This window comes from Rattus norvegicus, chromosome 13 (genome assembly GCF_036323735.1).
Source record: "Rattus norvegicus strain BN/NHsdMcwi chromosome 13, GRCr8, whole genome shotgun sequence".
NCBI lineage: Eukaryota > Metazoa > Chordata > Mammalia > Rodentia > Muridae > Rattus > Rattus norvegicus.
Genome location: NC_086031.1, coordinates 39,333,764 through 39,477,942, shown reverse-complemented (window position 1 = coordinate 39,477,942; position 144,179 = coordinate 39,333,764). Strand labels below are relative to the sequence as shown.

General features: G+C 42.1%; 1 protein-coding gene and 2 long non-coding RNA genes across 5 annotated transcripts; 2 read left to right on the top strand and 1 right to left on the bottom strand.

Annotated features, from left to right (window-relative positions):
• The first annotated feature begins 46,957 nt into the window (after window positions 1-46,957).
• On the top strand, window positions 46,958-77,644 carry LOC134481486 (uncharacterized). 2 transcript variants are annotated; one of them, XR_010056989.1, is made up of 3 exons: window positions 46,958-47,110; window positions 69,664-69,775; window positions 73,640-75,359. It is a non-coding gene; the product is annotated as an uncharacterized LOC134481486 (long non-coding RNA). The 2 variants fall into 2 exon arrangements; XR_010056988.1 differs by lacking the exon at window positions 73,640-75,359 and adding an exon at window positions 76,346-77,644 and having other exon boundaries at window positions 46,959-47,110.
• Window positions 62,459-81,013, bottom strand: LOC102554198 (uncharacterized). Of its 2 annotated transcripts, XR_010056987.1 has the most exons (5): window positions 80,709-81,013; window positions 69,145-69,416; window positions 68,050-68,123; window positions 63,616-63,703; window positions 62,459-62,751 (listed from the first exon to the last, which is right to left on the bottom strand). It is a non-coding gene; the product is annotated as an uncharacterized LOC102554198 (long non-coding RNA). The 2 variants fall into 2 exon arrangements; XR_005492421.2 differs by lacking the exon at window positions 68,050-68,123.
• Window positions 81,014-81,433: 420 nt separating this feature from the next.
• Actr3 (actin related protein 3) lies at window positions 81,434-124,530 on the top strand. Its single transcript, NM_031068.1, has 12 exons — window positions 81,434-81,562; window positions 97,821-97,876; window positions 99,785-99,909; window positions 104,592-104,702; window positions 106,796-106,891; window positions 108,178-108,285; window positions 109,568-109,711; window positions 112,970-113,143; window positions 120,376-120,468; window positions 120,686-120,811; window positions 122,619-122,702; window positions 123,687-124,530. The coding sequence occupies exons 1-12, from the start codon at window positions 81,519-81,521 to the stop codon at window positions 123,780-123,782; spliced, it is 1,257 nt and encodes a 418-aa protein (NP_112330.1). The 5' UTR covers window positions 81,434-81,518; the 3' UTR covers window positions 123,783-124,530.
• Window positions 124,531-144,179: the final 19,649 nt, after the last annotated feature.

The following is a 144,179-nucleotide window of genomic DNA, read 5'->3' as shown; positions in this document are numbered from 1 at the left end:
CCCCTTTTGCTGCCACCACCCCAGATGAGCTTTTTTCCAACACACTGCACAGGCTGAACTATATTGGCAAGTCTGTCCCCAAAATGCTGCAAGGTTAGCCTTTCTCCCACTAACCCCCAGGGCTCAATTCACTGAACCCACCCTTCTAGCAGGGGCCACCTTCGCCTGCCCTGAGCCACATTTGCTGTCATACCCAAACTCTGTTCCTTCCCTTGCCTTATCTTTCTTGCTTGCTGGCATGTATCCCACCTACATATATAGTACCCACAATGTTAGTGAATGCCTCCTGGCACATGCCTATGTGGTGTTTTCCTTAGGTAACTATAAGAAGAAATCTGTTGCCAGGGAGATGGCTCAGAGGGTAAAGGCAATTGTCACCAAGCCTGATGGCCTGAGTTCAATCCCTGGGATCCACAAAGTTGAAGGAAAGAAATGGCTCCTGCAAGTTGTCCTCAGACCTCTTGCACGTACATTATACACATACATATACAAAGTTGTACACATACACAGATAAGTACATGTAATGAGGGATATTGTCAAGGAATGGCTGTCTGACTGGCCTCCCAAGGCCAGCTGCTCTCCACACAGCAGACTTAGAAGGATTGGGCTCCTCAGCTTCCCTCTGGTCTTCCTGTCTTCCCCACTCACGGTCCTAGCCCCAGGCTTTCTTGCCTAGATTTCTATCTGCTATATAGATTTCTATCTGCTTCATGCTTCTCTCTGGTCCTCAGCTTCCCTCTGGTCTTCCTGTCTTCCTGCTCACAGTCCTAGCCCCACACCCTGCCTAGAGGAGCTTCATCTGCTGTGCAGTGGACCCTTCAGGCATCGGCCACTGCTATCTCTTCAAGGAAGAGGAAGAACGCTGGAGACACTTGTCCCCCTCAGGATGACTCAGCACCAAGAGTTTCGACACCCTTCCCTCTCTCTTCCGCATCTAGGATCTTTCTGTTCAAGAACTCCTTGTTTGTCTGTTTCTCTCTATGTCTCTCAGTCTCTCTCTCCCCCTGTCTCTGTCCCTTGCCTCTCTTAGCTCAGCTGGGTTTCTAACACTGAACCTCATGCAAGTCATGACTCAGCCCTCGTTCTTTCTTTACTTCTGTCTCTCCACGATACATACATTCAGGCAAAACACCCATACACACAAAATAAAAATCAATAAATCTAAAAAAAATAGCATCATTGATAGGTTCTTGGGACTAATACCACCTTCACTTTAAAACTGCATCAGAATTCATTACAACAAAGTCTGTGCCTAATTCCAAAGGGATTATTACAATAGATTAAAGTTTCAGATTAGTTTAAGTTGTTGTGCTTTTTGGTTTCTTTCTTTGTCAGGACATCGTCTGTTAAAGCTCAAGCTATGGAGAGGTCGAGGGTGGTCTTGAGTTGATGATCCTTCCACCTTCAGCTCCTGTGCCATCACTGCCCAGTTCAGACAGAGTAGAACCTAGGGCTCCACACACAGTAGGCCAGCACTCGACCTACTGACCTATATCCCCAGCTCTGACCCGAAAAGTAAAGTATAGAAAATATTAAGGAGAGAGGCTTCCAAAATTTTGGGTGCTTTCCGGCTAAAAGATTTTCCAAACACCTGATTATCTCTCCCTCTCCCTGAAAAAGGAAACAAAGAAAGAAAGAAAGAAAGAAAGAAAGAAAGAAAGAAGGAAGGAAAGAGAAAAAGGAAAAGAAAAAGAAAAAGAAGAAAAGAAAAAAGAAGGAAAAAGGAAATGATATTCATTCCATCCATTTATAGCCATCTACCAATGTTTAATAAAATACTGGATGCTTCCAGAATTGTAACAGGAGATTATTTTTGAATTTGAAGAACCTCAGGAAAAATAAATAAAATGATCTTTTAAAAATAGGTCCAAATACTTTGCCCTTGAGCTGGGCCTTGTGTTGCTGCACAAATTTAATCATGGTGTTCTGGTGACAGAGGTTGGCAGCATTTGTGAGTTCCAGGCTGGCCAGGACTATTCACTAGCTGGACCATGTGCTAAGGAGATTATGCCTTTAAACACAATTAAAATAGGAAAGCATGTTAATGGTGCACTCTCACACCGATGGGAAGTGGGGGAACAGGCAGATCACTGGAGCTCCTTGGCCACTCAGCCTCCTTGATGAGCTCCAGGACAGGGAGTTAGCCTGTCTTTTCTTTAATATATTTTTGTTTTATTCTTTATGAGCTTCACATCATGCATCCCAGTCCCCCTCACCTCTCCCCCTCATGTCTGAGCCTTTGCCATTGCAACCTACCCCTAAAATAAAAGACACAGAAAACAGACAAAAACAAAAAAGGTATAGAAAACATGTCATTGTAAAACATGTGTCACAGTGTGCCCCACAGTACGTCCCTTGGTCCACATCTTCACTTGCAAGTGTTTGTTGCAATGAAGTCATTGGTCTAGTTTGAGATCTGTTTTCTAAGACACCATCAATACTGTATCCTAACCAGGCCTTCTCCCAGTTACCATGTTGTCATGGAGACCTTGAGGTTTTGGATCTGCAGGATGCACCCTTTTACCTGTCCCAACCCAGTTGTTCACCAATGATATAGATTTGGGGGTGGACCAACTCAGAGTCTGGGATTTGGGCCTGAGGTAGCTGATCTGGTCAGCATGCTAACTCTTCCTTATCCACACCACCAAGGAGAGCTCTCTAGGACTGCCCAGGTTAGGCCACCCATTACTGGCTCTCATACTGGTGTCTGGGCCAACCTTGCCTTCACCACCAGAGCCAGCTCCACTCTGTTGCCCAGGTGATGTACAGGGCCCACTCTCTGTAGAGTGCTACAGCCAGTGAGGGGGTTAGGCCTCCTGCTATTGTAGCCAGCTCTCCAGACTACTGCAGGTGAAGATGGGGAAGGAGGAAGGTATCACCCCAACACCCACACCACCTCCTCTCCTACACTCTGCACCCCCTCCACTATGCTCAGTTGTACTTTGATGCCCAAGTTCTAGTTTTGATGCAAGGCCTACTCTTCTGAGTGTTACAGCATGTGAGGGGCATAGATAGCCTTCTTCTCTCATGACCCCAGGGGATGGGCAAAAAAGATGGGTGGTGCAGGGAGACAGGATGGTAGCGGAGGGCTGGGAGGCAATCATCTCTGCTTCTGTGCTACCCCACAGCAGACAAACAACCCAGTCAGCTCTCCCACACATGGCCTTGGGGTTAGCTCCATTATGCTGCCTGGGTCAGGCACAGGACCTGCTCTCACTGATGATGTTGCTGTCAGTGAGAGGTAGGGCAGTTCTCCACAGCCCCTGAACACCCTTGTGGTTCCCAGCCAATGCCCTGCCTCTAGTGGCAATGTGACCCACGGACATCCACACTGACCGCTGCCCCTATGTAGCCATGGACCCAGACATGAAAAGTGGATAGCACCTGATGAACTTGTCCTCTGACCTTCACACACACACACACACACACACACACACACACACACACACACACACACACACACACACACACAGATGGGGGGTTTGGAGGTATAAAGACCATGAACAGAAATAAAGTAATTTTCAAGGCTCCAGTGCAGCTCTCCTGACTGCTCCTTCTGGGAACTCCTTCAAGTGATGACTCAGGAGCAGCTGTAACCGAACTGTCTCCCAAAATAAATAATTACAAACACCTTTTCTCTGAGTTTCATGAACATAGCTACAACTGAAGATCTAACACCCGACTCTCCCTCCTTTCATGCGGAGCCAGTGGCTCTTAGGTATTTCACAAGAAAAAGGCATTTGAGCAAAAATGACTCTGTTATATAGCTTATACATCTTAAAAGGAGATGCATCCCTGCCTGCCTGCCTGCCTGCCTGCCTGCCTGCCTGCCTGCCTGCCTGCTCACTTGTCTGCCTATGTGTCTGGGCTTTCTTTCTATAAGTGTATATGTCTCTCTCTCTCTCTCTCTCTCTCTCTCTCTCTCTCTCTCTCTCTCTCTCTCTCTGTGTGTGTGTGTGTGTGTGTGTGTGTGTGTGTGTTCTTGTTTTATAACGGGCAGAGGCCAGAGGCATTTTATGGCTTTGGAAGTCAAACACATGCTTGTTGCTCATCTCCTCAATCCCACATGACAGTCACAAGGTCAGCCGTTTTGCTTTGTTTTGTTTTTCCTAAGATGCCACTATAATGTTTTTCCTCTTCCAACTGCTCAGACTTAGTGGAATCCCATTTCCTCAGCAACTCAGCTCTATTCACTATGAACTTCAGGGCAATTCCATACAATTTCTATTCTGAAATCTACATGAAGTTCAGTGTCTTGTGTTAGACATCCTACATCCAGTACATACCCTGTCCTCTGGCATCTGATTCTTAAAGCACAGAGAGAAAGGGGGGTGGAGGGGGGGAAAGGGAGGAGAGAGAGAGAGAGAGAGAGAGAGAGAGAGAGAGAGAGAGAGAGAGAACAATAACAAAACCTTTGTGTTCACACACAAAGAAGACCAATGGGTGTAGCAGAGGATGTATGTGGATGTCAGAAGACAGCTTTAGGGAATTGGTTCTCTGCTTCCATCGTGTGGGTTCTGGAGTATCAGGTATAAATCAAAAGGCTTGACAGCAGCATCTCTACCTGCTGAGACATCTCACTGGCTCTTAATTCTTTACTGAGTGTGGGGAGTGGGTGTAGCGGCAATCCCAAGACGGCGCCCGGGACTGCTGCAGAGTCTTACAACTAGTACCTGAAAGTAAGCCACGCCCCCCCCATCGTGAGAACTGCGCAGGCGCACCATGACGATAGATCGTGGACCTATGAACGGAGGTTACGCAGACTGGACGGTAGAGGCAGAGTTACGGGAGGTTATAAGGGAGTGCGCTCAGGGGCTGGAGAGAGATTGTTGCTGCTTGCATGCAAAAAGGTTCCTGAATAAACTGCTTTGAGAAGAACATCGTGTTGTCGCTCCTTTCCTGCTGGTCAGGGTTGGAAGCGACAACTGAGATCTACCAACTTAAAATTGGTTTCCTTGGTGTTTTATATAGTTTTTAGGTATATTCTACTACTGATCCTACTCGCTAAATGGTAGACTATCTGGCCAGTGGGTCCCAAGGATTCTTCTGCCTCCATGTTTCCAACACTGACATTTCTGGCCCAGCTATGTATCCATCTTTTTATGTGAGTATTGGGTATCTGAACTCAGGTCCTCCATCATAATTGTGTTTAGAAACACTTTACCCACTGAGCCATCTCCCGGTCCTGAATTAATGTGTGTAAACTCTCTCTTGTGTCAATAGAGGCACAGCATATGGCACTGGACCAGAGCCTCAATAACTGAGTGACATTTGCTGTCTTAGCCAGTAGCATTTAGGAATGTCACTCCACTTTACAGCACTACAATCAAATACCTGAGACATGCTAACTATGAAGACAAGAGGTTCATTTAGCTTGTAATTTTAAAGGCTAAAAATTCAGCATTGGGCAGCCCTGTTGATTCAGATTTTTATTAAGGTCCTGATAGCCTTATGGTAGATGCACCAGCCTAAGAAAGAGATCACACTGCAAATAAAAAAAAAAAAAAAACAAAAACAAAAAAAAACAAAAAAAAAACAAAAAACAAAAAAAAACAAAAAAACAAAAAAAAAACAAAAAACAAAAAAAAAAAACCAAAAACCAGAATTTTCAGCAGTCAGGGGTCAGGTGTGTATAGTCACACTCCGTGAGAGCTGCAGTGACACAAATCTCTTCTGAAGATGGCTCCATCAAAGGCCTGAGGACTTTCCAGTACATTCCATTGCCTCTCCAACATGGGAAACGTTAGGAAGCCTCCATACGCCATATCTGCGTCATATCAGTGGGGCCCCTGTTGCTACAAGATCCTGTGGTTCTGAGTTCAAAACCACTTAAGAAAGTGAACACAAGAGTCAGACAGTGTGGCCTGGTGGGATGGCTAGGTAGATAAAGGAACTTACTGCTAAGCCCAATGACCCGGGTTTGATCGGGGAGGCCCACAGGCCGGAAGGAAGCAAATGACTCCTGCAAGTTGTCATTTGACATCCATTAGTGTGCCATGATATGCATACCCCAACATATCCCCACACTCCCCCACATAAATAAATAAATAAATAAATAAATAAATAAATAAATAAATAATAAAATAACATAAAACAATAAAAAGACAGGTAGAGAGAAATCAAGGAAGACACTCAACATTGTCCTTTGGCTTACACACACACACATCACTGGCATACACATATACATGTATACACACACACAAGAAATCAGTTAAACTCTTAGCCTTTCTAAACAGGATTTTTTTTTCTCCAGAAAGTATAACTGAAAGTGATTTCTAGATGCAAATGCTAGCCTCTAATTACCAGGACTATGCCGTAGTGGTGTGTTCAGACTCCGCTCTTACCATGGGGTACCCAAGTTATAGCAGAGAGAAGAAATGTCCTCTGAAACTGAATAACCCTTTTCATGCCCCTTGCTTTGCTGAGAACTATTTTGAGGAATACTTAATTCCAAGCTTTTCTTTCTGGGTGTTGGCACTTTCCCTTTTGGGTTATGAGTTATACTATACCACTCTCTATTATTTCTGGATTACGTGTCAGTGCTGGAAAATAAATTGAGTGCTTTGAGGAAAGGAAAAAAAAATCATTACCAGCAAGATGAATAGAGCAACTGTACTGGGTTAAGAAAGGGCTCTGAAAAGATCACGGGTTTGATATTCTGGGAATTCTATCTTCTTGGACACTCTTCAGAGCTGTGACAAATGCCTGCAGCGTTAGGTGGGAGGAAAGACTGTTGATAGCACATTTCCTCCTTGTGCTGGGCCCTTTTGACTGATGGATTCATGCTGACTTTGAAGGAGGCCTTTCTTCTTCAAACAATACAAGTGCTTTGAACTCTGATTTTAGGCATTTGAGGAAAAGTCAACAGCCAGACAAATTTAAATACTTATTTCCTTCATCCTAAAATGCAGTAATATATTTTTCCTAGTCCCATCTCAATGGGTGCTGGAGATGTAGCTCAGCGGGTAGAATGTTTGCCCGGTACTCATGAAGCCATGGGTTCCGTCCCCAGCACTTTGTAAAACCTGCTGCTGTGATGAATGCTCGTGAGTATAGACTTAGGAATTGGAGGCAAGAGGATCAGGAACTCAAAGTCAGGCTTCAGTGTTCTAGCTTCCTTTCTGTTGCTGTGATAAAACACTCCGAACAACAGATGCTTAAAGGAGGAAAAGGGTTTATTTAACTTACATTTCTAGGTCACACTCCATCCCGAGGGAAGCCAAGGCAGGAATTCAAGCAGGAAGTTGAAACAGAAGCCACAGAGATGTTTGCAAACACTTAAGTTATTTACTGGCTTTCTCAGTAACTCACTTAGCTAGCTTTCTTACACAACATGGGACCATCTGCTCAGGGAATGGTGCTGCCCACAATGGACCTAGCAGCCGTGCCTCACTTCAGTTAATAAAATAATCCACCACCACAGTCAGGCTATCTACAAACAAACTTGATAAAGAAAATTAATTCCTCAATTGAGACTCTGCACGTGGTTCTAGGCCATGTCAAGTTGACAGTTAAAGCTAACTAGGATTCTCAGTTACATAAGGAGTTCAAAGCCAGCCTGGGGTACAAGAGACACTGTCTTAGTTAGGGTTTTACTGCTGTGAACAGGCACCATGACCAAGGCAAGTCTTATAAAGGACAACATTTAATTGGGGCTGGCTTACAGGTTCAGAGGTTCAGTCCATTATCATCAAGGTATGAAACATGGCAGCATCCAGGCAGGCATGGTGCAGGAGGAGCTGAGAGTTCTACATCTTCATCTGAAGGCTGCTAGTGCAAGACTCACTTCCATTCAGCTAGGATGAGGGTCTTAAAGCCCACACCCACAGTAACACAACTACCCCAACAAGACCATACCTACTCCAACAGGGCTACACCTTCTAATAGTGCCACTCCCTGGGCCAAGCATATACAAACCATCATACTATCTAAAGGGAAAAAATCATCAATGGGATATATTTGTTCTAAAAATATGAAGTGTTCCATGTATGTGCCAATATCTCTGTATGCTTGTAATTCTGTACTGAAAAGGGGTGTTATGACCAGGAACCAGATGAAGCTCTCAGTTTAGGAGAGTGGATCTCAACCCTGTCACTGGAGTCACCTAAGACCATTGGAAAACACAGATATTTACATTATGATTTATAACAGTACAAAATTACAGTTAGGAAGTAACAATAAAAATAGTTTTATGGTTGGGGGTCAACACATTAGGAAGGTTGAGAACAGTTGAAAAGGTTGAGCAAGGCAGGTGATCAGGGTGCGTAAGCAGCTCACAATTCAGTGTGAGAAAGACCACAGTGAGGACACCTTGGTGGGTTGCTGTGGAGATAGGAGGTTTGTTTCTTCATTTATTTGATGTATGTATATGTGTGTATATATGTGTGCAGGGGGTGCAGGTGAGTGTGATACTGTGGATGCCAGGAGAGGGCTTAGATTCCATGGAGTTACATGTTATTGTTAGCATGGTATAGGTACTGGGAACTGAACTTGTGGCTTCTAGAAGAGTAACATTATTCTCTAAGCCATCACTCCAGCACTAAAGGAAGACGTCATGAAAGAGGTGATTCGTAATTGCAATTTCAGGAAGCACTAAATTTTAACCAGAGTAAGAAAGAATGAATAAAGTCCAAGAAATAGGAGAAAGTACAGTGTTTTTGGAGGACTTAGAATAGAAAACACATGTGCACAAAATTGGAAGATATATATGAATATATACATATATATATGCATACATCCCTCTACATACATATACAAATACAGAGAGAGAGAGAGAGAAAGGGAGAGAGAGAGAGAGAGAGAGAGAAAGAGAGAGAGAGAGAGAGAGAGAGAGAGACAGACAGACAGACAGACAGACAGACAGACAGAGGACAACTTGAGTATGTATCAGGGCTATCTACCTTATTTTTGAGGCAGGGCCTTTCCTTGGTCTCTAACACCAAGTAGGCTAGCTGACCAGCAAGTTCCAGAGATCCACCTGTCTTTATGGTCCTGGCTCTGGTATTTACCAGTATGTACAACCACACCAATGTCTTTTTTTTTTTTACACAAGTTCTCTGGGGATCAAACTCAGGTCTTCAATGCTTGCAGTGTGAACACTTTCTGCCTAAAGCATCATGCCAGCCAATGGCATGTTTTTACATAATATGAGGTATGTTATGGTTTGGATATGAAGTGTTTTCCCAGAAGGCTCACTTCCAAAAAGCAGCCTTAGGTGCCTTTCATAACTGACTGAATCCTGAGGGATTTGACTTTGTGATGATTAGCTCTAACTGTCAAATTGATACAATATAGAATCAATTGAATTGGTTTCAGTTTCAGTGAGGGATTGTCTACATTGGGTTGGCCTGTAGGCATGTCTACGGAGGTTTGTCTTAAGTGAATTGATGTCAAGGTCCAGCCCACTGATGGTGGCACCATTCCCTAGGCAAGAGATTCTGAATTATATAAAAGTAGAGCAGTTTAGCCAAACACAAGCAAGCAAGTATACTGGTAGTCATTCTCTCTCTTCCTTGACTGTGGATGTGATGCAAATAGCTATTTCAAGTTCCCCCTATCTTTACTTCCCTTCAATAATGGACTATAACCTGGAATGATGAGCTAAAATAATTCCTTTCTCCAGTAAATTGCCTTTTTGTTGGGAGTGTTTTATTATAGCAATGATATCAGAACAATGATATAGAATGACATCAGAACAGACTTTACTAATCAATGAATTGATAAAGTCATAATTTAATGTGATTACTGAGAGATGGTAGAAACTTAGAAAGCCAAACCTGAGTTGAAAGATGTTGGTCGGGCTGGAGAGATGGCTCAGTGGTTAAGAGCACCGACTGCTCTTCCAAAGGTCCTGAGTTCAAATCCCAGCAACCACATGGTGGCTTGCAACCATCTGTAATGATATCTGATGCCCTTTTCTGGTGTGTCTGAAGATAGCTACAATGTATATAATAAATAAAGATGTTAAAAAAAAAAAGAAAGATGTTGGTCACTGTGATCGTGCCTTTATAGAGCATATTTGTCCTGCCTTCCACCATTCTCTCTGTTTCTTTTTTTTTTTTTTTTTTTTGGTTCTTTTTTTCGGAGCTGGGGACCGAACCCAGGGCCTTGCGCTTCCTAGGTTCTCTCTGTTTCTTGAATCCCATAAAATGAACAGATTCCTCTATCCAATGTCATCCAATGTTCAGCTTCATCTCAGGCTTGAAGGAATGGGTCTATCTAAATTTGAATGGAAATCAAACTTAGGCAGCCAGGTGAGGTGAGATGGCTGCCTAGAATTATGGATCAGCTGTGGAATGAATGAATGAATGAATGAATGAATGAATGAATGAATGAATGAGTTTGAGGAAAGATAAGAATGCCAGTTAGCAGGAGGATATAGATGATGTGAGAAAGAGATGAATAATCTATAACGATGTGGTCACTAAAATCTGTGGTTTGTGTGCTGTGGTAGAGATGCCTTTATTGAGGCGGGAAGCCAAAGAAGATGAAGTTGTTAAGACCTTGAACTTGGTCCGACTTGAAGTATAGGATAGATAACCATCTGTGACTCACTCACACACAACCCCTTTGACCAACTACTGAAGTTGCCTACAGATTTATCTACATGCAGAGTCCCTTCCCTATCTCTCTGACTGAGGTCACGCTTGGGCCTCTAGAGTGAACTTGACTTTAGATATGGAACTGAAGAACAGTAACCCCAAGAATGACAATCAACAGTGAGGGACCGGGACTGACCTATGTGCATCCTAGCATTTCTGTCTCCCTCATTCTGAGAATGTCTCTCACCCAGTTTCTCAGAATGTTTCCATATGGGGTGGCAGAGCCCCATATCCTCAGTAACTTGACATGAACACACTCTTTGCTGATTTTCCTTTCTCTCCTTTCTCACCCCCTTGGTGTTGTAAACTGTTTGCACGTGGACTATAATATTGAAAGCTAAAACGGAGGTGTTTGTAAAATCATTGAGTGAGGGTTCTCAACAAGTATAGAAGTCTGAGATTTAGAAACAAGGAGACCTGGGCCAGAAGATAGATACGAAACTCATCGATACATGACTTTCCACTTGAGGTTGTAGCTGTAGATGATATTTCACAAGTGTATAGAAAAGTAAGCAAAGGGTTGAGACAGTGGTCCTCAACCTTCCTAATTCTATGACCCTTTCATACAGTTCCTTACGTTGTGGTGAACCCCAATCATAAAGTTATCTTGTTGCTACTTCATAACTGTAGTTTTGCTATTTTTATGAATCATAATGTAAATACAAGAGGTGAACCCCTGTGGAGGTCAAAACCCACAGGTTGAGTACTGCTAGGTTAAAAAGATAGATCAATGAGTAAGAGTGCTTGAGAGTATGAGTGTTTACTGAGCAAGCGTAAGTACTCAAGTTCAAACCCTGCACCTGAATAAAAAGCTGAGCTTGACTGAGGCACACCCGTGTCTTCAGCGCTATGTGGGATGGAGACAGGAGGTTTAGTAGGACTTGCTGGCACCAGGGTAGCTCCATGTTTAATGACAGATCCTTCCTAAAGGTAATAAGGCAGACAGTGACAGAGAAAGACATCTGATGAACATGTGCACATGAGGCCACATATACATGCATATATATCACACACATACCAGGAAAGAGAGATGTCCATTCAGGGGTCTCAGAAGTGAAGTGAAAGACAGGCGAGGAAATCACTGGACAGAGGGAGAAACAGTATCCAGGCTGTATCCTTGGGAGTCCTTTAAGTAAAGACCTTAGAAGTTGCTGTTTGATTCAGTTTGGTACAAGGAAGTTGTTGATAAATTTGGGAACTGCAAAAGTGGAGAGGGGTGAGAGAGGAAAACGGGGTCAAGAAAACAATCACAATATATCGTATATGTGTATACAATTGTTAAAAGAAATCACATCTGGCAAGATGGCTTAGCAGGCAAAGGTGCTCGCTGCCAAGCCTGAATTCAGACCCTGGGACCCACATAGTGGGAAGAACCACCTTCTGCAAGTTGTCCTTTGCCCCCCACACACCAAATAAATAAATAAGTAAATAAATGCAATTTTTAAATGAAAAGAAAATCCTGTGCAAAGGCCCAAACTCATCATACTTCATTCACAAAACTTACTTGACATCTGCACTTTGAATGGAATGCTCAATATCCCTTCCTTGAAGACTACCATTTCTTCTTCACTTTTACTTTTTGCATTTGCATATATAATGAAGTAATGATCCATAGATAAAAACCATAGGCAGTGGGTCCAATTCAAGCAAGAAAGCCTAGTCTGGTCATTTAGTTACAATTGTGAATAACTGTTGGAACTGCTGGACTACGAGGGCATTCACTGCTCCTGTGTTGGTAGACTGGTGAGTGGGCCCAGGGTTTGGGGGCTTTGCACATGCTGGGTAATCATACTCTACAACTCAACAACACCCTTGTTCATCCCTTTATAAATTGAGAGAGTAACTGCTGCTGATGTGACTGTTTTAAATAGTGTGTAATGCCATTCATTCCAGAACCCACGCAAAGCCACCAAGCTACAACTAGACGGTCCAACCTCAGAGACAGTCCTACTTTGTCCCTGAGTACTCAGTGCTCACACTGACGATTACAGATAAACTCATGTGTATTCTTCTTTACTTTCTCCCCTTTATTCACTCTCCCTTTCTCTCTCTCTTCCTTGCTTCATTCCTCCTCTCTCTTCTCTTCTTTCTTCCCTCTTTTCCCCTCCATTTTCTCCTTCCCTTCCTTCTACCATTTCTCCCTTCTTCTTTTCCCTCCCTTCCTTTATCCATCCTTCTTTCCATCCCTCTCTTCCTTATTTCTTCATTCAGATAGAATCTCCTGCAGACCAGGCTGGTCTCAAACTGCGTGTAGCCAAGACTGGCCTTGAACTCACGATTCTTTTGCTATCCCCAGGCCATCTTCTTTTCTTTAAATCAACTCATTAGAAAAAACCTCAATCCTATCAGAAAACTTCTCTCTTTCTTTGAAATAAAATTTATGCATAGGTTCTGATGACTTATGAATGTCCCTCCCCCAGCTCTATTCTTTGTTGATTTTGCTTTGTTCTGGTGGTATTGAGTTTCAGACTTGGGGCCTTATGCATGCTAGGCAAGTGTTCTGTCACTAAGACACATTGAAGACCCTACAGCTCCTTGTTTCATTCTATGTTATTCCCGTGGTGCATCAAACTCTAAGACAAACAGTGCTGACTTTTGTGGTAGTCTTCTACATAATACATAAACTACATCTGGCCTGAGAGCAAATAGACAGGGTTTTTATAATTCATAATTTATATAAGAAACACAAAACTCAAACTTTCAAGCCAAGTAGTAAATACATTCTACGGTAAGACAAATAAATATTCATAGGATTTTTTTTTGCTAAGTCTTCCTCAAAATGGCAAGCCTGTAGCTGGAGTACAAAAAAGCAATGAATATTAAATACCAGTGGAAGCCACAACTGCCTGAAGACTCCAACACACAGATCTTCACAGATGTTTCTTCCTCAGATAAAATCTAGCTCCAGAGGATGATGCTTCCTAGAGTTGTGCCTGTAAAGCTTCAATAAGCGCTCGTCCGCTCTGATTGGCAAGGAAAGAGATAAAGAGGGAGCAGCCAGGTGGCTATACTTACTGTGCTAAGGACTCTACACCCACCATGAGAAAGGCAGGATGGCTGATAAGGATGGGGTCGGGGAGCAGGGACAGGGAGATGGTACAGTGAGTGAGAGTGCTTGCTGCACAAACATTGAGTCCCCAAGTTCTAATCCCAGGCACTCACATGAACAGCCAGGCATGGCCAAATGTTTTTGTAACCCCAGACCCAAAGCTGTAAGGAGCCGAAACAGGAGGATAGATGGGGCTTGCTGGCTCCATTTTCAATTGGAGACTCCATTTCAACTGAATTAAGTAGAGAGTTATAATGGTTAGTTTTAATTAAGTTAACATATATAGAATCACCTGGGAAGGGAGACTTAATAAAGAATTCTGTAGATTAGTTTGGCCTTGTGGGTATGTCTGTAGGTGATTATCTTGATTAGTGGGAAGACTCATCTACTGTGGATGGCTCCATTCCCTAGGTAGGATATCATGAACTATATGAATAAGAAAGCCAACTGAGTGCAGGTAGACACGTAGTCACTGTTGTCTTTTCCTGATTATGGATGTCGTATGACTAGTCCCCCCCCAAGCTGCTGCCACTATGACTTCTCTGCTAGGATGTACTGTCACCCAGAACTGTGAACTAAAATAAACCCTTTCTTCCTCAAGTTGCTTTTGTGTGAATATTTTATCACAACAACAAACAAAGTAGGATAACAGTGAAACAGCAGGATAGCCAAAGTCTTCCTCTGGCCTCTGCACATGCACTACCTCCCCTTCACACACATGCGTATTCACAAGCACACACCCCACATACTTCCATATGCACAGAGTAAAACTACAAAGTGAATAAAGAGAAAGGCTCAGCAGCTCAGCAACCACTGAGAAAGCAAGGTGGTACCTTATCAAAGGCCACCCAAAGGCTGCCAGAAGGACTACCACCTACGACTTACCTGAAAAACACTTCTGAAGCCAGCATCACTAAGCTTAACTTAAGTCATTAACACCTCCATGATAACTAGTTTGCCAGATTGGTTGGCATATCACTGAAGAACTAAAAAGCATGGATACCAGTAGGAGAGCAAGTAGAGCTCCCCAAAGCTAGGGAAAAGCACTGGGGGAAGACCTTTAGAACATTGGGCATGTCCAACCTTTTGAGATTGGGGAATGATGTCATCTACAAAGGTCCCACTTGAGAACCAGATAATCCAGTTATCCAGTTACACACATACACACACACACACACACACATACACACACACACACACACACACACACACACACACACACACGTACCTTAGGTGCATTAGATGGTGTCCTGGGTTTGCTTCCTGCTATTGTGATAAAATATTGACCAAAACCAACTTGGAAAGGAATGGGTCTATCTGGTTTACAGGTTATAATCCATCACTGAGGGAAGTCAAGACAGGAATTTAATGCAGGAGCTTAAAGCAGAAACCATGGAGGAGCACTGCTTACTGGCTTGCTCCCTGGCTCATACTCAGCTACCCTTCCTATCTATCCCAAGTTCATGTACGTAGGAATAGTGTTGCCCACAGTGGATGGGGCCCTCCTACATCAATAGTAATCAAGAAAATGCACCAGGACACTCTCATAAGCCAACCAAGGGCAGCAACTCCTCAAATGAGGTTCCCTATTCCTAGGTTTGTCAAGTTGACAATCATGACAGATAAGCTATGTTAACACAGTCATCACTGGTACTTCTGAGGTCAGAGAAGTTTACTGTCTTAGTTATGGTTACTATTGCTATAATGAAACACCATAACCAAAGCAATCTGGGGAAAAAGGGTATATTTGGGTTATATTTCCATATTGCCATTCTTCACTGAAGTAAGGCAGGACAGGAACTCAAACGGGGCAGGAACAGGGGCAGGAGCTGATGTAGAGGCCATGGAGGGGTGCTGCTTACTGGCTTCCTCCCCATGGCTTGCCCAGCCTGCTTTCTTATAGAATCCAGAACCACCAGCCCAGGGATAGCACTGCCCTGAGAGGGCTGGGCCCTCCCTATCACTCACTAACTGAGAAAATGCCTTGCATCTGGATCTTTTTTTTTTTTCTTTTTTTTTTTATTTATTTATTTATTTATTTATTTTTTATTAACTTGAGTATTTCTTATATACATTTCGAGTGTTATTCCCTTTCCCGGTTTCCGGGCAAACATCCCCCTCCCCCCTCCCCTTCCTTATGGGTGTTCCCCTCCCAACCCTCCCACCATTGCCGCCCTCCCCCCATAGACTAGTTCACTGGGGGTTCAGTCTTAGCAGGACCCAGGGCTTCCCCTTCCACTGGTGCTCTTACTAGGATATTCATTGCTACCTATGGGGTCAGAGTCCAGGGTCAGTCCATGTATAGTCTTTAGGTAGTGGCTTAGTCCCTGGAAGCTCTGGTTGCTTGACATTGTTGTACTTTTGGGGTCTCGAGCCCCTTCAAGCTCTTCCAGTTCTTTCTCTGATTCCTTCAATAGGGGACCTATTCTCAGTTCAGTGGTTTGCTGCTGGCATTCGCCTCTGTATTTGCTGTATTCTGGCTGTGTCTCTCAGGAGCGATCTACATCCGGCTCCTGTCGGTCTGCACTTCTTTGCTTCATCCATCTAGTCCAATTGGGTGGCTGTATATGTATGGGCCAAATGTGGGGCAGGCTCTGAATGGGTGTTCCTTCAGTCTCTGTTTTAATCTTTGCCTCTCCCTTCCCTGCCAAGGGTATTCTTTTTCCTCATTTAAAGAAGGAGTGAAGCATTCACATTTTGATCATCCGTCTTGAGTTTCGTTTGTTCTAGGGATCTAGGGTAATTCAAGCATTTGGGCTAATAGCCACTTATCAATGAGTGCATACCATGTATGTCTTTCTGTGATTGGGTTAGTTCACTCAGGATGATATTTTCCAGTTCCAACCATTTGCCTACGAATTTCATAAACTCGTTGTTTTTGATAGCTGAGTAGTATTCCATTGTGTAGATGTACCACATTTTCTGTATCCATTCCTCTGTTGAAGGGCATCTGGGTTCTTTCCATTTTCTGGCTATTATAAATAAGGCTGCGATGAACATAGTGGAGCACGTGTCTCTTTTATATGTTGAGGCATCTTTTGGGTATATGCCCAAGAGAGGTATAGCTGGATCCTCAGGCAGTTCAATGTCCAATTTTCTGAGGAACCTCCAGACTGATTTCCAGAATGGTTTTACCAGTCTGCAATCCCACCAACAATGGAAGAGTGTTCCTCTTTCTCCACAACCTCGCCAGCATCTGCTGTCACCTGAGTTTTTGATCTTAGCCAATCGCACTGGTGTGAGGTGAAATCTCAGGGTTGTTTTGATTTGCATTTCCCTTATGACTAAAGATGTTGAACATTTCTTTAGGTGTTTCTCAGCCATTCGGTATTCCTCAGCTGTGAATTCTTTGTTTAGCTCTGAACCCCATTTTTTAATAGGGTTATTTGTTTCCCTGCGGTCTAACTTCTTGAGTTCTTTGTATATTTTGGATATAAGGCCTCTATCTGTTGTAGGATTGGTAAAGATCTTTTCCCAATCTGTTGGTTGCCATTTTGTCCTAACCACAGTGTCCTTTGCCTTACAGAAGCTTTGCAGTTTTATGAGATCCCATTTGTCAATTCTTGATCTTAGAGCATAAGCCATTGGTGTTTTGTTCAGGAAATTTTTTCCAGTGCCCATGTGTTCCAGATGCTTCCCTAGTTTTTCTTCTATTAGTTTGAGTGTGTCTGGTTTGATGTGGAGGTCCTTGATCCACTTGGACTGAAGCTTTGTACAGGGTGATAAGCATGGATCGATCTGCATTCTTCTACATGTTGCCCTCCAGTTGAACCAGCACCATTTGCTGAAAATGCTATCTTTTTTCCATTGGATGGTTTTGGCTCCTTTGTCAAAAATCAAGTGACCATAGGTGTGTGGGTTCATTTCTGGGTCTTCAATTCTATTCCATTGGTCTATCTGTCTGTCTCTGTACCAATACCATGCAGTTTTTATCACTATTGCTCTGTAATACTGCTTGAGTTCAGGGATAGTGATTCCCCCTGAAGTCCTTTTATTGTTGAGGATAGCTTTAGCTATCCTGGGTTTTTTGTTATTCCAGATGAATTTTGCATCTGGATCTTACAGGGTCATTTTCTCAATCCCCTCCTTGCAGATCACTTTAGTGTGTGTCAAGTTGGCATAAAACAAACCAGCAGTCGCCAATGCTGATTGATATGTTTTTTCCAGCTGGGATTTATTACGGCAGCGTTTATTTGTTGGGTGTGCACGTATATGTGGAGATCAGAGGACAGCCTGCAGGAGTTTCTACTTCCTGGGTTCTGGCTTGGCCTTTGCCCATTGAGGCATCTGGCTGGCCTCAAGCTGTATTGAAACTCCATAGTTCTGACTCCAGAGTCCTTCCCTCTTAGCAGGAGCCTTCTTCCATTTTAAAACAGCGCCACTTTGCAACTGTGGCTAGCCTTTGATCCAGTGTGCAGATCAGACTGTCCTTGAACTTGTAACAGTTGTCCTGCCTGAGAATCCCAAGTGCTGAGATTGTGTGCATACTCTCAACCCCATATATTATTCCATATAGCTTTTTTCTGATGGCTTGCTCCTCAGAGCAGAGTTCAACCCACTTGACTCCATAGTGAATGGCTCTTGTTCTGGGTTCTTTTCGATAGTCTAGGACAAATACACAATCATCTTCCTCCTGCTCATCAGACTATGCAGGAATACTATAGGTGGAAATATATGGATGGCATGTATGAGGTTTGCTTCTTTCCAAGTCCCGGGGATACATAATGATAACTTCTGACTCTTTAGACAAGATGTAGGGAGAATGCAAGATTTCAAGTCAAGTTAGTTTAGCAACTCATGTGGCCCAGACTAGCCTCTAATTCAATATGTAGCCCAAGGTGACCTGGTCCTCCTGCCTCCGTTTCTGAAATGCAAAGATTACAGGTGTGTGCATCACTCCCGGCTCCAGTGGCTGAGGTTGGAACCCACAGCCTTCTGAATGCTAGCCAGCATCCTACCTGACATCATCAGGCATAAAGAAGTCATGGTGTTCCACACCTGCCTCCAAGGAGGCTTGTTGGACCTGCTTTTCCTCTCTGACTTGGAAAGCCGTGCAGTTGCTGCACCGCCACGGAGAAGCAGCTTGGTCTGGAACTGCTTTTGTGGACCCGAGGCTGTCTTAGCATCAGCCTACGCTGCATCAATCTTACAGCAACGTATAAGATGTACTGTGAAAACCATCCTGAGTGAGTTTCCCTGGGTGTGTCAGGCCCATGCCCTGTCATCTCACTGGCCTGTGCTTTCTCTCACATGAGAGACACTTAATGAGTGTAGCCTCTGTACTCCCACAAGAGTGAAACTACAGTTACCTCCCTCTCTCCGCCCCCAGCCCGTCACTTCTTTTTTCTTTCTTCCTCTTCCTTCCTCCCCTCTCCTTCCTGCTCCTCCTCTGTTTTGAGACAAAGTCTTAGTACATAACAATGATTGGCCTTGAGAGCGTGGCAGTCTTCCTGCATTAGCCTCTGAATGCTGGGATAATAGACACACTCCACTGCATCCAGGCTGTTCCTTGTTATTTTGGAAGAAGTGTGTAGAGGGTATGGACTTACTGCACACACACACACACACACACACACACACACACACACACGAACACACACACATCACCAATCTTCTTGAGAATTACTTTTGCAATTATGATACAATTAATATGTCAGGGTTTGAATGTGGTTTATTTCCTTTCAAGAGAAATGTGAAATTCAGTCCCCCACTACCACCGCCTTGAAATATTCAGAGGTAAAGTCATTTAAGAGACGATAAAGAGCAAAGCATCCGGATAATATCAATCCTCTTCCTCTTTTCTGCCTTCTCCTAGGTTTCCTGTCCGGCTATGAAACTTTATGTTTCATGTAAGCTGTAGAGATGACCATTGGTATTGAAATTTGAACACAAACCCTTCGTAATCCAAATGCTTTCTTCATAACGAATCTCTCCCTATTCACACACCAAAGACTCCATAAAGCAGAACGTGAACATATTGGCCTATCCGTGTCATCATGGGTGGCGTGGACGTAGGTGATCATGAGGGGTTGGCTAGGTTTCACGTATGCTTCCTGTCCTTGGCGACGGATCCACCCGGACCTCTAATCTACTTGAGACTCCGCCCCCAAGAGGCTGGTCACCAGATACAGCCCCTCCCTGTTTTCTCAATCACTCACTCTCTTTGGGTATGGTTTCATTAGCAACAGAAGAGTGTAAAAGTATAGGCGTCCCTATGCCTGCCCTTGCTTTGAAATAATGACTTAGGGCTCTTTATATTCATTAATAAGCTTTAGGTAGATTCTGATCTATTCTAACCCTACAATGCTGGCCTGGACTACTTGCTAGCCTACTTCACAGCCATGTGGCCCGTTACCCGCCATCTTAGACTTGCTCTGGCACCTCTTTCTCCATTCCTGTCAGGATGGTGACACCCAGTTGTTACCTAAAACTCTTTTTCCCTGTCTGGGCACAGAAGTCCTGCCTTTTTCTCTCCTGCCCAGCTATTGGCTGTTCAGCTCTTTAGTTGACCAATAGATGATGGAGAACATTGTTTTACAAATACTGATTCAGGAAGTGCTTCCTGATAATGACAATACCAAAGTTCAGACGGCTAGAAGATCTCTGGGTTCAGAAATCAGCAATTGAAACCACAGTGCACAAGGACATCCCCCAACAGAAGAGACTAAGTCAAATTTAAGGGAAACACAGACTCAAATTTTACCAAAGAAATTAATCTTGACATCGCCCTCACTCCGCAGAAAGTGTGTCCTTCAGGCTAGTGAGATGGCTCAGAAGGTAAGGGCAGTTACCAGAGAGACTGATAATCTGAGTTCAAGCCTCAGGCCCCACACGGTGGAAGGAAAAAGCCTCACAATGTAAGTGCCTCGGCACACGCCCCACCGCAGCATTCTCCCTGCCTCAGCATACGCCCCGCCTACATACAAATTATTAAATGTCATAGAGAAACAACTATAAAAGACAACTTTTAGGACATGCATGTGTCAGATCGCTGAGACAGGAGGATCGTGAGTTTGGGGTCAGCATGAGTTACACAGGAAGGCACTGACTCTGACAAAGATAACCTTTAGATGGAAGCAGATTTCTGAACATTTCCATCTCCAGTTTCCTGCCTGTCGTTCTTCTGCCTTTGGGAGAATTTTTAAAAATCACATTATATCTATATTTGGGGAATTGTTCAGCACAAGCTCCCTCTCCATCTGCTGGCACTCCTGTCAAACAAATGTTCACCTTCTCCTACTGATTGTGGAGAGTCTAACTCAATGCATTGTCTTCAACCCTATTTATAGTTCAGATAAGTAATGGTATACAAAACACGCACACACACAAATACATATACACACATGGACACACATATACACATACATACTTATACGCACATATGTAAACATACACACCACACACAAACATAAACATACAAACCACACACGGGCATACAGGCATTCACAAACATACTACATATACCACATATACATATACACTCCAAACACACCCATTACACATGCATACATATAAGCAAACACACACACACACACACACACACACACACACACACCTTAAACACAAAAGTATACCCTGTCTCTTCTCTGATGCCACAATTTTCTCAACATTCTTCAGAGCTAAACTCTATTTTCAAAGATGGACACATGTCACTGCTTACTGTATATATACAAACACATCTACAAATGTATAAATATATATGTGCCTCTAAAATAAAAATAGATGCATTTAAACTAAGACCATATATAAGCACATTGTCTTTGCTGTGTGTACATGCATGAATGTTTGTGTGTATATATGTATGAATGTATATGTTCTAAGAGTTGGACTGCTGACAAATTTCTAGGTCTGTGAGGAGGTTTGGGTCACTGTGAACCAAGATTAGCTATTGCTAGGGAAACAGCACCTGATATAAACTAAAATCTGTGGGAAATTCTTTAGTCTGCTTTCTGTATAAAAGATGCTAGAATATTCAATAAACTGTGCATTGGCTGACTTAGCTGTGTTTCTCCTGTGTCCTGGTTAATGCGACCCTTACTTGGGACCCTGTTAACACGTTAGATGTTAATAGTATGTGCACACATGTGTGTTAGGGTGGGGAAGGCCAGATTGGATGTTTTCCTCAATTGCACTCTTTTTTTTTTTTTTTTTTTAAGATAAGCTCTCTCACTGATCTAGGCTGTGGCAATTTAATTAGGCTGTCTGGCCAGTGTGTGCCAGGGATCCTCTTGTCTCCACCTTTCCAGTGCTGGGATTACAAGCATGTGCCACGATGCCTGGCTTTGTTTTGTGTGAATTCTAGCGATTGAACTCAAGTGTTCATGCTTCCAAGCCGAGCAAGCCCTTTACCAACTGAGCCTTCTTCCCAGGGATGGGAAGATTTCTCTGAGAAAATTTGAAAAAATTATGAGTAAATGTTGAATTTACAGTTTTGGAAAAAGAAACTGTCTAAATAAAAGGTGAAATATAAGCCACATTAGTTTTCTGGTAACCCCCCCGGACTCAGTGCCCTTGGGCCTAAAGAAAGTCCAGGTGCCCTACTGCAAAGCTTGGTGGGTGGGTCGCAAGTGTGATGAGAACCTTTGTTGTTGTTGTTGTTGTTGTTGTTGTTGTTGTTGTTGTTGTTGTTGTTGTTGAAGCAGAAGAAGACCCCTGACTGAGCCCGGTAGACACATTCACCAAGGCTAGGTTGGGGACACAGGGAATTCAGAAGTGGTGCCTTTGTTAAATACCAGGATAAAAGGGCCACTGGGATTGTCTTTAAAACTTTTTAAAGTATGTATGTATGTATGTATGTTTGTATATGTAATATGTGTGTGCACAGGTATGAAGCCCAGAAAGGGCACTAGATGTCCTGGATCCGTATTTACAGATGTTTATAACTTGCCACGTGGGTGTTACGAACTGAACCCAGATCCCCTTGCAAGAGCAGTAGACTCTCTTAACCACTAAGGTATCTTTTCAGCCACTAACAGTTTTAATTATATTTGTTTTTTGCTTATTTATTTATTCATGTTAGAGGGTGGTCATGTGGAAGTTAGAGGACAACTTGCAGGAGACAGTAATCTCCTTCCACTAAATGGTTCTAGGGGATCAAATTCAGGTCAACCAAGCACCTTTACCTGCCGAGTCAAATCACAAGCCCCACTGGGGCTTTTCTTTTTACTCAGTCTTAGAACATTTCACCACGAAAGGAGGTACCAGGCTGTCCTAATTAGTTTTAACTCCTCTTGACACAGCCTGGAATCATCTGGCATTTCAATTAAAGGATTATCAGAATCAAATTGTCATGATTGTTAATTGATATAGGAAGGCCTCTACCACTGTGGGCAGCACCATTCCCTAAGCAGGTGGTCCAAGACTATATACAAGAGCTTGCTCAGCATAAGCCTGCATAAGGCAGCAACAGTATTCTTCCATCATTTCTGCTTCAAGTTCTTGCCTTGAGCTCCTTCTCTGACTTCCTGCAAAGATGTGACCTGTAAGCTATTACAGTTTTCCTCCTCCAAGTTAAAAGTGTTTAACCACAGCAACAGAATAAAACAAGTCAAGGAACCTTGTGACTTCTGGCAGGACTCTCGGCAGACAGAGGCAAGGAGATGTAGTTAGTGGACTAGTTGCCATGTGTTTTAATGACCTGATGATAAATTATAGCTGGTCCAGGACGGGGGGAGGAGGAGGAAGAGGAGGAAGAGGAGGAGATCAATAAGAGAAAAGGGAGGCAGGCTCACATCTGGGCCATGCTCCAAGGCTAAATATACTAAGCCTGGCTCATTGATATCTTAACATTCTTATTTTTATATGGGGGAGTGGGGACTGCTTCTTGTGCAGTGTCCATGGTGTCCACAAGAGGGTGTCAGAATCTGGGATGTAGAGTTACAGGCCATTGTTAGCCACACAATGTGGATGCTGGGAACCAATCTCCAGTCCAGTGCATGTTCTTAACAACTGGGCCATCTCGCTAGCCCCTATTTTTACCACTTGTATTTGATTATCTCTACACACAAAGTATATTGGCTATGTGTGGGTATAATGGGTAAATTTGGGCTGTCAACTTGACACACCTGGGAAGAGGAAGCCCCCATCATATTGACCTGTGGGCGTGTCTGTGGGCCGGCCATTTTCTTGATTGACAATTGATGTAGGTGAGCCCAGCTCTTTGTGAACAGTGCAGTCCATGGACAAGTCATCCTGGGCTGTATAAAAAAGGTGTGTGAACTGGAGCCTGGGTGCAAGGCAGGAAGCAACTTCTTCAGGGTCTCTGCTCCAGTCCCTATTATCCATTCCTGACCTGAAGATGAACTATAACCTGTAATATGAAATAAACCTCATTTCCCAAGATGATTTCTGTCATGGTATTTATCACAGCAACAGACAGCAAACTAGAACAGTAAGCAACCTTCATAGCAGATTTTTTTTCAAAAACAGGTTTGTTTCATTGTTATTTTGTTGCTGTTGTTGTTTTGTGTGTGTGTGTGTGTGTGTGTGTGTGTGTGTGTGTGTGTGTGTGTAGTCTTGGCTGTCCTGGAACTAACTCTGCAAACTAGGCTGGCCTTGAACTCACAGAGATCCACCTTTCTTTGTCCCCCAAGTGCTGGAAGTTAAGGACAAGTTTTACTACCACTCCATGGCAGATTTTAACAGTGTTGGAATTCGTGCCTCTCAGGTGGCTAAAGACTGCAGCACACAAAGATAAGAGAACTGTGGCATTCAGGCTATCAGCTTGAATCTCCATCAGTACACGAACACTTTGGATCTCCTCCTGACTTCTGCTTCTCCTTCACTCCAGGAAGCATCTAGTTCATTCACCGGAAGTGCATTTCTTGGTACAGCCAACCCTTGTGCCATCTTTGTCACCAAGAAAAGGGACATGTGACTGTGCCCACCTCAGTTATGTGAGATTTTAGGACTGTATGGCAGCTCTGAGGCTGAACCTCAATGGCTCAAGTCATAAATATAGGAATATATGAGTAAGAAGATGCTACCAGACACACAGTTACATCTTTCTTCCCAACTATCTACTAGAAATTTCTTAGCCTGCTCTTTTCCTTCTTTTGTTCATAGTTTTAATATATATATGTGCAATGTATTTTGATCACATTTACTTGCCAAGACTCCCCCTAAATCCTCCCAGATCCATTTCCCACCCCATTCACAATATTATGTCCTTTTTTTTTATTACCCTCCACCCCATAATCAAGTTCAGTTTGTGCTGCCCATGTGTTCATTGGTAGGGCCATGCACAAGAGTGTGGACAATCTACCATGGGCATGACCTTATAGAAAACTAACTCTCCCATCCCCAGAAGCCATCACCTATCAATAGGCTCTCAGCTAAGGGTGAGGACACTCCTCCATCAAAGCTGGAGTGGTGACTGGTTTGACTGTGTACAGGCAACCTCAGCTCCTGTTGCTCACATGTGCAGCAATCTTACCATGTCCTGAAGACACCGTTTCACTCTGGTCCTCTCTGATCTCTGACTCTTCCTATCTTGCTCCCTCCCTTCAGTGACGGTCCCTGTGCCTTAGAGATATGAGCTGTGATGTGATGTCCCATTTATAGCCATCCATTCCATAGACATTTAGGCCCTGCAGTTTCTCCAGTTGGGAGTTTCTGTGCTAACCACTGTCCACTACACGAAGAGACTCTTCTTATGGGATATAGGAACTGCATTCATCCACCGGTGCAGGGACATGAATTTAGACCTTCCCAGCTAGCATGGATTCTTGGCCAGATTTATAGTATCACTATATCTTTTATTTAAAAAATGGCATGTATTCTTAACTCTGGTTTAAAGCAGTATATCTAGTCAACAGTATTTACATGTGCTCCTTGGACCAAACTGTTGCCACCCTAAATTTTGAGTATCATGGCTACCCAGAATAATTCTGATTTTTTTTTCCTGTGTCTTTCCTCAGAAATGGATGGAAGTGTTCCAGTGGTGTGTGGAGCTTTGTCACGAGGCCTGGTTCAGGATTGTTCCTAGTTTTGATGTTAGCTCAAGACAAGCCATGTACAGTCAGCTAGAATGAACCCATTTTTGTCCTGACCCATATATGCCTCTCTTTTTGGCTCAAATTGTGAAGATCCAATTGGCCTTCTTGGTACCTAGGAACACCTAATAGTAAGTCCCATAATAAATTATATACCACAGAGATACACAGATACACACACCCTACACTACACCTACAGATTATACACACACACACACACACACACACACACACACACACACCATACCACACCACATACATGGTAATAATCTGTTTGTTCTTGTTCACTGAAAAATATTTGACCTCTCATACAAGCTCCCTCACACCTTCCTGGGATTAGTTACAGTTTAACTATGAAATCCACTAGTTTCCTGCTGCTGTGCAGGTTAGAAGCCAAAGGAATTAGTCACATCAGAAACAGAAGGAAGTCAATGGATTGGGAGAATGTTACAGGGCTAAGTGGCTGGAAGGAACATAGGCTTAGAGGTCAAAGTCGTACAATTATTTAGGAAGTGTTTACTGAGTGCCATTACTCCCGTTGCTGGCACACCTGGTCCTCCTCAGGCTCTGTGATCAGAGCAAAGGCCACCACTGTGAAAGAAACAGTCCTGCTAGAGGATCTGAGTTTTCAAGGATCTGTGTTTGAAAAAGCCACGGTGTAGGGTGAATTAGGATCAACTGACTCTAGTGAGCAAAGCGAGACATGGTAAAATTAGCTCTGGGCCACATTGACATTGATACACTAAAATGTAAGGTGGAAAATTTAGGAAGGGAGGTCAGGAGAGAAGTTGAAGCCACAGAATGTTATCTACCAGCGTAAAGTTAAGGATTGTTTGTAAAGTCAGCAAAGAGGGGCCTATTGAAGCTCTAGGCACTTAAAATAACCAAGGAATGATACAGAATTGGTGAAAAGGAAAAGTCAAACCATTGAGCATTTTATATACATATATATGTATATGTATATATATATACACATGTATGACATATATGATGAATATGAATATTATATATGTGTATATGTGTATCATATATTATATATCTGTATCATATAGAACATATAATTATATATTACAAAATATCCAAGCCAGAAAAAAAGACTAAAAACAATCGGAGTTTAGTTTTGACTTTCAAATTTTTCACTAAGAAAGGCTGGTGAATAAAAGTACCTATTATCAAGCTTGAGTTTGATCCTAACCCACATGGTAGAAGGAGAAAGCCAACTCTTTCTTCAGGTGTCCTCTGACTTCCTCATACATGCAATTGCATGTACACACACATGCACACACAAACACATATACATCATCATCATCATCATCATCACCACCACCACCACCACCATCATCATCATCATAAATCAAATCAAATTAAAATTCTCTGTGAGGAATATTCCACCGAAAATGCTGATGTGTGGCTTGTGTTTTTCCTTATTTCTCAATATTGATCCTTTTTATATAAAATTTTTTATAAATTTTCTAAATGTATGAGGTTATATCAGTTATAGTACACATATATTTGTGTGTGTCTATGTGTGTACACATGCAAAGAGGTGTACATATATGTTCATCCATCTGTAGGATTTTGTTTGCTCGTGGTTTTATTCACACCTTGCAGATGAATCTCTTTTATTGACACAGCTATTTTGACTGTGTGGAGTCAATGTTTGAAAGTGGTTGATGTGGGTGGGGAGAGATGGCTAAGCAGTTCAAAGCGCTTGCTGCTCTTAGAGAGAACCTGGAATCCTCAGAACCCACAGCCAGCCAGATGCGGTAGCTCATGTCTGTAATTCTAGCACTCCTGGAAGACAGAAGATGGAGACAGGCGAGCCCCTGGAAGCTCATGGGTGGACTAGTCTGGTGGACCCTGAGACTGTCCTGGACTTCCACCATGTGTACCATAACATGCATGTGCCTTGCACTCATACCCGCACAAAATTAAAGAAAAAAAAAAAGAATGGTATTTCTGTCGGATTGAGAAAAGAGTTATGTATGTAAGGAGGTATCTAAATAATATTCAATAAATGCTGTTATCAGGACCAGCTAAGGTGCAGTTAAAGAGGACTTGTGGAGGTTTGAGGTGAGGAACAAGACTAGGAAGTCTTTAAGCTCCTTTTGCATGAATTGTTCTGTAAGTTACCTTAATTCTAGGAGTTCACAGAAATCTTTCTGACATTAACAGAGGAGGTCCTCCTCCTCCTCCTCCTTTTCCTCCTCCCCCTTCTACTCCTCTTTCTCCTCTTCTTCCTCCTCTTCCTCCTCCTTCTCCTCTTCCTCCTCCTTCTCCTCTTCCCCTTCTACTCCTCTTTCTCCTCTTCTTCCTCCTCTTCCTCCTCCTTCTCCTCTTCCTCCTCCTTCTCCTCTTCCCCTTCTACTCCTCTTTCTCCTCTTCCTCCTCCTCTCCTCCTCCTTCTCCTCCTCCACCTCCTCCTCCTCCTCCTCCTCCTCCTCCTTCTTCTTCTTCTTCTTCTTCTTCTTCTTCTTCTTCTTCTTCTTCTTCTTCTTCTTCTTCTTCTTCTTCTTCCTCTTCTTCCTCCCCTTCTTCCCCCTCCTCCTCTCTCTCTCTGCTTTCTCTGTTGTGGATGTTGACATTGTTGTTGCTGTTGTCGTTGCTGTTGTCACCAATATCTTACTATGTAGCCTGTGCTGACTTTGAGGTCAAAATCTCCAGTCAGCTTCCCAAGTGCTTAGATTTCTAAAGAAGAGTTTCCACATCCGCCTTTCTTTTTCGTCATACATTCTTTCCTGGACTGGGATGTAACTCGGTTGATAGCTACTTTGCATCTCTGAGTTCAATCCCCAGGGATGTGAGATACGGTTGCTATTACTGTGATGAAACACCATAACCAAAAAAGAATCAAAGAAGAAAGAGTTTATTTGGCTGAGGGAAGCTAAGGCAGGAACTCAGACTGGGCGGCAACCTAGTGGCAGTGGCTGACATGGAGGTCAAAGAGGAGAATGTTGCTAACTGGCTGGCTCCTCATGGTTTGCTCAGCCTGCTCTTGCTCTCTTATAGAACCCTGGACCACTAGCCCAGGGATGGCACCGCCCACAGTGGGCTAGGCCCTTCCCCATCAACAAGTAATTAAGAAACAGTCTTACAGGCTTGCCAACAGTACAGGCTAATGGAGGCATTGTCCCAATGGGGGTTTCTTCTCAGGTGGTTCTAGGTTGTGTCAAGTTGACATAAAACTAGCCAGCATGCCAGGAATAGTGGCACACACATGTAACCCCAGCACTCAGGGGGTAGAGGCAGGAGGATCAGAAGTTCAAAGTCATCCTTTAGCGGCATAGCAAGTTTGAGGCTAGCCTAGGCTACATGAGACACTGTCTCAAAAGAAAAAAAAAGTACATATCTAGAGCCTAGAGTAAAAATTTAAGGCACGTGCAGTCAACGGTTATTTGCAGGGACGCTAGTGAGCACCCCCATCATATACAGGTACCTTTGATTGGTTTTGTGTCCAGAGCAGCTAATCTACTCACACAGCATGGCTTCTAGAGAGAACTCACGTTCCTGAGGCAGTGCAGCCACTCTCTGGACTTCTCAGCCTACGTACCTCCTTCTGTAGATCACCGATCTACATTTCTCTCGCTCTCCTTATGAGTATAGAAAGATAGATCACAGATTCAGACAGAGCACAAGGAGACCCTTCAGACAGATCTAGAAATGCCGACAACATGCACCTCCCCCATTATTTTCCCTTGGTAGCATCATAGCGCACTGTTGTGTTGTTAGGGTTCCTTCTGGGTGTAGAAGCCAACTCCCACCCCCAGCCCCACCCGCAAGCTACAGAAGAGTAGAACTCTGGGAAAATCCGATGCTTTACAGAGTAACACTGTCTTACAGAATGATAAGCACCTACCTGAGGTGTGATTTTATCTAATTAGTTAAGCAGACTGCTGCTGCTAGAGCAACTGGCTTTCAGAAGCCCATACTATGTTTTCTGTGCAATGGGGGGAAGGTGATTAACTTGATAATGATTCGTGAGCACCTGTGTTTCCAGCTTTGCGCTGCTGCATGGAATTAAAACGGTAATCAGCTGGTTTGTAGTGTTCCTTACCATGGTGGATCGGAGGCTGAGACTATGCATGACTAAGCCTCTCCCACAAGTCGGTGCAGGCTGAAGAATTTTCTTATTAAGGCTGGTATGCAGTCTGCACTTTAGCAAGAGCACAGAGATGCTTGCAAGGAATCTTCCCAGGCATGTTAATCCTGTCTTATGATTATGTGTCTCTCATGATGGGTCAATATTGAGTTACCTCCCCAGCTACCCTTTGAGTGTGTGTGTGTGTGTGTGTGTGTGTGTGTGTGTGTGTGTGTGTGTGTGTTTACAGCCCAGAGGAGGGAGGGCATCCAGTGTCCTTTTCTGTGCCTATCTGCCTATTCCGCTGGGGTGGAGTCTCTCCTGAACCCAAGCTAACACTGTCTCTCCTGGGCTGGAAGCTGTCCAGCTCCTCTCAGGCTCCTGTCTCTGCCCCTGGAGCTCCAGGTGCACACTGAACATCTGGCTTTTATGCGGCAGCTGGATCTGGACTCCGAGCCTCACGACCGCACGGCAAGCACACTTAGCCACTGAGCGGTCTCTCCAGCTCTGCGAAGTGTTATTTTAGGACCATTGTTAATGCGGCCATCTGTTCAGTTTTAGACATATCAAATACCAAATAACAAATAAATTATAAGTTAGGTTCAATTATGAAGCCATTAACACGCTTCACACAAATAGAAAGTGAGAAGCAAGAGCTGTGTTAAAATAGGAGATTATTGGGGTTGGGGATTTAGCTCAGTGGTAGAGCGCTTGCCTAGCAAGCGCAAGGCCCTGGGTTCGGTCCCCAGCTCCGAAAAAAAAAAAGAAAAAAAAAACGGGAGATTATTTAACTACTTCCATCTTCTTGCTTTTGGGAAACCCCATGTAAACTACTCAGTGGAGGGATATTTTAGGGATTGGATGTCATAAATACAGAAGGCTATCTGAACGCTGGAAAATATGATGACATAAACTCACATCCCCATGCAAGAGATCCTGGCACCTGGGAGTCTGTTAGTTACAGATTCAGACAGTGTCTCAGTTTGGGCTCCAGGAGCACAAAGGTCCTTTCACCTACAGATCACTAGGGAAACCAGGAATGTTAAACACTGGGGCCTCTTCTCAGTGGAGGAGATAAAATGCTTGCTTTCCTGCCCAGGAGGCTGGGAGTGGATTTTGTTAACAACCCGGTGACCTATTTGTTATCTACAGAGGTGGACTTCACCAACCTTTTGTTGTAGAGGCAGACCTCCCCCAGATTCCCCAGAATGATTACCCCAGACTCATCCCTCCCTAGACTGTTACCCATCCTTAAGGGAGATGTCACGTGTACTTTATAGCCTGCTGACCTCTACGCCATCTTGGTCAGAGAGTAAGCTACAACCCCCGCCCCTTGTCATATGTACTTTGTAAAGAAGTTTCAATGCAGTCACACCTTAAGCTGTATTATGCACTAGGAATTGGAATGACTGTTATTTGGAAACCTCTTCCCAAAATGTACTGTGTTCTAAATATGTTAACAATGAACCACTTGGCATTAGACTCCTCGAAGTCTGATCCAGGCCGATGAAGTCAGTCTAAACTGGATTTTCTTTCTCATCTCTTTGAGAATCACTAATGACATTGACACATGCAGGGTCCCCTTAGGGGCCTGTTCATGTCGATGAATGGGGGGAGGGGCAGCTACCAAGTTTGAGCTTCCTCCGAATTCTAACACTGCAGCTTTATGGATCCTTCTGTACCAAGAGGCAGATGTCTCGGTGTCTCTCCTTATTCATACAACACCTAGGGGAAATGCCTCCTTTTTAATTTGGCAAAAGAGTAGTGGTCTATTTTCAGAAAAATGATCACTAGACACAAGAAAACCCTTGAAACTGAGAGAACAGTACTAAAAATAGATTAGATTAATCTACACAGATTCTAAGAGAGCCCAAGCCCAGGTTTGAGTGGCTTTGCCTTTCCCATCTCGGGCTCAGGATGCCTTCACACTCCAGGTAGGACATTGAATTATCCTCGCTGGAAAACAGGACCTGTATGTGGTGACTCTGACATTGGCTGTGTCTCTTCACCAACCCACCCCGATTCATCTACAGTTGAGCTCACAGCTGACAGGCCTGGCTCATAAACCAAAGCTTCCTAGCTTAGTTCTAGAAAATCACCCTTTCAATTCAATTTTTTCCACATGCATGTAGTGTCGATGGAGGCCAACAGAGGGCCTCAGACTGCAGTTACAGATGATTGTGAGTGACTGTGTGGGTGCTGGGATAAAACCTGGGTCCTTTGGAAGGAGAGCCATGGCTCCAGCCTGTAGGAAGTCACTCTTAGATATTACCAGATGCAAACACTACAAGATATCTTCCCAAAGCCTTTAACGGAAAGATGATAAAACTTAAAAGCTGTTAGGCCTTCAGAATCAACTCAGCTAGGGAAGTGCTTGCCTCAAAAGCATGAGGATCTGAATTCAATGCTCAGGACCCATACACAGCTAGACTCAGTGCCATACGCCTGTATGCCCAGGGTTACAAGGTGACTGTTTTCCAGCAGATCCCTGGAAAACAGAGGGCTAGCTGACCTGCCAGCCTGGTAGAACTCCAGGCCAATGAAAGATCCTGCATCAAACAAAAGTTCCAAAGTGCCCGAGGGGACACAGAGGTTGTCCTCTGACTGCCATGTGGGCACCATATTCTTTTGTACCCATATCTCCCACACCCACAAACACACACACACACACACACACACACACACACACACACACACACACACACACACCTTTAAATGTTAAATAAATAAAGCAGGGCTGGGAATGTGGCTAAGTTGGCAGAGTGCTTGGTTAGCATGACTAAACGCTGACTGGGTCCATTCTCAGCACGGCATGAATTAGGGACGGTGCCTCGCCCTGTAATCCTAGCACTGGGGAAATGCAGGCAGGAGGATCAGAAGTTCAAGATCATCCTCAGCTACAAGCAGAATTGAGGCCAGCCTTGACTATAAAAACCTAGCTTTTTAAACATGTAGTAAATAACAGTACTGTTCAGATGAGTGGTACCTCAGTGGGCAAAAAAGGACAAGGGAGGGAATAGCCTGTAATTGTTCCATGGAAAAAACTGAACTCTTTTTTTAAAAAAGGTTTACTATTATCTATACATACACTGTAGTTATCTTCACACACACCAGAAGAGGGTGTAAGATCCCATTACATGGTGGTTGTGAGCCACCATATGGTTGCTGGGATTTGAACTCAGAACCTCTGGAAGAGCAGTCAGTGCTCTTAACTGCTGAGCTATCTCTCCATCCCCAAACTGAACTCTTTACAGCAGCTGCTTTGGTGATAGGAACTGAGAGCTTGAGTGTCATCGGTGAGCAAGCACGAAGACGGGCATGAAATATAACGTGGTGGGAGTACCTGGCAGGCAGGCCTATGAGAAGCCTCTGAGTACTTAGCCATACAACAGATCTGGTATACACGGGGTTTACTGTGAAAACGCAGAAGAGTGAGGACTCGAGAAAGGGTAGGGACAGTGAGTTAGCCATGAGGGCAGAGCTAGGATGAGGGAAACAGGGCTCTAAGGGCAGAGAGGGGGGTGGGTGGAGAGCACCGTGGGAACAGAGACAGAACTGGGGTGGCAGGCAGTCCTTTTATAAGCAATCCACACCTGGTGTGCCTGGCAGCCATGCCAGGTGATGGAGGGAAATGATGATAATGACGACGACAACATGAGGGTGATTGTTTGACCTTCAGTCACTTACAACACAACGAACCCTTGGTTTTGTCCCAAGGAAATGTGGAACATCCATTCATAGTTCCTTAAGGAAGACTCACAGGTTTTGAGCATATATGTAGAATTTATGTTACGTATCTTGTTCAGAGTGGTTGTTTGTTTCTTTGTTTCTTTGTTTCTTTTTTTTTTTTTTTTTTCTTTTCTCATCAAGGTCTTACATTCAAGGATATTTGATCTGGAGAGGTTGATCATTAACTGATAGCCTGAAAGATCTTGTAGATGGTGAGTGTGTGGTTGTTTTTTACTGTTCTGACCTTGTAGTGGTCAACACTAAAGTCCAGATACTTCATGTAAGGGCTGGAGGAATGAGCCAGCACTTGGAAATTCTCGCAGAGGACCCCACTTTGATTCTTGGCACCCACAGAAGCTCACAACTAACTGTAATTCCAGCTCTTGGGGGATCTAATGCCCTCTTCCAGCCTCAGTGGGCACCCACACACATATGCACATACTCAGACCCATAAAAATAATTCAAGATGAAATAAATCTTAGAAGGAGGAAGAGGAGGAAAGGAAACCAGAGACGACACATAAAACCCCAGATTTCTGGCTCTAATTAGAGACTTTGCAGGAGCTGGCTATGTGGTCCTGTGATTTGTCAGACCCAGTGATCACTTTAGAAGTGTGGGGGTGGTTAGGGGAAGGTATTTCTGTGGCCCAGGGGTTTCTAAGACCTTCCTGTGAGTCCTCAGTTCAGCTCCACCTCATCTGTGTCAGGCTCACCCTGAGGCTGTCTTAAGCTTTCTCCTGAATAAGCCAAAGCAACCCTAACTAGTCACAGAAGATGGTCTGACATCTACTTCATACATCCCTGTCGCAGCATTACACTTCCTCTCTGCCAGTGCTGCTGACTGACAGATGACTGGGGACTTGTAGCTAGACCAGAAAGCAAGATATGTGCCCAGGAGACACTGTTCTTAGGTATATCCTGGCCAAGAAGTTTCTTGGCTCTCACCCTTCTGAGAGCAAGTGATCCATAGTCCAGTTTTGTGGGCTGACATTCCAACTGTGCTCAGCTTTTCTCTGTTTCTGTGTCAGTTCTGCTCTATGCATGTGTCCTTCAAGCATAGCATGTGAAATCCAGAGTACCCAGCAACGCAATGTAACAGGCATGTTGACTGAGTCAGGGCATATCTATGCACACTCTTCTATCTATGTATCTGTCTATCTGTAAGTCTATCTGTCTGTCAGTCTATGTATCTGTCTGTCTGTCTATCTGTCTATCTGTCAATCTGTCAGTCTATCTGTCTGTCTATCTGTTTATCTGTCTGTCTGTCTATCTGTCTATCTGTCAATCTGTCAGTCTATCTATCTGTCTGTCTATCTGTTTATCTGTCTGTCTATCTATCTGTCTGCCTGTCTGTCTGTTTTCTTCCTTCCTTTCTTCCTTCCTTTCTTCCTTTCATTCATTCTTTCTTTCTAGCTTCAGTTCTGGGAATCTAAACCCCTCTTTTGGCCTCTGTCTGCACTGCGCACATGTGATGCCTATACAGACCAGATTAAATTACACACATAAATAAAAATAAAATTGGAAATACCTTAAAAGTTAGATTTCGGTACTGACTTAGTTATTGAAAACCAACTAAACGCTCAGCTTGTTGGATAATAGTGAGTGGGGAAACAAACCAAGTCCTGACTCAGATTCATAGAGGAGAAACAAGAGTCTCCCAGTGCCATTCAGCACAAGGTTAAGTACTTGAGTTAAATTAATAGAGCAACAATGTCTCTGAGGTACAGTTCAGCACAGGGTTAAGTACTTGGCCAGGGAAGTTAGAACATGAACACGTCAGACCTTGATCAGAGGTGAGAGCCTTGAAAAGGAGAGCCATCCACTGGGGATTTGTTACAGAAAGGGAAACTTGCTTCTTAGCCACAATTTATTTTATTGTGGAGACTTAGTAATAGTGAAAGCTGAAAAAAATGTGGAGGCTGAATGAGTTTGTATGTGTGTCTCTGTGCAGATCCTGATGTGCATGAGTATTCGTATGCCTGTGTTCCTCTGGAGAATATGCATGTGTGCATTATAAGTACTGTGTCACATGCATGTGGAATCCAGAGGCTGACTACAAGTATCTTCTTTTAGCACTTCTTTATTTTTTTGAAGTAGGGTCTGTCACCGAACATGGAGTAATTCATAGATCCTTCCATCTTGGCCTTTTCTGAGCTGGGGTTATGGCTACATTCAGCCACATCTGACTTTTCCTCATTTGCTGGGGGATCTCTCAGGAGTTTGTGTAGCAAGCACATTACTAACTGAGCCCTCTCCCAAGACCTAGGCAAAGGACTGATAGCTATCAAAGGGGGAGTTTTCAGGCAGCAAAGAGTTAAAAGGTCACTGTCTGTCCAGCTACATAGAATAGTACCCTGTGTGTTCAGGACTTAGAAAGGAGACCGTGGTAACCAGAGCTTTTCCCCAGTGAGATAAGATAAAGGGCTTAAATAAATTAATCAGCATGGTTCTGCACATGATAACAGGTTTGGATGGCAGAGGGCGAGGCAGCTGCTGGAGAAGACAAGACGTTTCTACAAGAGAAGTGGGTTGCACCCTTTAGAACATCGTGCTTCATGGAAAGGAAAACATCAATTAGATGGAAAATTGGGCCGTGTTAGGAATAAATGGGCGGGGGAGGGGCAGTGCAATTATACATATGATGTCAAAACAAACCCTTAGAACATTAACACCAAAAGCATTTTTCTATTTGAACAATTAATATGTAGATATATTTTCCTTAGAATAACTATAATATGTGTAGGGGCAAAATAAAGTCCTCTCAACTGTTCCCTTCCCAGATTTATTTATTACTTAGTGTGTGTGCCCACCCCTGTGTGTGGGGGGGGTTGGGTGGGGTGGGTGTGCATATATGTGGTGTGTGTGCGGTGTGTGTGGTGTGTGTGTGTGTATATGTGGTGTGTGTGTGTGTGTGTGTGTGGTGTGTGTGTGTATATGTGGTATGTGTGGTGTGTGTGTGTATATGTGGTGTGTGTGTGTGGGTGGTGTGTGTGTGTGTGTGTGTATGTGGTATGTGTGGTGTGTGTGGTGTGTGTGTGTATGTGGTATGTGTGGTGTGTGTGGTGTGTGTGGTGTGTGTGGTGTGTGTGGTGTGTGTGGTGTGTGTGGTGTGTGTGGTGTGTGTGGTGTGTGTGTGTGTATGTGGTGTGTGTGTGTGGTGTGTGTGTGTGTGTGTATGTGGTATGTGTGGTGTGTGTGTGTGTGTGTGTGCATGTGCACCAGAGACAATTCAGCAGTTGATTCCTTCCGTCCACGTTGTTTTGAGTCAGATCCTTTCTCGTTTCTCCTGCTGCACTGCATACTTCAAGCTAACTCTTATCTCTGCCTCCCATCTCACGGTAGGAGTGCTGGGATTATGGAAGTGAATGTCTAGGTTGGTCACAGACATCAAACTCCTGGTCCTCAGACTGGCCCAGCAGTTACTCTTACCAACTGAGTCATCTCACTGGGTTCCCCATCCTCCAGCCCAGTTTTAGACATCCTCCAGCCCAGTTTTAGACATCCTCCAAGTTCGTGTCTTTTAGAACATTGAAATGCACATATCACACTTGAGCATGAGGATAAAATCAGAAAAGGGTCACTTCCTTTTACTAAGCAAGTGCTGTGCTCTGGGCTCCATGTAAGGTATGAACTCATCAAATGTGTCAGGAGTGACCGCTAGCTCCTGTTGTGAATGTAGCAATGGCCTCAAGGGCATTGCCACCTCCAGCCTTAGCATCATTTTCTGCCATAGGCTGATGAGGAAAGGGAGACTCAGAAAAATATGACACAGCTCACCCAAGGTTACTTTCAGTCAAGAAACAGTGCTGGGTTTGAGATCCAGGTATTACTGCAAAGCTGAGGTTTCCATCTACAACTATCCAGGGGATTTCAAAGCAGTTATTTTAAAAGCTGAAGTTTCCAAAGTATATGACATAGATGTATACTGCAATGTCCTTATACTATGCTTGTGTGACTTATAATGTCTTACAGTTTACTAACACATGCAATGAATATGCACCAATGAAAAGATTAAAATACTTTAAAATGAGTAAATAAAATTAAGTCCGTATCTCAATGCAGAAAAAAGATAAACATGGATGGGCTCTGGTTCCTTTGGTGGCTACGGGCTAAAAAACTTGAGGCTGCTAACATAGTACTGGGTAAAATGCATGTACAAGGGTCATCCCCAGATTACATAAACTAGCATGGTGGCTCATGTTGTATGATCCCCCCACTCAGGAGGTATAGATATGAGGACATCCTCAACTATATGGTGAGTCTGAAGGCAGCCTGGGCTACACAGAACCCTGTCTCAAAACACAAAACTCAAAACAACAGGAACAAAAACCTGTGACTTCGTTTCACCTGGAAGATTAGATGAATTTACTTATGAGAAATGCCTTCCTGGTCAACAGTTTAGGGACAGATAGCAAACATTAGTGTCAGTGGTGATCGTCAAAATAGCTTGCTTAGTGGAGAGAAAACCATTAGTTTGATGGAAAATTGGATGCTGCTAATGATATACAATATGGTAGAGGGTAGAGCCCTGGTACCAGCTCTGCTCCTTCTAAGCTGTAGGACTGTGCCTCCTTGTGTGACATCAGTAAAGTGGAGGTATTAGGGAGTCTGTGCTCATCAGGTTTTTTGCCAACTTGAAACAAGTCAGGTTCATCTGGAAAGGGGGAATTTCAATTAGAAATAGTACTTCTAGCAAATTGGTCTGTAGAAAAGTCTATGGGACATATTCTTGAGTGTGGATTGATGTGGGAGGGCCCAGCCCACTAGGGGTGGTGTCATTCCTAGGCAGCAGGTCCTAGGTGGTATAAGGAAGCAGGCTGAGAAAGTCAAGAGGAGCAGGCCCATGAGCAGCATTCCTCCTTGGCTTCTGCTTCAGTACCTACCTCCAATTTCCTTTCTTGACCTCCAGTGTTGGCTTCCCTTGATAATGGCCTCTATCCTGTAAGAGGTAATAAATTATTTGGCCCAAGTTTCTTTTAGTCAGTGTTTTATCACAGAAACAGAAATCAAGCCAGGACAGAGTCCTTTCCTGTGGTGGTCAGAATTCTAAGAGAGGCTCAAGACCGCTGTCCTATGGTGTTTAATCCCACCCAACTTGCAGATTAGATGATGTGGTAATTACTTCCCAATGATGAGACAAACATCATGGCCAAGACAATCTATGGAAAAAAAGAGTTTATTTTGGCTTATGTTCCCAGAGGCGGGGAGTCATGGGGAAGGGTGGGGGAGGTGCAGGCTACAGCAAGCAGCTAGAGCAAGAAATTAAGAGATCACATCTTCAAATGCGAACATGAACTAGAAAGAACAAACTGGAAGTGGGCAAGGCTATGGTCACTGACACTAATGTTTGCTATCTGTCCCTAAACTGTTGACCAGTAAGGTATTTCTCATAAGTAAATTCATCTAATCTTCCAGGTGAAACAAATTCACAGGTTTTCGTTCCTCAAAGGCCACTCCCAGTATGTTACTTCCTGCATCAAAGCTGTACCTCATAATGAGTCCATGACCCCTCTAGCAAGCACTATCAACTGGGGACCAAGTGTTCAAATACCTGAGGGTATAGAGAGCATCTCTCAATCAGACCACCACAAGAGGTATGGAGCTTGACTCTGGTTGGGATTAGCCAAAAGAGGTGACTCTGGGAGATCCTAACATCGTCACGTTAGGAGAAGGCAAAGCCTCAGAGATTCATGTCCAGGCCGAGAGAATGAAAAAGCCCTGAAGGGGAGGAGTTACTTATCGAGAAGCTGAGGGTGGTGACTTCCTGGACTGAAAGCAATCCCTGTTGAGAGTTAAAAACAGAACAAAGATCTTGGCCATCCATCATCAGACTAGATCGGGTACAATAAGAAACTATGTTGGACTTATTAGTTTAGAAACAAAACAAATGCATTGCTTGCAATTCTTAGCTGGGAAGTTCAAAATCAAATGCAGGAATTAACACGCAGCAGCACGCCTGGCTGTGAGATCTGTGCTCCACATGTCATGATCTCTCCTGCCCATTTTTTTTTTAAATCCTTCAATACCTAGTTTCTTCATGTTAACTGACTGACATACAAGAACATATGGGTAACCTAGGAGTGAACAGTTTTTAGGTAAAATTTAGATGGCTTAGCATAGACCCTCTATACAAATAGAGATACTACAGAGACAAACGGTGTCCTAGAGACATAGTGTGGAACTTATTGCCAACAATGTGCAGTTTGGGGTTAGGGAAAGGTAAGTACTAATGGACATGAGTAAGCAGAAGCCACCAGTGGGCTGAGATCAGAGTGTGCACAGGAAAGCAAAATACTCATTAAGAACAGGCATAGAGGCCACAATCTGACCACCAGTTATGAGATTCCTGAACTCAAGAGGGAAGGAAGTCTGTCGCTCGCAACAGTGACTCTTCTCTGATCACTTCTAGTTCTTTCAGTGTCCAAGAGATCTGACTCACTCACTTTTCCAGACTTCCGAGGAAGGTTCTACATTTCTGCAAGCTTTTATTTCCATGGATGTCCTCACACTACTCTAGGCAAAGTTCTTGGTGGTGGTGGTGAGATATATATCTCAAAAACGAAAACAGAAACCCAAAACAAATATATATAAGTTTTCGCTCTATAGTCCTACCTGGCCTTGAGTTCCTAAACAATCCTCCTGCCTCTGACACCTGAGTTCTGGGATCACAGGTGTATGCTATCACTTTCAGTTCAGATGACCTTAATAAATAGCTCAGTAGTAACATTGGTTATTTCATAAGTATTATTGCCAAATATTGAGCTACTAATAGTACATGCTCTGGTTCTTTTAATTTCTTCCCAACCCTATGAAATGACTCTTCTTTCCCTTCTTCTTTCCTTCTTCCCTCCATTCTATCCTTCTTCCTTTCCTCCCTCCTTCTCTCCCTCCCTCACTTCCTCTATCCCTTCCTTCCTTCATTTCTTTTTTTCCTTTGACTCATCTCTAAACTCGACTAGCCTCCAACTCACTATGTGGCCTGAGGATGACCTTAAACTTCTGGGTCTCCTACTTTCATCTCCAGAATGATGACCCTAGAGTTATGAGCCACCACCCCTGGCTTATTGGGCACTGGGGCTTAAGCCCGTGTCTTTGTACATGGTAGGTGTGCTCTACTGACTGAGATCGGGCAGATAAGACATAAAAGGAGGGACTCATCTCATGAATGGGTTAGTATTAACATAAAAGGGCTTGCTGGAGTGGGTCCTCCGCTCCAGCCCCCTGACCCATAAAGAACAAGATCCCTTCTCTCTGAAGATGCAGCATCTAGATTTCATCTTGAAAAGGACCCAGTCCTCTCCCCAATGCCAAACCTAAGGGTACCTTGATCTTGCATTTCCAAGTCTCAGAACTATAAAAGATAACGTTCTGCTCCTTATAAATGACCCAGACTGTAGGGTTCTGTTATAGCAGTGTGAAATGAACAAAGCCATGGGTTTTAATTTATCTCATCAGATGACCGATGGAGAAACTGAATTTAGAGGATTTAACTTGCGGATCCAAGATCATATCCATCCTACAAGGGTGAAAGCTGACTTAGACATCTGCAGTTTCTGAACCCAGTGTTATGTCTAATTCCAATAGTCAGAAAATGAGGATATTCTAGGGAGACACTTGTGTACCTCCCTTTGGCTCTCAGGCTACTGAGACAAATGTTCCCAAGAAATGAAAGCTTCTGAGGGAATCTCATGCTGAGAGAATGGAAAGACCTGGTGCCAGCTGTGAGAGGACCTTGTCTCCTGGACAGAGATTTCATGCTGCTCTGACACTTTGTTAGATCATCTTGCAAACCAAACCAAACTGGAGCTGAGGTGGTGGTGAGAAGGGACACGCCTTATCCAAGACTGTTTAGTTATGCATTCATCTTTCCCTCTACTTACAACAAATCTATGCCAAGAACCTGAAGATGGACTTGGGCAGTGGGTCTGTGGACCTCTTTGTTCATCTTTCCAACATGGCCACATTGAGTAAATTTCCTTTCTCTGCTTCCATTGATGTGCATCCTTTTAATTGGCCTGAGGGTATGTGATGAGTTGAGTGAGGCTTGTTAAGGTTGCCAGGGACTGGGCTCTGACCCTAACAACTTTGGCAAGATTATTATAATTTTTTTTCTTTTTTTTTTCGGAGCTGGGGACCGAACCCAGGGCCTTGCGCTTGCTAGGCAAGCGCTCTACCACTGAGCTAAATCCCCAACCCTTTTGGCAAGATTATTGCTCAATCCCTTTGAATTGTTTTAGAGCAGACCATAGAAGCCAACTAATCCTCAATTCATAAAAATCAATAAAGTAGTGATAATGGTGAACAGGAGGGATATACTTATCACTAATATGTTGTTGTAAATATATAAAAATAAAAAAAGTATAGTTGTCTTTTACCTCGCTGGGTCCAGCACCACAGTGCCCCAAGATATCTGCTAGATATCTTGGTGGAAACACATCCCAACTCTGCGGCAGCCCAGTGTCTCTTGCTGCCACACACTTTCCTACACTCAAACCGTCAAATAAAAGAACACACAACACAATAACCTTTGACCCAATTGGTAAGATATAATTGCCCACTTAAACATACAAAGCCCAGTACCATCCATCCCTTAGGAATATTCATAACAACCCGTAAATACACAGAGCAGAATCTTAACATCACCTGCCAGGGCTTCTCACCCTCTCCTCTCTCCTGTCTCCCCTTTCCTTTTCTAGTCTCCTCCTCTACCTTCAAACTTCTCTTCCACCCATCCTTTGTTCTCCTCCAATGACAGGCCTCCTTCTATCCTGTACCTGCCCCTCACCTGTACTTTACAAATTCAATGGGGAGGTGGTTCTGGTGAAGTCACCTGATTCCTGAGTACATGACTAGGTAGCTGTCCCTGGGGCAGTGGAATTAGCATCAAATACAGATAACTTCAGGGCAAACCATAACACCAATATCATGTGTCAAAATAAAAATCAACATGTTTCTAGCTGAAACTCAAAAAGCAGAAGTTCTAGTATGTTCCCCCAAAGAAAGAAATGCCAACTGGACATTAATTACTAATTTTAGTAGCAAAATATGTAACTGATGTTTTATTTTAATATATGTTTGAAGAAAACCTGTGGGTTTTACCAGTTTAATGGGGGCCTTGGTTTTCCTGAACTTGTTTGGTTCACAAAGTCCTAAGTTTCTTAGTAAGGCATTCTCTCACAAAGGAGTTTTTAGAAGATGAATGTAGAAGTGGAAAAAATGGCTTTGCATAAAAAAAGAGAAATAAAACTGTAGAGTTTTTTTTTTAAATGTGCAAGAAAAGGAAATTATGAGTCTAGAAAATCCCAATTCTTAGTATGTTGCAATAATACTTAAAATTCACTTCTTGGTTGAGGCAGAGATGTTGAGGTGTACGTGTTTGAGAACAAATAACAGAGCAGCAGAGGTGATGGCTCAGCAAGTCACGTGCTTGCCTTGAAAGCACACAGACTTGATTGCTTCTGAAAATCGGTTTCATTTATTTCCTATAAAATTGGAGGGGCACATGGAGGAGGAGGCATGCGTGTGGAGGTCAGAGGACAGCTTACTGAGTCTGCTCTCTCCTGATAAGTGGCTCTTGGGAATTGAACTCAAGTCATCAGGCCTCGTAACAACTGAGGCATCTCACTGGCACACAAAGACTTTATTTCCATCCCTAAAACATGGCGTTGCATTGGTGGTATAGTGGTGAGCATAGCTGCCTTCCATCCCTAAAACCTCACACACACACGCGAGTGCACACACACACACACACACACACACACACACCACAGGGTGGGGGAGAGGGAGACTTTCCCACACACACACACACACACACACACACACGCACACACACACAAGGGGGGAGGGAGAAGGAGAGAGACTTTCACACACAAACACACACACACACACACACAATCTGGGTGTGGTAGTGTGTGATCATAATCTCAGCACTTGGGAAGTAGAGACAGGAGGACCCCTACGGCTTGTTCACAGTCAGCTTAGCCTGCTCTACAAATTCCAGGTTGGTGAAAGACCTCACACACATGAAATGAAGGCAGTTAAATGTGTGTCAGCTCTGCGGGGACATGGACTTGTACATTTCCCTCTCTGCTAGATACTCAGAAGCCAGAACCATCTCTGGCATATACTTCCTGCTCAATAAAAATCTGTTAAATGAAATGACTAAGCAATCAAACTTAAGTGACGGGGTGTGGGGCGGAGGTGGGGGGTGGTTCTCCAAACTGAACTGATACATGCATTTAAGCAAACCGCTTAGCATTTGTTCATTATTTATTTAAAAGGTCTTGCAAGAAGGTACGATTTGTCCTGCCAGATATAAAAGCTAAGAGCAGAGTACTGTTTAGAAGTGGACAATAAATCATCAGGACAGACTGGGTTGCTAGAGAGACCACTATAACGAGCATACACAGTCATGTGTACTCCACAAACCTTCCCTGGTAAATCAGGAAATACAATTAACTTTCACAGCAACCTGATCACCATAGACAGAACAAGAATTCAGAAGCATCAAGCATTTGGGTTTATTAATTTATTTAGCAGCAAGGTCTCTCTATATCACCTAGGCCACTCTAAAACTCACTGTTTAGTTCATAGTGTTTTTGAATTTGAGTTCCTCCAGCTCCAGCCTCTCAAATTACAGGCAAATGGCACTCTAATAATTCTAATTATTTTTAAAGATTATTTTTAAAATTTTTATTTTCATTAGTGTTTTGCCTACATGTGAGAGTGCCCCTGAAACTGGATTAAAAGACAGTTGTGAGTTGTTATGTGGGTGCTGGGAATCGAACCTGGGACCTCTGGAGGAGCAGCCAGTGTTCTTAACCTCTCAACCATCTTTTCAGGCCCCAGCATAAAATCCTAATTTTATTTGAGTTTGGGATTTTTTTTGTTTTAGTTTTTGTTTCTTTAGATTTTGTTTTGCTTTTTGTTTTTGTTTTTTGTTTCTTGAGACAGAGTCTCAAAAAACTCTGCAGCTTAATCTGGCCTGGAACTTATTCCTTAGACTACATAACTTTGGACTCATGGCAATCCTCTGGCCTTAGCCTTCAAAGTGCTGGAATTACAGGTGTGATACATCAGTGCATGTCTATCACAATAAAAAGAGAAATTAAAGGGCTAGGAGCATAGCTTAGTACTTAAAGTGTGTACATTTGCCTGCCTACCTGAGGTCCTGGGTTTCATGGTCCCAGCATAAGAATCAAAAGCAGATTACACAGCTACTAAAGAACCTTTAAAGAAATGTAGGTGTATGAGTGCATGCCTGTGTGGGTACCCGTGTGTAGGCAAGTTTGTGTGTGTGTGTGTGTGTGTGTGTGTGTGTGTGTGTGTGTGTGTGTTTACATGTGGAGGTCAGAGGATAACCACAGGTGTCAGTCCTCGCCACCCACTTTGTTTGAGACAGGATTTCTTGTTGTTTATCTATATACATGCCAAATTTGGTAGCTGGAGAACTCCTTGGAATTCACCTGTCTCTATTTCCCATCTTGCTATAGGACTGCATGGGATTGTGGTCCTGAAATACTGGGCATAACTTTTCTGTGGGCTCTGGGGATCCGAGCGCTGGTCCTCTTGATTGTGCGACGAGAGCTTTACCCACTGAATCGTCTCAGAAGCCTTCCAAGACTCAGCATGATGGCAACTTTTCTCGTTGTAGCACAAAACTCAAATTATAAAGAAAACAGGTTGAACTGTGAACAATTTTATAGTTCAGAGTCTGTGAGAAAAGTGTTGCTTGGGGATTGAGAAGACAGGCCGGAGCTGGGGATGTAGGTCGCTAACAAAGAGCTAACTTAGTAATGCAGGAGACACTGGGTTTTATTCCCAGTGTCATGATAAACATAATGTATGAACAAATGAATGAATGATTGAATGAGTGGTTGATTGAGTCAGAAAGACTAAAAGTGCTTCAAGATGGCTCAGTGCCTAAAGGTGCCTGCTGGCTCAAGTTCAATTCCCAAGACAGGGAGGACATAGGAGGAGGACATAGCTGACTCCCACAAGTTGCCATCTCCCAATTAAACAGTGCTAATCCACAGCAGTTACTTCTCAATGGCCAGAGTCCACTCCCCTCTTGGTGTATTTATCTCAGGCACACTTTAAACCCAGTTGATTGTGGGAAACGACCCCATTTTACCTAACGGTCTATCAGAAAGATACATTCCCCACATGATTGTATCATCTTCAAATCTGGGGAGAAATCATTTCTACAATGCTTGCAAAGTGAAAACATTGAGTGAAAAGAAACAAGGAGAGCAGATAGGTCAATCGCAGGATGCAGCAAAGGTGAAGGGGTAAATAATTTATCAGTTAGCATGCAACGTAGCTCAAGAAGGGATCAGTAACTTCATCAAAATATTACATACACACAGTTTCTTAGGTCTGATTGGTCTATTACATTGCAGGAAGAACACATCCCCTCTATGACGCTGGGGACTGAGCTAGATCTTATATATGCTAGGTAATTGACCTATCACTGACCACATCCTCATGTATTTTTTCTTTCCTTCTGTTTTCGTGTGTGTGTGTGTGTGTGTGTGTGTGTGTGTGTGTGTGTGTGTGCATATAGAGGCCTGAGGCTGTTCTTGATGCGTCTGTCTCAGCCACCGTCCACCTTAGCTTTTGAGGTAAGGTCACTCACTGAACCTGAGTAGACAAACTCCATGCACTGGTCAGTCTCAGGGATCCTCCCATCTCCACGTCCCCAGTGCTGGGATTGTAAGCTCTCAAGGCCTCACCTGGTTTTTTCTATCATTACTTTTTTTATTTATTATGTGGGGGCATTGTATGTCCTAGGGCATATAAGGAGGTCAGAGGACAACTTGGAGGAGCTGGTTCTCTCCGTCTTCCATATGTGTCCTGGGGATTGAACTCGGGTCATCAGGGTTGGCAGCGAGTGCCTTTATTCAGCCAATTGACCAATGATGGCTTTTTTTTTTTTAATGTGGGATCTGGGGGATCAAACTTACACTGTGTTGCAGGCACTTTATCTCCTGATCCATTGTCCCAGTCCTCTTTTTTTCCTTTTATGGTTTTTTTTTTTTTAAGTGTTTCACCCTACAGTTTTTACTATCTACATTTTTGACAAGAACATGGAAACATGGTTAAAAGAATGTCCATGACCAGATGTAGTGGTACATGCCTTTAATCTCAGGACCTGGGAGGCAGAGATGGGTGCCTGTCTGTGAGCTCTAAGCCAGCCTGGTCTACATAGTGATTTCTAGGCTAGCCAGGGCTACACAGTGAGACCTTGTTTCAAACACAAAACCTTGGTGCTGAAGAGCTCACTGTGAAAGGTAAGGTACGGCAGCTCCCTCCTTCCTGTCTTCCAGCCACACTTTTCCTTCTACTTCAACCACCATCTACTGTGTTTAATCCTTCCTACAGTGTTCAGTGCTTCCTTACCGCTAGCAATACATCTACGTGATTGCCACTTCTTTATTTATCGAGATGAGGTGTTATCTGTTCAAGACTTCCTTCCTGGTCTGTTAGAAGAGAGCTCAGTTCACTTACACCCCCATCCCTTCACCACGATGGCTCACTACTTTTAGTTCCCCTTGTTGATGTTTGAAGAAACTCACTTCAGTTTTTGTAACTTCTGTAATAATCATCTTTGCTTCCTGTTCTGTTAAATACGATCTACATCTCTCTGCTCGACGTTTTGTGTAAGTGTCTTCTTTTACTTCCAAAACTGTTTTAATGCTGTCTTTGTAAGATATCAAGAAGGGAGGGAGGGAGGGAGAGGGAGAGGGAGAGGGAGAGAGAGAGGGAGGGAGGGAGGGAGAGGGAGAGAGAGAGAGGGAGGGAGGGAGGAGGGAGAGAGAGAGAGACAGAGAGAGACAGAGAGAGACAGAGAAAGAGAGAAGGGAACAGAGACCAAGAGGGAGGAAGGGAGGGAGAGAAAGAGAGACAGAGACAAAAAGAAACAAAAACACAAAGTCATTTGCCCACCAGACTGGGTGTGGTTGCACAGACCTATAATCCTAGCCCTCTGAAGACTGAGAATGGAAGAGAGTGTTTGGGGCTATCATGAGCTACATAGTAAGGTACAGTCACAAACACACAAAATAGTGCAACAGATTAGGAAGACCTTTTAATTTTCTTCCAAGACAGAGTTCAGATTGGGCTATTCATGCAAGAAACCCAGGTCTGAGCAGGAAGGGGCATCATCTTTGGACATGCATGGGTGAGAGACAAGGACCAGAGACCAGATGCAAAGCTCACGGTCTGCTCCGGTGAGCACACTCAGGGTGAGGACTTGATAGGAAGCAGGGGTCAGGATTAGCATACAGCCCCCACTGTCTGTATGAAGAATTTTAATTTAGGACATATACCCAAAGCACTGCTCAGGATGGCGAGATGGCTCAGGAGGAAAGCTGACGCTGCCAATTCTACTGACCTAAGTTTGATCCTGGGGATCCACATGGTGGAAGGAAAGAACTGACTCCCACAACTTGCCCTCCAACCTTCACATGTGTGCTGTGGTGTGAGCGCCTGAACACACACAATTTTATTAAAAAAAGAAAGAAAGAAAGAAAAAGAAAAGAAGCACAGTGTCAGACATCCATTTATATTTTATTAGTATATTTGAATTATGCATAGAGGGTTCACTGTGACATTGTCATGCACGAATATAACTTATCTTGACCATATCTCCTCATTACCCTCTTCTGTCCCCTCCCACTCCACTGATCCCTTTTCCCCTTCCCAACCAGTGACCCTCTACTTCCATTGCTTTTTATTTATTTTTCGTGACCCATTTGAGTTTAATTAGGGTTGCTTACAACACCATGAGTGAAGGACCCTTTACAGAAGCATTCGAAACTTACCAGCTACCACCCTGAAGAAGGTGCTTTTTCCACTTCCCAGCCACCATTAACTGCCTATGGCTGCTGGAGGAGGGGGTGGAGCATTCCTGGATTTCCTCCTCTCTATCAAACATTTATTTTTAAGCATGCAGTAGGGAAGCAGGGATGAAGACAAGTCCCAGGAGAAAGCACAGAAGGATGTGATGACAGAGTTCACTGCCACAAAGACAAACCCAAGGATCTGTCTTTATTTCTAAGTCAGCGTTAGGTGTTTTGTGGGGAATTGTTCACATCTGGCTTCTTTCGCTTAGCGCAGTATTCCTGAGATCCCGTCTGTGTTGCTTTGTAACATTTCATCATACGTGTTCCTTGTACACAGCCTTATGTTACACAGGAACCTTTCACAAGGATGTGAGTGTACTCTATGCATGTTCCTCCCATACTCCCCCTCCCCTTTCCACACTTCCTCTGCCCAGAGGCCCCTAATTCCTCTAGATAGTTTCATTTCTAGGGAAAAGGCAAGTGCTTAGGGCGGGAGCCTGGAGGCAGGAACTAGAACAGAAACCATGGAAGGGTGCTGCTTACTGGCTTGATCCCCATGGCTTTCTCAGCCTGCTTTCTTATAGGACCCAAGAATGCTTACCTAGGGATGGCACTGCCCACGGTGGGCTGGGCTTTCTCACATTAATCAAGAAAATGACCCGCTGATGTGCCCACAGACCGATCTGTTGTAGGCAATTCCTTAAGTGAGATTCTCTCTTCCCAGATAACTGTTTGAAATAGACAAAAAATGGGGTTGGGGATTTGGCTCAGTGATAGAGCGCTTGCCTAGCAACCGCAAGGCCCTGGGTTCGGTCCCCAGCTCCGAAAGAAAGAAATAGACAAAAAATCTAGCCATAATATGCGGTAAACTAATAGTTTTTGTTTCTTCACAGTTTTTCTCAATTTTATAGTCTCTCTCTCTCTGTCTCTCTCTCTCTGCCTCTCTCTGTCTCTCTCTCTGTCTCTCTCTCTCTCTGCCTCTCTCTGTCTCTGTCTCTGTCTCTCTCTCTCCACACACACACACACACACACACACACAGAAAGAGAGAGAGAGACAGAGACAGAGAGAGAGACAGAGAGAGAGAGACATACACACACATATACGCTACAGTATAATATTTACCTCATTTTGTTCACAGTAGGGCACACACTCTGGCACACCATGTTTCACAGCTGATACTTCCATTGATTGACACAATTTCATCCATTAGGCTTGTTCTCAAGTGCTTTTGTGTCAGATGCCCTCTCTGTGTGTGCTTTTGTGTGTGTAGGAATTCACATGTGTGCTCAGGCATGCAGAGGCTACAGGTCAACCTTTGGTGCCATTGCTTGGGAGCTTTCTATCTCGCTGCTAGAGCTGAGCCTCTCATTTGTCTGGAGGTCACCCATTAGACTGACTGTTCAGTGAGCCTGTTGCTGCTCTTCATGTGCTTGGATCAGAGGTGTGCACCACCACTCCACCAACCCATCCTTTACCACTCCTCCACCCCATCCTCCACCCCATCCTCCACCCCATCCTCCACCCCATCCTCCACCACATCCTCCACCCCATCCTCCACCCCATCCTCCACCCCATCCTCCACCCCATCCTCCACCCCATCCTCCACCCCATCCTCCACTACTTTTCCACCTCCACCCCATCCTCCTCCACTCCTCTGCCCCATCCTCTATCCATCCTCCACCAGTCCTCCACCTCATCCTTTCTGTCTCTAATGTTCCTTGAGCCTTGGAGATGGGACCCAGATTCCTACTCCTATAACTGTGCAGTCACCATGGATTGGATATGACAAGTTTGAAGAAGTCCACCTGCTGGAGGTTTGGTCAAGAGCAAGTGGGTCCACCCACTGAGAGGTGGTCAGACGATAATGGCACTGACATCCTCAGTGTGCATCCATGTGTGGGTTCAAGTTTTTATGTCAACTTTCGCCCCTTCCAGTCTCTCTCTCTCTCTCTCTCTCTCTCTCTCTCTCTCTCTCTCTCTCTCTCTTTCTCTCTCTCTCTTCCTTTTAGTTGCCACGAGGTGAGCAACCTCTGAAGCTGTCAGTCAAATACATCCCTCCTTCTTTTAAAGTGTTTCTAGGTCTGTCACAGCAACTTCAAGTCTAAGTGACACGGCTGCTGTAAGCCACTACCTAATATTACCCTCTCTTGGTCGCCCAAATGTTATACATACCACACTTAGACCTGTTTATGCATCTACATGCATACAATATAGGCTAAGAACCCATGTATGAGACGGAGCATGTGCTTTTGTTATTTCTGGCTTACTTCCCAGGTAGCTTCTCAGTGACACCAGGCAACAAGAAGACAAGTTGGGTCCAAAAGTGACCATAGTTTAGAAGACAGGATGGGTATGAGCTGCACGGGGAGACTTACTCTTTATCGCAGACTCCTGCTTCTAATTCACTTGCGATGATGCACTATGTAGTTATGATGCTTTATAGCACACACAGTGCTTCGGTGGCCTATAAATAAAGGCAACATGATGTACGGTTCCATTAGTACAACCCAACTACCCAACAGTGGGAATACCATGATGGCTAGGTAAAGCTCTGCTACTTAATTTCAGCACCTGGGGGGAGGGGGTCACTAGAAGAGCATCTTGGGGTTATACCATGCAGGTACCTTGTGACCTGCCCAAAAAGGAACTGTGGTATCAGCTTGAGTGCTGACAGGTTTCCTGTCTGGAGGTGTCTGGAGAGATGGCATTTGGAGGCATGGTGATTCTCTGTGGTAAGGTTCATGTGGAAGAAGTGGGTCTTTTGTAGACTGTTTGCAATGTACACAGTTACTCTAACCCCACCCCACCCCCACCATTAGGTCTCATCCTGGCCTTAAACTATGTGGCCTTGAAGAGTGCTCTACCCACCCACCTCAACTTTAAAAAGATTTGTGTGTGTGTGTGTGTGTATGTGTGTGTGTGTGTGTGTGTGTGTGTGTGTGTGTGTGTGAGAGAGAGAGAGAGAGAGAGAGAGAGAGAGAGAGAGAGAGAGAGAGTACATGTGGAGGTGAAACAATAACCCAGAGGAGTCAGTTCTCTCTTTCCACCATGTAGGTTCTGGGACTTGAACTCAGGTCAGCAAGTTGGGCAGTCATCACCTTTACCTGCCGAGCCATCTCATCTGGCTAGGTCAGTCCATTTCGACTTTAGCCATTGCCAGTCTGTCTCCCCCTCTGTGACGACTCCTACACTCATTCAATGCCTATTACACAGCAGGGACTCCACTGTACTAAAAATGTTAGCAAGTGAAAATAAGGGGAACTTATCATTCAACAGGACACCACAGATGTTACTCACTATATATAAGGGTCAAAGTCAAGTGTTGTCTGCCTTTATAGCCATGTCTGGGCCAGTTAGATGGCTAAAGACAGTTGCCTTGAAAGCCAAATGGCTTGAGTTTGAACCTCAGAACCCACATAAAGATAAGAAGAGAGAAGTGACTCACTCTACAATGTTGCCATCTGACTCCCACATACACACCAAGGCACATACACATTCTCTCTAATAATAACAACATCAACATCAGCAACAATAATAAATAAAATAGGGCCCATCTAATATCCTGGTAGGTAAAGGCCCCTGCCACCAAGAAGGGTGACATGATTTCAGTCTTTTAGGCATGCACACCAGAAGAGAACTGATTCCTGCAAGCTATCCTCTGTCTCCCATACATGAACTATAGTACATGCACACATATGCACACTCACACGAATAATAAATCTAATTAATGTAATTAAGTTTAAAAATGGTTGATAGCCTTGATGCCCTAAACTAGCCTTCGTAGGCCATAGTGGGTCCCTTATTACTAGTGAATGACCTCTATACCTGTCTATGACATAGAGGACCTGATAAGTATCTAAGTATGGGCTCTTTTTTTAGGTCTTAAGATGTTACCCTGCTGAGTAATTTGAAGATATAAAAAGCAGAGTGGTAAGGTAGAGGTAAAGGCAGGAGTTCAAGGTCATTCTCCATCACAGGGCACATACCAGAGCAGTCACAGATACCTGAGACTCTGCCACAGAACAGAGAAGGACAAGCAGGAAGAAGGGAAGAGGAGAGGAGAGGGAAGGGAAGAAAGGAAAGAAAGAAGAGACAGAGGAAGAGAAAGGAAGAAAAGGAGAAGTAGATAATTATGTCACCTGTGTTACTGGTTTTGATGTAGACAGAGCAGTAAATAAAACTCATGCTCTAGGAAGTCCCCCCTGTGCTGTTAGTCACATGCATGCTTGCTGGAATTCAGGTGAGGCTCTGCATCTGAAGGTACTTAAAAGGACGAGTGTCAGGCCACTCATATCAAGAAAGAAAAGTCCAAAGTTGACTCCTCTTCAAGTCAGAGAGGTTTTGAGAATTGCTCCTTGCTAAAGAACCAACCCCTCTTGTTTATTTTCTGTCTGGCAAGATCCAGGGAGAACAAAAGTAGCCTCTGGGAGAGGAATTCTCCCAGAGAGATGAGACTGCAGGGCCTTGCTTGGGTAGTATTAGGAAAATGGATAGCAGGCATGCTAAAACCAATAATCCACAACAAACATTCGGCATGCCTGGAGACTTCATGCCAGCGAAATATTTTTACCTAAGAGAAAGAAAGAAAAAAGAATCAATTTGTGCTTTATTTTTTGCAGGCAATCGAGCTGTTTCTACCTCAGTCCTGTTTGCACTGAAAAACTGCTCCCCACATCCTCTCGTTCTTTTTCTTTCCCATGTGACATCAGTCATCGGGCTACTTTGAAGCATCATTTTACTATTCCTTTTGCCTAGAATAGCTTTTTCCTTTAAGGTACCTGCTGGAATGCTTTCCCTGCGTGTCTGTCCACATTGTATCTGCTCCCTTTATTCTTCCCAACCTCACCACCTGAGGTGTTCCCACTGTGATTCCAAACACAGAACCATTCGCCATTACTCCCACTAGATGGCTTAAAATGTCTCTAATTACACATGGCCTCAGTCCCTTCCTTTCAGTCACAATTTAGATGGTACCAGCTCTTGATTTGACTCTGATCTGCTATGCCACTTTAAAATTCGCTTGGTCTTTTGAGACAAGGCTTCCACGTGTCATCCCAGGCTGACCTCAAACTTGCTATGCACCGGAGGAAGACCTCACATTTCTGACCCTCCTGTCTCCATCTCCCTAGTGGTCGGCCAATAGGCATGGACTGCCGTGCCTGGTTTACGCAGCATGGGGAAGGAGCAAAGGGCTTCATGCACGCTACACAAGCACCCTACAAACTGAGGGATGTGGACTACTTTCAGGAGCTGATTCTCTTTCCACCACGTGATCCTAGGGATCAAACTCAGGTCACCAGGCTTGCAGGTCAGGCGCCTTTCCCTACTGAGCCCTCACCTGATGTTTTTACAGGTACAACAATAATTTTATAGCAGCTGAGAGTGTATTCATTACCCTCACTGGATTCTTCACCCACCCTGTAAATTGCATTGTTGATAATCATCGCAAAACTATGCGATCTCTTGCCACCTTGACGGCGACTCCTGCATGGTTAGCTGTAGGTGCTGTGTCCCTGGGCTGTGGTTTCTTTGCCTCAATTACTTCTAATTTCTGTGAGATCTGTGGTAGATAAAGGGTCTATTCTTAGGTTGTTCTTGAGGGCATTTGAAGTTAGAAGGAATGTTCTGGATTTCTCTACCTTTAAGAGGTTAAGCTGCTGTCTCCATTGTTGAGTTCTTCGGTTTTTTTTTGTTTGTTTTTTGTTTTTTTTTTTTAAGATTTATTCATTTATTATATATAAGTCCACTGTAACTGTCTTCAGATACACACGAGGTACAGACAAGGGCATCAGATCTCTTTACAGATGGTTATGAGCCACCATGTGGTTGCTGGGAATTGAACTCAGGACCTCTGGAAGAGCAGACAGTGCTCTTAACCACTGAGCCATCTCTCCAGCCCAAGCTGCTGTCTCCAGAGAATTGCTGTGTTCATGTCAGTTTTTAAGAGGTAACTCTTAAATTATCAAAAATTTTGCAAGTCAGTTGCTAAGTGCTGCTGTTATTTTTTTGTGTGTGTGTGTTTCTTTTAATTTCGTGTGCATGTCTGTGTACAGGTCTCAGATCCACTGAAACTGGACTTCTAGACAGTTGTGAGCGGCCATGTGGATGCTGGGAATTGAACCAAGGTCCTCCAGAAGAAAGGCCAGATGCTCTTAACCACTGAGCCATCTCTCTAGCCTGAGTACTAACACTATTAACTAAGTAAGTAGCTGGAGAGATGCTCAGTCAGTAAAGTGCCTACTGTGCTAGCAGGAGGACCCACGTCTTATCCTTAAACCCATTTTAAAAAACTTGGGCATGAGAGCACACACTTGTTATGTCAGTGGTAGAGAGGCAGGGCCTGGAGGAACCTTGGGGTTCACTGACCAGCCGGACAAGACTGATGACTGGTGAGAGACCTTCCCAAAACAACGTGGATGGCACCTGGGAAAACCAGCTGAGATTGTCCTATGGCCTCTACAGACATGTGGTGTGGATGGATGCACACACATACACTCACGGGATGGTAGTGGTAGGGGCTGTGCAATGAAAAGAAAACCTCTGGGACTGAAGAGATGAGTCAGTGATTAAGAGCACTGACTGCTTTCCGAGGACCAGAGAGAGAGTTCAGAACCCAGCACCCATGTTGAGTGGCTTACAACTGCCTGGGACTCCAGCTCCAGGAATCTGAAACCTCTTAGCTCTTCCTGTACCTACACTTACTCTGCATGTACCCACATATACACACCCTGTGCTGATTAGGGATTTCTAGTCAACTTGATGGAATCTAGAATCTCTGAGAAGATGGGGACCTCAATTGGAAAAAATTCCCCTGACTTAAGTGGTGTTTTAATAAGGTTTCCATTGTTGTGAAGAAACACCATGACCCAGGCAACTCTTATAAAAGAAACATTTAATTGGGGCTGGGTTACAGTTTCAGAGGTTTAGTTCACTATCATCATGGTAGGAAGCATGGCAGCTTACCGTCAGAGATGGTGCTGGAGAAGCCAAGAGTTCTACATCTTGATCTGCCTGCAGAAGGAGACTGTGACTAGGCATGGCTTGAGTGTATAACCTCAAAAGCACCTCCACAGCTACCAACTTCCTCCGACAGGGCCACGCCCACTCCAACAAGGCCACACCTCCTAATACTGCCACTCCCTGTGGCCCAAGCATTCAAACACATAAATTTATGGAGGCCATACCTACTCAAACCATCACAAGTGGCCTGTGCAATGTTTTCTTGACTGATGATTAGTGTGGAAGTTCCCAGCCTAATGTGGGTGGGATATGCCATCCCTGGGCGAGTAGTCCTGAGGTTTATAAGAAAGCAAGCTGGAAATCCACCAGTAAGCCGCTCTCCCATGGCCTCTGCCTCCAGATTCCTGACTTCCCTTCATAATGGACTGTGATCAAGGTGTGTAAGCCAAGGAAGCTTTCCCCAACAAATTGATTTTGGTCTTGATGTTTTACTAGCAATAGAAAGCAAACTAGAGGACACACACACACACACACACACACACACACACACACACACACACTTTAAAACTGATCTTAAAAATCACCCAAACTGGCAATGAAATAAATTGTTTTCACTAAAAGAAAGAAAGCTAACTGCTTTAGTCACATGTGGTAACACACACCTGCCAACCCACCACTCAGGAGGCTGAGACAAGGGAATGGCAAACTTCAAACCAGCCTGGTGTGCCCTTGTCAATGGATTTTAGCTTTTCCAACTACGACTGTCCAGGTTGCCATTCAAATCTCAATGGAAAAAAGTAATTTATGTTTGGCATTCCTAAAACATTTCTAGTTTCTAAAAAGTATAAAATCTCACCTCTGCTTAGACTTGTTCATAATGGCCAGGAACATAAGGTATCTATCAGTCAAGGGTAGGATTCTCACTCAGACCTGGTGGGTTCAGATACCTAGGATCTTACGATGTGGAATATGGAGACAGGGAAACCAGAAGTTCAAGATCATCCCCAGCATCATGGTGAGTTCCAGGCCAGCCTAGGCTATGTGAGATTTAAGGTTCTTTAAATAAAGCAGGATCTCTGGGTTTCAAGGAGCTTCCTCGACATTTTCTCAGGCGTGTTCAACTTTGGGGGACGACTTGAGGAGCTGGGTAGTGGAAGAGCAGTGAACAATGAATGCATGTGGCAGAACAGTCCGGTAACCACTGCTGATGACTGGTCTGCCTCTCTCTGGTTATGCCTACATTCTCCCTCACTCTTCACACATCTAGGTCCCTCCCTTTTATTGCTTTAAGAATGAAATGGATCCGGAGCTTCCGAGCACATGCGCATGTGTGTACAGATGCCTGCAAAGGACAAGTTTTCTGCTCTCTCGATCTCTGCCTTAATTCCCTTGACGCAGGATCTCTCACTGAAGCTGGAGCTAGTCGGCAGCTAGGAAGCTTGCTTTCAAAGTTATCGTCAGGGATGCTCGCTCAGTCCCAAGCTTGGATAGCAAGCTCGATCCAGGAACTGTCTTCCCAGTTTGAGTCTTGATTTTTTTTTTTCCTTTGCATGTCAAAATAGACTTGGAATCCGAAATAGAAAATCGTGGAAGACAAGCCTTTGCCACCCCCTCCCTCTCCTTTCCCCTCTACCTCCCTCCTCCGCCCTCTTACATTTTAGAGAAACAGGTCATTATTATGTAGCACAAGTTGGCCCAGAATTCTCAGTCCTCCTGCCTCAGTTATCTGTGTGCTGGGATACTGGCTGGCAGGACTGTGCCCAGCTGACAGAGATTTGGCAATTTCAAATACAAGCCCTTCTAGCCACCCCCACCCCTGTACAGTCAGATTATGGTATGTTAAGGCCAGACATATGAAGTCCATTAGACTGAAGTGACAAATTCAGGAGAATCTTGATGACTTCTGAGAAGTTGGTTTACAAAGCAGACCAAGTAGGGAGTTTTGCTTCAAAGCTGAGGTAACATCAGTGCTGAGGATGGGACTCCCATAGGCTCCCAGTGTGGAGGAAAAGAGGGAAAAACACAGGACTATGGAGGCCTAGGGCTCAGTGCTCAAAAATGCAGTTAGTGGAAAAGGGGGAGAATATGGTGACCCAACTAATGGCATATGTCTATCTCCTGAACATGTTTAGGGCCCAAAGAGGAAGAGAAATGCCTGCATTCACCGTTAGGACCTGATATTCACCCCTGTTACTGATTAGAAATGCACACACACACACACACACACACACACACACACACACAAATACACACATACACACACATATACACACACATACACATACATACACACTTACACACATACACACATACACACATATACACACACACAAACATATACACACATATATACAAACATACACACACATACACACATATACACACATATGCACACACATACACACACAGACATACAGAGACATACACAAACACACACACATACATACACATACACACACACACACACGAAAGCCTCAGACTCACTATGTAGTCAAGGATGACCTGGAACTCGTGATCCTCCGGTCGAAAGTGCTGGCATCACCACACAGCTTTATACAACCCTGGAGACTGAACTCAGGCTTTGTGCACGCTAGGCACTCTACCTACTCAGCTACACCCCCAGCAAGTTTTTATTTTATTTACAATGAAAAAAAAATCAAAGGTTGCCTCACAAATAGTTACTCAAAAAATATCCACATTTTTTATCTTTTCTTTTTGTTATAAGAATGGATGAAAAGCGTGACTTTTTAAACTTTGTTATTTTTAAAAGGGACAACAAATTATGGGGTTTTCTCTTTTTGTTTTTGTTTTAACTTTCTTGCCATTACTTCATTTTCTTTTGAGAGACTATAAACAGACCAAGACAGCCTCTGTCACTGACATCTCAGAGGGAAGGAGCTGACCAGACATTTTTCTGGCCACAGGTTCTGCCAAGGGACATGGTTGGGGAGAAGTGTGTAGGCGGCCACGGAAAGCAGGGAGAAAAACAGATGGTGAGATAATTTGTATAAATGGCTACTATGGGTAGAATTCTTTCCCTCCCCCTTCCAAAAGGATTCACTAAAATATTACCTCTCTAACCAATGCCTCCAAATACTACCCCTCTAACCAGTGCCTCCAAATGGCCTTTCTTGAGGATATTTACGGTGGTGATTATGAATGAGCTACTCAGGTGGGTCTTTCCCTATAAAGGGGAATTAAGAAAAACAACAACAGATGTTTCATGATGTCCAGGCTAGACCACCAACAGCTGGAACGCAAGCTATCCCTCTACTGAAGCCTCCCGAAGCAGAGCTTACAGGCGTGCATCACCACTAAGGGCTTTAAAACTGGGAGGAGAGTCAGATAGTGGAATGGCCACTCGAAGACAGGAAGATGCCTGGTAATGATTGTGCATGAAAATTCCTGGAAGACACACCGCCTTGCCCATAGGCTGACTAGAACTGAAGAGATTGTGGAGAGGTTAGCATGTTGCAAGTCCTTGGCCAGTCCTTATCTGCTTTTTATTGCACAGCCCTCTCTGCTTGGCCTAATGTCTTTGAGATGCACAGACTTCAAACAACCGAAAGGCTCAGAGTGCAGTCAGATAGCATCTGAGGCCTACAGCAGAAATGCTCCCACTTTGCCGTAACCCGCCTATCTGATGTTTCCGTCAACGTATTTGAAAAGTGTCATCGCTCATGACTTCCTTTGATCTGTTACTTTAAAAATTTCACAAAACTGTTGCCGTTCTAGAACAGGACATTTGGGGAAACCTGGATGTGTGTCCCAAGGCTGTGGTCATTTATACTTTGCTCTGGAATAAACCATCTCTTACCCACTTGAAGGTGAACCATTTTTAGGTAGTCAAAAGGAAGGCAGGGGTCATGTAACAGGAGGAAAGAGAAGCATCAAGCTAACCAGGGTGAGAAGTCAGTTGGCAGAAAGGCTGGAGACCCCGCCCACCAGGGCTTCATTCACAAAACAGAGCATGCAAGCAGGCACTCCGATTTCCAGCAAGGGCAGGTTCTAGAAAAATGACCCAAAAGTCTTTGACATACACTGGTTTTGAGCCTCTGGCCTGCCCAAGTGCTCTGGTCCATTTGCATTCTGGGGACTGTTGTTTTGTTTTGTTTTCCTTCCTTCATTGTCTACTTTTATCACTATCCACTATGTCTCTTGTTTGATTCCTTGTTACTTTACAGGAGAATCTGGTAATCAGGGGAAGCTGGGAAGTTGGTTCAATAGTTAAAGTGTCTGTCATGCAAACACAAGGTCCAGAGTTGAAAACCCCATAACCTGTGTAAATGTTGGGTGGGCATACTGACAATTACTGCTTTTCTGTAATTGTAGCCTTGGGACGCAGACACAGGGGAGCCCCAGAGCAAGCTGGCTGGGGACACTAGTCAAATAACTTGAGTTTGGTTGAACCTTCCTCAGTGGATAAGGTGAGAGAGCAGTAAAGATTCACAGCACCAACCTCAGGCTCCCACATGCATTCTTTCCCACACATAAAAATGCATGTAGAAGATAAAGAAAGCACTTTGGAATCTCAGTGGGTGACATGTGAACTCAGGCCTGTGCCTGTGAGGATGGCACAGCAGCCATCTCCAGGCTCAGACTCCAACACACAGACGCCTGGGCTTCCCCCGGCACCAGATTCTGCCTCACGACCCTCAAGAAGAGGGAATCCACCTGTGCCCAGATTCAGACTTCCGGACTCCCAGACTGAAGTGACAAATTTCTGCCTTTTAAGTCATCCAGCTTCTGGTATTTTTGTCACAGCATATGGAGTAAACAAATACTTAGAGCAAACGCTGAGCAAGACGGCTCAGTGAGTAAAAGAGCTTGCTGCTAAGCCTGATGACCTAAGTTCAAGTCTTAGGACCTATATAAGAGTCAAGTTCATAAGTCATCCTCAAACATACATACATACATACATACATACATACATACATACATACATATATACATACATACATATACACACACAAATAAAATTAAATAAATACATAAATATGGAAGTGAAATAACAGACAACAGCATGGTGTGCCACATCTAGTAGGTATAAGGCCAGGTTTGATTCAAACACAACAAAAGCAACCAACAGACTGAGGAAACTCAAAGAAAATGGAAATAGCAGGTGTGGTGGCACACGTCTGTCATCTCAGTACTCTAGAGGCTGAATCAGGAGTATTGTGAGTTCAAGGCCAGCTGGGCCTTGAACCAAGACCCTGTCTCAGAAAGGGAAACCAGACAAGCAAATATAAAGAAAAAAATTTTCATTCGTAGCTTCTAGTTTTACCCAGTTTCTAAGAAGTCAGAACAGGATTTGCTGAGAAAGTAGGATATGGTAAGGTCAATTCCCCCCAAGATCATGAAACAGCAGGCTCAATATCCCATGCAGCACAGAAGCTTGATTATGGGGGTGGGCGTGGTCAGACGGGGTTTCTCTGTGTAGCTCTGGCTGTCCTGGACTCAATCTGTAGACCAGGCTGGCCTCTAACTCACAGAGACCTGCCTGCCTCTGCCTCCTGAGTCCTGGGAGCTGGGATTAAAGGAGAGTGCCACAATACCCTGTTTGATGGTTTCCTTTTTAATTATTAGTGTCTCTGTCTCTGTCATACACACACACGCATACACACACACACACACGCACACACACATGCACAGTTGCACTATGACATATATTTGAAGGTCAGAGAACAATTCTGTGGAGTCAGCTCTCCACTTCCACCTTTATGTGGTTCCAGAATTGAATTCAGGTCACCAAGGTTGCATAGCAAGCACTCTTATTTGATAAGCCATCTCTATGTATTATATACAGATATGTAAGTGCATATATGTATATAATATATGGATATATGGCACATATGTATATGACATATGTATTGCTCTATAGCAGAGACTGACCTTGAGCTCCTGAATCTATTGCATCTGAGTTCTGGGATTACAGGCATGCACCATTACGGTTATCTGGTGCTGGGGATCAAATCCAGTGCTGTGGGCAAGCACTTTGCCAGCTTACAGCATTCCAGTACCAGTTTTGATTTTTTTCAAAGCCTGTCTCCAAGGATGGTTGCTCATCCGCCATTTAGACTATTGCTATCCATCCTGGACTTCTCCATATAATAAGCTTAACTTGTGTGAATTATTACATTGTTTGGCTTATTGAGTGCCTTTGCATCAGGAAAGGTCCTGTTATGGAAGAGAGAGCAAGTTCCCTAGGGAGAGCCGCAGGGGTCTTCAGAGGGCCTGTGATGTTGAATGTATTCTAATACAATTCTCCTGGTGGTTGGCCTTTATTCCCTCTGTGCAGGCAAAGCTACTTGGGGTTATTTTAGGCTCTGCGTGGGCATCATTCCTTGGACACACTCCTCCATTCCCTTTGGCTCCCATACAGAAGGGAGATTGCTAAAGAATGAAGATAAGAACTTAATGAATGAGGCTCCAGAAAAAATAAGCACCCTTTTGTACTCCTTTCAATAGCACGCTCCTTAGTGACTGTATCTTGTAGTACCTACATGAACCCTTCTGCGTCATGGTAATTATTTTGCCTACATCTTGCTAGGTATGGTGTGTGGGCTGGGGTCTTGTTGAGGCAGGCAAGCACCTGGCTACACAGACTCGCATCTCTAAACAATGATAGTTGTCTCCACCCCTAGTAAAAAGGACATTGAGACAGTTTCTATTTGAGTGTATTACCAACATATCCAACAGGAAAAAAAAATCAACAGCTGACCCAGTTTGAACTGGTTTTAGGTGCATAGGCAACAAGGTAAAAGTGTGGGAACCTTTTAGGGAGAACCCCCTTTTTACCATCTTATATCTATGCATAATTGGGTATGCATGTGATTAAAATCCAGTATATTCTGGGAAAGTAAAGTCAAGTAGGAAAATGTCTGTGTGATCTAATCTATCAACCAAAATAGAGAATGAGCCAAGCTTCACCCCTTAGTGTGCAGTTCCTCCTTTTGCTGAACTCCATAAAGAGAAGTAATTGGGACCCTTCAACATGCTCACTGGGGTGACTCACTGAGTCATGACAATATTTCCCTTTCTGGTCTGTACTATCTGTTCACTCTGAATAAAGTTTTTATTTGCTACTTTTTCAAATATATGTGAGTCCTATTTTCAATCCTTTGCATAAAAGGCCGAGAACCTGGGAACCCCTGACCCATTCCCTGACCACTGGTAACAGAGATTAGAATCTTTCTCAGGTAGTCTGTTTGGATCATTTAAGAGTCATAAAGATGTTGCCAGGCAGGAAAGTCAGACTGAGGCAAGGGGGTCCCCGGATAGAAGCTGGATAGCTGGCTCTGTGATTGAGACCACTGGCTGTTCTTCCAGAGGGAACCAGATTCAATTCCCAGCACCCACATGGTGGCTCACAACTGTCTGTTGCTCCAGTTCCGTGGGAAGTGACTCTCTCTTCTGACCTTGATTGGCATGAGGCGTACATGAGGTTCATGGACATGCATGCAGGGAAAACACTCAGATATACCAATTTATAAATCTGGAAAAGAAAAATAAAGTGTCACGACTAAACGTGGGTCTGTATACAGTATCACTGCACACATCGCAAATTATAAGTAGAGAGACTAAAACACTCTCTTGATGATCAGAGAAAATGGGAAGTTAGGGATTTTCAGGGTGATGAGACTACATCAAGACATGGAGAAACAAAATAATCAGCAGGGCAGGAGAGTAAGGAGGAGTACATCACCCAGAGGTAGAAACTCATTCTAGGTAACTAGCTTATAATGTAGACAGACAGGAGAACCCCCCCCCCATAGACTATTTTCTTGCTTGTTGCCTGCACATCTCCTACCTTGTTTTTCTTCTGACCATCTGTGTGCACACCTACGTGTGCAAGTCTGGAGGTCAATGTCAGGTGCCTTCCTCAATCACTCTCTGCCTTTTGTTTTGAGGCAGATTCTTGTAAGGAACCTGGAGCTCTCTGGCTCAGCTAAACTGGCTTCCCACTGAGCCCCAGGGTTTCTCCAGTGCTGGAGTGATCAAGGCCCTCCCACCCTGGGTGCTGGGCTGCGGAGCTCAGGCTTCTTCCCCACAGAGTCCTCTCTGCAGCACAGTTACTTTGTTGTGCACTGCTCACTCCTGCCTTTGCTTGGGAACTGCGTTTTGAAATGGCTGCTGTGACCTGAGCATTTGTCTCTAGTTCCTCAAGAGGGGAGATTATGTTAGGCATTAGAGTTATTTGAATATTCTGTTGATTTTCCGTCTCTATTAATATGCTTTTCCTGTCTAGTATTTCAAAGCACTTATCTCCAGAAAAGGGCAAAGATAATAGGAAATAAACAAAGACGAGAACATCAAACCTACAGACAGAAGGGAAGTGTAGGCTGAGGGATTAGCTTACAAATGTTCCTTCTGCGGCCTTCCCTACACTGTGCTCATCCTTTGAGGTAGGATCCGCTTTGGGGTTCTTTTATTCACTCCATGTATCACTGTGCAGAAAAAAAAAGATAAGTATCTATTTCAGAAATTATCCTAACACTGTAAAGATAATCTCCCTGGGTAGGTGAGATGGCTTGGCTTGTAAGACGCTTGTCCCCAAGCGGTCAATTCCCAGGACCAGTGGAAGGAGAAAAGGATCCCAGAAATTTTAGTTTTCCTTTGTCCTTCGTTGTTGCCCTCAAGTGAGCTGCGGTATGTACACTCTTCTCACTGTCCCACAATAGATGAATGTAATAGAACAAGAAGAGTTGTGCTACAAAATCATATTTTCTCTTGATTGGAAGAGCTTATATGGATAGCTAAATAGAAAATTAGGCCTTGTCTTTAATTGACTGGAAAGTTTTAAAAATAATTTTTAAGGCAAGTGTGAGCATGCCTGTGTGTGCATATCTCTGGTGTGTATGTGTGTGTGTGTGTGTGTGCACATACATTTATATATGTGCATGTATCTGTATGGTATGTGTAGGTGTAGTGTGTGTGTTTGTGCGTGTATGTGTGTGTCCATGTGTATATGTATGGTGTGTGTAGAGTGTGTTTTTGTGTATCTAGTGTGTATGTATATGTGTGTGAATGAACGTGTGTGTGTGTGTCCGGGTGTATGTGTGTAGTGTGTGTGTTCACATAGCAAACACCCTTTTGGTGAGACCTGAATTAGAACATGTAGGAGATACTTACCACTACTAATTACACAGGTGTGTGCAATAATTAATGTTCAGAAGAAAGAATTGTATTTTGCTTCATCTTTGCTCTTCAGAAATGGGAATAATAAAAGCTTGTAGAATTATGGAAATACAAATTTATATAATTATCATCACAAAATGAGGCCAAAAGCCGACTGAGATCTAATGAGGTTGTTGTGGCTATAATTATCTAGTTAATTAATGCAATTCAGTCACCTAGACACTGTTACAGCGCATCAACTGCACACTCTCCTAGGCTCTGAAAACACAAAGATGAGCCACAGTCTCTCGCTTCAGAAGGTTATTAAAAGCAGAAAGGAAGATCCAGCTATAGGGCTGTGGGAAATGACGAGCAGCAGTGTGCCAGAAGTAGGTCAAAGCAGGGATGTCCTGGGGGTGGTGGCTGGCAGAGTCCAGCCTCCTGGTGCCCAGATCTGGCAAACCCAAGTCTCAGGCTCTAACGCAGAGCAAACTCCAGACCCAAGTCCACTCTCAGCTGCAACTTCCTGTTGTCTAACAGCTGGCTTTCTGCTCACTCCCAGCTGGAGGACTCTCTTCCCACATCAAAGAAGTCACTTAGCCTTGTGGACTATACTTCTCTCAATGCTTGTTCCCTCTTCTCCCCAATGTCTGCTGTGGTACTAATGCTCACCATCTCTGGGATTCTATGAAACTACTCTCCTACTGGGTCGCTCTGTGTCCTGTGTTGAGCAATACCTATGGAACTTCCATTAGCAAAGGGCTCCACTTTTAAAATATTCTATCCCCATTGTCAGAACCATCTACAGATCCTCATTGCCTGTCCTCGTGGGGTTCCAAATGACAAATCAAAGCTTGAGTCTACCACAATTCACCCTGGAGAGCCAATGAACTTATTGGGCTTACTTATAAAACATGAGAGGTTATTGATAGGAGTGTGGTGACCCCAGAGCAATCTCACTGCTGGATGGTGGCTTCCCATGGCTGCACAGATGCTGCCCGCCCTCTTTTGTCTCCTCAGCCTATGTGTTCCAGCCCCTCCTAAGACTCCAAAGACGTATGCAATTAGGGCAAAATTTCATACAGATGGTGGGAGGAGTATATGTCCCTTCCTCAACAACCAGCAACTTGCCTATAGCTCCTCAGGGAGGGGTGGGACCTTTAGAGCCCCACTCTGATCCTTGATGGGATGTTGACAGACCAAATCTTGTGCAGATCTCAATAGGGAATTTCCTTTAAAGATCAGTTCTTTCTGAAGCAAAATTTCCAGAAGTGGGCCTGGCCAATCTGTGTTAACAGTTTCTCCAGATGGCTCTGTATTGGCAGCATAGTCAGTCTAGTTGGAAAGCAGGGTTTTGGAGTCACAGTGTGAAACTCAAACTTAGCACACAAGGTCTTTCATATGACTCTTCCCTGGTACACGCCCTAAATAGTCAGACTTGTAACTCATCAACTCTGTGTCATTCCGTCGTGTTCCGGAATTACCCTTCTTCCTATCCACCTTGGGAAGTATGCCCTAAGTCTTCTTTGATATTTTCCCATCTCCCATGTGAGTGGTCCCTACTTCTCAGCCCTATGTAAATTCCCTCTCACTATGCTCTTCTGTCTCTACTCATCTGTTTCTCTTGCTGAACTTTGTCTACTTTGGGGTGGGGCTGAAAAATTACTCATGTTCTTAATTGTGGTACCCACCCTTATTCCTGATTCATAGCTGGCACATTACATAAATGCATGAATGAGCAGAGAGCTTGTTGCACTAAGACCGGGCATTGGCTCTGTGAGAAGTGGTTCCTCTAGAACTGAATATTTAGAAAGGTTCTAGTAGATTCTAGTGAGTCTAGCTAGCACAAGCTCATCAGCATAGGGTTGACAGAGAACCCGAAACACACAAATGTCTCTCCAGAAATATAATTGTTGCTTTTCCTCAGTGTGGGGTTGATGGACTCATTAAACATTTAGATTAATGTAATGTTTGGGATATGCCCAATGTTTGTATTTTTTCATTTGCTTTGACATTCATTTAAGGATCAGCTATATAAAATATACACAGAGTACATTTTTATTTTTCCCCAAAGTAGACCTTTTTTAATTGTATGTGTTTTCTAATAAAAATACTGACGCCCCATCCGCTGAGCAAGAAATCAACATTTAATTGTACTATTTCACTGCAGCATATAAACTGAAATGGAATTTTAGTTACAGATTTAGTTTTTTATTTTTGATTATGTGTTTGTGTTTGGGCATGGATTGATGAGTGCAGATGTCCTCAGAATCCAAAAGAGAACACAAGATCTGCTGGGGCTACAGGTGAGCTGTTCTTAATCACTGATCCATCACTCCAGCTCCTCGAAATGAAATGTTTATGGACTCTTATGATGGTTGAAGTGTTGTCAACATGACAGAACCTGGAATTGCTTAGGAGATAAGCTTCCAGTCATGTTTCTGGGCATGCCTGTGAGGGATTATTATGTTAATGGTGTGGGAAAACTCATTGATCTGTGAGTGGGCCCCCCCCAGGGGGGTGTGGTTCCTGATTATATCTCCCGGAGCAGGAGCATCGTTGTTCCCTGTTCCTGATGAAGGATGCTATGTGACCTGCTGCTTCAAGCTTTCTTAGCTTCCACACCATGGTGGGTCGAACTGTGAGTCAAAGTCAACCCTTCTTCCTGGAGTTGCTTTTATCATAGCAACAGACAATTTGCTTTTCATTATTTTTCTTTTGATAATAAACATTTTACCTGTGTGGCCCTCCTTTTCTGTGCACATGATTCATTTTGGTGGGGAGAGTGGGAGGGATGGTATGTAGACTCAAGTTTGGCCAAGTGGAACTACAATATGGGGCTCAAGAAGGATATTTCACCCAAGTTGGCCAAGAGTTCATCCTGTATCTCTGTTGGGGACCTGAGTGACATTTGTACTTTGCACAGTCAGGGCTGATTTACTTATAGAAGCTGACCCATGGTTGTCAGTATGAGTAAGGCTGTCAGAGAGATAAATCAAAAAGGCAAACAAAGCCAAGAGAAAGCTTGCATCTGTTGGATGTGGCCCAATTGGTATAGTGTTTGCCTAGCAGGCACCAGGACATGAGCTCCAGTCCCCTGCACCAAATTAAGCAGACATGGAGGTACATGTTTGTGATCCCAGCACTTGGGAGGTAGAGGTAGGAGGATAAGAAGTTGAAGATTATCCTTGGTTACATAGCAAGTTCAAAGCCTGGGTTACATGAGATCCTGCCTCAAAACAAACAAACAAACAAACAAACAAACAAACTATGGTGTTTGGAAAAGGATCCTCCTTATAGGCTCATGTATTTAAATATTTAGGCAATACGAAGTGGCACTATTTGAAAGGATTAGAAGGATTAGGAGATGTGGCCTTCTTGGAAGAAGTGTGTCACTGAGGATGAGCCTTAAGGTTTCAAAGCCCATGCCAGGCCCATTTCCTCCCCTTCTTTGCGTGTGGATCAGGATGTAGCTCTTAGCTTCTTCTTTAGCACCATGCCTGCATGTCTGCTGCCATTGTGGTAATACATGACTCATCCTCTGAAACTATAAGCAAGCCTCCAATTAAATGCCTTTAAAAAAAAATAAGAGCTGCCTTGGTCATGGCATCTCATCATGGCAATTGGACAGTGACTAAGACACAAGTCAAAAGGAAAGGTGAGATTTCAAAACTACCTTTGAGCCTTCGTTTCCATCTAGCTGTCCTGCATGCTGTGTTTCTGCTGGAATTTATACTTGAGCTCCACGACCTCAAAAGAAAATAATTCTGTTAAAATAATTAAGTTCTGCATGTTTATATCTGAGTGGTGTTCATGAGGCTGTCGAGTGTCATTCTTGACTACACTCCACTCTGTTTAGGCAGGGTCTTTGAATTGAACCTAACTTGGCCAGGTAACCATCTTGCTGTGAGGACCCCGTCTCTCCTTCCCAAGTGCTGGAATGACAGGCAGTTTTCACACTGGCCGGGTTCTTAGGATCCAGACTCACGTCCTCCTGCCTTCACAGCAAGATCTTTTTTTTTTTTTTTTTTGTTCTTTTTTTCGGAGCTGGGGACCGAACCCAGGGCCTTGTGCTTCCTAGGTAAGCGCTCTACCACTGAGCTAAATCCCCAGCCCCTCACAGCAAGATCTTTATCTGCCGAGCTACCTCCTCGGCCTTCTTTTTATTCTTAAGATAGTCTATGATTTTTTTTTTTTTGCTAACTTACTATTAAGTATATCATGTCTACTAAGACAGTACACCAGACTTTATAAAACCATTGAGTTTGGTATTTTCCAGAAGCAGTATAGGGAATTCCAGTGTGGCTCTTGATGCTGTAAGGTTGTCAGAGAAATTCACTTGTTGGTTACGTGAGCTTAAATCACTCAGTACTCTTAGTACCCTTTCAATACTCATTTCCTCATTTGCATATGATATCCTATGTGCAACAACTGTTCTGCAGAATATTTTAGGACATCCAACCGATACACTGTGAAAGCAATCAATTGACATAAAGGGATTTTCATTCCTTGATATGAATACTATTGTGGTGCAGACTGCATCAGAGGCTGGGCTAGGCAAAAAATTAAAAATGAAATGAGAAATAAATAGGTAGGAGACAGTTTGATAAACTTTATTGAGTAAACCCCAAAGGGCAGTTAAATTCATCATATTACTATGATTAGCTGCATCTCTAATTGGGATACTTGTTCCTGAAATGTTAGGACTGCTACAAGATGTCAAATTACCAAAAGATGAAAATAGCTGTACCAGAGAAAAAAAAGTACTCACGTTTAGTCCTGCTTGTCAGACTAGAGCCAGGAGGGGAAGCCTGAGTACTGTATCTTCCGTATCTTAATTCTTAGTACAAGCTGACTTTGTACCGCAGTGGGCTCCACGGTGACAGTTCCATACACGACGGAGTACACTTTGATTGAGTTCACCTCAAGCCGTAGCAGTTTTATATTTATAGTGTAGATGAAACCCTAGTCCCTGGGCATGCTAGGAAAGGCGCTCACAGCTGAGCTGAATGTTCTTCACTCGTGTGTTTTGAAGATAACGACCTAAGACAGAGGTAGGGGGAAAGCAATGGAAATTTAAAAATCTGACCCACTTTAAAACTAGGAGTAGTTTTTGGTAAGAATGGCAGAAAGTGTTACATGAGATGAAAATGTCGGGATAGCCACTTGTGGGGTGGGGGTGGGGCTCTCTGCTGTATGGAGCTGTTGCTTTAGGCCTCACTAAGCCAAAAAGTTAGGCCATGGTGGAAGCTCAAAGAACTAATGATGTACTTCTTTGAATTTTTTTCAGTGTGCGTCTGTGTGTGTGAGTGTGTGTATGTGTGTGTGTGTATGTGTACATGCATACAGGTACCTATGGAGTCCAGAAGAAAGTGTCGAAGTACTTGGAGATGGAGTTACAGGTAATTATGAACTACCTAACATTAGTATTGAACTAGTCAGTCTTCTGAATTAGTCAGTACTGAATTAGTCAGGGCTTCTGCAGGAACGCCAAGTACTTTAATCTAGTGAGCCATCTCCCCAGCCCCTCATTTTATTTAAATTAAAAGAAAACAAAATAATTAAATAAAATATATTAAAATTATTGTAGGTATTCTAGGGCATTTTTGCCTCCCAAATGTCAAAACAACATACATATATATATGTATATATATATATATGTATATATATATTTATGTTCAAGTCATCTACAACTTAAGAAAGTCATTACAACTTACTATTTGTGTTTTCTCTTTCAAAGCTGTAGTTTCTACTCTGAATACTAATATGTGTTAATATTAATAGCCTGGGCTGGGGAGATGGCTCAGCAGTTAAGAGTACTTGCTACTCTTGTAAAGGACCCAAATTCAGTTCTCAGGACCAGAGTTGGGCAGCTCACAGCCACCTGTCACTCCACCTCCACACTTTTCTGGCTTCTGCAGGCACTGGACTCACATGCACAAACCCATGAAACACACTCATACACATAATCAGAAATAAAAATAAAGCTAGAATAGCCAAGACTATTTTTAAAAATTAAAAATATAGTAACGGCTTTCTTCTAAAACAAGTCAAGCGCACTCAACACAATTATCTTAAATGCATCCTGTGTCTCGCTTCTTTTTTTTTTTTTTTTCTTTTTTTCAGAGCTGGGGACCGAACCCAGGGCCTTATGCTTGTTAGGCAAGCGCTTTACCACTGAGCTAAATCCCCAACCCCCCTGTGTCTATACATTAACATTTCTTGGGCTTTGAACTTGTGTAACTTTTCATTAGTGTTTCATCAATCAACTCCCAATTAGATTGTTAGAAAATGCACACACACTGACCTTAAAATTATATAATAGAGTTATAATGAAAAATTGAATAATCTCTCCCTCTAATCCCAATCCTCTAAGCTTCCATTGCTTAGTGTGAATCTTCTATATCATTTTATGCTGATACCATATGTAATCATATTCACATATAGCTCCCACCCTTCCTTTTTCTTTTCTGTCTCCAATCTGTCTTTGTGCATTTTGCCAAATATTAGCTCATACTGAATATACAGGTTCATAATCTGATAGCCTATGTTGTAGGTACAGCTTGGAAACAATTTTATCTGGGAGATTTTTTTTTTAATTTATTTATTCATTTGTTATATATAAGTACACTGTAGCTGTCTTCAGACACACCAGAAGAGGGCATCGGATCTCTTTACAGATGGTTATGAGCCACCATGTGGTTGCTGGGAATTGAACTCAGGACCTCTGGAAGAGCAGTCGGGTGCTCTTAACCACTGAGCCATCTCTCCAGCCCTATCTGGGAGATTTTAACACAGAAGCCCTGGGGTATCTTCTATGTGGCTACAAGGTGGTAGCATTATCAACATTCTGTGGGGTTTCCAATTCAGTTGTGCCTGAAGGACCAATCTCAAATGCTATGTGCTCTAATATGGATCATAGCAAGGTCAGAATACTTCAAGTCTAAATTCCTGCAAATCCATTATCTGGCCAGGTTTGAGTGGCATAGATAGGTAATCCAATACTTAGGTGGAAGGGGCCAGACATATCAGGAGTTCAAGGCCAATACCAACCATAATACACATATCAAGTTCACAGGAAGCCTTGGGGTACAATGCTTCCCTGTATCAAAAACAACTCCCCACTCCATGTACAAAACTATTTGGGATTATGGGGTTTGGAATTAAATGCCAATTCAACATGGTTCCTGCATTCCCTATTATGTATTCCTTCACTGATCTGTCTTTCAAATTTATCTCTCATGACCATTTGAGGTTATATCTAATATTCCTTAGTAGCATGGTGGGGTTTTTTGCATTTATCTTTATTGTGGCATTATCAATCACATACATTTGCATGTAACCTGAATTTCATACTTCAGTGGCCTAAATCCTAGGGGTTTAATATTTCCCATATAACTTTGGAGGTAGGTGATTCAGGGCTAATAAGGCATTTCATGGTCATGAAGGAACCGCATTCCTTCTAACTACCCTTCTTAGGTGTGCTTCCAGCCCCATGGTCTGTGTCTCAATTACAGTTACTATGGCTGTGGTAAAACATCATGGCCAAACATGAGGAGAAAAATCAATTTGCTAGCAGTTCCATATAGTAGTTCATCATTAAAAACAGTGAGGGCAAGAACTCAAACAAGGCAGGAACCCAGAAACAGAGCTGATGCAGAGGCCACGGAGGGGTGCTGCTCAATGGCTTGTTCCTTGTAGCTTGCTCAGGCTGCTCTCTTATAGAATCCAGGACCACTAGCTCTGGGCTGGCATCACCCATAATGGACTGGGTCCCATAATCACTCCATAAGTCACCAATTAAAAAAAAGTCCTACCATCTACAGCTATATCTTATGAAGGCATGTTCTTAATTTTGAATCCTTCCTCTCTGGTGACTCTAGCTTGTATCAATGTGACACAAAAGTAACCAGCCCAGTCAGTATATCATCTCTGATGGCTGAAGATGTCTTGTCCCCTTATCTACCTCCAGGTAGGAAGTAGAGGCAAAAAGAAACAAAAGGACTTTTCTCTTGAGTGACTCAGCCCACTTTATAGATTTTTTTTCCTACCCAAGTGGCTTTACTAACATCTCATTGGCTATAGCTTACTGGCTACACCCATCTGTAGGGGAGTTTGCAAAAGGCAGTACCTGGTTTCCCTTCCATTGCTGTGATAAAACACTGACCAAAAACAACAGAGGAAAGGAGAGGATTTTTTTCAGCTCACCCTCCCAGGTCAGAGTTCATCACTGAGGAAAGCCAGGGTAGAAACTTAAGGCATGAACTCAAAGGCAGGCTTGCTATACAATATGGTATCACCCACCCACAGCAAGGTATTACAGCAGGAACCATGGAGGAACATTACATGGCAGCCTGCATAGGCTTGTGCTTAGCAAATGTCTTATACAGCCCAGGATTGTATGCCTACGGAATGGTACCGCCAACAGTGGGCTGGTTCCTCTGCATCAGTTAGCAATCAAGATAATGCCATATATTTATTTACATAATTTTCTCATCAAGGCTTTCCTCTCCGATGACTCTAGGCTGTGTTCAGTTGACAGCTAGGTTAAAGCCAACTGAGGCAAATGGTATGTTTCTGGGTTCATTGGCACCAGAACAAAATCTAACTATCAAAACTGAACTATCAATCTCAGTGCCTCATCCCTGTGGGTTAAGGAACAGAAGAGCCTGGTAATTGTTCCTCAAGACCCAGCCTTGCTTCTTTTTGAAACAAGAGAGCCCCTGAGGTTTACGTGGTGTAGTGGTTTGGATAGTAATGGCTCTCACAGACTCTTGTGTTTGAATGGCCCACAGTGAATGGCACTATTAGGCAGTGTGGTCTTGCTGGAATAGGTGGGGCCTTGTTGGAGAAAGTGTTGCACTTAGCAACACTTAGTTTCAAAAGCTTAAGCCCCCCCAGGGTGCATTCTCTTCTTGTCGCCTGTCGATCCAGTTGTTGAACACGGCTCCTTCTCCAGCACCATGTCTTTCTGCATGCTGCCATGATGATAATGGACTAAACCTGTGAACTATAAGACAGGCCCAAGCTAAATACTTTCCTTTATAAGGGTGGTCATGGTGTCTCTTCACAGTCATAGAAATCCTAACTAAGGCACCCGCTTACACTGGTACTTGGGCCAGAGGTTAGACTATGACAGTTTCTGGTTTTGTTTTTGTTTTTTAATTTGTCAAACTCAAACTATATTGTCTTTGTCCTTCTTTTTTTCCTCATCTTTCTTTTCAGTAGCTGAGGATGACCTTGAACTCTTATCATCTTGCCTCTAGGAGTGCTCAAATTCCGATGTGTGACATCATACCCGGTTTTATGCAGCATGGGGCATGGAATCCAAGGCCTCAGAGATACTAGGCCAGCACTTTACCAGCCGAGCCACACAGCCGCTCCCTTCACCAGCAATTTCATCTCTTCGGATTCACCAAAATGGGATTTCTAAATCTAAGAATATGAGGCAAGGTCTCATGTAGTCTGGGCTGTATGTAAACGTGTCTCCAGCCCCACTTTCAAGTACTTGGGGTTCTTTAGTGGATGACTTTTTACATTTTATTTTTATTTAGTATATGACTGCTTATATGCCGTGCAGCTCATACATGTTTGGTGTATACAAAGCCAGATGAAAGTATCAGGTCCCCTAGAACTGGAGCTGCAGGCTGTTGCGAGTTGCCAAGTGGGTGATGGGAACACAACCTGGGTCCTCTGGAAGAGCAGCTAGCACACCTAATTGCTGAGCCATCTTTCCAGCTCCCCTCCCCCAATTCTAAGTTTTAATGACTAATGTACAGTAATTTCTAAGAAAAATATGAGTACTCTCCACAGTATTTAATGTGTCTACTTTCCTGTGACTTCAGCTATGTTTTCCTAGGCTAGGGAGAGGCGCACTCAGTCCAGTGCTGGCTGCATGTGCATGGTGGTGACCTGAGTTAGGGGATCCCCAGCGTATTTTATTTTATTTATTGTGGGGGATCCCCCACAATAAAAGACTGAGTGTAGCGGCTCACACCCATAATCCCCTTATTCCAGCACTGGAGCTCACTGGCCAGTCAATACAGTAGAACCCGTTAGATCTAGGCTCAGTGAGATACTGTCTAAATAAACGAGAGCAATAGAAGATACTCAATGTCAATCTCTGGTACACACACACACACACACACACACACACACACACACACACACACCAGTACATACACACACATTATTTTTTCTTCTAATCTTTAACTTAAAAAGATTTCTAGTCAGTGAAATTTAACTGTTCTGTAATCAACTTTTTCCTTTGGACTTCCATATCACTTACAGTTCTTAAATTGTATAGATTGTGGGAACCAGCTGGGGTTAACTTAAATTGGAGGGGACTTACAAGAGAGCACAAGATCTTTGAAATGTGGGCAAACAGACTTGGAAATTACTAAGAGCTAAGAGTTGGTTGATCTAAGCTAACAGGAAATTGGGGCGTCTCGGGTGAGCAGTGAACCCAGAGTTATCAAGTAAACCCCATTAGCCCACCTTTGTTTTCCTTCTGCTTCTAGTGGTTGTCTCTGCAGGATCTTTTGACTGAACCCCTCTGCCTCTGTCTCTGGAGAAGCGTGGGGCAGAAGGGGTGTATATGTAAACGGGGTGGTCAGAAACAGTTTGGCAGGAAGTATATGGGAAGTTCTCTGTGCAGCTGAGGGAGGCTGACCAACTTTGCCAGCAGCAAACAGGAAGTAAAGGAGATCCTAAGCGAGCAAAATGTTTGGGTAGACAGAGTATGAAAAACAAGCATAAATAACATCTCTAGCGAGCGCTGGGAGCTTCTAAACATTTCCAACAGTTACTGCCTTTGCAGGCACAGGACAAGCTTAGCTATATGAAACAGAATGTTAGCTGTTTCCTCTTGTCTTTGAAAAGTATTTACGTTTACTTTACTCTCTCTCTCTCTCTCTCTCTCTCTCTCTCTCTCCCTGTGTGTGTGTGTGTGTGTGTGTGTGTGTGTGTGTGTGTGTGTGTGTGTGTGTGTGTACATATGTAAAAATCAGTTATCTCCTTCCGTTGTGTGGGTTCCAGGGATCTAACTCAGGTGATCAGGCTTGTCAGATGCCTTTGCTTGCTGAAGCATCTTTCTGCCCTTCCCCTCTTCCTGTCAAAGCTTTTTCATACGTGGAGGCCACATACAACTAAACCACAGAGGCCTCTGTAGTGGAAAGTACAAAATGGTAGCACACTGGCCAGTTATAAGGTCGCTAAGAAAGATTTATTGATGATCTGTCCTGGCTAGCTTTAACTGTCATTCCAGATAACCTAAACTCTTCAAAAAGGAAAGCCTTGTCATAGGAGTTACCTACACCTGACTGTCCTTCGGGCAGGTCTTGGCTCAGTGTCTTGGTGGTTAATTTATGCACGTGAGTGGGTCCACTGTGAGAGGCCATTCCTAGGCTGGTGAAAGGCAGCTGAGCATGAGTCAGAAAGCAAGCCAGCAAATGTGCTCTGTGGTTCCTGTTTCAAAGTTCCTGCCTTGAATTTCTGTCCTGACTCCCCTCAGAAATGGATCGTGGCCTGGAAGTGTAAGTCATATATACCCTTTCCTCTCCAACTTGCTTTTGGTTGGAATGTTCTATCACAGCCACAGAAAGAAAAATAGAACACTGCATTTGTCTATTTTTTTTTTTTTTAGTAGCTATACTAGAATACCCAAACTTTTTTTTAAGAGCAGAAGATTACTTATCTGCTTCGTCCTACCAGGCTTGGGGCTCAGAACTCTGGGTAGAGGAGTTGAGGGAATGAGCAGAGGGCAGGCAAATACAATGAAGCTGGGATCAGGTAGGCTTCTCTGTTATGGCCACCACCTGGAACCCCACTTAGTCTGTTCATTAGGTACAGCATGGGAGGCAGGGTTAGCTGGCCGATGCAGAGACTCCTAAAGGGTCAAGTGTTGAGACTAAGTGACTGTTGAGTGCTTCCCTTAATTTGGATTGTTGCATTAACTCTGTCCCTTCCCTAAGGCTCGGGGAACATTTTGGATGACGGAGTAGAAAGACTGTGAAGTCTCGAAGATGAGAAGAATGCTGGGAAATAGCATCTTCTGGACATCCCATGAACTCACCGACACCGTGGTTACGTGCACAAGATCAAGCCAGCAAGTTATGTTAACATGCCATCAGGGAGCACTGATTAAACTCAGAGGGTTACAAAAATCAAATAAGAGAAAAAGGGACAGAAGATAAGGAGGCACTGTTTGGAGGCGCCAGGGAGGAAAGGTATGAGGAACTGTGGGTAGAGACGATCAAATAAATAAAATACATTGCATTGAAAAGAAATGAAGAGGGCTGGAGACGTGGCTGAATGTTTAAAAGCATTTGCTGCTCTTGCAGGGGACCCAAGTTCAGTTTGCAGCAACCGTATTATTGCATGGTTCACAACTGCCTGTAATTCCAGTTCCAGGGAATCTGCCAACCTCTTCTGGCCTCTGTGGATACCTCATGTGGTACACATACACAGAGGTATATATATATATAAAACAAAAAAAGATGAATAATAGATAAAGCTTTAAAATGAAATACAGAAACCAACTCGAAGACAACAGTATTAATTATTCATGAGGGCAGAGCCCTCAAAACAACCTTTAACATCTGCCTTTCCATATCACTACCTGGGGGTTAGCTTCCAACATATCCACTTCGGAGGATAAACTCAAACAACAGCACTTAACAAAGAAACACAGATTTCAAATTTCTCTTGCGAGGAAGTCTCTGGTAACATGAGGCTTGCATTCCCACATAGCAACTGCCTTCTGTTCGGTGTGGGTGCTATGTGTTGCCACATCTTCTTGGTGGCCCACATCGCCCATCACAAACCAAACCAGAACTGGAAGTTTCTGATCCTTGGGTTGGGATGTAGTCCAGCTGGCAGTGTGTTTGTCAAACAGGCGTGAAGCCTGGATTTAAACCTCACCTGCACATAATCGGGGCATTGAGGCACACACCTGTAATCATAGCAGTTGTGAAGTGTGGACAAGGAAGATCATAGATTCAGGGTAATCCTTGGCTACACAGTGTGGTCTCCTTTAGACATTGCATAAACAAACAGAACAACAAGCAAACAAAAAGCTAAAAGCTTCTGGCCTTTGTTGTAACTACTTCTTGATAATTGCCCAAGACTAGAATATTGGAAAGTAATTTTTGGGACCTCAAGTCTCAGCTCCACTTGTTGACAGTTCGAAGTCCCTTAATGCCACACTTAGGAGAACTTTGGTAGGATTTTTTTTCAATCCGACCTAACTACCTTTAACTGCTGAATACAGCCTGTCCACTTACACTGAGTCACAGCTTGACTCACTTCTGTCCAAAGTGCTCTCTCCATACCCCCCCCCCCCATGACCCTGAAGAAAACCAGTCATGGGAAAACCGTTTAGCATCTTCTAAAATGTATGGGGGAAAACCAGCAACGAGGCATCTGAAAGAAGACCCACTCTTCTTGCTGGACTGCTGTGAAGACAACATCTCACACCTTTCCCTTAGGGCTACTTCAGATGAGCAGCTGTGACTACACTCACTCCATAGTAACTGATGCTGCTGTCCTTCTGTACATATCAGGTCCCAAAGAAAGGCTGGTCCTTCTGCTTTCTACCTGTGAACCATAGAACACAATGTACCCCCCCCCCCATGCCACTGTATCAGCTCTAAACAAAGCAGATGACAAGTCAAAACATATGACTCTCACCTCAGAAGGCATACTAGAGTTTATCTTGGAGCCAAATATGAGTAACTATGGCCCAGGAACACAGACTTCAATGACCATTAAATTTGTGTTGCAAGTTAGTAACAGTCTCAGGATGTTTTTATAGTAACAGAACAAAATAAGTCATAAATTAGGATTTTCTTACACACACACACACACATATTGGTGGAAACATTAGAGATGTGGCTTTCAGCAAAGTGGAGGAAATATCTGTGAGGCCTCAGATAATGTCCCAGTGACACCCATACCCTTTTTTGGTTCATGGAACCCCGTGATCTATTACGTTAATCTATTCTAAAAGGTTTCACCTGTTAGTTGCAGCATGTTAGGACACATGGACAAAGTAATTAGGTCCTGGACCTGTTACATTCCAAACTCTCAGTCAGTGAAGTTCTAATTAGTTAACCGGCCTTCCAGAAAGTTCCATATAAGATGCTACTCTTTCCAGAAAGTTCAGCTCTCACAGCCAAACCTTTTTTTCCTAGTTCTTTGGATAAGTTGCTTTGGGATAAGCTTGAATATGCTTAGAAGTCTCTACTGATGTCTGCACCATCCTCTTTCTCAGGGTTCCGTTTTCATCACATCCTCTTTGGCTGTCTTCATTTTAACCACTGAGGGGAAGAAGTTAGACTCCCCTCCCCCAGTGCTGCCTCAGGTCAGATACTTGCATTTTCTCTTCTTGGGGGCCTCCCTCCCTCCTTTCCTCTGTTTCTTAAGATCTGTGGCCGAACCACTTATGCTGTTCAAGTGTGACTGCTCCGCTGTTTTCCAACCCTTCACCCGTTCCTCACAGTTCTCAGCATTTTTTGTGATTCCTAATACAATCTGTTTTTCTACTCATGGGCAGAACTCTGAGATCACACCTCTTATCTATACTTTGCCCCACTATATTAAGGGTCAGTATAGTCTCTGCCATACAGAGCAGGTGAGAAATATTTTTCTGTCAAATTATTAACAATAATAAGTGGAAAGTCAATATTTTACCCCCTCGGGTCAGTTTGCCACCTGATAACATAATATTCTGTATTGAATAAACACATCCTTTCTTAATGTATTATTATTGTCTTATATTAGCAAACCTAGATTAGCCTGTTCAAAATATGTTCTCCAGTGCAGTATGGCACAGAGGTAACGGGGGTGACCAAACACTTCTGGATGAGTTCTGAGGCCTGCTCTTCAGAAAGGAATTTATGTCTAGTATGCTAAACCTGTCCAAAAGGCCCAGGGCTTAGGAGGTCACAGGCTGTATAGGGAAACCTGTTGCCCTACTCAATAGACCTTCTAAACATTGATATTTCTACACAGAGACTGGAGCTGTCCTTGGGTGGAGAAGTTTCTCTTTGCATTAGTTAGCAGTTAAAGCAGATACAAACCTGGCCTGAGTGCTGAGGTCTAAGTGACTACTGAATGCTCAGCCTTATATGGTCCATCTGTATCGACCTTCACCACTACACAAAGCTGAGGGAGCATGGAGGAGGGGGTGGGGAGAATAGAAGAACCAGAAGATGCTGTCTTCTGGACGTGACACAGATTTTGCAGGTATGACATTGCAGTTACCGTCACCTTAAGATCAAGCCAAGATCAGTCAGTGTTTCAACAGACCAGACTGATGGGATGCAGTGGATTACATAAAACTAAATAAAAAAAAAAAACAAAACACACACACACAAAACAGAGGGGGCATGAAGGAAGGAGGAGGAGTAAAAGGACAATGATGAGGAAGAATACATTGGGATATCCAGGGGAGCTAGAGAGAGGGTTCTGGGAAAATTCAGTCAAGATACAGTGTTTACATGCATGGAAATGCTAAAGAATAAATAAAAGACAAGTCTGTTGGGGAGGAAAGCTGTTAACTTTCCAGGTTCCTGCTGATGAGAAAGTAAATTCTCAGGTTCTACTGCACATTGATTTTTGCATAATCCCCTGAGATATGACCTAGCAAAGCACTTTACACTTTCTACATTACTCTGATGTATTCAAGTTTTTAAAAGTATTGCCTTTTAAGTCTGTAATGTAAAAAACACATATCTTTTTCTTTCTTTTTTTTTTTTTTTTTTTTTTACTAGAAAAAGTTTCAAGCTAACAGTATTACACAGAAGGAAATCCATTATCACTCCAACCTGAATAGAGGCCAGGTACCTGCACAGAGTCTATAATGTAGAACACAACCTCTGGGAGGCTGGCCTTTCTTAAAGGCCTGAGACAATCTCACTACTCTTGGAGGAAGTTTATCATCACCCCAAAACCCAAATAAAGGCCATCTGTGCAGGCTATGTAGAACCTCTGGGAAGCTTATTTTTTTATTTTTATTGTTTTACATTTTCGTGTGAGGGGGAGAACGTGTGCAAACTCAAAGAACAACTTGTGGGGGTCTTTTCATTCCTTCCAGCGTGTGCACCTCCAGGGATCAAACTCAGGTTAGTGAGTGCAAGCACCTTTACCTGATCCAACACTTGCCTTCCTTGATGACACAGAGGAATCCCCAAACCCTGGAGAAGGTGGGTTTGTTGTTACTGTTTAACCTAACGTCTTGGATCCTTGCCTTCTTAAAGGCAGAGGCCCACCATTTGGGTGAGCTTTGAAACTACAATGTAATAGTATAACTGACGTAAATCTCAGGACACAAACCTTTGTTCATCTCTTTTCTGACTGCACACCTAGAGCGATCATAGGGGCATGCTGCTGACCACGTTTCCCCACAGTAGAGAAGCCTTCTGTTCATTCCTCAAGTTAGCAGAGAAGAAACACACACACACACCACTACCAAAAGCCAGCTTCATAATTAAGTAACTGCCTGACTTCTCGGCTTTCACCGGCCAGAAAATGTGAAGTGGAATATTAGCAAGTTGGAACCGGAGCCTCGACCCACAGCTGCACACCACTGCGCATGTGCAGCCGCTTCGGAAAGCATTAATGCTTAGCTTGGCTACTGGGTTTCTAGCTATCTGAAAACCCAAAGTGGAGTTTCTGGTTATCTGGAAGGGAGCCGAGGCCCGGCGGTCGCACATTACAGCGCGCGCGCGCACTCGCCCCTCCCACCCGGAACCGGAAGTGGGAGCGATCGCGGCCTGGGGCCTGGCCTGGCCGGGGCGTCGGCAGCGGCGGCCATCTTGGCTACCCGCGGAAAGGCAGTGTGAGGGGAAGAAGTTGTAGGGTGGGGGCGGGAGTGAGGAGGAGGAGGAGGGCCGAGAGCGGAGGGGTGGAGGAGGAGGCCGCGGCGGGGCAGGGCGGGGACAGCCTGCCGGCCGGCCAGCCTGCTGGGCTTGCGGAAGTACTAGCCTACTGCTCACTCGCTACTGCTCGGGCTTCCCACAGCTCCCTCCCTTCCTCCCTCAGGACCGAGGGCGGCCCAGGCCAGTGCATGGTCAGCTAGCTCACATCTCTATCCCCGGCCTCTTAGCAGCACGGAACGGACGGCAGCGGCGGGCGAGGAGGAAGATGGCGGGACGGCTGCCGGCCTGTGTGGTGGACTGTGGCACGGGGTACGGCGGGTCTTCTGGGTGGGGAAACTGAGTCTGGGGACAGCCGGAGGAGGGAGATGAATGGGGTGAGCCGGCCAGACTGGCGACGGGTGGTGCCGGGAGCCTCCCTGGTTCGGTCGCTTCAGCCTTCTGGGACGAAGATCTTTTCAGGCCCTTCCCTTCTGGGAAGGCCGTCTGGCCCACCTGGCTTTCCTTTCCCATCTCTCCTCTTCCTGCCTGTGAACTAGGGGACTCTCAGGGAATCTCCAGGCGTAGGACCAAGGGAAAAAAGAGAAGCGCTCCTTGCGGGTTTTGCAAGATCGCGGTGACAACCCTCAATCTCTAGGGCGTGTGGGTGGGGAGAGCGGAGAACCGGGCTGTGAAAATGGGAAGCTAGAATGGGGGCTTTTGCAGAGGACCCACGCGCCGCCTCTTTTCCGCCCACACCCATTCTTAGCCATCTCCCACTACCCATTGAACCAAGTCAGTTCCAGCGAGGAGGATCTCATGGGGTTATTGCTCTTGCCTCAAAAAAAGTCCCTTAGTGAGCAAGCGCGCTGCAACTTCCTTAGTTTTGTCAAAGCCGCTTCCTGCTTTCCGTCTTTTATAGCCTTATAAGGTAGTTTTTCGTCTCCAACGTTAACACGTCTTATTAGAACTTTCAAAATTAAGCAGGTTGCATAAAGAGTAGATTATGAGTGCTAGGTATCAGTGTGTTTGAACTAAAAAAAATGTTCTTGTGTCCATGGAGGGAGATAATGGGGAGGAGAAGGGACGCACCCTGGAACCTAAACATTCAGTTTGGTTTGTGACTGTGTCTTGAAAGCTGAAAGGAGATAGAAAGGAATGTGTTTGATTAAAGCAATTGTTTCTGATAGTAGTGTGGTTGGCTAAAGTGACTTTTAAAGTTGTAGGTTTGTATTAATGAACCTAGTCAAGAGTTAGAACTTGCTCTGTGTGGTGACCTAGAGAGACGACTACATTTTTTACGCTGTACGTTGCAATACTTGGTGGAGGAAGAGGCCTGTCTGATCTCGAATCCCCCAAACACATAAGTGGTTTTGAGGACAGTTGCCAACCTTTTTCCTCTTATTCACCCTACCACAGTTATTTAAAGGATGCCTCTTCCACGACATTAGTTAGTTTGTATAAATCCCTCCCATCTTAACTCTCTGCCTTTACATGTAATTGTTAGGCAGCCGGAAACAACAAAACACTTAATTTTTTATTTCTTGGAAAACACTAGTTTAGCCTTGGAATTTCTATGTATTTTCTTAGTTGACATCGTATTAAAGTTAGATTTTTTCAATCCGGTCTCACCCTCTTGAAGTGTTTATATATGTATATTTAAGTTTATCTTTTCGTAGTTTAATTGATGAGTACTTGGATGTTAGAGGGATTTTAAAAATTAGAATTGGCTAGCGTGAATAGGATTTTTCAAGTGTATTTTATTGAAGTGACAGATAGTGCTATGTAGTGCTTCATGCTTTAGAAATCACTGTCAGTAAAGCCACATAGTCATTGATCACTGTATAAATAATGCCGTAGCAGCTTAAGGAGGATGCGTCTTTAATCTTTTTATGTATTTATTTTCCTCTTTTGAAATGCAGTTTTGGTTATTTTTGAATAAGTAGTAATTGGTATCTCATTGAACTTAGCTGTCCTTAAGTGACCTTTTTTTCTGAAAGGGCAACCTTGAATTAAAAACACATTTGGAGTGACCAGGAGAAGTGATACAACTTATACCTAGGCTATTTCTGTCTAATATCTCAATTACTAAACCATTACATTGCTATATTGTATATTGATCTCACCTTACAAAGAGAGGTTAGCTGTATATTCATTTATGATATGGGTGAAACTGATTAAAGTCACTTTCTCTATTCAGTGTTTTTACCTTTGCTCACAGTCTGAATTTCCCAATTTGTAGTTTTCTTTATTTTGCTTCTGAAGGTTTTGGGTGTGTCATCCTCTCCCCTGCCAATCCCACCAGTTGGCTCTACTAGACAGCAGTTTAGAGACTCTCACCTTGAGCTTTATTAGAAAAGTCCTTTCTCAGCGCCCAAGATAAATAGCATGTCCAAAAATGACTAGCAGGGAGTTTTACATCTGAAATAACTGTTTCCCAAATGCAAAATGTACCCCTTTAATTTGTACACCCTCCTCCCCCAGTCAATGCACTCACCTCTTAGGTCTCCACAATTACTCTTCTAGAGTAAGTGGACCATTTATAGGTTGTCCATCCCATTTCATTAAAGAATTTAGGCAAAAAGTGGTAGTGTGTTAAACTTGATGGCAGGCTTACAAGCTGTAAATGTTAGGACACATGAGATTTAATTCTAGAACTTTAAATTAAGAATCCTACAGCATAATTCATCATCACCACCTAGGTTGAGGTCATGAAGTATTTTTCAAATACTTAAGGAATTAAGAAAGAAATACTTCCTTCATATCTGTATCACCAGGTCAACATACCTTTTTGGTCCCTATTGGCCAAGTATTGTAGAATAAAGTTCTTGTTCAGAGACAAAGATGTAGGGCTTGGAAATGTAGCTAGGAAAAGTGCCTCATTCTCATGCACAAGGCCTGCTTCAGACCCCAGTCAAACAGGCTGGAGAGCCATCTCCAACGAGAAAAGCAAGTTTTAAAGCTTCAAAAGGATGTAATGCTCCTGTAATAAAGTTATCCTAAGATAGTTTCAGTCTGCCTGTTTCACTCATTTTTCTATTAGGGCTTTTCTTTGCTCGATGTGTTTTGTTTTTACTCAGAAACTGCTTTGGTGGCTTATTTCCACTGATTAAGTAATAGTTAATATACAGTCTTAGTTTACAAGCCTCGGATATATTTATATACATTACAGAATTTCTCAGATCTACCTTTTTTTTTTAAAGCAGTCTTCCAACTGTAAGCCCAAATCATTTTGTTTGCTTTGGTGAAAGTAGATCTATATAACATCCTGTGGCCAGGTCCTAGAAGTTAAAGACAAGGATGAGTTTGAGAGCAGTGGAAGCCATGGATGAATGAAGGCATACTTGAGAAACTTGACATTCTTGCTTGGATTCTCTTCATAATGTGTTATGAAGTATCGAAGGCAGGAGCATTCATACTATCTTGATAACACATTCATTACAATTCTTCTGGTTGATAGCTTGTGTTTGGAGCAGCAGACATGCTGCTTTTGGGAAGCCGAAGTCCTAAGTCCAGTTGAAGTACGCATCGCATGCTGACTCTGCCATGCTTTGTTAGTGACCTTTAAGTTTATTGTTAAACACAGTTTAGAATTTTTATTTTCAAGATTAGAGTGGAAAGGCTGGCCACTGGTGAACCTGATGGCCAGGATTTTAACTTGTTCTATCTTATTTAACTTGTGACAGCTTTTTTTTTTTTTTTTAAGTTAGTTAGTTAGTAGCTGGTGGACTTGGTGCTTGAACTTAGTTCTGTATTTAGGCCTGTAGGGTTCCTTGAGCCTCCTTTCAGAAAACTGTACATCACTCTGTTAGTGAAATTAATCCAGCTTAATTCTTGCTTACAGTACTATTGCAAAAATAATCCTACCCTATGAATTCGATTCAATTAACTGGTGAAATTTTTTTTTTTTTGTCTTTCTTGAGGTTTATTTTTTTCCCTGAAGATTTGAATTTTTAGACTATTTCCTTGTTCCTTTAAAAAAAAGACTCAGGTTTAGAAGTTCTCAGGAAATAGAATTTCGTGAGAGCCATGTGCAACACCTGTGGCGAGTGCCGTGCATCAGCTCCTCACCTTCCTCTTCGCCTTAAGCAGTGCTGTTCGTGTTATGTAGACAGGAACTTAAGTTCCAGGTTAAACCACTTCCCTGGGGTACAACCTGGAGCCTGGAGGACCAACCACTACAGTTTTTGATAATTTCAGTATTTTGAGTTGGAGAGGGATTAATTTATTCACTAGTTACTTGAGGATGGTCGAAGTTTACTTTATACTTCCCAGTAAACCACTCTTGGACTTATACTTATCTGATACATTCTGCCTTCATGAATTTTAATCCTAATTTAAAAAAATTTAAGGTTATGGGTTTCACATCCTACACTCCACTCCCACTCATCTCCGGTCCCCCGTATCTGCTCTCCACCCTTGCAGCCTCCCCTCAGAAACCCTCCCCCCTCCCACACAAAATAAACAAAAAGCATAGAAAACATTCTGTAGTAAAAGCTCTAGTGTGTCACAGTGTGTCCCACAGTATACCCCTCTGTCCGCACATCTTTACTTGGCGAATGTTCATTTTAGTGTTGAGTAGTGGAAATCACTGTGTGACTCCAACTGCCCTTGAGCTTCCAATGATTCTCCTCCCTCAGGTTCTTGAGTGTTGGGTTTACTGTTGTGAGCCACCACAACCAGCTAATACTGGCAGCTAATCAAACGTTAAATGGGTGCTTTTCAGATAGTAATAGCTGTTTTCCAGGTTTTATGGGCAGTAGTGATTGTAGTCAGGAAGTCAAGCAAGCTGTAATGAAGGTCAGATTTTAGTCTTTTCAAGGAGCTGGGTAGCTGCACAGGAGAGTATTTTACAAAAGGAAGGAAAGAAAAGTGTGTTTGTGCAGAGTGCTGATGGGAAGTGAGGCTGCTTGCCTGCTTTTTGAGTTTTAGGCTGCTTGATAACAAAATGTGACTTTATATTTTACACTATGAACTAATGTTCATCCAATACTTGTGTACCAGGTTTTATATTTCCACAAAATTTTGGTTGCAAAAGAGTTCTAGTTTATAGGGACCCCAAATTCCGAGTAATAACAATGCTGAAAGCGCAGCTCTTAGATCACTCACTGCACTGCATCTAAGAAAGAGGGACAGGGACAGGACTGGGTGTACAGCGGCAACTCCGATCTGTGTTGAATAGTCTCCTGTTTTTCACAGTGAATGGACGTGAACAGGAATTAAGATATGCCTTTGTTTTTGATCTTTATTTTATTTTTTTGATTCCTAGATGAGTTCCATGTAGCCCAGGGTGGCCTTGCATTTCTGTCTTCACCTCTTGAGCAAACACTAATGTGCTGGGCTTGCACTGCCACGCCTAGCCTAGTTAGTATGGTTTTAAAAAACTGCATCAGAGATACTCTATACACAGTGTGTGGATTCTTAAGGATTGGGACTACCGCTGTGTGTTCCAATGGGCTTCCTAGATGATTCTATCCTTGTTTGTTGAGACCAAGTCTCACTAAAACTCAGCCAGGCAGGAGCTTATGTGGCCCAACTTAGGGCAGTCTTCCCATCTCAGTCGTCTAAGAGTGGGGATTGCAAGTATGAACCAGTATGCCCTATTTCCTAGATGATTCTAAAGCAGCCCCAACAACAGCTTTGTTGGTAGATATTATATAGTAGTGTACAATTTTGCAGTTGGCTACTGGTGATAGGGATGGAGTGGAAGGTAGAAGTTTAGAAGACTGCTGCTTTTGTCTGTACCTTCCCTTTCACAGTTGCATGCTGTTTTTGTGTGGCTTGCAAGGACTCTGGTCAAGTGTTTAGAACTTAATTCAAGCTCTGCGCTAGAAGGACCTTTGACATAGAAGTGCTTTGGACACTTGGAGTCCAGGAGCTTTTACTTTTCTCACTTATGATTTAGCAATTGTAATTGCCTACCTTACTTTTATCATGGTTTGTTGCAATTATAATCATCAGTTAGCTCCCTCTTATTATTTTTTGAATTAAAGGGTTTTAAGGAAAAAGAACATCATATCATGTTTTGTGCTTATTTTCTTATCTCACACAGACCTTGGCCTGCCTGCTGTAGTTCTGGGTGCAGTCAGAGTGGGTTTTTGCTTCTCTAAGAGAATGGAAGGATGTACTGCTAGGATTTGGAATTAGGAATGTAGCTAGAAGAATGAGGATTTCAAGATTGTGACCTTGATTGATTAGGATAATATAGGAGTTAGGTTTTTGCATGTTTGTTTGTTTTGTTTTAACATTTATTTTTGGGGGTGTGAATATAGAGATCAGAGGACAACTTTGAAGTAGAAGGAGGTTTTCTTCTTCCACCATGTGGACCCTAGGAATGAAAAGCCTCTATCTACTGGACAGTCTCTTCTGCCTAGGAATTAATTTTAAGAATCTTTAAATTTGGAGACAGAGAGATGGTTCTGTAGGTGAAGGCACTTGTACCTAGCCTGACAGCACACACTAAAATCAATGTTAAAAAAAATTCCACAACAAAAGAACCAGTAGAATTAGAATAGTTGTATTTGTAATGCTATCTGTAGCTGGCCATGTATGTCCTTGAAGAATGAGAAATACAGGTGCTTCCTTAAGTCAGACATTCAGAAGTAAATGGTAGCAGTTTGTAGACTGAAGCTAATGAAATGAGAATTCAAAGAGAAAAGAACAGAGAGATTGAGTATCAGTACTTCTTTAATACACAGTGTGAAACAGCTTTTGGAAGGTCATGATGGGAGCCAGAGAGCCAGCACATGTGGCTTGTGAGTCATCATTCTATTTAGTCCTGTTTTCTAAGAGGAGGGGAATATCTTTACAGTTGTGCTAAATCCCACTCCCCAACAAGTGACAATGGTTAAAATGTTAGCCTGGAGGCAGATGTGTGAAATGGCTACAATGTAGCTTCTAGCAACATTTCCTGCAACAGAGTTCCTCTAATTAATAAAAGCATTCAGTGTGTGTAACTCTATTGGAACTTGTTAGGGTTATAATGACACTACCTGTGTATAATAGGCTTATGCAGAAAGAAGCAAGAACAAACAGTTAAATGCTAACAATACTACCAAATGCACTCTCACCCACCACGCCCTTAACTATTCATGAGTTAGGCAGTGTAATATAGGTGATGTTACTGTTATAGATTTGGTTCTTTATAATAAAGGTGATGATATACTTTGTATTTGGTTGTATAGCTATGTGGGCCTTTAGATCCTAAGACACAAAAATGACATTTCATAATATCACTGGAGCAAAAATGATAGATGACATTCTTATGTTCTTAAGAGGTGTTTTGTGAAATGTTAATGACTTGTTGTTGTTTCAGTTTTTCTCCCAAATCATTCTTGATCCATGCCTTAATTTCAGCTTACTAGCCTTTTCATCCCAGTTCTTTGAAACCAGTAGAGGAGTGGCAGTGAGTTTGTGTACTGTGTGTCTTCTTCGTCCAGGTTCCTGAACACTCAAGAGATGTGCTGATGCAGAACATTCCTTCATTTTCTTCCTAAATGCTTTTGTTTTCTTTTTAGAAGATAATTTATTTCAGTTACTACCTTATAGCAAGCTACACAGTGTTAAGTATAAATAAAGGGTTTTTAAGAAGAGAGATTTAGAATACAAAGACCTTATATTTAGGCTTGATTTTTAAACTGTGAAAATGTAAACTTTGTTTTTGGTATTAGTTGAAACCAGAGAACAAATACTTGCTTGTTTAAAGTTTAGAAATTATTATGTGTCTTGTAAGCTTTTTTTTTTCTTCAAGAATTCATTTACTTTGTGTTACTTTCATAAATTAAGTGAAATTGTGTATTTGGATGGTTTTCTGTGTCAACTTGACACAAGCTGGAGTTATCACAGAGAGAGGAGCCTCCCTTTTGGAAATGCCTCCCTGGGATCCAGCTCTAAGGCATAATGATCAAGAGTGGAGGGCCTAGCCCATTGTGGGTGGTGCCATCCCTGGGCTGGTGGTTCTGGATTAAAAAGCAAGCTGAGCAAGACAGGGGAAGCAAGTCAGTAAGTATCACCCTTCCATGGCCTCTGATTAGCTTCTGCTTCCAAGTTCTGCCCTGTGTGAGTTCTTGTCCTGACTTCCTTTGGTGATAAACAGCAATGTGGACGTGTAAGCTGTATAAACCCCTTCCTACCCAACTTGCCTCTTAGTCATGTTTTGTGCAGGAATAGAAACCCTGACTAAGACAAATTGTAATTTTTTTTTTAAAGATTTGAGTGAAGTACCTAATGATTCACTTAGAATTAATTATCGAGCTGAGCACTGCACTGAATGGAGTTATGTAGTAGGGAGAGCAAGCATGCATTACCTGTTAGTAGGTCTGAAGCCACAGACCTGTCCCTAGTGACAACGCCTCCAACAAGGCCACACCTCCTGTTAGCACCATTCTACTTCATTCAGGTAACCACAGATGTTGAATGGGTTGTGGAAATCCGCTTTTTCAAGGTCCTTTGTAAGTTTGTTTTTGAGATTGCTAGTCCTCTTTCAGAAACCTTACAGACGTATATACATTTTGTGTATTTACATTTTAAAGGTAAAGATCCTGAGGTATTGAGTAGATCTAGAGCAGTGGTTCTCAACTTTCCTATTGCTACCTCTCTTTGATATAGTTCCCCTTGTTGTGGTGGTGACCTGACCATAAAATTACTTCGTTACTACTTCATCATAACTGTGTAATTTTACTATTGTTAGGAATTGAAAATATCTGATATGCAAGATAGCTGTTGATATGTGACCCCTGTGAAAGGGTCCTTTGGCCTCCAAAGGGGTCGTGTTGAGAACCTCTGATCTAGAGTTTGAGCCCCAGGGTGCAATCCTTCCAGAAACTGTTCAGGAATATACTGTATTCAGTAAGTGGTTAAATTTTTAATCTAGTTTTAAAGAGAATTCTTAAGCATCCATCCTTGGAAAATAATTATCTTTAGAACTATTAAATCTAGTATTGTAAAAGCATTTTAATGTTGATTTTTCTCTATCCCTGGCTAACTCAAATGAATGAGACTGGGAGTATAAGATTTATATTTAATCAAGCTTTATGGCAACTGGCATAACTGGGAAGTTAATAATCTGTTCTGATCCTCTAAACTAATCTGGCTACCTCCCAGCCACGATCCCCAAGGTACTCGCATGTTAGGATTTGTCTGGCTCTCTGGGCTTCAGGTGTTCAGGTGTTTATTCAGCGATGTCTCTCCCCTTCCTCTTGGAGAATCCTTTCATCCTCCCCCTGCCTTTCTCCTCCTGGCTGCTAGAAGTCCAGCCCCATTTACTCTTCTGCCCAGCCATTGGCAGATCAGCTTTTATTGACAAGTCAGAGAATAAATGGGGATCAATGTTTATACAAAGTTCCAAACAGCGGATACTTAGACTAAGCATTACAGTGCCATGTCCTGATTGCAACAAGATAGAGGGTCAGGGAAATCAGCATTTGAGTTATGCAGGGGTCATCTTTACACAGCGCACTGTGACATTATGCCTACAGGTATGAACATGGAATGTGTAGACAGATTACAATGCAAGTTAAGTGACGAATCGTGTGTGGATCACTTCAGTATTCTCAGAATAAATATTGTATCTAATGGACATCTTGACAATTGCAGATTAATTTTAGATAGTTCGGTTAGGAAAATAATTTCTATTAGTTAAATGTTAAAAGGAAAACGACTCTATTTTTGCAGTTTGAGTTTGAAAGTGAGTATCTATGGGAACTGAGTGTGTGGTAGAGCACACTTGTAACTCCAGCTCTGAGGAAGGCAGGAGGAGGGTTACATAGTGAGTCTAAGGCTAGCCTGGGACGCCGGAGACCCTATCAATCCTTTATTGCTAGTGACCATACAAAATACAGTATGATACATAATCGAATTTAAGAAAATAAATTTCTTTGGAAAAAGAAAAGTTACCTAGACTCTGAGGCCTTGTTCTGTGTCTCTGAAATAATGTAGTTGAAATGAAACTGCTTAGTGAGTAGTAGGGCTAGATAGATGACTATCTGGAACACATGACATATTTGGGGCCGTTTTATCTAAAAAGCACGTGAAGTTCTAATAGAGACATGTTATAACATTTACTGTTCAAAAGTCTTTGCAATTTTGCTTTATAATGAAAGGGTAGTGGAGACAGCAAATAACTAGTAAAGACTGAAACTTTAGAACTCCTTTAAGGGGCAGTCGGATGTGCTGTGTAGATTTTGGAAAGTTGTCTTTTAAAGCTGAGTCCGTTTATCCTGTGGCTGTCCTCTCAGTATGTGTGAAGGACTGCTCACTTTGTTTCAGGTTCTATTGCAATATGAAAGCCAATTGTAAAACAAAAGAAGATTGAGCTTTTAAAACAGGGAGATGAGTTTTAAAATTGTTGGGAAGACTGAGAAGAATCAAAAGAAATATCCCTTAGTTTTGCTGTGGACATTTGGATACAGTAACATTAACAAAATTACTCCAGGGACTGTAAAAGAAAAATTATTGAGTGCAGGAACAAAGAAGGAGAGTCCAGGCAAAGATGTGCTGCGGGAACAGCATGCGACCTAAGCCGAGCCCTTGCTGCACTCAGGATTCCAAGTTCGGATCAGACTAGCTGGAGTTAGAGCATATATTGGTGAGTTTGTATCTGATGTGTGATGAGTTATTTCCCTTTCCTCCCATACAAGACTAAGGTTTTGCTTCCTACCAAGACTTAATTCTCCTGAGTGGTTCCTCCCGACAGCAGAAAAGATAAGAAAATAAGAGTAAATATACAGTGCTTTTTGTATTCCAGGCACTGTTCTAGTTGCTTCCCATATGCTAGCTAACTCATCATATACTTAGGCTCTTCTCCAGTGTAAACTTCTTGGCAGCGATCAGACATGTTAGGTGTGATGTGTAAAACTGAGTAGTTTTTAGCCTGTTCACTAGGTAATATAGTCATCAGTCAGTTGGGTGCATTTTCCTCACTCTGGGCTCACTAGCAGTTCATTCCTTCTGCCCTCAACACTTGGCATATTCTTTCTGATTCACTTTCTGTCTTTATGGATTTGTCAACTTTTGGGATTTCACAAAAAGTAGAAGCATAAAATTTGTGGCCTTTTGTGTTTTACTGCTGTGACCTGTGATGTTTGTGATGATAGACAAGTATTGCCTTATGGATTGGGAATTTTGGAAAAGATTATTCCAGGAATGGGTAGAGATGTGGGTAAAACATTGAGATCTAGGTCATAATAGCATGTAAAGAGGTCTAGGGAGGACACGTAATTTGGGAAGGAAAATTCACTGATTCTTAGAAAGTGAAGTGCTGTGTATTGTTTCTTTTAATTTTATGGGAGCCTTTTGAACTTAGATATTAGAGGATTAAAATCTGTCTTTGTGATCTTACAGTCTGTCATTATTGATGTGTGTAGGATCAGGATCTAGACTTCAAATGGTAGAAGCATCTCTTTATTTTATTTTAATTTAAATTTAATTTTATTTTATTTGATGGTGGGGTTCTTGCTGGGTTAATATAGATTAGCCTGAGACTAGTTCTGATCATCATGTTGGCCTTAAATTCAAGGACCTTCTGCTCTAGCCTCCCCATACTAAGCTTCCAGGAGTGAGCCATTGTTCTTGTCTCACCTGTGTCCTTTTGATCCTAAGTTTTCCCAGATTCCAGGAATTGAACTTGAAGGAGCTTGAATAGTTGTCTCTGTTCATTGAGGGTTCAGATTTTCTCTCAATATTCTACCAGGCTTTTTGTGTAAGGTTGAACATTTACTAGCAGGTAGAGAGAAAAAGCTTGGCGTTGTAGAATTAGAAAAGCTTGCTAAGCAGTTGTAATTTATTTTTCCAGCTAATATTTGCTGCAAGCTCTCTGTGAATTAGCTATAGCATTCTTACTCTAAAGTTCTTAATTGATTATAGAATAAAGAGAAAGCAGTGTCCAAGTTAAAGCTGAGCTTTTTAACAGCAGGGTATATTGAGATTAATCTGTAGATATCTTTGACTTCCACCTGGATAATCATATCTTAAGATTGTATACAATGTGTCATGCTATGTAAGGATAGAAGCAGTTTTTTCATAGGCTTTCAGCTGCTAAGAAAGTTTAGAAAACCGGTCTCACAGACTCAGTGGGGTGAAGACTTTCCATTCTAATGTGCTGTGACCTGTGTTTGTTGTGTTGTGCTGTCTGTTTTAAAGTTGCTGAAAGAAAATGAGTGTCACTTAGACTTCCTAACTCTAGTTCTGGGGATTGAACCCAAGGTGTGGTTCATATTGTATAAATCCACACCACTGAGGTTCATTCTGAGCCTTCTCATGTTTGATTTGGGGGTAGGTAGAGCTGGGGTCACAGGCCCATACCGCCACTTATGCTCTGCCCCTTCTGAATCATCTGCTGTGTTCAGAGTGTTACTGTGTTTGCTGTTCTTTAGCTTTTATCACAGCTCATCTTATCCAGTTCATTTTAAAGTGTGATCCGTATTCCTTTAAGTGGTTTCATATTTATAATCTGTTGGTATTTTCAAGTATGTTATTAGTTATGAGATGCTTTTGAAAGCAAAACATGCACAAACTACTTAAATAAAATAACTTGGTCACCTGGGCTCTAGTGTTTCTTACCCTGCTTTCAGAGTGCATTTAGGTTTCCTGACTCTGTCACTGTCATTGAGCTGTTAGGTTTCTTCAGTGGTCTTTTTTTATATAGGAAACTTTTTTTTTTTAAACCTAACCGGTTTCCACATGTCCTTGGTTGTTTCTGGTGATTCTTCCTTGTTATAAGATATAAAAGTACTCTTTACTTCATAAAAGCAAGGCTAGTGGCCAGTCTTTATCTGAAGGCTTAAACACTTTGGGATTGTCTTCTGGTCTTTCTTTCTTTCTTTCTTTCTTTCTTTCTTTCTTTCTTTCTTTCTTTCTTTCTTTCTTTCTAAGAGCTGTTTACTTTATTTATCTGAGTACGCTGTAGCTGTCTTCAGACACACCAGAAGAGGGCATCAGATCCCATTACAGATGGTTGTGAGCCACCATGTGGTTGCTGGGAATTGAACTGAGGACCTCTGGAAGAGCAGCCAGTGCTCTGAACCACTGAGCCATCTCTCCAGCCTGTCTTCTGGTTTTTCACATGAGGAGTTTACACAGGACTGAATGTATGGCTGATTATATATACTGTTCAGGTCGAGGAATGAGAGGATCTGATCCAATTTTTTTTAAAGATTTATTTATTTTATTTAATGAGTACGTTGTAGCTGTTTTCAGACACACCAGAAGAGGGCATCAAATCTCATTTCAGATGGTTGTGGGATTTGAACTCAGGACTTCTAGAAGGAGCAGTCAGTGCTCTTAACCACTGAGCCATCTCTCCAGCCCTTGATCCAATTTTTAAAAACTTATTTGCTTATTTAGTTAGTTAGTTAGTTAGTTAGTTAGTTAGTTAGTTTGTGTGTATTGGGCATTTTGTCTGTGTGTATGTCTATATACCACATGTGAGCCTGGTGCCCTCTGAGTCCCAAAGAGAAGTTGGATCATCTGGTTCTGCAGTTAGGAATGCTTGTAATTTGCCACATGGGTGCTGGGAAGCCTAAGTCACTGGAAGAACAGCCTGTGCTCTTAACTGTTGACTCATTTCTTCAGCCCCCTAATTTTTTGTTTTAATTTAGTGGGGACTTTATTAACTATTTTACAATGGACTAATTGTAGGAAAGTCGAAACAAGTTTGTACTCTTATCTTGTAGGCAGTAGACTATCATTTTAAGATTTTGGGGTTAGGCAGTGATTTGTAGAGATTATTCTCTTCTGCTTTGTAGGAGTTCCAGACTTGAAAGCAGGACATCCTGTTTGAGGGTTTGGGGCTCATACAGTTTGAGGTTATCTTGTATTAGATAAGTCCTCCATGTCATATGGTGTACTACTCCATTCCATTTACCCGGCAGCGGGAAGGTGTACCATTGGCCCTCTTCCATTAGTGCAGTTCTTCTCATTCTGTGGGTGCTGACCCTCACAGGATTGCATATCAGATATCCTGCACATCAGATATTAATTACTATTCATAACAGTAGTGAAATTACACTTATGAGTATCATCAAAGATAGTTTTATGATTGGGAGTCAGTACAGCATGAGAAACCGTGTTAAAAGATCACAGCATTAGGAAGGTTGAAAACCATTGCATTAGGCAACTTATTAATAACCTGGACTCTTATGGTAATGTTCAAAGTTAACGTTGTTATCTTATTTCTGATGGGGTCCCCGTGGGGGAACATGTTCATCAGTTTGTGGGGGTTTTTATGTATGTGAGCACTTCCAGTTACTGTTTGCAGACCTGTGGACAGTTCAGAATTGTTCGCTTCCAGCTATTATGGGAGTTTTGTGGTACCCCAGTCTCTTCCCCTCCCCACCTGCCTCCCTCCCCCCACACATAAAGATTTGACATTAGTAATACATTTTGGATTGGAAGAATAAAATACTACTGTGTTGTGAAAGGGAATCAGATATAAACTGCAATATAAGTCTCAATTGGCTTATAAAATGGTAAGTTTGTAATAAAGTTATGTATGTGATTTAAGATGGTCTAAGTAGTGGACAGGTTGGAGAGAATATGTGGAAAGTAGAATTGGCTCGGGTACTTGTGTGTGCTGTGTCAGATACCATGGTAAATAAAGACTTTACCCTGCTATCATGTTTAACCCTTGTGAGAGCCCAGTTAACTTTTTCTACAGTCAGAAATTAAGAATATAGAGGCAGTTGGTTGTCTGGAGAGGTTGTGGAAGTTTTCAGCCAGAGGCAGTTGGTACACAACCTGCATTTTGCAAGATGAACAGGGTGTAGCGGTTGTTCTGGGCTGGAGGGCAGTCATCAGATGTAGTCAGAGCAGGGTTAACAGAGGCTAGTAGCATGAGATTAGATGAGCTTTCAGAGGCTGTCAGCAGTTCTATGGCTCCAGACTAACACAGCATCAGAGCAGCTTGGGGTTGGGGGTTGGGGAGGGGGCGTTCTTAGGCATCACATTAAAGGAGCAGTATCGTGTTTGAGAGTTTTCCTTCAAACAAAACAGGCATAGTCAGTGGGAAATATTGGAAGGTTTAGGTGACAGAGCAAAATCATATTTTGGACAGTCTGTGTTTCTCCTAATATTTACTGGTTGAATGTGTTTGGCATACTCAATTTTTTAAAACCTTGTTTTGGGACTGACCATCCCAAAAGAAGTGCTTTTTTTCACATTTGAAAAGTTTTCTGCAGATATTATCAGAGTCTAGTGATGTCACAGCAAATTTAGTAAGTTTGCATATAGAATAATACAAGTTGTGACTGGCTCTCTAATGCTTACTTGTCATTAACAGTGCGCACATCTATTTTATAAGTAGCTCTTAGCATATTGTCAAAGTTTCATTACAGTTTCTAATTATTATAATTTTTATTAATATTTTAATAGTTTTTATTTTTATAGGTGAATATCGGATCAAAACATTAAAAATCACTTTAATAGTATAACACTTAAGTGATATGAAATGACATATAATTTAATAAAATCATCTCACCTCTGTATCCTACTTGTTTTCCTCCTGTAGATGCAACCAAAAATTACTTATGTCATACATTTTAGAAATATTTTGTGTCTAGATTATCAAATGTATTTTTTTCATTTATTCATAATTTTCAATTATTTCATTTTTATGTAGATATAGCACACTTTGCTTATTGTTCTGTACCTTGCTTTGTTCAGCTACCCCAGTATATCTGTAGTGTTCCAGTCGGTTCATAAAGGGGCATAATAGCCACAGTGTAAACTGAGTGTATTTTGCTAGTTTCCCTTTGGACATTTCCAGTCTCTTGCCATTACAAATAAGGTTATAGAGAAGGTTTTCCTGTATTGCTTCACACATACAGTAATAGTCCCCTATTATTAGTTGATTGAAGTGGTAGTGGTGGGTGGGATGGCTCAGTGAGTATAGGTGCTTGCTGCCAAACCTGACTACCTGTAGACTTCTGTCTCTGAATCCCTATAGTGAAAGAGAGTGAGCTTATCTCTGAAGGTTATTCTCTGACCTCCACATGCTGTGGCTTGTGTACACACAGTAAATGAGTAAACTTACAAAGGGAGAGTATGCTGTCAAGCATCATGATCTGTGTTCAGTCTTTGGAACCTACATGGTAGAAAAGAGACCCAGGTTATCCCCTGACTTCCATACCTGCATTATGGTGAACACCTATGCATACATACATGCATTCATACATACAAAATGTACATTTTTTTTTAAAGCTGTGGGCATTTGAGTTTATAGCTTAGTAATAGAGCACTTGCCTATCTTGTGCAGAACCCCATAGTTTGGTCCACAATACAGCAGAAAGAAACAGAACTACAGACATATTTGATTTTGATAGTTTCTCTGTGTTAGAGCCCTGTCCTTCCTGCAACTCGTTTTGTAGTCAGGTTGACCTCAAACTCACAAGAGATCAGCCTGCCTCTGCCTCTCAAGTGCTAGGATTAAAGGTATGCACCACCATTGCCCAGGAAGTGATTTTGATAGTTTTCAAGGCAGAGATGCTGAATGAACTAAACTTTTGAATATGTATGTACAATGAACTCTCACTTTTTAACAAAAATTGCAGAATACATATTGAGGTTAGTGAAATTTTATGAAATTTTTATTTTGCAGATATACAAAACTAGGATATGCTGGAAATACAGAACCACAGTTTATCATCCCATCATGTAAGTATTTCTTTTACTCCGTGATTGAACTAATCTAAATGTCTTCCTCATTATCAAAGTGAAATAAGTCATTAAGCATGCTTTTATATCAGAATCAGGCATTTAGAAACATGATTGCCTATAAATGGAACCTTATTTCCAACTCTTAAATTTCAGGTCTTTACCAAATCTGCTAAGTATCTCTATAAGGAAAACAAAACAAAACCCAGTAGTGAATTGATAATTAAATAGTCTCTGTTTGAGGATTTTGCTGCTACCCCTGTGTGTGTGTGTGTGTGTGTGTGTGTGTGTGTGTGTGTGTGTGTGTCTGTGTGTCTGTGTGTCTGTGTGTCTGTGTATCTGTGTGTATCTGTAACTGGTTATTAAGTAGCACAACTCTAGTACCTGTAATTCAGCTAAGGTGACCATCCTTTGGCGGGAGGATGCCGTTACTGTTTGCAAGACCTGTCCTATAGACAGTTGGTGCAGACACCAATATTTGACAGTGAAGAGCCAGTGGTCCTTAACTCAGCAGCCTCACTGCTCTCTGATATAAGCTACTATGCTTGTAACATTGTCTTGGGAAACTTTTGTTCTTTTCTGCTTCTGTTAACCTTCTGCTGATTGTAACAGTTTTAGTAGATTTAGGTTGTTAGAGGTATTTTTATTAGTAAAGATGTATAGTACCCTCAGCATTATTTTTGTATTTTTGATTTCCATCATCTGAAAGCTGTTTGCATGATTATGAGTGAAGAGTTGAACTTACAAAATTAAAACCTAATTAGACTACATGGCAGGGTTTCTTTTAAAACAATGTTTTTATTTTTATTCATGTGTGTATGTGAGTGTCATGTGTGTATATACGGGCACCATATGTGTGTATGAGACACAGGAGAGTATCCAGTCCCCTAGAGCTGGAGTTATGGCAGTTGTGAATTAATGAGTGTGCTGAGAACTAAATGTGGGTTTTCTGGGTGAACTGTAAGCTCTCTCAATCACCAAGTCATCTCTAGTTCTGAAAAGTACATAATAGATTTTACCTCTGGGAAATGACACAGAATTCTGAAATTCTTTAAAGGGATTACTTCTCGTATTTAAGATTAAAATTTAGTAGATCTCCATTGGATAAAAATAAATAAAGATGCAAAGAAAGCTTGTTTTTAAAAGTTCTTTTTGTAGGTTTTCTTCTTTTATTGGTTAATGTTATTCATCTTTAATTTCTTGACTGTCCACCAAGTTTTATATTGACTTTATAAGATTAGAATTCTATTTTTAGCTTATTGTTTGTATGTTGAATATGGTTGCATAGTTGTCATAACATGCATGTAGAGGTCAGAATACATTTCTTACAGGTCTTATGTCGACCTTAGGTCATGAGATTTCTGAAACACGTACTTTTACCCACTGAGCCATCATTCTGGCCATACAGGATTCAGAGCTAAGCGAAGGGTTGGTAGCAAAGGACTGCAGTTCTTATTGTTTGTGAAGCTGAAGGGGGCAGGTTTCAAGTTTAAGACTGGCTGGATAACTTAGTAGGTTGTGTCTCAAAAGTAAAAAGTCTATAAGGGCTAGGTATATAGCTTGGTGGAAGTATATACCTGAATACGTGAGACCCTAGTAACACATATACATCCACATAATTAGAATCAAAATGGATTTAATAGATTTTGGAAATAGAGCTGAAACAGTCCCATAGTAATACCTTTTTGTGGTTTATACTTGAGGACTTGCCTCTGAGATGAAGCTGAGGTGCTGATGTACGAAAGGCCAGTTTCTTACAGCTTTTGTTCCCTAGTTAACAGTTTTAAGTATTCTGGATCATGCTTATTTGTTGTTTTTAGCAACATTTTACAGTTGAAGAAAGCAAGTTAAAAGTTGTTTGATTTGAAGAGATGAAAATTTAAAATGTCTAATTAACTTACTTCAAAGGTATTGCCATTAAAGAGTCTGCAAAAGTGGGTGATCAAGCCCAGAGGAGGGTGATGAAAGGCGTGGATGACCTAGACTTCTTCATTGGTGATGAAGCAATAGAAAAGCCCACATATGCAACAAAGGTATGTTTCTAAGAGGGTTCCAGTCAGCTGCCGGCCTGTCTCACTCTTGTGGCTTTGTTGCTCTCTCCAGACGAGTTTTCTGTTTTTTGTTTTAAAATTTTCACCTGTAACTGACTGTAGACCAGGCTGGTCTTGAACTCAGAGATTTGCCTGCTTCTGCCTCTTGAGTGCTAGGATTAAAGAAGCTTAAAGCCAGGATTAAAACCATCTGGCTCTGCTCTCCTCTTCCTTTCAGCTTTAACATATTGAAGTGGGTGGATTTACTTTTCCATGCCCATTGCCTCTCAGGGATCTCAGTAGGGATTGAGTTTTCTTTCTCCACATAGCTACATCTAGAAAGATTTCTTCATTGATCAGATATTCATTTCTTCTAAGTCACATGGGAATATTGTTCTTCCTCTTTCCTCCCCTTCTGTCTATCCCTTCATTGCTATAGAACTTACACAGTAAAGCAAGTAGTCTTCATTGTGTAGCTTAGAGAATGTATGCGGCTGATTGTACCAGGTAAGAGCAAATCTTGTAACACATCTTCCTGTGTCTTTGTTCATAGCTAACTACTCTAGCCTTCTTGGGAGGTAAACACTTCCAATCATTCATTTCCTCCTTCGTGCTTTTCTTCCTTTGTAATGTTAAATGAATAACTATACCCTACTATATGTAAAAATACAACATTAGGGTTTTGCTTTGTGCTGAAAAGAAAGTAGTAAGAAACAACTTCTCTCCCAGGGATATATTATGAAGTGAGTAAAAGGGAAAAAAAGCAGGATAGGATGTTGTAGGTGTGTGCTACAGAAGTTGTTATAACGTCTAGTTGGGGATTTAGCAGTCCTTGAAGGATAAATTATTGAGCTGAGTCTGGAGTTAGGTAAGATGTGCAGATAGTCATTAGGCAGAAACCAGTCATAAGAAGGCTTATGAGGAAGACAGGGAGCAGCATAGCTTATATGCCTGAAGTCCAGGGGCATCATGAGAGCCAGTCCACACACAGGTAACATCCATGGATATACTGGATCAACAGTGTTAATACGTTCTGTTTGACCTTGAATTTTGGCTGTATTTCTTTCTAGCTTTATGGTATTCAATGACTTAACTTTCTGTACTTTAGTTAGTCTAGTTGGGGATTTAGCAGTCTATTTATCTATGCAATGGAGCTATTAATAGTTCATGATTATTGTGGACCTTATTTAGAGGAAAGATATAAAGAAATTGTTGTAGTGCTCAAATCGTGAAGAGAAATTAATTGAGGGAGGCATGTATGTTTCTAAGACAATGATAGATGGCAAGGAATGTTCGTGACTTGGGCCAAGGCAGAAGTTCTCAACCTTCTTAATGCTAAGACCCTTTAAAATAGTTCCTCATGTTGTGATGATCCCCAACCATATATTTTGTTGCTGCAATTATGAATTGTAATATAAAGACCTGATATGCAGGATATCTGATACTCAACCCCCAAAGGGTTCATGATTCATAGGCTAACTGCTGGACTAAGGTAAATCTAGTAGGGATAAAGAGAGTTGAAAGGCATGTAGGTACGTGTGTGTTTATTCACATGTGTACATTAAAATGTTATAGAAAAATTCAAAGCTAAAAGTAAAGGGCTGGGTGTGGTGTGCATACCTTTAATCCCAGCCCTTGGGAGGCAGAAGCAGAGGCATCATCTTTGTGAGTCTGAGGCTATCCTAGTATATATAGCAAGTACCAGGCCAGTCAGAGCTGCATAGTGAGACTTTGTCTCAAAACAACAATAAATCAGTAAAATTAGAGGAAAAATAAATTGACCCCACACATGCCTGTCACTCAGCTTTGGCAGTTAACAAACTTGTAACTGACCTTACTTTGCTATTCCATTCCTAATTACTTTCTAGTCATTCACTTAAAAGTACTTGGCCCGTTAACAGTATTTTGTGGTTTTAGTCAGAGTTTAGTACATTTCTCTTGAATGTTTCCTAATTGGTAAATGTTTGGGTCATGGTTAAAATAAGGACCTTCCCCTGGATTTAGTAGTTAAGTCTCATGAGTCTTCTGCCCTATAACTTCTTTTTCTGTGTTTGTATTTTATTCTTATTTCTTGGTTATTTACTTATGGAGGAAAATCAGCAGTCTATTAAATTTCCTATATTCTCATCTCTTGATTGCACTTTTATTGTACATTTGCCATGATTCACCATTTCTTGCTTTTTTATTGTTGGTACAGAAATCTAAAAGTCTGAGTCAGAAGTATGCTAAAGTTTAAAGTTTATTTTTTGAGACTATGTAGTGTATTTGAAGTACCTGTGAGGCAGCTCACATGTTTTGAGACAAAATAATGTGCAGGCTTTGGAGCTCAGAAACAAGATGGGTAAGGTAGAGAGAAGGGGAGGGATCAGTTACTTTGGACAGTGAGCGATGTCACCTAGGGGAGTCTACAGCAGGAGAAAAGCCTGGGAAGTGTACTAATTAGACTTGAGTGGAGAGATACAGAGAGGTACACAGCATGAACTATCCAATAAGATGTCTGCAGAGGTACCATTTTAGAAATACAGTGGAGCTGGATGAATGTAGCTTTGTGAATGGTAGATCAGGAAAGACTGGCAGATGGAATACTATTTCTTGAGGTTAGGCTATGACTTGTGGAGGGAGAGATAAAAAGGTAAGATGCAGAAGTAAGATGGGAGAGACATTTAATGCTAAATATTGCTTAGAAAACTGAAAGGGGCATATAACATGGTCTTGGAGAAAGTTGTAGGAGTGCATTCTAGAAGACAAATTGGATGGGGTGGGAGCTAGAGAAAAGGTTCGGTGGGTTTTTTCATAGGGCCCTCCGCTCATAACCACCTGGCACTCCAGCTCCAGGGGTTAAGATACTTTTTTTTTTTTCTGAACTCTCAGGCACCTGCACTCACATGTACATAACACAGAGAGAAATAACCATGTATACAGAAATACAGGGAGTATTGCTAACATTGTAGTAGAAGTTTACAGATTTGGTGAAGTAGATTCAATTTCTCTCTTGAAATTCTTCTTTGTCTGTGAAACATACAAGGCATTACCTGCTGCCTATGGGAAGGGTTTCTAGGGAAAGCTGAGATTGGTGTGGTTAGAACATTGACAGAATCAACTCTATGGAGTGTCACATGAGCAGAGTGGCTAGTGTAGATGGCCTAGACAAGGTGAAGTGTCTTAGGTTGGGTTTCTCTTGTTGTGAAGAAATTCCATGAGCAAGGCAACCCTTATAAAGACAAACATGTAACTGGTGTACAGTTTCAGAAGTTCAGTTCATTATCATCATGGTGGAAGGCACGGCAGCCTGCAGGCAGACATGGTGCTGGAAGAGCTGAAAGTTCTATATCTTGAGCTGAAGGAAACCAGGAGGAGGCTTGGATTTCACAGTGGGTGGAGCTTGAGCACTAGGAACCCTCAAAGCCCCTCATATCTAACACACATCATCCAACAAGGCTACACCTATTCCAAAAAGTCCACATGTCCCAGTAGTGCCACTTCCCATAGGTCAAGTCTGTTCACACCACCACACATGCCTTCTACTGCATGTACTGCAGCCAAAGGTGTTGAGGACAACACTGGATAAGCTATCCATCCAGTCATTGCTGCTTACGGATTGAGTGTGTGAAAGGGTATTTGTCACAGAGATTCGGGAGCTTTCTTGGTGCCTTTTTAGAAATTTCAGTAACATTTTCACAGTGACAGCTAGAGTTTGAAAAAGAATGTGTGTGATAGGTGTTTATTAAGTAGTTAGCTAGCATGGTTCAGGCACCACAGTAGCCACAGGAAAAAGGCAACTTTGAAACTTGAAGGGAATTACTTCTTTTAACAATTCCTATTGATATGCTTTGCCTGATACAGCTGTTAACAGTGGAATGGATTAGACATTGCTACTTTTTTTTTTTTCTTGCTTTAAAAGTGGATTTGGATGTTCGTGTGTACAGTGTTTGGTTTTTACATAGCAACAACCCAAATTGGCAACCCAGTTTTTCAAAGAAACATTGTCATGAAGGAATGCACTACACACTGATGTTGAAAATTAGATGTATGCTAGCACATGGTTTGGTGTGTATCCTGTGTATCCTTGTGAGTTTTAACCCTCACAGACATACTTGTGGATTTACTAATAACCTAGGATTCCCCAATTCAACACAAACCTATATAGCCTTCTAAATTAAATCCTAAATCCTTAATTATTATTCTAGCATTAAATATTGCATGTTTAACAATTTTTTTATTTACTGATTTGCTACTATTATTATTTTTAGGTGACATTTCTCTGTTGCCTAGAGTATTCTCAAAGTTGGGAGCTCAAGCAGCCTTGCTTCGGGCTCCTCAGTAGCTAAAACAGTGAGTGTGTGCCACTATATCCAGATACCAAGTGTGTATTGTATGTTAGATACACAGCGGATATCAGCTAATGAACTAATAATTAGAGATTAAGGAAATTAGGATAAAGTCAACATTTTTGACGTATTCATCTTATGTCTCAACCACCTCAATGTACATTGTAAAAATAATTTCATTTCTCTATGTATATTTCTACTTAAGCATGTATAGTCTCAGGATGACCTTGTGTTATCACACATAAAGAAATACATCTATTTCTAGTATCTACTAATGAGCTAAAAGTCTGGTTTTGTATCTCTGGTTTCAATTTTTTGACATTAATAAGACTTAATTTGTGAATTTTGTTTTAATAGTGGCCAATCCGCCATGGTATAGTTGAAGACTGGGACTTAATGGAAAGGTTTATGGAGCAAGTGATTTTTAAATATTTAAGGGCAGAACCTGAAGATCATTACTTTCTTTTGGTAAGTACACATTATGATTTATTGGGGACTCTCCCTTCTTCTAGATGGGATTTTGTAAGCTCAGGATGGCTTTAAACTCAGGATCATTCTCCCTTACTTTCCCAAATGCTGGGTTAGCCTTCTAAGAACATTTTACTATTTCTGGTATAATTAGCAAGCATACTTTATCATTTAAGTTGTTTTGTCTGAAAGACTTTGTTATGTAAAACTGTGTCATTTTTTAGACTATCTGGCTGCAGGTACAAATAGCAGTGTGGCCAAACACTAAAAATCATGTAGATGCTTTTGATAATTAATATGTAATCATTAAGCGATCACCTGTAAATAATTGTTTTGTAGCTGACAAAATACTGTGAGGGAAGAAAGTTTTGTTTCAGCTCAGTTCCTGAGGCTCACATCCACAGTTGTTTAGCTCTCTTGCTTCTGAGCCTGTGCCTAGTGAGACAGAGCATCTCTGTGGGAAGCAGCTTCTCTTATTTGTTTTTAAAAACTATTTGATGAGAGCTGCTAACTTCCTAGTAGAATAAGTGAGCGTTTCGTTCCCCTTTATCTTCTCACAATACACAATGGCTGCCTTTGTGTCTTCTTTTTTACTTGAGTATGAGTTTTGCTAGTCTAGGGTTCAGTGTTTCATTGTGGTACTTTGTGAATACTATTTGTAGCTGGACTGTAAAGTGAAAAGAGCATCACTGTGGACACCTATATGCCTACAACCTAAGTGTAATAATTAACATTTCAGTATAAGTACATTTAGCATAACAGTTTTGACATGCATTGGTTTATCCATCTGTTAATGCATTTTGGTTTTGAATCACATCAAAATAAGCTATGTACAGATGAGAATCAATTCATGCTTAAACACTTAGTATGTCCATCATCGAATAGTTCATTATTGGTTTATATTCTTTTTCATATAAAGTTTTTATAAAAATGACAAAGCTAAATCATCTGTGGATTTTGATCAGATGTGACAAAAGAAAAAGGGCCAGAGACTGGTAGGTAGGTAGGTAGGTAATAGGTAGGTAGATCTGATAGATAGTTTAGCTAGCTAGACAGACAGACAGGTGAACTGATGGCCAGATGGATACTGAATAAGCCAAATGAGAGTTTAACGAGTTCTGTTACAGCCGTCCAGCTCCACTGTAGAGTGAGAACAGCCACAGACCATACGTAATGGACTGAATGATATAGATGTGTCCCTCTGAAGTAGTTTTTCAGAATTAGGTGATTGGCCCCCCTTTAGTTTTGATAGTTGTAGATGTTTAAATAACACATTATCAATACCTTTTCTAGTTAATTTATGCTTCTCATTCTTTAGAGGCAACCAGTGTTTCATTCTATTTTAACTTTTCTTAACAAATGAGATTAATCTTGCCTATAGTTGGTTTTACACAGATGAATTCATACAAGATGTGCTATAGTAAAACTTACGTCATGCAGTCTGTCTCTTTGAACATTCTTGTCCTTGTAGACAATTAATTTCATCCCGTTTGTGGACTTGCTCTGTTGTAGGGCAGACACTTAACTGGTATAGAGCTGTGGCCTAGGGTGACTCTTCACCCAACATTTTAATTGAATTGCACCTGCATTCTAGCCAGTTAATCTTTTTTAATTTTAGTCATTATGGCTCTTGATTTGGTCCTAATTTGCCTTTTCCTGGTGACTTGTAATGATATTGAACACTTCAGTTTTTTAATTGAAAATAAAATTATAATATGTTCTGATTACAGTTCCCCTTCCCCACTGCCTCGCAGATCTTCCCGACTTTCCCACGTAAATCCATACCCTTTTGTTTCTATCTCATTAGAATACAAACAAGCATCTAAAGACATAAACAAGCCAGCATGGGACAAAACAAACAGGGAACAAAAAACAAAAAGAGAAGGAGCATACAGACACTGAGAACATGTTACTTTCATATATGTGTTGGTCTGTTTCTACTCTGTACAGTTTTCCTATAGTCTTTGTGTCTCTCTCTACCTATAAATTTAGTGCCTTATAAATTATTTTATAGATTACTTCTCCTTTAGAAATTACCTATAAAGTTTGAAATGATTTAATATTGTCTATGTAAAATATCATTCATTCAATAGACTGAACCTCCACTGAATACTCCAGAAAACAGGGAATATACTGCTGAGATAATGTTTGAGTCCTTCAATGTTCCAGGCCTGTACATTGCTGTGCAGGTAAGTGACTTATGCTTATTTAAGCTTGACGTGAACATTTCATCCAGGATTAATTTTCTCCTGAACCGTGCATATCTTTTCCCAGAAACCTTTACCATAATTCAAATCATACCACGCTTTCTTAAAGTGAAAATTTAGACACAGTAGTGCTGTGCTTGGCCTGACTTCCTCAGTGCTTCTCATTCACTTGCTTATATCTGCTCCTTTCTTTGGTGTGCAGTAGTCAATAAGATTTCTGTAGCCCAGTATATTAATATATGCATATTCTAGTTTGGGATCTAATTGTTTATTATTTTGTAGAAAATGATCACAAAACAGGATTTACCAAAAAAGTATATTTCAAAATGAAATCTCAAAATTTTTCTCTTTTTTCTTCTAACATTATGTGAAACTGTTCATTGTAAAACCTTTAAAAAATACTGTGTGGTGATAAACAGTCATTGTATTATTAAAATGATGTTTTTGTTGTTATTGTTAAAATAGAGTGAGGAGCCATGGCCTCAATCTCAGGAGTCTGAAGCCAAATGATTGTTGGGAGATTTGTTTGTTTGTTTTTGGTTTTTAATGGAGGATGGTGAACTAAATACCTTTTGGTTCCTTTCAGTATTACATTGTAAGTGGGCAAAGTTAGTTTGATCATTTGTTTTTAGTTACTACTCATATATTTTGATTTTAAGAAATTACCTTTTTTAAAAAATGATAATTCAGTTTATAAAAGTTACCCCCATCCCCACCCCCCCCCCACCCCCTGGAAAGAATTGTTTTGTATTAGCCTTGATGAGATTCTTGGTAGGAAAAATGGTGTTGTGTGTTACTGGTTTTCTAGATAACTCAGGCTGTCTGGAAGTGCATGTGGCCTTTTTAGTTAAGTACTCGTATATGGACGGTGCTAAGTGCAGATAGCATTCAGAAACTTTTGAGTTTGAATTTTTAAGAGTAATGCTTGCTGGCTCATGAAGAGTAGAGCTTGGTAGTTTGTGGTAGTCTGGGTAGTGGTATTTAAGTTTGGAGAAGGTATTGGTGTGCTTGTTACATACATGTTTGTGTCACTCTTGTTGTTGTTTTTTTGTTTTTTTCCGGAGCTGAGGATGTTTGTGTCACTCTTGCTTGTGGCTCTAGGAAGAGAGTGTTCCTTTTAAACACTGAACTTTCTAAGTATCCTGATGCAAGGATATTAAGGGGCCCATAAATTGCAGAAAGTATGTAATGTCATTACAGGTTACTTCTGTAGACTTTCACCCCTAGTAACTCTTTAAAAGTTTATTTTGGTCTGTCTTACCTTTTAGGCTGTTCTTGCCTTAGCTGCATCCTGGACCTCAAGACAAGTAGGAGAGCGGACACTGACGGGTACAGTAATAGACAGTGGAGACGGAGTCACTCATGTCATTCCTGTGGTAAGTAAAAAAATTGCTAAAGAAAATGTGAAATAGTACACCTGGGGGTAAATGGTAGGAACTTGTGAGATCTTTACAAGACTCGAGGCTGTTTCTGGGCTATAATCATGGGCTGCATGAGGATCTGGAGGGTCTTAAGAACATCAACAGTGCTAAAAGGAGGCAAATGGCAGCTCCTTAGCAGGCTGTGCCCCAAAGTCATAGTTCCATTTGTAACTGATAAAGGTCCCAGAGCTGAGAACAGGGTTCTGGACCTCACGCAGTACATGTGGCACAATCAAGCCCAGATTTGACTTCACTTAAAGACCTAAAAAAGTAGCAGAGTAATCTGTGCTGATGGTCTCAGCTGGCATCATGGCTCATGTAGGGAAGAAGATGAGGACACACAGGCAGGAAAGTTCTTAGTGAGCACATGGCAGCTTCCAAGTATGGTGCACATTACATCTGTCAGCTACAGGCTTTCTGTGTGAATAGTTTGCCTATCCAGCAACCTCACAGAAATGGAATGATATACTCTGTTCTTTGTGACAGGCTGTGTTCACTTAGACTTAGGTTTCTGAAATTATTTATTATAGCACGTATGCTTCTTTATATTACCAAGTCCTAGTTTACTGGGTGGGTATATCACCTTTTGTTTAGGCTTTGGGTGTCTTGAATATTTTATTAGGATGTGCCTAGCTTTTCATAGCTTAGTGTAATGTGCTTGATAGTGCTTTGTGGTATCTAAAATAATTGTTGTGGGCTGATGAAGCCTTGGTAGGTAAGAGAGTTTGTTCTCTTAAGTATGAAGATCTGTGTTCAGATCTCTAGCACCCACATGAAAAGCAGGTCATAGCTGTACATGCCCAATCACAGCAGCAGGAAGCAGAGACGTAGTGTAATTTCAAGAACTCAGTGGCCTAACTAAAAACAGCAAGTGTCTGGTTCAGTCAGAGGCACTGTCTTGAGGCAATAGTAGATGAAGACACCTTGAATCCTGCTGCAGGCTTTGAGATGCTGGGATTTTAGGTATCTTGTCAAACATCTGGCTAAGAAATGGATCTTTTTTTTTTAATCAACTAATTTTTAGAAATATAATTTTAAAAAATCATTACACGGTAATGAGGTGGGGAATGCTTGTGCTTGGGCATTGTGAGTGGATTGGTTTTCTCTTTCCACTTTTATGCAGGTTATAGGGATTAAACTCTGGGTTTCAGGACTCAAAGCCAATGCTTTCTGCACTAAGCATCTTACCGACCTAGGAATACTAAAGTAAATGTGACCCCTTTCCCCCTGTGCATAGGCTGAAGGATATGTTATCGGCAGCTGTATTAAACACATTCCAATCGCTGGAAGAGATATAACATATTTTATTCAGCAACTGCTGAGAGACCGAGAAGTAGGAATCCCTCCTGAACAGTCCTTGGAAACTGCAAAAGCAGTGAAGGTAAGCTACACGTATTGTGCATCAGCTGGAGATGATGCCTAACTGTGATGGAGAGGAGTGCTCCTTACTACATCCTGTCATCAAAGCAATCCCGCTAAGTTGTTTCTCTGTATTTCTCACACGTAAATGGTTGGTGATCACCTGTCCTTTGCAAAGTCTATCAATTCTCTCAAATTGAGAAGGCTAGCATAAGAGTGTTTAAACATACACTTTTGTGATTGCTCCTTTTATTAAAAGTAAAGATTTATTTTACCCAGAAATTATTACATCACAGCTTACTCTGAAGTCTGTATTTTAATCCTAACAGTTTTCTCTTACTAAAATTGTTTTGACGTTGTAACTGGCTTGTTGAGCTCTGCGGGATAGATGCAGGATGTTACTCAAGTGATACGGAACATGACAGAAACTGTGATGGGTATATGAGGTATCTGATTAGATTTTGACAATATATGCTCTTACATCATTTGTGTCATGCATGCAGGCAAAATATTTTCCTTATTCTTTTTGTATTGTTTTTGGAATTTGTCATTTATCATCAGAGCTGATATTTGCATCTCTTTGTATGGCATTTGTAGACATGTCTTTGTTTTTTCAAGCTTTGACATGAAGATGCCTTGACTATTTCCTGTATATTAAAGAAACTACTAAATGGTTTCCGAACTTTATCACAAGTTGATAACCTAAAAACTAAATACGTGGAGCCAGGTTCATACCTTTAATCCCAGCATTTGGGAGCAGAGACAGGCAGAGCTCCAAATTTGAGGACAACTTAGTTTACATAGCAAGTTCTAGGATGGCTAACACTATAGAGAGAATCTCCATCTCATAAAAACAAACAAACAAACAAACAAAAAACCAACAACAAAAAATCCTCTAAACTACTAAATACATAAAAGTGTAATTAACACTATTTTTTAATTTCTTTGGGAAATCTATGGCATTAAAAGAAAGAAAGCAAACCAAAGGCCACTGAAAATTTAGATTTATTCCAATGTAGACTGCTTAGGCTGGACATCTTTAAAAAAACTTCTCTTAATGAAATTCCTACCCCTAAGATTTGGAGATAGATATGTGTGATGGTGTGAATATATTTGGCCCAGGGAGTGGCACTATTAGAAGTTGTGGTTTGTTGGAGTGGATGTGGCCTTGTTGGAGTAGGTGCGTCACTGTGGATGTGGGCTTTAAGACCCTCATCCTAGCTGCCTAGAAGCCAGTCTTCTTCTAGCAGCCTCCAGATGAAGATGTAGAACTCTCAGCTCCTCCTGCGCCATGTATGCTCCCACCTTGATGATAATGGACTGAACCTCTGAACCTGTAAGCCAGCCCCAATTAAATGTTGCCCTTTATAAGAGTTGCCTTGGTCGTGATGTCTGTTCATAGCAGTAAAACTCTAACTAAGAAATTGGTACCCAGGACTGGGGTATTACTGTGATAGATAGGCCTGACCATGCTTTTGTTTGGAGGAATGTGCATTTTGGGACATTGGAAAGCAGTGGAGCTTAATGGACTGTCCTAGCGGGAATATGGAAAATTTTGTTACTGAGAGTGATTTGACCTGTGCAGACCTGGCCCAAGAGGTTTCAGTGGAGAAGAATTTTAATGTGTGGCTTAGAGACTATTTTTGTGGTAATTTGAAGAATGTGGCTGCTTTTTTCCCTTGTCTGAAGAGTCTACCTGAGATCAAGGTAAAGAGATTTATATTAATTCCATTGACAAAGGAAGTCTCTAAAAAGCCCAGCAGAGATTTTGATCTCTGGTTTAGTCTCCTGAAGTGCATTTTGAACAAGTGTAGCAAGTTTAGAAAGGAAAAATATAAAACATATGGTTCAAGTATTAAAGGGGCACCAGGAAGTGAAATGGAGCTGAATCCTGTGTTCAAAGATATTAAATTGAATTGAGGGAGTGGTGACCTTGGAACAAGATCCCACCTAGCTAAGTTTAGGTCTAGGAATGGTAGTGCAAGCCTGTAATCCCAGGAGACAAAGGCAATCAGATCTCTGAGTTCAAGGTCAGCCTAGGCCAGAGCAGGTTCTAGGTGAAGAAAAGCTTAAGTCTAGGCTTGGTGGTACATGGCATTTAATCCTAGCATTCAGGGCACAGAGCCATGGGGGCCAGGGAGTGGAATGTGATGGTTTGTATATGCTTGGCCCAGGGAGTGGCTCTATTAGAAGGTGTAGTCTTGTTGGAGTAGGTGTGTCACTGTGGATGTGGACTTTAAGACCCTCATTCTAACTCCCTAGAAGTCAGTCTTCCACTAGCAGCCTCCAGATGAAGATGTAGAACTCTTAGCTCTGTCTGTACCATGCCTGCCTAGATGCTGCCATGCTCCCAATTTGATAATAGACTGGACCTCTGAACCTATAAGCCAGCCCAAATTAAATGTCCTTTATAAGACTTGCCTTGGTCATGGTGTCTGTTCACAGCAGTAAAATCCCAAGACAGTATATAAGATAATGAGACTGCCCTTTTGTCCTAGGATTCTTTCCTTTTGCTAGGGGATTGAGACAGGTCTCACTATGTAGTCCTGGCTGGCCTCCAACTTACAGAAGATCCTTCTGTCTCTGCCTTCTCAATGCTCTTGATTAAAGGTTTGCAACACCATAATGCCAGATCATGACAGCCTTTTATATTTTTTTATCTGTGGTAAAATTGTGGTTACTTTGAAAAGAGTCCTTGGTGTTCAGAATTACAGAACATTGTACATGTTGCTCAAAAATTGATAGATAGAAGCAGTAGTACATAGTCAGGTAATTATGGGTGGTAATTCAGTCTTTCAGGCAAGAGCAGAGTAGCTTACATTTTTCTGTTTCTTTCTTTACTCATACCTTGATCAGAATCAATTTTGTTCTTAATAGGCATAAAGGATCTATGTTAATTTGTGTTGGTTATAGGTATTCTCTTTGCATTTGTGCTTTTTGATTTTTCCTTTCTAGAACATTCTATTCTGTTACTGAGATTGTAGGTGATGGTAGATGTTGAAGATTTTAGTTTATGTTTTTATAAAGTAACATTAAAATAGTTAAGACCAAGTCTAGTCGTTCAGATTTTAGTTGTGTTAAGGATGAGGTCAGAAACTATGTGGATGCACCATTCATTTGTACCACAACAATATGATATTCTAGTATTAAAATTTCACATATCAAAATTACTTAATTATATATTTTCATTTGATTGTTTGCCTGATATACTATGCACTATCTTTTTTTAAAAATTTTACCTAAAACAAGAGAAAAATACTTTTATTTATTTACTTTTAAGGAGCGCTACAGTTATGTCTGCCCAGATTTAGTAAAAGAATTTAACAAGTATGACACTGATGGGTCAAAGTGGATCAAACAGTACACCGGAGTCAACGCCATCTCAAAGAAGGAATTCTCCATTGATGTTGGCTACGAGCGATTTCTGGGACCGGAGATCTTTTTCCATCCAGAGGTAATGCTTGGTAGTTTTAAATGGATCGCTTTGAAACAAACAGCAAAAAGTCAGAAGAAATTCAGAGAGAAACACTCTCAGAAACTTTCTTTAATGTTCTAAAGCACCATAGTGAATAATTTCTACTCTATACCCAACCCCTGCCTACCCCCACCTCACCTAAGAAGAGGTTTCTGGTAAAGCATCCTTGTCTGTACAAACCCTGCCTCGTTAATCTTTATGTGTTTGGGGAGAGCTGAGGTTGTGAAGAGCAAGGCAAAGGGTAGCCTTTCAAGTTTGTAACAACTTAAACCCTGGGAAAGATTCCAGAAAACCCCTGTCCCTACTGTACAGTGACTGTGTGTAGAATCTAAGGAACATAATGACTGCCATAAAATAAGAAAATAGATGCTTCTGGTAATCTTTAATAATAAATTCTTCGGGTAACTTGGTATTAGAATTTAACTTTACTAGAATTTTAATATTCAGTACCCACTTATTCAGCATCAAGAACAGTTATTTTTGATTATTGCTCTTTTCTAACACCTAGTATCTGCTGTGACTTTCATGGTCTCAGATTAAGTATTGACTATTGAAAGCTGAAATTATTTAATCTTACTCTTTTGAGTTTGGAAAATAAGAAAAGTAGTTAAATGAGAGTAGTTGCTGTAACAGATAGACATACCTGTTGAGTTTATTAGAAACAGCACGAGTCTGCTTGGGAGAATCAGGAAATTTCTCAGAGGGATTATTAACACATGAAGTCAGCCCAACAATTGGGTGGGTAACTATCTTACATGCTAGAGAACTTAGAGTGTGTGGAAATGTCACATGGAGATGTGTGTGTGTGGGGTTTTGTATGAGCACAGTAATTTGAATTGAATTGGAAGCAGATGCGTTTGTTGTAGTTTTTCAGGTAAATAAATGTCTGTGTCATGGAGAAAGGAGGAGAAACAAAATGGGGGTTTTATGATTTAGTAGATACTTAGATGTGAGGGAATGTGGGTTGGCTTCAGAGTAAGTAATAACACCAGAGCACGTGAGCCTCTGGAAACTTCAACTTAGCTGTGCATGGTGCTGCAGTTTGGTAACCTTGTCACTTCAGAAACTAAGACACAAGAATCCAGAGTTTGAGGCCATCTTGGGCTCCACAGTGTGACCTTTTTCTCCCCAAAACCAAACCAGACAGCAGAGCTGGAGTGCTAGGGATTTGCAGCCTTGATTCCTCCTACCACCCCTTTAGGCATTTTTTAATTGACTTTGAGCTATGGAACAAAACTGTCTCTTCTCTTCTGCTCTTGTCCCTGTGTGTTCCCTTTGTACCCTGATACTTCTTTAGCATGCGAGTCAAAGTCAGTCACTTCTTCTGTCTGCTTGAGTACCTATCCTGTGACTTCTAACACTCTCTGTTTACTTTCATTACTGTTAGGGAGGATAAAAATAGCTCAGGAAGCTGTTTTCTGAAGAATGGTTTATTCTTAAGAATACATTAAGCAGACGTCTTGATGAGGAGAAAGCATTTGATGGCTTCCTATGGAGAATTGGAGTTGACTATGGGACTCTGTGCCCTTGTCTCCTCCTGCCTCAATTTCTAAGCTCCCAGCTGTAGTTAGTTCTCTGTGGGAAAGGGCCATTGTTATAGAACAACGTCGTCTTTGTTGTTTGAAGTCACTGATAACTTATGTATACGGAGGGTCTGCACATTCTCAACAGCCTTATCTTTGGGTTGTCTCTGTGTTTTAGATTTTTTTTTTTCAATTAAAAACTCTTTACCAGTGATTTTAATTTGGTGAGAAAAAATTAGATGAGTATAGTTAGTTCACTGTAGTCTCCCAGAATAGAGCGTGTGTGTGTGTGTGTGTGTTTTGTAGAAAATGTGTCACTTCCCAAGTGAATATTTGAGATTCCTTCTGTGTTCCAGTTTCTCTGTCAATTGAAGTATTCATTCATTCATTTTTTCTAATTTGGACTAGATGAATGAATGAATGTTTAACCTATCCAAGATTTGAACACTGACGATAAAATAAATGAAAGATGAAAGGATTTACTTTTGTTTTTTATTACAGAATTTTTTTTTTACAATATATTTTGATCATAATTCTTTCCCCTCCCCTAACTTACCAGCTCCTTTTCCCAGCTCCCTATTGATGAAACTTCATAGTGGAACTCATATCCTGCCCCCTCTCAGCCTTTCTGTCTCTGTTTCTTCTCTCTCTCTCTCTCTCTCTCTCTCTCAAAAAAAAAAAAAAAAAAAAAAAAAAGAAAAACCAGTAAGGTAAAAAGTACACAATAATACACGAAGTCTAAAGTCAACGTCAGTTTTCTGTTGGCCGCCTGAGCATGGGGCCTGCCCTATACCCAGCGACCTAGTGACCCAGCTGACTTTCCCAGTAGCTATCAGTTACTGCAGTGTTTCTTACCAAGGGGTGGGAATCGGTGTATCCTTCTCCGTGCTGTAGTTTGTCTACTTTGAGCTTGTGACCGTCTTGTGTGTGCTGCGCAGTCTCTTAAGTTTTGTGTGTGTCATTATTTCTGTGGTGTCTGGAAGACACTGCTTCCTTGGAGTCAGTCAGCACCTTTGGCGCCTGTTCTTTCAACCTTCTCTTTTCCCCAATAGTTCCCTGAGCCTCGAGGGCAGAGCGTGATGCAGATATCCTGCTGAATATTTATTTTTGATCAGCTAAGTTCACCACAAATATTAGAAAGAAACGGTTTCTTTTAGAAGGAGTGTATTTGGAACTTTGAATTTTTTTTTAAAGAAAATTCAAAGCCATTTTATACTTTAAATTTATGAACATACTCCTACCTATAAGACATGGGGTGTGGTATTTATTTGATACGTTCAGTCTACCCGGATAATCCTCCCTTAATAGTCTCTTAGAACATTCTCAACAGCTGTGTGCTGCTGAGACCTGACCCAGGAACAGTTAGACTAGTACCAAAAAGGAGGCTGAAGGGGTGGCCGAGTATTAGTTTTGGGAACCACTGTTGAATTTATTAAATTTTTGAGAAACTTGTAATATTTTATTTTTAACCTGTTCAATAGTGTTTTGTTGTTCTTTATAAAATATCCATTGCTTCTTTATTATATATTAATCTGATTTTCTTTTTTCTTAATTCCATTTTTATTTATATGGCTCTTTTGCCTGCATGCACATCTATGTCCTACTTCCCTACTTTGTGCCCATGGAAAACAGAAGAGGGCTTTGATCACCCAGACCTGGAGTCATGGATGGCTTTGAGCTGCCATGCATGTGGGTCCTGGGGTTCCTCTAGAAGAACATCCAGTTCTCTACTACTGAGATATCTCTCCAGCTCCAAATACCTAAATTTTTTAAATTTGTATTTATGGACGTATGTGAGTATACTCGGATGCAAGTACCTGCCAAGGCCAGAGTTGGATCTTCTAGAGGTTGAAACCTGAACCTAAAGACAGTTGTGAGCTTCCCAACACAGGGACTGGGAACTGAACTCAGGTCCTCTGTAAGAGAAACACATACCTTTAACCACTTGTCACTATTCTGATTTTCATTTGGGGATTCTGTATTGTAGTGGGGGTAGGCCCTTTATGCCAACAGATAGATAGGCCCAAGTTAAACTTTAATTCTTTCTGTACCAGAATTTCCATGGTGGATACAGAGTACAGGAACTTGTAGTTTTGTAAAGTTTTGCTTTTGTGCATTCCTGATTAAAAACTAAAAGCTGGAAGTTTTGTCCATACCTGTAATCCCAACACTCAGTAGGTTAAGGTAGAAGGATTACTGAAAATTGTAGGCCAGCCTAAGCTTCGTAGCAAGAATGTGGGTCAGTAAAAATCAGAAGGAGAGAGAGTGCTATGTAAAGGATGCTGACACAGCTGCAGTGTGCACAGCCCTCCTCTGGCCTTTTGCTCACAGTATGGCAGAGAGATGAGCAAGATTATGGGAAAGGTTAACAATGTATGCATATGAGTATGTGTATGTGGCTGTTTCAGGTAAATATTAGAGAGGTCAAAGGACAATGAAGAGACTACTAGTTCTGCCTTAATGGTGCAAGGGTTTCGTAGAAATGAATGCAATAAAAAGGATTTTTCTGTCAAATTGTTACTTTCTTTCTAGATTTGGGAAATTAATTTTTGCTTTTTTTTTTTTTTTAAAGAAAACAAAATAAACTAAAACCAGTGCCAGGTTCTGAAGGTAAAGTATTATCATGAGCTTATTAAAGCACAGTGCTTTGAGTACTAAGGGCTCTTCAGTGTTTGCAGCTGAAAGCCAACAAAGACTGTATGCAGTCAAAAATGCCATCTCAGACAGTAATGTCTCAAGTTCTAGTTAGCCTGCCTCTGACTGCATGTGAGCTTGTCTTTAACTGACGTCTAGAATCACTGACTCTTTTTCTTCATCTGTTGATAAAGTTCTTGAGAATATTATAAAGTACTGAATACTGAACTATTGCTCCTAAGGGAAGAAAAGGGCTAGGTCTCTGTCAGTCCCTCATCATGTTTTCTTCATCCTGTCTGTGTATACCTCTGGCCTCTGTGTTTCTCTGTTTGAACTAATTGCCATCCGTGCTGCTATCTTATGTCTGAAGGATGCTGCCTAACTGGCACTTTGTTGGAAGACACACCCCCTAGACTTCTTCCTAGACATGTGGACTACACAGCAGCACCGTGCTTTAGATAGTGATCTACACATCAGGATCACCAGTCATAGTAGGAAAAACACTAACCCTAAATGACTGAAAAGGACATGTATCGATTGTGTGACAGCTAAAAAAGACGTAGTTCCTGTTCGGTTTCAACCAGGAACATTCACACTTGGTCTGCCTTCTTCCTGTTTTGCTCTGAACATCGCCCAAAGATCAAAAGTGAACACCCCGGCCTGTCTATTGGAGATACTGCAAAGAAACTGGGGGAGATGTGGTCTGAGCAATCTGCCAAAGATAAACAACCGTATGAGCAGAAAGCAGCTAAACTAAAGGAGAAGTATGAAAAGGATATTGCTGCATACCGTGCCAAGGGCAAAAGTGAAGTAGGAAAGAAGGGTCCTGGTAGGCCAACAGGCTCAAAGAAGAAGAATGAACCAGAAGATGAGGAAGAGGAGGAGGAGGAAGAAGATGATGAAGATGAAGAGGAGGAAGATGAGGATGAAGAATAAGTATCTGTCCTAAAGTGTGGAGTATATGTGCTCAGGCAATTATTTTGCTAAGAATGTGAAATTCAAGTGCAGCTCAACATTAGCTTCAGTATAAAAACTGTACAGATTTTTGTATAGCTGATGAGATTCTTTGTAGAGAAAATACTTTTTAAAAAGGGTTTGTAGCTTTTTCAGGGGCTACAACGTACAGTTAGATTTAAAGCTTTTGATGTTGAATGTTTCTAAATATTTAATGGTTTCTTTAATTTCTTATGATAGCAAAAAAAAAAACTTCATAGGAATTTGTATTACCAGTAAAAGAATTTTTTTTTTAGGATGTTGCATTTTTGTTTTTTTTTTTAAATTTGTAATAAAATAATGTATATTACTTGCAAAAAGAAAAAAAAAAAAAAAGAAAGTGCGGCTGCCCTGTGTATGCGGAACTAAGTGTCACTGCTCACATGAGGGTTACAGTTCAGTTTGCAGATGCAGACTCTAATGACAGGGGGTGCAGTATCTTCTGCTGGACTGTTGGTGGCTGTTCACCTTTTTATAGATTTTACTTTATGTGTGCGAGTGTTTCGTAGCATGTATGTCTGTGCACCATATATGTGCCTATTGCCTGTGGAGGTCAGAAAAGGACATTAGATCCCCTAGAGCTGGAATTAAAGGAGGGAGCCAGTGTGTATGTTCTGGAAACAGGTGCTCTGCAAGAACAGGTACTTTATATTTTTGAGCAGTCTCTCTAGCACGTTTCACTGTGGTGAAGTTTCACATAAAGTCTAGAGGTCAGAGTTCCCTTTGGGAACTTTGGAAGAAGAGCCAATGGTGTGTGGCTCTTTGAATCTTTGTTAGCTGTTACAAGATTGTTTTCCAGATGGTAATTTTTAAAAAGTTTTCACATTTTTTCTTTATTGCATATTTTTTTATTTACATTTCAAGTGTTATCCCCTTTCCCAGTTTCCCCTCCAGAAACCCACTATTTCCCTTTGCTTCTGTGAGGGTGCTCCCCAACCCAGTCACCTACCGACTCCCTCCCACCTCCAGATGGTAATTTTGATATTCAGGTATTCTCTTAGCTGTGTACAGAAGTTCTTACTATGATGTCTACTGTCTCATAGAATAAGCATGGCTTTCTTTCTTTCTTTTTTCTTTTCTTTTCTTTTTTTTTGTTCCATCTTTATTAACTTGCGTATTTCTTATTTACATTTCGAGTGTTATTCCCTTTCCCTGTTTCTGGGCCAACATCCTCCTAACCCTTCCCCTCCCCTTCTATATGGGTGTTCCCCTCCCAACCCTCCCCCCATTTCCGCCCTCCCCCTAACAGTCTAGTTCACTGGGGGTTCAGTCTTGGCAGGACCCAGGGCTTCCCCTTCCACTGGTGCTCTTACTAGGATATTCATTGCTACCTATGAGGTCAGAGTCCAGGGTCAGTCCATGTATAGTCTTTAGGTAGTGGCTTAGTCCCTGGAAGCTCTGGTTGCTTGGCATTGTTGTTCATATGGGGTCTCGAGCCCCTTCAAGCTCTTCCAGTCCTTTCTCTGATTCCTTCAACGGGGGTCCTATTCTCAGTTCAGTGGTTTGCTGCAGGCATTCGCCTCTGTATTTGCTGTATTCTGGCTGTGTCTCTCAGGAGCGATCTACATCCGGCTCCTGTCAGCCTGCACTTCTTTGCTTCATCCATCTTGTCTAATTGGGTGGCTGTATATGTATGGGCCACATGTGGGGCAGACTCTGAATGGGTGTTCCTTCAGCCTCTGTTCTAAACTTTGCCTCCCTATTCCCTCCCAAGAGTATTCTTGTTCCCCTTTTAAGGAAGGAGTGAAGCATTCGCATTTTGGTCATCCTTCTTGAGTTTCATGTGTTCTGTGCATCTAGGATAATTCAAGCATTTGGGCTAATATCCACTTATCAATGATTGCATACCATGTGTGTTTTTCTGTGATTGGGTTACTAAGCATGGCTTTCTTATTTTAATTGAATCTCGCCTGACTTCTGTCCTCAGTAGCTTTAGTATGGTTGGCCACCAGGGTTCTTTCACTCCTGAGATAGACTGTTATTATTGACTTGAGCATTACACTAACAAAATGTTAACATAACAATCCTACATCTCATATATAAAATTTACTTATTTTTCAGTTTGCTAATCCAGATTTTACACAACCTATCTCAGAAGTTGTAGATGAAGTCATTCAGAATTGCCCCATTGATGTCCGGCGTCCTCTCTACAAGGTTAGTATTTACAGCAAAAACTAGAGTTTAAAGTTTTCTTTTCATAATATTTAATAGCATATTTTAAAACTTTTATTCTAACTGTTCATTGTTAAATATTAAAGAATTGTGTCTTAGAAAGGACACAACTGAATTCTTGTATATTTGTTTCTAGATTGTTTCTCTTTTAAAATAAAGGTCATAATTCTTGTTTTTGTTTTTTTTTCTTCCAACACAGAACATTGTCCTCTCTGGTGGTTCAACCATGTTCAGGGACTTTGGACGTCGTTTGCAAAGAGATCTGAAGAGAACTGTAGATGCCAGGCTGAAGTTGAGTGAGGAGCTGAGCGGTGGCAGATTGAAGGTTGGTTCTCGCAAGCATTGACAGATGTGCAAGGCCCCTTGCTATCGCAGCCTGACAGGAACAGTGCAGGCTTCCCACTTAGGAGCACTACAACTAGCAGAGCACATGTTGTGCTGGCAGGCGGCTACTGTCCCTGGGATCATGGATGCAGTCTGTCATTTGGTACTTTGACCTGTTTTGAGCTGTGTTGAGTAATGATAACACGTCACAGCTCAGGCAGACTGTTGAGTAATAACACGTCACAGCTCAGGCAGACTGCATGTGCAGGTGGTTTTCATGTTTGCTTTCTTCTTCAACCAACCAATTCTCCCGACACACATCACTCTCCACTGTGTGAAAGGCTGTGTTTCACAGACACAGTTTTAAATCTGTGTAGCAGGGCCTGGTAAGAGATGGCTTGTACACACTCAGTGACTTGAGTTTGATCCCGGGAATCCACGGAAAGGTGAAAGAGAAGCAGCTTTCAGTGTTATCCTCTGACCTCCTCACGCACACCATAACACATACACACACACCATCCACACACAAAACAAATAACAAGTAATTTCTAAAGAAAAGTTTAAATTCGGGGTTTGGGGAACTCATACATTGATGATGTGCACAAGGTGCGGCTGTTGACCTGAGGCATATTTCACCAGTTGATTTAAAATGATCTGAAAACAGAATAAAGCGAAAAACAAAAGAAAACAAAAAACAATGGTATATTATTCAGTCCTGCGTCTGAATATACATTCGTTCCTTCTCCCCCTCCTTCTCCTTCTCCTCCTCCTCCTTCTCTTTCTCCTTCATATGTGCGTGTAACATATACGTGCCTATGTGCATGCATTCACACATTGTGATCAAAAGATAACTTGAATGAGTTGGTTTGATCCTTTTACTATGTGGGTTCTATGGCAAACTCAGATTGGTGACAAATGCCTTTTATAAACACTGAGCCGTCTTGATGGCCCCACATACTCCAGTTAAGGAACTCTAGGAAGCTTTGGTTTGCTTAGTGTTTCCTAGCCTGAACATATTTGAGGAACACAGGCTATTTATTTTCTGCACTTTGTCTTGGTGTGGGTCTGTTTGGTATTCCTTGTGGTTGGGTGCGCTTGGTGGTCACATCAGAATCAGTATCATATCAGTTTTACTGTGTTTTATCAGAGGATGCATGAACTGTTCCACCTATTAACCGTAACACGTGGTAGAGTGCTTCCTGCCGGCTCTCTCCTGTGTGTGTAGCTGCTAACTTTGCATTTCCATGTGTAGACGGAGGCCTATCAGGCCGTGTAGCTGTTCTGTTCTTCTTCAAACTTTTCAACCAGCAGTTTTAGCATTCATTGTTGTTTTCCTAAAATAGTTGTGGCTGCTGAAATAGTTGCCACAGTATAGTTAGTTTGTTTCTGTCTGCCTTGGTTTTACCCCATGTATGTCTCCTTTTATGTATTTTATTTGTATGTTTAGTATTTAATTATACATGGTTTATGGGGTACGTGTGATAATTCCGTACATGTGTGCTGAGCAAGTTGTAAGATCAAAGGTTATAGCATTTGTTTCTTTGAACACATATCATTGTGTCTGGAGCTTTCAACTCCTGTGTGGTAGCACAAATAACGGCTGTGCTGAAAAGGGCGGTCATCTCCATCTGCTGGTCCGTCTTGCTTTCTCGGTGGTCCACATCCACTCTGTAGACAATCCCAGGGCCTGAGTCATGTCACTTGGACTTTATAATCATTATTTTTGTGTATGTACATTTATGCTTAATTGATTGAGAAATTGGTCCTTGAATTTACTGTTGAAATGATGCTATTGTGTCACTTTTTAGCCCAAGCCTATTGATGTACAAGTTATTACACACCACATGCAGCGGTATGCAGTCTGGTTTGGAGGATCAATGCTGGCTTCCACGGTGCGTAAAATTACCTGTAAATTGTTATGCTTTAGATGGAAGAATAAGGGACTTAAAATTGTGTGTGTGTGTGCGCGTATACACATACATGCACACACAGTATTTATATTTGGAAGTTATTTTACTTTTTTCTTTTTCTTACCTTTTCCTTACTAGAAATTATATACTTCAGAGTGAGCTTTTATACTGTATTTTAATCTTTATTATAGGGAAAATTCTTTTAAATGTGTAGACATAATATTCACTCGAAGGTTATCTTATTTCTGTTTACCTAAACATATCAAGGAAAACATTAGATTTCATTGCATAGGAAGTATAATGTTTGAAACAGAATAAAGGGAATTATTCTAGAATCCATTTCTTTACAGACCAAAACATGCTCCCTTAGAACAAGTTCTAATATATTCGTATAGTAAGTATTTGTGCTGTCATGTTCAGGCATCGGCTATTAAAGAATTTTTTAATATAAATTACTAGATTTACAACATTGGATATAAAACCATTTAAAACAAGTAAAGAATTTTTTCTCTTTTAATTTAGTCCTGCAGTTGTGCTGCGTTGTGAGGCGTGTGTGATTGCCCTTTGGATTATAGTCTTGCACCAAGTGAAAAGGGCGGGCACACACATCCTTACAGCTCGCCCTTGCTTCTGCTCCCCTAGGCTCTTGCTCTTCTTCAGATTCTTTTCCCAATCTAAATCTAGATTTCCCAGTGGAAAAGCCCAGCAGAACAGACTAATGTCAGAATCCCGCAGAGACACACGTTGACTGAACAGTGGGATGGGAATTAATGGCCCTGGACTTCCGGCTGATTTCTCTCTCCTAGACTTTAATCTTGGTTTCTAGAGTTCTGAGCCTTGTCCAAAAGGCATGAGTTGACTGATAAATATTGTACATTTAACATCCGTTTAAAGTAACTCTTTTACAGACTTTTGGAAAATAGGATACTTTGACCTCTAACATGCATTGTTTTGTTTTGTTTTCAGCCTGAGTTCTACCAAGTATGCCACACCAAAAAGGATTATGAAGAAATCGGACCTAGCATTTGTCGTCACAATCCAGTGTTTGGAGTCATGTCCTAAAGTTGACTTCTTGTTCATTGAGGTTAGGGAGATGGAAACAAGATAATCTTTCTGATGACCTGTTTTTGTCTGAGTGGATGGTTCTGAGGTTTTTAACCAAACATGATCATACAGGAATATTTAATGATGAGTGTGTCAACATGCAGATGTAGAAGAGAGCCAAGACGATCTTTTCCTTTAGGTTGAATATTTGAATCTTATGTGTATCAAAAAAGAAATGGGTTTTAGTTCTTTCTGTGCCCTGATATTTTGTATACTCCTGACTTCCCCAGTGTGCTGGCTCTGAGGGCGTGTGGAGAGCTCTGTAATGCCTGGTTGGGCACTGCTGAGGGGCCTGCCGAGCTTGTTTCTATTTCATACTTTTTATACTTTGTGGAAAAAGTCAACGGAAAACTATAGTATTGGAGGGAACCAGTGTGACCAAGGAAAAGATGATTTCAACAAGCAGCCTCATGGGACTTGGCGTGCACTCTGGGTTCCAGTTATCTCGAGCTGCTCCACCCCTCCCCAGCCCAACGGTTCTCTCTGCAAACGCTTGGATCTAAGAAGCTAGTCTCCTGGGTTAGCTGATGCCTGCCCTGCTTTCTGGTTACTTACATTCTGTTTCTTGCTTTAAAAGAAAGACAAGACTGTTGGACCAGTATTGCAATTCTGTAGAGTCGTTTCTTATTAAAACAATAATGTGATTACCAAAATTGGCATATTTAAGGCCTAATGCCATTCTAATAAAGGCAAAAATTTCTTTTTACTACTTGTTTCAGGCTCTTTGGTCTCTTTATAAGTTAACTAACAATGCCTATTTTCTTCAAATTCTGCAGTAGCTCTTTAAAAAGCACAGCGGTTGGATAGCAAGCTGACTTTTTTATGTGCTCTGTACAAATAATTGTGAACTTTTAATATGTTGAGTGCTTTCATTTTGATAACTGGATCTCCATTTGATATTTCATTTGTATAACTCATTTGCAGTCTGAATTTTTTTTAGTGCCAGTCCCTGACATATCATGAAAAGTTCGTTTTCTTTGCATTTTCAAATATCTGGATCATGAAGAAAAGTGATGACAATAAATTAAAATTGAATTACCCTTCCTGATGTTTTTCCTTCGTGCAGTGGAGTTCAACTGGCTGTCTACATGTTTGATAGGATTTTTATGTTTGGAGAAACAGTGGCATTTGTTTATTAAGTCTCTGGCATGCGTGTGGTAGAGAATTTGTGAACATAAGATTTTACCAGTTATTTATAGAACAGCAAGTGGGTTATGTTTTAAAATCATGAAACACTTGAAGCAGCACCATCAGGAATAATACCATAATAGACAAAACAATGGAATTAGGAATGCCGCCATTACGTGCCCTTAAAGAGCTTTTGGGGTCTGTTGCAATAAATCTACAGAGACAAACTTGGGGACTGAGCCTTAATTCTTACGTGGAGTATATTGGGGTATTTATAATTTTACTATTTACCTGAGAATGATAGGCTGTAAGAAGCTGAATCATGGGGTTGGGGATTTAGCTCAGTGGTAGAGCGCTTGCCTAGCAAACGCAAGGCCCTGGGTTCGGTCCCCAGCTCCGAAAAAAAGAAAAAAAAAAAAAAAAAAAAAAGAAGCTGAATCATGAGTTTCATGTGCATGTTCCAAAAGCCCTCTGGTGTTACCATTTCTGGCCCTATAATAATATGTACTCGATATAAAAGAATGAGCTGCAAGGCTGGAGAGGCGTCTCTGTGCTCAGAAGCACTTGTGTTCTTTCAGAAGCCACTCCTTTAGGCCCCAGCACCCACGCTAGGTGGCCAGCAGCCTGCAACTCCAACTCCAGTTCTAGGGAACATGGCACCCTCTTTGGGCCTTTGAGGACAACAGGCAGAACACATGCAGTGGTACATACCTACTTCTAGTCACATAAAAAAACAACTTTACATATACCCTTGTGGGGGGCGGGTAATCTAGAATGACAAATTTAAAAAAGCATGTCCTCTAACTTTATGAGAAAACTTGTCAGAAACTTTAGGTCTAGGCTTGTTGGAGGACACAGGAAGACCTGGGCTTTGCTGTTTCCCAGAATGCATTTTGTCTGTGTCTGCGGCGAAGTAAGCTATACCATGGTTGATGTTTATCTTGTGCGTCTGAAGGAGCACTTGTACCTGTGTGCATGCAGGAATGCCAGGAGGCAGTAGGTATCGTCTGAGCACTCTGCACCTCTTCCTTTTGAACAGCGTCTCTCCCTGAACCTGAGACCCAGGTTCTCTTTCCTAGGTAGGCTGGAAGCCAACGAGCCCTAACAGTTGTCCTGTCCCCCTCCACTCTGTCCTTTTTGAAGGTGGGATTACAGATATACTAGCATTTCCATGGGTGCCTTTACTCACCAAATCATCCCACCAGCTCCCACAGACGTATTTTGACTCCCTACTACGGTCCAAGCTTTGTACATGAAGACTAGGAAGCATTCTGACCTCAGCTTAGAGGCTGTAGTAGCAGTCGTGCTCAGAAGTTATTATCTCTGATGTGTCACTCTATTTTAAAAACATTCTCTGGGTTATAGCTGTTCCTAAGTAGGTCACGTATTTGGTACTCTATCTACTTGAAATCCGCCTTCAGTTCTAGCCTTCTCTAGACTATCGGCTGGAAACAGACCAGCCCTTGTCTTCATTCCATTTCCTGTTACAGTCAGAAAAATACCCTGGAACATAGAGCTAAAGGAAGGAAGGGTGTATTTGGCTCACCGATCCATGGCACTCTTGCAAGGAAGGCAAGGTGGTAGGAACCTGAACAATCTGGTCACATCCTGTCCAGTCAGAACCAAAGGCATGCACACACGCACTCGTGCTTCAGGGGTTGCGGCACAGGTGATGCTGAAGTGTATCATGGTGTCAAACACTGAACCACCACGGCCCTTTCGTTCACATTTGTCTGAGCAGCACTTTTTGCACTTATTTCCCATAAAATTGAAGCTGGTGTTGCTTGGGGGCACTGAGAGCACGGGTAAATGGATTTGGATGCTTGCTTCTTTCCTGAATAGGAAATTGCTTCATAAGCCCATTGCATTTTCATCTAACCGTTAGGATTCTAGCACTTTCTTTTTCGTCTTCGTGTAGACATAATGTGTACATGTTTGTACATGTACATGAGTCTGGGGTGCATGTGTCAGGGTCTGTGTGTGCACGCACGGAGGTCAGAGGATAACCTTAGATGTTAGTCTCACTCTTGACCTTGTTTAAGACTGTTCTATGCTTTGCCACTCCAGGCTAGCCCAAGAGCCTTTTCCAGGGACTCCTCTGTCTGTTTCCCACCACTCCAGATGAGTGTTAATGGTCCTGCTGATACTACTGCATCTGGCTTTACGTGTGTTCTAGGGACTCAAACGTGTCCTTGAGTTTGATCGCAAGCACTCCTACCTACTGCGTTATCTCCCTGGCTTGAATTCTGCTATTTACATTGGGGTAGCTACTTATCTTCAACCCACATCACAAGAAATTACTTTTTCCACAGTGTGTGCTAAGAGGTAGGAGTGGCGGCTATAGCTGCTGAGCTTAGTCCTCCCTCTGCCAGCTGCTTAGCTTGTCCCCTCCCCCTCACCAGCTGCTGAGCTTAGTCCTCCCCCCACCAGCTGCTGAGCTTAGTCCTCCCCCCAACCAGCTGCTGAGCTTAGTCCTCCCTCTGCCAGCTGCTAAGTTTGTCCCCTCCCTCCCACCAGCTGCTGAGCTTAGTCCTTCCCCCCCACCAGCTGCTGAGCTCAGTCCTCTCCCCCACCAGCTGCTGAGCTTAGTCCTCCGTCTGCTAGCCACTGCTATTCCCAAATGCTGCAAACCTAAAGCAAGTGAATTCACAGCTACCAGAATGATGTCTCTTCCTACTTGAAGGATATATGATTTCAGAGGAAATGGAGGTGTTCCTTAGACTCTTATACACAGAATTATTGGTTAGCATTTGGAATGACTAACGTGACAGTCTTCCAGATGCTGGGCACACGATAGGGAGCAAAGCAATGTGTTTTTCCCATCTGCAATTTGTGTGTGTGTGTGTGTGTGTGTGTGTGTGTGTGTGTGTGTGTGTGTGTGTGCATAGAAGCCACAAGAAGTGTCAAAGCCCCTGTGGCTGGTGTTAAAGGTGGTGCATTTTAACTGCCGAGTCATCTCTCCAGCCCAAGCACATTTTCTTTTTAGAACTCTCAAGATGGTTCAACTAGTAAAGGCTTTTAGTGTCAAGCCTGGTGACCTAAATTTTAAACCCTGGTTTGAACAAGACAACCAGGGTTTGTCTTGTAAGTGGTCCTCTGACTTCATGTACACTGTGGCTCAGACGTACACAAAATTTTTAGAAGAATATTTTCATCTAAATTTTAACTCCTATATACTATGCTCACAAAATCTTATCCTACCCAGAATTATGAAGTACACATTCCAGTATTGTGCCTGAGTTGTGTGAATAGCTGTTTCTTGTGCTCTCTGTTCTGGTTTAGACCCCCCAGACCAACACAAACAACCCCTTGCAGTGTGTTAATATTAAAACGTTTTGTTTGTTCTGAGATACAAAGGGCCTTTGCTTGAGGGGCACTTCGGGGTTAAGCACAGTGCTCCCTCCCAATGCTCTCTTTCTGTTTTCTATAATGACTGTGATTGTTTAATGCTGACATATTAGAGCTGAAATGTTTGAATATACATTTAAGCAGTAAAAAATACTGAGTAGGAAACAAGCCCATATGCTTAGAATAGGACGAGAGAAAAAAAGGCCTCATTATCCTCATCCACAAAAAGAAAGTCGGAAGGATGCCGGTTTGAAAGTGTTCTGTCCCATAAATGGGATTTACAGAGAAAGCCACAAGTGTAGCTGACTGTTTTCCTTTGGGGGGAAAAAAAACACCCTTGTCAGGGCTGAAAAGAAGGCTCAGTAGTTAAGTGCTTATGTGTGTGAAGGCATGATGGTCTTAGTTTGAGCTCCAGAAGCCACATTAACAACAAGCAACTGTTTGTGAGGTGTGTGTCTGTTCACTCAGCTCCCCGCATCAAGACAGGAGGGGAGCAAAGGTCAACCTGTCTGGAGGAAGTGGCAAAGCTACATTAGCAAGGGAGACTCTCCCTCATAACCTGGCAGAAAGGAAGAACTAAGCCCCCCAGAGTTGTCCACACATACAATACGTAATTTAAAAACATAATTAAAATAAATTTTGCCTTTGTATAAGGAATGACTGCTGAGTGAATTCCTAATGTAAGCCTGAAAAGTGTTAATTCCACTTGGGGAAGCACCTTGCCTTCATCTGGTGTAGGGAGTGGTTTGCGGCAGCTCTCTAACCTTGAGTTTCCTGGGCTTGATGCTTTGATGCCATTGAAATATTGTTACTTATTTCTTGTAATTAGATTCAGCCTCTCACCCCCACTAGAAGAGCAGAAGGAGCTCTTTATTGCTGATTCATCTCTCCAGTCCCTTGTCTAAACCTGCAGAAATAATTCAAGAAGTCATTTGCATTAATAACCATTATTTTTTAAAAGTATTTGATAATTGCACATGTGAGATCAATAAACAAGTTTTCTTTTCCTATTTTGGTAATTCTGAATTTAGCATTAAATATACTGGTATGTATGTTTGTAGCATAACACACATGCATGCATTCACACACACACACACACACACACACACACACACACACACACGCTTTCCTGTAATCTATTTTCCATTTTCACTGGTTTTGTGTATAGACACTTTTCTCCTGCAAAAGAATACCTGCCACTTCATTTTTTTTTTTTTTTGGTTTTAGATTTTTGTAGTAAATGTTACAACTAAAAATTTAGTCTAGTGAAGTTTGCATAGGTGAAAATTGTCTCATTCATTCTTTGAAGGTCTTTTTTTCTATTTTCATTTCAATGAAAACAACTCTTTGAGACATATCTTGTGGATCTTAAAAATACTACTGGTACATTTTGAATTTCTTCCTCTCCTCCCAGTTACATTTGTAATACTCAGAAAAATCAAATATACAGTGGATTTTGGCTTTATGTTTTAAATTATCTGTTTCAACTAGTTTTCTAGAGTTTGAGACAAATCCATGGCTTTTTTTTTTTTTAATCTTCATTAACTTGAGTATTTCTTATTTAAATTTCGATTGTTATTCCCCTTCCCTGTTTCCAGGCCAACATCCCCCTAAACCTCTAGCCCTCCCCTTCCCCTCCCCATCCTCCCCCCATTACCAACCTCCCCCTAACAATCATGTTCACTGGGGGATCAGTCTTGGCAGGACCAAGGGCTTCCCCTTCCACTGGTGCTCTTACTAGGCTATTCATTGCTACCTATGAGGTCAGAGTCCAGGGTCAGTCCATGTATAGTCTTTGGGTAGTGGCTTAGTCCCTGGAAGCTCTGGTTGCTTGACCTTGTTGTTCATATGGGGTCTCGAGCCCCTTCAAGCTCTTCCAGTCCTTTCTCTGATTCCTTCAACGGGGGTCCCGTTCTCAGTTCAGTGGTTTGTTGCTGGCATTCGCCTATGTATTTGCTATATTCTGGCTGTGTCTCTCAGGAGAGATCTACATCCGGTTCCTGTCAACCTGCACTTCTTTGCTTCATCCATCTTGTCTAATTGGGTGGCTGTATATGTATGGGCCACATGTGGGGCAGACTCTGAATGGGTGTTCCTTCTGTCTCTGTTTTAAAACTTTGCCTCCTTATTTCCTCCCAAGGGTATTCTTGTTCCCCTTTTAAAGAAGGAGTGAAGCATTCTCATTTTGGTCATCCTTCTTGAGTTTCATGTGTTCTGTGCATCTAGGGTAATTCAAGCATTTGGGCTAATAGGCATTTATCAGTGAGTGCATACCATGTGTGTTTTTCTGTGATTGGGTTACCTCACTCAGGATGATATTTTCCAGTTCCATCCCTTAGCCTATGAATTTCATAAAGTCATTGTTTTTGATAGCTGAGTAATATTCCATTGTGTAGATGTACCACATTTTCTGTATCCATTCCTCTGTTGAAGGGCATCTGGGTTCTTTCCAGCTTCTGGCTATTATAAATAAGGCTGCGATGAACATAGTGGAGCACGTGTCTTTTTTATATGTTGGGGCGTCTTTTGGGTCTATGCCCAAAAGGCAGTTCAATGTCCAATTTTCTGAGGAACCTCCAGACTGATTTCCAGAATGGTTGTACCAGTCTGCAATCCCACCAACAATGGAGGAGTGTTCCTCTTTTTCCACATCCTTGCCAGCATATGCTGTCATCTGAGTTTTTGATCTTAGCCATTCTCACTGGTGTGAGGTGAAATCTCAGGGTTGTTTTGATTTGCATTTCCCTGATGACTAAAGATGTTGAACATTTCTTTAGGTGTTTCTCAGTCATTTGGCATTCCTCAGCTGTGAATTCTTTGTTTAGCTCTGAACCCCATTTTTTAATAGGGTTATTTGTCTCCCTGTGGTCTAACTTCTTTAGTTCTTTGTATATTTTGGATATAAGGCCCCTATCTGTTGTAGGATTGGTAAAGATTTTTTCCCAATCTGTTGGTTGTCGTTTTGTCCTTACAACAGTATCCTAAAATCAGGAGGTGTTTATCTGTGTATTCTTTCATTTGAACTGATCAACAAGATAATATGTATCTTTTTTGTCTGGTAGCAAGTAGATTTTGTATCCTGTTGTAGCTTTTTGCCATTGGATATCAAATTGAGTATCATAGAAACTTTATTAATAGAATTTAGCTGTTATTTAAAGAACAAAATTATATATTTAGTAAAATAATAATAGAATTCAGTAAACTATTACAGCTTCGTATTTTCTGTCTAACTAACACAAAGCCTGGTGAGGTGAGGACTCATTGACAGTCTCACTTTACTGATGTAGAAAGTTCGGATGAAGAAACTTTCCAAGGATGTGATGATGACATGAATCTTGACTCTTGACTTCCTGACTTACGGATTTATTTCTTTATATGCTGTAAAGTGGCTTTAGTTCAATTTTTGAATGGGTTACTTTTGGTTATAGAAATAAAAGTCAAAGTTATATATTCCTAGAAACTAGATAAAAATATGTGGTCCTAAAAGTGTCAGCCAGACAATAGACCATTGAGACTCTTCCCAGGTAAATCTGGACAGTGTCGAATAAACAAAGCTAACTATCACATAAGTCTTTCCACAGACTTGTGAGATAAATGCTGCTTGCTTCTCAGAAAGAACATGTGATTTTCCTATTTATTTACCCAGTAACTGGCCGCCGACCCAGAACCTTAAACCCAGAACTGTTGGCATAAATGGAAAACACACTCTTCTTGAACAGTGTTATTCTTTGGATGTGTCTAATGTGGTAACCCATTCCTGACTAAATAATCACTCACCCTGGTCATTGTTAATACTATCAGATGAGAGGAAGCTTCTGTGTTTCATCTAGAATGTGATTGCCTCTTGCCACTGTTTCCTTTCCATGTAATTCTGTACCTCCTCTCCTCACAACCTTCTTCCTTTTCCTTATTGCCTTAGCCTTAAGCATAAGCAGTTGATTTCTCGAATCTTGATTGAGCTTGTGTGTGCATGTAGGTGGAAAGCAGAGTTCACTATTGGGTGTCTTCATGGATTTCCAGTTAACCTAGAACTCCCTGACGCTGATAGATTGGCTGGCCTGGAAGCCCAAAGGTTCCTCCTTGCCACTTCATTTTTGTCTTGGACTTGGCCAGCATTGGGCATAGGGCAGACGGAGGTTGAATAAATACTCCTACACTGGCCCCACAAAGCATTTGCTTCAGTTTTTTCCCTGGCACTGCCTTGAATGGTAACAGATGGTGTGTGGTACCCTTTTCATCGCGATCCATGTCTGTCAGATAAAGCACACATCACCCTTAGGCAGGGAGACCCTGTACAATCCAAGCTCTTTACAACTCCGCTGTCTGCAGTCACCTGAATGTCAATGGGTAGATATGTTCATCTTGATATGTGCTAAGTGCTTATGGGTAGCATCCTCAGGTGAACGATGGGAGGTTGTAAACCCTCAGATCACACCCCAAGGAAACAACGTGTCATCTGCAGTTGAAAATGCACAGGAGTAAAGGAGGCATCGTTCACCCCAACTTCATTTGTTTTTCCACATGTTTACATTTGGTTTGCAGCGTGAAACAAGTCATTATCATGTAACAGCCACTTTTACAAGATTCAATACCCAAGATAGAGTTCACAGACCCTATGAAGCTCAAGAAGAAGGAAGACCAAAGTGTGGGTGCTTCAGTCCTTCTTAGAAGAGGAAACAAAATACTCACAAGAGGAAATACAGGGACAAAGAATGGAGCAGAGACTGAAGGAAAGGACTGCCCCACCTGGGGATCCATCCCATCTGCAGCCACCAAACCCAGTCACTATTGCTGATGCCAAGAAATGCTTGCCAACAGGAGCCTGATGGATGTCTCCTGAGAGACTCCGCCAGAGTCTTACTGATACAGATTAAGATGCTTACAGCTAACCATTAGACTCAGCAGGAGACCCCAATGGAGGAGTTAGAGAAAGGACTGAAGGAGCCACCCCATAGGAAGGACAAGAATATCAACCAAACAGCCCCCTTCACCCCAAGCTCCCAGGTACTAAACCACCAACCAGAGTACACATGGAGGGACCCATGACTCCAGCCACATATGTAGCAGAGGATGGCCTTGTCTGGCATCAATAGGAGGAGAGGTCCTTGGTCCTGTGAAAGCTCACTTTCCCAGTGTAGGGGAATGCCAGGGTGTTGAGGTAGGAATGGATGGGTGGGAGGGAGAGTATTCTCATAGAAGCAGGGGGAGGGGGAATGGAAGAGAGGACTGGGAAAGGGGATAACACTTGAAATGTGAATATATAAAATATCCAATAAAACTATCATTTACAAATGTTTCAGGGGCTGGCCCAGTAAGTAAAGTGCTTGCCATGCAAGTATGAAGACCCAACGTTGATCCTTAGCAAGCAGGTTAAAGCTGGGCACTGCAATACATGCTTGTAACCCTAGCTTGTCGGGGAGGCATTGGCAGGACAGGATGATCCCAAGGGTTTGATGGTCAGCCAGGGTAGCCAGTGACCTCCAGATTCTTGTTTAAAAAAATGTAGTACCAGCAAGATGTCTTAGCAGTTAAAGTCCCATGTTGAGCAAATTTGAGGACTTGGATTCAATGTTTAAACCCACAAAAAGTTGGAAGAAGATAACTGTCTTCTTGCTGCCCTCTGACTTCCACATGACCTCCAACATGTGCACTGTGGCATACATACCCTGACCCTAGCAGGTTACCAGGCTTCGGGGCAAATGCCTTTACCCACTGAGCTTAGCCTGGGAGAAACATTTAAAATGTTGCACCATGGTTAGAGAGACAGGTGGACCAAGGCAGGCTATGCTAATGAACCAGGAATAAGTTTTAAATAGTCACCAGAACCCTGGAGTGAATGGCCAGGGAAACAGACACCCACTGCTGCCCAGGTGCACAGAATAGTGGCGGAAAACAAAATACAACAGAAACATCACAAATCCAGCAGCAGCAGCAGCAGAAAGGCTGCCTAGGGCAAAAGTGAACACAAGCAGGCAGGCTTTCCATACCCCCCTCATTAGAGCCTGAGGCACAAAAAGTCCAATTTGCAAAACACAAGAGTCAAATGTCAATTGGTTGGTGGTCAGTGTCTGATTGGGGGATTCTGTTAGAAAGTGGAGCCCAGGGCCAGCAAGACAGCTCAGCCTGTACAGGAACTTAGCATCAAGCCTGATGACCAAGGCTGGCGACCCAAGTTCAATCCCTGGTATCCACAGACTTGAAGGTAAATACCAACTCCTACAAGTCGTACTCTGATCTCCACAGATGCACCTTTCCCCCAGAAGGCAAAGGGGAAGTAATAATAATAATGATAATAATTATGGACACTTACTTTATACTTGGTTATGGAAATATGTAAATAAATAAATGATAATATTATTATAGAGTAGAGCCCCATGCTGAAATCCCCTTCAGCAGGAAGGACATATTACTTGAACTTGTTTGAAATACTGAGAGGGGCAGCCCATCCCCAACCTGCAGAGATGCCTAAAAAGACACCCAAGGGAGAACTAGTCCAACCTAACTTGGAAGGAATAACTTTTAAAGTTTTGTGCACAGGGTTGGGGATTTAGCTCAGTGGTAAAGCGCTTGCCTAGCAAGCGCAAGGTCCTGGGTTCCGGAAAAAAAAAAAAGTTTTGTGCACGGCGTGTGTGTGTGTGCGTGTGTGTGTGTGTGTGTGTGTGTGTGTGTGTGTGTGTGTGTGTGTGCAGGCCAAAAGCCAATTTTAAGTGACTCTGCTTTCCACCTTGTATTATTATTATTTTTTTTTATTAACTTGAGTATTTCTTATATACATTTCGAGTGTTATTCCCTTTCCCGGTTTCCGTGCAAACATCCCCCTCCCCCCTCCCCTTCCTTATGGGTGTTCCCCTCCCAACCCTCCCCCCATTGCCGCCCTCCCCCCAACAGTCTAGTTCACTGGGGGTTCAGTCTTAGCAGGACCCAGGGCTTCCCCTTCCACTGGTGCTCTTACTAGGATATTCATTGCTACCTATGAGGTCAGAGTCCAGGGTCAGTCCATGTATAGTCTTTAGGTAGGGGCTTAGTCCCTGGAAGCTCTGGTTGCTTGGCATTGTTGTACTTTTGGGGTCTCGAGCCCCTTCAAGCTCTTCCAGTTCTTTCTCTGATTCCTTCAACGGGGGTCCTATTCTCAGTTCAGTGGTTTGCTGCTGGCATTCGCCTCTGTATTTGCTGTATTCTGGCTGTGTCTCTCAGGAGCAAGCTACATCCGGCTCCTGTCGGTCTGCACTTCTTTGCTTCATCCATCTTGTCTGATTGGGTGGCTGTATATGTATGGGCCAAATGTGGGGCAGGCTCTGAATGGGTGTTCCTTCAGTCTCTGTTTTAATCTTTGCCTCTCTCTTCCCTGCCAAGGGTATTCTTGTTCCCCTTTTAAAGAAGGAGTGAAGCATTCACATTTTGATCATCCGTCTTGAGTTTCATTTGTTCTAGGCATCTAGGATAATTCAAGCATTTGGGCTAATAGCCACTTATCAGTGAGTGCATACCATGTATGTCTTTCTGTGTTTGGGTTAGCTCGCTCAGGATGATATTTTCCAGTTCCAACCATTTGCCTACGAATTTCATAAAGTCATTGTTTTTGATAGCTGAGTAATATTCAATTGTGTAGATGTACCACATTTTCTGTATCCATTCCTCTGTTGAAGGGCATCTGGGTTCTTTCCAGCTTCTGGCTATTATAAATAAGGCTGCGATGAACATAGTGGAGCACGTGTCTTTTTTATATGTTGGGGCATCTTTTGGGTATATGCCCAAGAGAGGTATAGCTGGATCCTCAGGCAGTTCAATGTCCAATTTTCTGAGGAACCTCCAGACTGATTTCCAGAATGGTTGTACCAGTCTGCAATCCCACCAACAATGGAGGAGTGTTCCTCTTTCTCCACATCCTCGCCAGCATCTGCTGTCACCTGAGTTTTTGATCTTAGCCAATCGCACTGGTGTGAGGTGAAATCTCAGGGTTGTTTGGATTTGCATTTCCCTGATGACTAAAGATGTTGAACATTTCTTTAGGTGTTTCTCAGCCATTCAGCATTCCTCAGCTGTGAATTCTTTGTTTAGCTCTGAACCCCATTTTTTAATAGGGTTATTTGTCTCCCTGCGGTCTGACTTCTTGAGTTCTTTGTATATTTTGGATATAAGGCCTCTATCTGTTGTAGGATTGGTAAAGATCTTTTCCCAATCTGTTGGTTGCCGTTTTGTCCTAACCACAGTGTCCTTTGCCTTACAGAAGCTTTGCAGTTTTATGAGATCCCATTTGTCGATTCTTGATCTTAGCGCATAAGCCATTGGTGTTTTGTTCAGGAAATTTTTTCCAGTGCCCATGTGTTCCAGATGCTTCCCTAGTTTTTCTTCTATTAGTTTGAGTGTGTCTGGTTTGATGTGGAGGTCCTTGATCCACTTGGACTTAAGCTTTGTACAGGGTGATAAGGATGGATCGATCTGCATTCTTCTACATGTTGACCTCCAGTTGAACCAGCACCATTTGCTGAAAATGCTATCTTTTTTCCATTGGATGGTTTTGGATCCTTTGTCAAAAATCAAGTGACCATAGGTGTGTGGGTTCATTTCTGGGTCTTCAATTCTGTTCCACTGGTCTATGTGTCTGTCTCTGTACCAATACCATGCAGTTTTTATCACTATTGCTCTGTAATACTGCTTAAGTTCAGGGATAGTGATTCCCCCTGAAGTCCTTTTATTGTTGAGGATAGTTTTAGCTATCCTGGGTTTTTTGTTATTCCAGATGAATTTGCAAATTGTTCTGTCTAACTCTTTGAAGAATTGGATTGGTATTTTGATGGGGATTGCATTGAATCTGTAGATCGCTTTTGGTAAAATGGCCATTTTTACTATATTAATCCTGCCAATCCATGAGCATGGGAGATCTTTCCGTCTTCTGAGGTCTTTTTCGATTTCTTTCTTCAGTGTCTTGAAGTTCTCATTGTACAGATCTTTTACTTGCTTAGTTAAAGTCACACCGAGGTACTTTATATTATTTGGGTCTATTATGAAGGGTGTCATTTCGCTAATTTCTTTCTCAGCTTGTTTCTCTTTTGTGTAGAGGAAGGCTACTGATTTATTTGAGTTAATTTTATACCCAGCCACTTTGCTGAAGTTGTTTATCAGCTTTAGTAGTTCTCTGGTGGAACTTTTGGGATCACTTGAATATACTATCATATCATCTGCAAATAGTGATATTTTGACTTCTTCTTTTCCGATCTGTATCCCCTTGACCTCCTTTTGTTGTCTGATTGCTCTGGCTAGAACTTCAAGAACTATATTGAATAAGTAGGGAGAGAGTGGGCAGCCTTGTCTAGTTCCTGATTTTAGTAGGATTGCTTCAAGTTTCTCTCCATTTAGTTTAATGTTAGCAACTGGTTTGCTGTATATGGCTTTTACTATGTTTAGGTATGGGCCTTGAATTCCTTTTCTTTCCAGGACTTTTATCATGAAGGGGTGTTGAATTTTGTCAAATGCTTTCTCAGCATCTAATGAAATGATCATGTGGTTTTGTTCTTTCAGTTTGTTTATATAATGGATCACGTTGATGGTTTTCTGTATATTAAACCATCCCTGCATGCCTGGGATGAAGCCTACTTGATCATGGTGGATGATTGTTTTGATGTGCTCTTGGATTCGGTTTGCCAGAATTTTATTGAGTATTTTTGCGTCGATATTCATAAGGGAAATTGGTCTGAAGTTCTCTTTCTTTGTTGTGTCTTTGTGTGGTTTAGGTATAAGAGTAATTGTGGCTTCATAGAAGGAATTCGGTAGTGCTCCATCTGTTTCAATTTTGTGGAATAGTTTGGATATTATTGGTATGAGGTCTTCTATGAAGGTCTGATAGAATTCTGCACTAAACCCATCTGGACCTGGGCTCTTTTTGGTTGGGAGACCTTTAATGACTGCTTCTATTTCGTTAGGAGTTATGGGGTTGTTTAACTGGTTTATCTGTTCCTGATTTAACTTCTGTACCTGGTATCTGTCTAGGAAATTGTCCATTTCCTGTAGATTTTCAAGTTTTGTTGAATATAGGCTTTTATAGTAAGATCTGATGATTTTTTGAATATCCTCTGAATCTGTAGTTATGTCTCCCTTTTCATTTCTGATTTTGTTAATTTGGACACACTCTCTGTGTCCTCTCGTTGGTCTGGCTAAGTGTTTATCTATCTTGTTGATTTTCTCAAAGAACCAACTTTTGGTTCTGTTGATACTTTCTATGGTCCTTTTTGTTTCTACTTGGTTGATTTCAGCTCTGAGTTTGATTATTTCCAGCCTTCTACTCCTCCTGGGTGTATTTGCTTCTTTTTGCTCTAGAGCTTTTAGGTGTGCTGTCAAGCTGCTGACATATGCTCTTTCCTGTTTCTTTCTGCAGGCACTCAGCGCTATGAGTTTTCCTCTTAGCACAGCTTTCATTGTGTCCCATAAGTTTGGGTATGTTGTACCTTCATTTTCATTAAATTCTAAAAAGTTTTTAATTTCTTTCTTTATTTCTTCCTTGACTAGGTTATCATTGAGTAGAGCATTGTTCAATTTCCACATATATGTGGGCATTCTTCCCTTATTGTTATTGAAGACCAGTTTTAGGCCATGGTGGTCTGATAGCACGCATGGGATTATTTATATCTTTCTGTTCCTGTTGAGGCCCGTTTTTTGACCAACTATATGGTCAATTTTGGAGAAAGTACCATGAGGAGCTGAGAAGAAGGTATATCCTTTTGCTTTAGGATAGAATGTTTTATAAATATCCGTTAAGTCCATTTGGCTCATGACTTCTCTTAGTCTGTCTACGTCTCTGTTTAATTTCTGTTTCCATGATCTGTCCATTGATGAGAGTGGGGTGTTGAAATCTCCCACTATTATTGTGTGAGGTGCAATGTGTGTTTTGAGCTTTAGTAAGGTTTCTTTTACGTAGTTAGGTGCCCTTGTATTTGGAGCATAGATATTTAGGATTGAGAGTTCATCTTGGTGGATTTTTCCTTTGATGAATATGAAGTGTCCTTCCTTATCTTTTTTGATGACTTTTAGTTGAAAATTGATTTTATTTGATATTAGAATGGCTACTCCAGCTTGCTTCTTCTGACCATTTGCTTGGAAAGTTGTTTTCCAGCCTTTCACTCTGAGGTAGTGTCTGTCTTTGTCTCTGAGGTGTGTTTCCTGTAGGCAGCAGAATGCAGGGTCCTCGTTGCGTATCCAGTTTGTTAATCTATGTCTTTTTATTGGGGAGTTGAGGCCATTGATGTTGAGAGATATTAAGGAATAGTGATTATTGCTTCCTGTTATATTCATATTTGGATGTGAGGTTATGTTTGTGTGCTTTTCTTCTCTTTGTTTTGTTGCCAAGACGATTAGTTTCTTGCTTCTCCTAGGATATAGCTTGCCTCCTTATGTTGGGCTTTACCATTTATTATCCTTTGTAGTGCTGGATTTGTAGAAAGATATTGTGTAAATTTGGTTTTGTCATGGAATATCTTGGTTTCTCCATCTATGTTAATTGAGAGTTTTGCAGGATACAGTAACCTGGGCTGGCATTTGTGTTCTCTTAGGGTCTGTATGACATCTGTCCAGGATCTTCTGGCCTTCATAGTTTCTGGCGAGAAGTCTGGTGTGATTCTGATAGGTCTGCCTTTATATGTTACTTGACCTTTTTCCCTTACTGCTTTTAATATTCTTTCTTTATTTTGTGCGTTTGGTGTTTTGACTATTATGTGACGGGAGGTGTTTCTTTTCTGGTCCAATCTATTTGGAGTTCTGTAGGCTTCTTGTATGCCTATGGGTATCTCTTTTTTTAGGTTAGGGAAGTTTTCTTCTATGGTTTTGTTGAAGATATTTACTGGTCCTTTGAGCTGGGAGTCTTCACTCTCTTCTATACCTATTATCCTTAGGTTTGATCTTCTCATTGAGTCCTGGATTTCCTGTATGTTTTGGACTGGTAGCTTTTTCCGATTTACATTATCTTTGACAGTTGAGTCAATGATTTCTATGGAATCTTCTGCTCCCGAGATTCTCTCTTCCATCTCTTGTATTCTGTTGGTGAAGCTTGTATCTACAGCTCCTTGTCTCTTCTTTTGGTTTTCTATATCCAGGGTTGTTTCCATGTGTTCTTTCTTGATTGCTTCTATTTCCATTTTTAATTCCTTCAACTGTTTGATTGTGTTTTCCTGGAATTCTTTCAGGGATTTTTGCGATTCCTCTCTGTAGGCTTCTACCTGTTTATTAATGTTTTCCTGTGTTTCTCTAAGGGAGTTCTTCACGTCTTTCTTGAAGTTCTCCAGCATCATGATCAAATATGTTTTTGAAACTAGATATTGCTTTTCTGGTGTGTTTGGGTATTCCATGTTTATTTTGGTGGGAGAATTGGGCTCCGATGATGCCATGTAGTCTTGGTTTCTGTTGCTTGGGTTCCTGCGCTTGCCTCTCGCCATCAGATTATCTCTAGTGTTACTTTGTTCTGCTATTTCTGACCGTGGCTAGACTGTCCTATAAGCCTGTGTGTCAGGAGTGCTGTAGACCTGTTTTCCTGTTTTCTTTCAGCCAGTTATGGGGACAGAGTGTTCTGCTTTCGGGCGTGTAGTTTTTCCTCTCTACAGGTCTTCAGCTGTTCCTGTGGGCCTGTGTCTTGAGTTCACCAGGCAGGTCACTTGCAGCAGAAAAGTTGGTCTTACCTGTGGTCCCGAGGCTCAAGTTTGCTCGCGGGGTGCTGCCCACGAGCTCTCTGCGGCGGCAGCAACCAGGAAGATCTGCGCCGCTCTTTCCGGGAGCCTCCGTGCACCAGGGTTCCAGATGGCGTTTGGTGTTTTCCTCTGGCGTCTGGATGTGTGCAGAGTGCAGTCTCTTCTGGTTTCCCAGGCGTGTCTGCCTCTCTGTAGGTTTAGCTCTCCCTCCCACGGGTTTTGGGTACAGAGAACTGTTTATCCGGTCTGTTTCCTTCAGGTTCCGGCGGTGTCCCACCTTGTATTATTTTTAAAGCCAGGGTCTCCCTGTGTAGCCTGTATAGCTGGCCTGGAACTTACGTTGAACAGGCTGGCCTCTTACCTCTGCCTCTTGAGCGTTGGGGTTAAAGACTTGCATCCCAGTGCTTAATAAAATGTACCCTCAGACTGGCTTCAAACTCCTGATCCCCCTGCCTCCACCTCTTCAGCATACCCTACCATTACCACCACAACTGAGTCCACCATAATTTTTGAGGCTTTTGTTGAACCAGGGCTCACGGCTTTGGCTAGAACAGTTGTCCAGCCAAGCCCCCAGCTGCCTTCTCAGTTCTCATGTCCAACGCTGATGTTAACAGGCACACACTGCCACTTCTAGTGTTTAATGTGGGCTCTGGGGATGTTCTCTTGTTCCCTTAGCATGTGGTGTGCCCACTGAGCTGTCTCTGGAGCCATTTCTTAGATCTACTCACTTATTTTTAAATGTAATCTTTCGGAGCTGGGGAGGTAGCTCAGTAGGCAAAATGCCAGCCTAGAGTGCACGGGGTCCTGGGATTCATCCCCTGGATCCCACTGACTTAGATGGTCATGCCGGCTGTTATGACTGTCTTTTTTTCTCCATTCCTGTGACTGTAATATTTTCTCAATTATTTCTCACACCTTTAACCTCTTAGACACTTCATTTTCTCCTCATTTACTACTTAATTATCAATTCCTTTAGCTTAAGAAGCCCTACAAACCTCATTTTAAAGATTGATTGTGTATTTTTATCTATGTATATGCATGTGTTCATCTGTGCATGAGCTTGTCATGTGGGTCCATGTACCCATGGAGGCCAGAAGAAATTGTCGGATCCCTCTAGATCACGGACTTTCAACCTTCCTAATGCTGTGACCCTTTACTACAGCTCTTTGTGTTATGGTGACCCCAGTCATAAGATTGTTTTTATTGCTGCTTCAAAACTGTAATTTTGCTACTGTTATGGATTGTAATATAAATATTTTTTAGAGATAGTGGGTTGACATAGGGGTTGTGATCCCCAGACTGAGAACCACTGCTCTAGAGCTAGTGTTATACGTAGTTTTAAGGAGCTATTATATTATTACATGTATATATTTATTATATATTTATTATTTTATTATATAATAAGTATGTTATATTATATATGGCTATATGTGATATGTAGCTATGGGTTGCCCGAAATGGGTGGGTGCTGAGAACCAAACTTAGGTCCTCTGGAAGAGCAGCAACTGCTCTTAACCCTTGAGCAACCTCCTTAGCCTCAAACTTCGCTTTTTACAACCAGCCTCTGACTGAAGACACAGGGGAAGCCCCTGGGGGTCCTCTGCCTTGATATAATGCCAGAACTGCCACCAAGTCATCGTGTCTGTTCCTGCGGTCAGACTCCCTTCCCAGGTGATAGTGGGAACATGAACTCAGATGAAGCTAACTGGCCGAGAGGACTAACATAAAATAAAACTAGGCTGAGGAAATATCCACTCCAGACCCGAGGGGCATTAAGGGTCTCAAGTAGACATAGCTAGAGAAAAGCCTCACCAGGACACATTATGGTTGAGATTGCTGCACTAGAAAGCAAAGATTTTAGTAAGGGGAAACGCCAATTCACCTATCAGGATAAACTCATCAGGGACCACGGTGACATCGCTCAGCGAGTAGAGGTACTAACTGACCATGCAAGGCTCAGGAGAGAACGAACTTCTGAAAGTTGTCCTCTGATTTCCACATGCATGGCATTGGGCATGCACATACACACCACACCACACATATATGCAAACACACACCGTGAAAGTATACGTGCACAAGTGAAAAACATATAAAGCACATCAGGATAGCACTGGGTTTCGGTCCCCTCTCCATTGGATTTCTTATTAGAACCCTAAAGGACAAGCAAGCGTGGGAGGATACATTGCAAGCACGAAGGTAAATAATCCCACAGAAGATAAAACGGCTACGTGATCCAGCTACATGACTCCCGATGATACTCCCAAAGCAATTGAAGCTTCTACACAGATGCCTACACGTCTGAGTGTAGTTCAGCACGAGTCACAATGGCGAGATCATAGAACAAGCTTAAATGCCCATCAACCAATGAGTGGATAAAGAAAATGTGGTGTCTGTTCACGACGGAGTTGTATGCACTCACAAAGAAGAACAGATTGACTTCACTGTAGGCGAATTAATGAAACTGGAGATGATCACGTTAAGCAATAAAAGCCAGACTCAGAAAGACAAATGTGTGTCCTTCCCAAAATCCTGCATATAGCTATTGCAAAGCTAGTGAAGCCTGACTCTCCCAGAGAAGCCCATACCATGATCTCACGTGAGTCTTTTCTTCCCAAGTGTCTTCTTCCCCCCAACACTGGTGCTTAAGATCTATATTATATAATGCCCACCCCTGTTTTATGCTGTCTTGTCCTGAATTTGTTTAATGCATCAAGAACCAAGGATGCGAAAGGAGGCTGGAGAGACGGTTCAAACCATACCCCTCTCTGCTGCTCTCCTCTAGGGTCCGAGTTCGATTCCCAGCACTTCAACTGGTTCACAACTTCCACACAGTTTCACCAACACCAACTCTCTGGTTCACTGAATTGCACACAGATCCACATACATACACATAATTCAAAAAATATTCTAAAAAAATAAAAATAAAAACTCCAAGCATCCTGTTTTATTTGAGTCAAGGTTAAGGGAGGGAGAGCCAGATGCACAGCTAGTAGCACACTTGCCATGAGTATTAGTTACTTTCGGTTCCCATGACAACTGTGATCAAAGCAACTTATAGAAGAGAAAGGTTGTTGGTATTTACTGGTCCACAGCATTAGAGTTCGTGATGGAGGGGTAAAGGCATGGTGGTAAGAGTAGGCATCTGAGAGCTCATATCCTAACCACAGAGAGTGAACTAGAAATGGCTCTCAGTAGAGGATGCATTTAG

Bases quoted from the DNA above. Each gene is read 5' to 3' on its own strand.
- Actr3 (NM_031068.1), top strand. From the start codon at position 81,519: ATGGCGGGACGGCTGCCGGCCTGTGTGGTGGACTGTGGCACGGG. The intron at 109,712-112,969 runs GTAAGCTACACG...TTTACTTTTAAG, and splicing joins AAACTGCAAAAGCAGTGAAG to GAGCGCTACAGTTATGTCTG. The intron at 113,144-120,375 runs GTAATGCTTGGT...CTTATTTTTCAG, and splicing joins AGATCTTTTTCCATCCAGAG to TTTGCTAATCCAGATTTTAC.